General features: G+C 33.3%; 12 protein-coding genes across 20 annotated transcripts in view; 5 read left to right on the plus strand and 7 right to left on the minus strand.

Annotated features, from left to right (window-relative positions):
* The first annotated feature begins 420 nt into the window (after positions 1–420).
* Positions 421–14,379, plus strand: EMB1579 (ATP/GTP-binding protein family). 2 transcript variants are annotated; one of them, XM_011072196.3, is made up of 21 exons: positions 421–706; positions 854–1,027; positions 2,333–2,635; positions 2,771–2,871; positions 3,148–3,867; positions 3,964–4,009; positions 4,719–4,811; positions 4,889–4,944; positions 5,210–5,324; positions 6,350–6,561; positions 6,637–6,700; positions 9,777–9,950; positions 11,178–11,208; positions 11,284–12,317; positions 12,421–12,495; positions 12,694–12,768; positions 12,857–13,198; positions 13,478–13,675; positions 13,758–13,799; positions 13,877–13,939; positions 14,025–14,379. In XM_011072196.3, exons 1-21 carry the CDS (start codon positions 623–625, stop codon positions 14,112–14,114), a joined length of 4,092 nt encoding a protein of 1,363 aa, XP_011070498.1. In that variant the 5' UTR covers positions 421–622; the 3' UTR covers positions 14,115–14,379. The 2 variants fall into 2 exon arrangements, with proteins under 2 accessions (XP_011070498.1, XP_011070499.1); XM_011072197.3 differs by having other exon boundaries at positions 422–706; positions 2,333–2,623.
* A 2,617-nt stretch (positions 14,380–16,996) lies between these two features.
* On the plus strand, positions 16,997–22,371 carry LOC105156309 (glutaredoxin-like protein). Its single transcript, XM_011072406.3, has 6 exons — positions 16,997–18,111; positions 20,541–20,596; positions 20,675–20,905; positions 21,149–21,440; positions 21,531–21,730; positions 21,923–22,371. Exons 1-6 carry the CDS (start codon positions 17,182–17,184, stop codon positions 22,077–22,079), a joined length of 1,866 nt encoding a protein of 621 aa, XP_011070708.1. The 5' UTR covers positions 16,997–17,181; the 3' UTR covers positions 22,080–22,371.
* Positions 22,372–25,049: 2,678 nt separating this feature from the next.
* LOC105156144 (UBX domain-containing protein) lies at positions 25,050–38,625 on the minus strand. The gene is made up of 10 exons (XM_011072198.3): positions 38,361–38,625; positions 34,863–34,990; positions 34,659–34,769; positions 32,665–32,863; positions 31,731–31,808; positions 29,280–29,348; positions 27,918–28,061; positions 27,635–27,746; positions 26,008–26,255; positions 25,050–25,495 (listed from the first exon to the last, which is right to left on the minus strand). The coding sequence occupies exons 1-10, from the start codon at positions 38,466–38,468 to the stop codon at positions 25,331–25,333; spliced, it is 1,362 nt and encodes a 453-aa protein (XP_011070500.1). The 5' UTR covers positions 38,469–38,625; the 3' UTR covers positions 25,050–25,330.
* Positions 38,626–43,135: 4,510 nt separating this feature from the next.
* On the plus strand, positions 43,136–55,623 carry LOC105156145 (katanin p80 WD40 repeat-containing subunit B1 homolog KTN80.4). 2 transcript variants are annotated; one of them, XM_020691867.2, is made up of 18 exons: positions 43,136–43,735; positions 44,304–44,434; positions 44,821–44,938; positions 45,029–45,255; positions 45,688–45,790; positions 47,033–47,103; positions 47,267–47,341; positions 47,432–47,575; positions 47,677–47,902; positions 48,092–48,616; positions 49,820–49,897; positions 50,008–50,105; positions 51,448–51,573; positions 53,451–53,525; positions 53,636–53,748; positions 54,538–54,654; positions 54,810–54,878; positions 54,955–55,623. In XM_020691867.2, the coding sequence occupies exons 1-18, from the start codon at positions 43,702–43,704 to the stop codon at positions 55,016–55,018; spliced, it is 2,394 nt and encodes a 797-aa protein (XP_020547526.1). In that variant the 5' UTR covers positions 43,136–43,701; the 3' UTR covers positions 55,019–55,623. The 2 variants fall into 2 exon arrangements, with proteins under 2 accessions (XP_020547526.1, XP_011070501.1); XM_011072199.3 differs by having other exon boundaries at positions 49,820–49,879.
* Positions 55,624–57,275: 1,652 nt separating this feature from the next.
* LOC105156146 (alpha-galactosidase 1) lies at positions 57,276–60,708 on the minus strand. Its single transcript, XM_011072200.3, has 15 exons — positions 60,491–60,708; positions 59,905–59,963; positions 59,750–59,806; positions 59,601–59,635; positions 59,413–59,516; positions 59,255–59,330; positions 59,025–59,083; positions 58,867–58,932; positions 58,694–58,777; positions 58,538–58,602; positions 58,321–58,403; positions 58,145–58,235; positions 58,007–58,056; positions 57,673–57,813; positions 57,276–57,570 (listed from the first exon to the last, which is right to left on the minus strand). The coding sequence occupies exons 1-15, from the start codon at positions 60,628–60,630 to the stop codon at positions 57,478–57,480; spliced, it is 1,203 nt and encodes a 400-aa protein (XP_011070502.2). The 5' UTR covers positions 60,631–60,708; the 3' UTR covers positions 57,276–57,477.
* A 7,246-nt stretch (positions 60,709–67,954) lies between these two features.
* Positions 67,955–70,721, minus strand: LOC105156310 (gibberellin 2-beta-dioxygenase 6-like). Its single transcript, XM_011072407.3, has 3 exons — positions 70,249–70,721; positions 69,637–69,964; positions 67,955–68,207 (listed from the first exon to the last, which is right to left on the minus strand). Exons 1-3 carry the CDS (start codon positions 70,701–70,703, stop codon positions 67,977–67,979), a joined length of 1,014 nt encoding a protein of 337 aa, XP_011070709.1. The 5' UTR covers positions 70,704–70,721; the 3' UTR covers positions 67,955–67,976.
* A 4,630-nt stretch (positions 70,722–75,351) lies between these two features.
* LOC105156147 (protein indeterminate-domain 4, chloroplastic) lies at positions 75,352–86,539 on the minus strand. Of its 4 annotated transcripts, none has more exons than XM_088877747.1 (6): positions 86,522–86,539; positions 81,117–81,283; positions 80,399–80,795; positions 78,070–78,605; positions 76,947–77,635; positions 75,352–75,674 (listed from the first exon to the last, which is right to left on the minus strand). In XM_088877747.1, the coding sequence occupies exons 2-5, from the start codon at positions 81,280–81,282 to the stop codon at positions 76,998–77,000; spliced, it is 1,737 nt and encodes a 578-aa protein (XP_088733873.1). In that variant the 5' UTR covers position 81,283; positions 86,522–86,539; the 3' UTR covers positions 75,352–75,674; positions 76,947–76,997. The 4 variants fall into 4 exon arrangements, with proteins under 4 accessions (XP_088733873.1, XP_020547771.1, XP_088733872.1 ...); XM_020692112.2 differs by lacking the exon at positions 86,522–86,539 and adding an exon at positions 86,316–86,332; XM_088877746.1 differs by lacking the exon at positions 86,522–86,539 and adding an exon at positions 81,611–81,849.
* A 12,794-nt stretch (positions 86,540–99,333) lies between these two features.
* PTR2 (peptide transporter 2) lies at positions 99,334–104,327 on the minus strand. The gene is made up of 5 exons (XM_011072203.3): positions 104,081–104,327; positions 103,172–103,286; positions 102,880–103,097; positions 101,246–101,802; positions 99,334–100,409 (listed from the first exon to the last, which is right to left on the minus strand). Exons 1-5 carry the CDS (start codon positions 104,129–104,131, stop codon positions 99,587–99,589), a joined length of 1,764 nt encoding a protein of 587 aa, XP_011070505.1. The 5' UTR covers positions 104,132–104,327; the 3' UTR covers positions 99,334–99,586.
* A 3,481-nt stretch (positions 104,328–107,808) lies between these two features.
* On the plus strand, positions 107,809–118,197 carry LOC105156149 (PPR containing protein). 3 transcript variants are annotated; one of them, XM_088877575.1, is made up of 8 exons: positions 107,809–108,168; positions 108,991–109,114; positions 109,208–109,552; positions 109,959–110,121; positions 111,659–111,782; positions 111,872–111,937; positions 113,591–113,839; positions 117,871–118,197. In XM_088877575.1, exons 1-8 carry the CDS (start codon positions 108,118–108,120, stop codon positions 117,970–117,972), a joined length of 1,224 nt encoding a protein of 407 aa, XP_088733701.1. In that variant the 5' UTR covers positions 107,809–108,117; the 3' UTR covers positions 117,973–118,197. The 3 variants fall into 3 exon arrangements, with proteins under 3 accessions (XP_088733701.1, XP_011070506.1, XP_011070507.1); XM_011072204.3 differs by having other exon boundaries at positions 107,809–108,164; XM_011072205.3 differs by having other exon boundaries at positions 107,809–108,164; positions 109,035–109,114.
* Positions 118,198–118,293: 96 nt separating this feature from the next.
* LOC105156150 (myb family transcription factor MOF1) lies at positions 118,294–122,818 on the minus strand. The gene is made up of 6 exons (XM_011072206.3): positions 122,270–122,818; positions 122,066–122,142; positions 121,923–121,959; positions 121,401–121,488; positions 120,876–121,116; positions 118,294–118,571 (listed from the first exon to the last, which is right to left on the minus strand). Exons 1-6 carry the CDS (start codon positions 122,397–122,399, stop codon positions 118,332–118,334), a joined length of 813 nt encoding a protein of 270 aa, XP_011070508.1. The 5' UTR covers positions 122,400–122,818; the 3' UTR covers positions 118,294–118,331.
* Positions 122,819–129,121: 6,303 nt separating this feature from the next.
* On the minus strand, positions 129,122–132,805 carry LOC105156151 (NADH-ubiquinone oxidoreductase B18 subunit). The gene is made up of 2 exons (XM_011072207.3): positions 132,337–132,805; positions 129,122–129,276 (listed from the first exon to the last, which is right to left on the minus strand). Exon 1 carries the CDS (start codon positions 132,674–132,676, stop codon positions 132,371–132,373), a length of 306 nt encoding a protein of 101 aa, XP_011070509.1. The 5' UTR covers positions 132,677–132,805; the 3' UTR covers positions 129,122–129,276; positions 132,337–132,370.
* A 2,905-nt stretch (positions 132,806–135,710) lies between these two features.
* ETL1 (SNF2 domain-containing protein / helicase domain-containing protein) overlaps positions 135,711–143,160 on the plus strand; it is an 8,025-nt gene continuing 575 nt past the window's right edge. Inside the window, exons 1-11 of one of the 2 annotated variants that reach the window (XM_011072209.3) lie at positions 135,711–136,413; positions 136,631–136,748; positions 137,198–137,238; positions 137,331–137,581; positions 137,671–137,851; positions 138,460–138,645; positions 138,782–138,955; positions 139,043–139,201; positions 139,703–139,777; positions 139,898–140,034; positions 141,410–141,548. In XM_011072209.3, coding sequence (XP_011070511.1) covers positions 135,874–136,413; positions 136,631–136,748; positions 137,198–137,238; positions 137,331–137,581; positions 137,671–137,851; positions 138,460–138,645; positions 138,782–138,955; positions 139,043–139,201; positions 139,703–139,777; positions 139,898–140,034; positions 141,410–141,413 — 1,866 coding nt within the window. In that variant the 5' untranslated portion in view covers positions 135,711–135,873 and the 3' untranslated portion in view covers positions 141,414–141,548. Of the gene's footprint in view, positions 136,414–136,630; positions 136,749–137,197; positions 137,239–137,330; positions 137,582–137,670; positions 137,852–138,459; positions 138,646–138,781; positions 138,956–139,042; positions 139,202–139,702; positions 139,778–139,897; positions 140,035–141,402; positions 141,622–143,160 lie in introns of those variants that run through there. The other variant, XM_011072208.3, reaches the window with a different exon arrangement.

Raw genomic sequence — 143,160 nt, forward strand, 5'->3', positions numbered from 1 at the left:
TATTAGGCTGTTGCTAGTGTACTAGGGTATTTTCTAAAACTTATCACAGTTATAATTATTTTTTTGTTGTTTAAAAAATTACAAATAAATTTAAAAAAATTAACGATCTAAGAAATATCCCTACGATAATTTATTATAAGGAGGTACTTTTTAAATAATTGTTAATTTAAAAGAATATTTATAATTTTGAAATAATAAAATATTATTTATAATTATAATAAAACTCATAGTATCTTCTTGTAATTTAGCTATGTGGTGTTAACACATATATTTCATACATAAATGGAAGAGGCTTCGAAGATAGGGTTAAGTGTCAATTGGTCTTAACTTGAGGGGGCAAACTGCAATTTAGCTAAAAATATACCCAATTTCCGGACTCCGGGCAGCGGGTACTACCCGCGGGTGAATACAGTGTATATAACGCACCAAGACTAGGGCTCAGGGCTCATTTTACCTATCTTCATCTCCCTTTCACTTCGCACCGGACATTTTATGTGATTGTTCCTTCGTCTCCTTGAGCGCGGCCGGCGCAAGTTCACCTTCCAGGAATCAATCGGATTCTGCTTTCGAAATTCGAAAGTGTTCATAGACTTGCATGGTTTTCTGATTTGTGTTCCGTTGTATGAACATGTATTCCTCTCGAGGAAGCAGTGGTTATGGTCAACAGCAGCCCTACTCTTCCCAATCTTCCTACACCCCGCAAAACGTATGTTGCCCATGCCTGTAGTACGAATTAGGTTTTTCATGAAATTGTTTATGATTGCCGTTTGAAGGGGCAACAAGTGGCCCGCGCATGATGCGGCGTATTCTTTTTGTTTTATTTATTTATCTTTTGTCTTATTCCCCATTGCAGTTGGGAGCTGCGAGCCTATTAGGGGGAGGTCATAAAGAAGCAGAATTGGGTGGATATAGAACTCATGGTCATGTTCATGGGCACCCTTCAGGAGCAGCAGAAACAGTGTCAGTGCCTCCTCCACAGCATTATGGAGGGTTGTATAATTCGGTCTATGGTTCCGGAGCACAGCAGGTTGTTGGCGTCTTCATTTACCAGTTTTTCATAATAAATTTCTTTTCAAAGTGTAGTATTATGTTTTTCTTACTGTTGTAATTGTTTTGATCATGCACATGTGCTTTTAGAATGCGACTCCTTAGGGGATTGATCAAGACTTTGTAGAAGATATATGTTTGTCATTATTCAGTGCATATCGCCATGTAGAATGAACTAAGAACTTATTGGATGGGCAGAATTGGGGCCAAATAATTTGCAAGAGTTGCAGTGATGCATAGGGTTGCATGAAGAATGTAGGTCTGCTCTAATTTATACGGAGAAGCGGCTAAACTAATGTACTTCCGTCATTATTTAAAGAATGTGCTGGAATGATGATTATACACATATGATTTCTTGGCTTCTTGTTATTGTTTCTATTGTTGGGATTTAGTTTAGCTTTCAGGCACTGAATTTGCTTCAGCTTATCCTGTCCATGCAAGGTCTGACTTCTGAAGCATGCTGTAACATAAAGTGCTTTGATCTTGCAGACCTGAACTATAATCATAATCTTTTTCTTGTATTGGGTAAAACTTTTGTGATGTATAGGGCCATTCCTGGAAGGTCTTGTTTTAACTCAAATTGAGAGTCCTAATTATAACTAACGTCAATAACATTATATTCCCAATAAATCCTAAAGATTCATGATGGATGAGTATGTCTTTGTGATCTTGTATTCTAGTGTATTTTATTTTAATTCTTTGAATGAGATGATTGAAAATATGCATTCATCCAAGCTAATCAAATTTTTGGGGTGCCAAACTTGGGTACTGAAGAGCTTTCTAATTGTCATTTAGGTTTTACCAAAGCTCTATGTATCATTTTTCTTGGTAGCTACACATCTTCTTGTATATAATGATTGACAACATTGGATTGTTAATAGCCAATAGTACAAACAGTTGAATTTGTAGCTGGCATCGTTTTGATGAAATGTCACGTGTGCTGATCCATCCCCTACATGGAGTCTGGTTGAGGCTTCAGAAACAAACGGATTTTAATCCTTTCTATAGAACTCCTCCCTCCACTAATTTACATAATTTAGGTGCCTTTCTCTGTTGCTCAACCTGGATGTTTTACACATGATTTAGCCCTATTCCAATTCTTAATATCTCATGCATGTTTCTGGAAGTATCTTGGCCCCATGCCTCGAGTGGAAGGCCCGCAGTGGTCTTATTCTTCATGCTTGAGATACCTTTTGGTTACTTTCTTCTTTTTTTCAGTTCAGTTTTTGGTTTCCAGAGTTTTTAAAATGTCAGCCCATCATTGTGAATTTTATTCTCTTTTTAGATTTCTCCAATGGGAACAAAGGGATCTGCAACAACTGTTTTAGAAGGTCGGAGTAATTATGGGTCATCCATTCCAGAGTCACCTAAGTTCACTGCTGGTGAATATGTCTCATCATCAAGTCGTGGCTATGGTCAGAAAGTTGATCAACTGTACCCAGATAGAACATCCGAATATCCGTCAGTTGACAGACGCCAATATGCCGAGCGCCGTAGTGCATATCTGGGGAGAGATTTACCGAGTGAAACAGCTAATAGATATGTGGAGTCGGTTGCTTTTGGCCATGAGCATCAGGTGTTGAATAATGTGATACACTTTCATTTGTACCTCTTACGATGTGTTTTATCTTGTTTATGTTAACTGCATCTTATCTATTTTTCATTTTACCTTTCAGATAAAGCATCTCATTTTATTTGGAATATTGATTCTATGTTTTCTCAGTCCAAGCTGTATGATCGTTTGGAGCAACCAACGGTGCTTAGGCAAGAAGAGATGCTAAAGGGCCGTGCACTGCCATCTGCATCTGTTGATGGAGGAGCTAGGTACATTAGGCTAACATTCTCTTTAACCTACATTGGTGATATTCATTTAGAAGTTTGCTTTTACCAAAAGGTATATCACAGCAATGCCTGTATTCAATCTTGCACCTATAGTGATTATAAAGTCTTTTGAAAATGTGGCTTACCAAGGAATTCCTTATGGATGTGATTTAAGGGAATTCTGAATTTTGATACTGGACTTGCACACAGCAAATCTGTGTGCAGATTCATTAAGCGGAACTTAATCTAGTGCACTGAGTAGCAAAAAATTTCTGGCAGACAAGCTGATTATCTCGCAGCAAGGACTGCAGTTCATCATCCCCTCCAAGATCCTATTGCCTATGGTGGGAGAATCGACCCTGAATCCCGTAATTTATCAATGCTAAATAGCTCATCGTATAGTGGACAGCATTCTACATCAATTTTAGGAGCAGCTCCACAGAGAAGTGTTGATGATCTTATTTATGCTCAAAGTTCCACAAATCCTGGCTATGGAGTGAGCTTACCTCCAGGCAGGGACTATGGAGCAGGGAAAGGGCTCCGTGGAACCTCGCGTGAATTAGATTATCAAACTGGCATGTTGGGACGTGTTAATCATCTGAGAGTTGATGAGTGGAAAGATGACAGAGCAACATATGGTCGGGAGCTGGAACAAAGAGATAAAGATAGGAACTACTTGCGTGAGCGAGAGAAAGAAAGAGAAAGGGAGAAGGATCGCTTACGTGAACGCGAACGGGAACGAGAACGAGAGCGAGAAAGACAACGCGAAAGAGAACGTGAAAGGGAGCGCGAAAGAGAACGTGAACGTGAAAAGGAGCGTGAAAGGGAGCGAGAACGAGAACGAGAACGGAGGGAGAAGGAGAGAGATCGAGAGCACAAACATGGACTTGATTTGAAGCGTGAACGAACTCCTCTTCGAGTTTCTAGGGACCGCCGAGGTTCCTCAAAAGACATCAGATCTCTGCGGCGAGAATCCCCACATCGTGAAGTTTTGCATAGGTGGATCCTATTTAATTGCATCCTGTATTAGTTCTGTATGTATGGAAGCTTTTCTATCTTGCAGCCCTCCTAACTTGGTGTTCTATAATGGTGAAGGCCTCATTCCCCTGTTAAAGAAAAGAAGAGAGAATATGCCTGCAAGGTACAACATCTGTGCAACAGCCCAGCTGTTGTGTGATGTTCAGACTCATTCATTACGTCTTTATGTTGGACTCGTTTGAAGGGCCTCAACACTGACTTCGTTTGTTGGCAGTCACTCTTAACTTAGGGCTATGATTGTTGAATGCTTTTATTTTCTAGCTCTTGCTTCCTGAGAAACATTCTCTCTTCCATATGCCAGTAATCTGCCTGCTCTGATGTATTTTTCACCACATTTGAATTTCTCCACAGCGTATCTTTTCGATGCCTTGTTACCCTCTCCTTCTTGTATAGCTCATTCAATCCTATACATTCCCGTAACTGCATGAGATTGTTGTACTGTCAAGTCTATTTTTCAGTTTTCTTACACAGCAGAGCTTGTTGATATCCTTTTCATGTCGTTTTATAACCTAATAGAATTAGTCCTTTTTGGTCAAATTTGGCTCCTCTGGCTTGAGCCTGCTTTCATATTGCTTCTTGTTCACATCCAGACCTACGTTATACTATACAAGAATCGTTTTTAGTGTTTCCTCCACCACAAGCTGTTAGATAATTAAAGATGGGTCTTCTGTTTCTTGTTAACATCATCATCGCAAAGGCCACTTTCTTTGAGAAGTGGCAGACATACTGATGGCTGGGTAACTGCATTAAAATGCTGCTGCAATGTCTTCTAATCTTCAGTAACGTGCTCAATCATTACTTTCTTTTTGCAGGTCTTTTCTTTCAGTTTCGTGGAAGCTGAGAGGGATTATCTGTCATTGGACAAGCGATATCCCCGACTCTATATTTCTCCTGAATGCTCAAAGGTATGAATACCTTCTGATAATAATTGTGTTTTCATACATCAGCTGCTTTATTTGATTACCGATTCGGCTGGTTATAGGTGGCTGTATACTGGCCTAAGAAGAACCTACAGCTCACTTTGTACACTCCTGTAAGGTAAATGTCTTCTGTCCTAGTCTTGGTGGCACTTATCGAAGTTGTCAACTTTCCTCTATAGACCAATTGTTTGGTCTCAATTAAAGAGCTAAATTAGCTTGTTAAATTTATTCATCTGATTTTGTGTTGTTCAAAAAGGCTTCTCTGTGCTAGAAGTATGATGCATCCATGATTGAGAAACAGATTATTTGGTACAAATGTTTAATATTGTTGTGATTAACACATCATGTGCTCTTAGTAATTCTTGTTATTTGTGATGAAATAGTTTTGAGCATGACTTTGTTGAAGAGGCTGCTGCAGAGAGTAAAGAATCGCCTTCTACACTGCCCACGGCTGACATTTCAAAAGCTGGAGGACAAACTACCATTTGGAATGCCAAGGTAAATTATCAGATTCGTTCTTTTTTGTTCTATGTGCATAACAGCATTAGGATTATCAATCTTAGCTTCTCCAAGAGAAGCTTGCATCTTGAACCACATTTACATCTGTGGAAAATTGCATGCCTTGCAACTTTCCACACATACACAATCTGTTTAGATTGATACATGTGTATAATAGTTACTTGCTTCTTTAGTTTGTCCTACATTGTTATGCGTCATTAGATGCATTTCCAAAAGAAAACTTATGGATGGAAGTGTACAACCCTCTTTTTTCTTTTCAGGTACAATTAGCAAGTTCCAAAATAATACTCCTGGTGGAGTGTAAAGGAACTACCTTACAGTGACAACTGGCTGCGTTTTACTTGCATGCATCCTGCTACTAGGTTTCATCACATTGATAGGACTAAATTCTTGACTACATTTCCAATAAACATATTATCGCAATGCTTAAGTTTCTTTAAGCTTGCTTTACCTATTTCTTGCTTACATGTATCCCCAAATCTAATCAGTCAACAGAAGGTAGCACTGATTTTTCATTCATATCTTCAATGTAAACCTTCTTTCCTGATTATTGGACTGTTTATATTATATAACCGGGGAGCTAAATTAATTATTTATCAAACTTAAGAGTTCTTCCATTTTCTTTCAAACATTGCATTAGAATACAATTTTATTATGTAGTAGTTGATTACTAATCTGAACTGTTCGGCAGTTTGTGGATCCGTGTCAGTTACATAGATAAGCATAACCACCACCTGTTTCTGCACCAGTATGCACTGTCTTTTGCTTGTGCAAAGATGCACTGGAACTTTTTAGCCTGATGTTCCACTTTTTGCTTAAAGACCTTCCTGTTCCCCACAATCAAGAAGGCTATTGGCATTGTATCATTTTATTATATATATTTCAGATTTTTCACGTATTGATGCCCATTCAATTTGTAATTTGCTGATCAAAGCTTTACAACATTTGTTAAGCATAGGTGGAACCTTAAAGTTTTGCCTTCATTTTTATTTTTCTGTTTTCAGGTTATTTTGATGAGTGGACTTAGCCAAAATGCTCAGGCAGAGCTGTCATCTGAAAGAATCTACGATGACCGCATTCCCCATTTTTGCAATATGCTTAGGTTTGCTGTTCTTAAAAAGAATAATTCTCTAATGGCAATTGGGGGCCCGTGGGATACAGTTGACGGTGGGGATCCTTCGGTTGATGACTCCTCTTTAGTTCGAACTGCTCTGAGGTTTATTCCCTAAGAGAATCTTTTTAATTGTGCTATCAAGTTTCTTGCTTTGGGCTGAAATTGATCCCATTTTAGGTACGCAAAGGATGTTACTAATCTTGATTTGAAGAACTGTCAACACTGGAACCGGTTTCTTGAGGTAGTCTATTATTCTTTCCTTCACTATCCTGGGTGGTGCTTTAAATGTAGGGTATCACTCCAGCGTTCTTTGGTTACAATCCGAATAAGTAAGATATGCGAGAGTTATTATACAGGCTGGATGCGGTTCAGAAGCATAAAACCCATTTAGATTTTGAATTTGCCCCCTTGTTATGACAGTAGAAAGCATGAGTATGATTTTGGAATTACCAAATCATATAAATGTAAGTGAAAATTTATCTTTCATATTATTTTTAATATATGAATAATGCATTTGTTTGGTATCTTTCTGGAAAACAAAGTATTTTGGAGTTTATGCCCCGGCTGAATTTTTTTCCTTGAAATTGCTGAATATTAACAGATCAATCTGATTCACAAATTTGGAAGTAAGTTCGAAACAAGAAAATGTGTGATTTTTTTCCCCCCTTCTACGGAAAATGTGTGTGATTATCATAGTAGTTAATGGGGCAGAATGGCGCACGCCATGATGAGGGGCGCTAAAGGCACAAGGTCATTGCCATTCTTCTGCTGTGGCAACGGTCTTCGCCCTGGCGCCTTGGCTCGCGCGTGGGCGCCATTTGGCACATTGCCAGGCGTGCCTTTGGTAGGGCCTGGGCCCATTTAAAAAGGGAAAAAGAAAATATAAAATGTAAGAGTCCAAAACATTAGAAACCCTTTGGCTCCTGCATGCTTATTGTTTCTCCTTCAGACCAGTGACGTTGGCTGCTTTCCTGCTCTTTTGCTTTCTTCTTTCTTTGTTTCCTTTCAGACCTCAGACCTCCTTTTTCAATTTTCTCTTTGCACAACTTAGTTTCTGTCTTTTATCTCCGTCTCCTTCCTTCTCCTATGTTTTCTGCTTGTATATTCTATTATCTAGTTTAACAAGTAATTACTAGTAAATTAGTAAGGTTCAATGGTTTATTAGTTGAAATTATTATACTATTATTGTTAATTAATAGTTTCATGATATTTAATTTCTAATACTAGAGTATTAACTATATTTATGCTATTATTATTACTTTAGAAGTGCAGAAATTTACTAAAATCTGATTTCTGTAATATTTCTGATTTATGAGAAATAAAATGTACTTGTTAATATTATTCTCTATGAAAATTAGTAATTATATAAGGATATAAATTATTTTTTTGCATTAGCACCGTCCTTAGCAAAAGCGTGCGCCATGCGCCATGGCTCCAGGAGCCCTTTGCACCACTGTGCGCCATGAGCCATTGACTACTATGGTGATTATGTAATCCTAACCTTAATGGATTCTAAATTCTCTATGTTAAATTTTACTGAAAACAAGTAAATGTTGGCTTTTCCTTCTGAGTATGGAGAGTTAACAGAAAATTTTCTAGTAATGATAAAGACCTGTTTTTGCTAATAATGATAAAGGTGTCTAATAATACTACTTTACAACTAAATTAATGCCAATAATTTAATTGTTTTATGCATATGTGATGTCCCATTGGATTCTGATAAATGACAAATTTTAACACTTAGGGCATCCGTAAATTTAGGGATGATTGCAAGAACTTCCCTCGAGGTTTGTCCCATGTATAGGCACCTTTTGTGTGTTATGTTCAATTACTTTTACTTTTTACCTGTCATGTCGCCATAATGGAAAAAGGTGATAATAATTAGTGATTAATCCAATTTTTAACATTATTATTTTATGTGCTAATAAACTTATAACCCTCTTGAGGTTTATCTGAATTTACACAAAGCCCCCTAATCCAATTTATGAGGGTATTTTGTCATAATATTTGTCACAAATCACTATTCATTTCTCTATTCTATGAGGGTAATTTGGAATATAATGTTAACACTTTATAATTCAAAATTATAGTGAAAGTCTCATGTTTTTCTAAATACATAAATTTATTATAATATTTCCAGAATGATATACTTTAAAGCTGAGTAACAATACATATTTTTGTTTCACCTTTTCTGATATCTCTTAATATTAATTTCTGACTTTTCTATCATGAGCTGAAAAATTAATAAGAGATTGTAATATTAATGAAAAAGTAAATACACATTAAAGTTTTCAATATTTTGTTATAATTAAGTTTATTCTCCTAATTAAGTCAACCATCATTACCCTAAATTAAGTCTTAAGTATACGAGTTTGTATGTGATATGAGCAGTTGAAGGTTAAAATTGCCGTCCAATGCTTCGGTATTTCTCTTGTATTTTCCTTCTTTTTTTTTGGATAAACTATAAGGGGCTTATTTGTATGTTACACGAATTCTAGGGGAGGTTTCTATATGTTGGGCAAACCTCAATGGAGGTTCGTGTAACTTTTAATAAAGGCTAAATTTGTCCTTTCTATCTAAATTGTTGGAGCCTTGGAGGGTTTTAGCATGGATGTTACTTTGAAGGGAGGTAATCACTAACTATTCCTCCCCAAAATTGTTAGTCATTAGACAGTTCACTATATTATCATATCCGACTTCTTTTGACTTAATGACCTGTTCACACCAACTTTTTGAGTATGATAGATCTTTTGAACTCATTTTCCGGTCCTGTTTGGATGTGTTTTTGCTTTGAAAACTGCTCTGTCTGAACAATTTCAGAAAAAGCATCTCCGTATTATTGGAATTGTGCTGGAATAGCGTGGCTTGTGAATTTTGATGTAACATCAAATAATGAGGATGCAGTGCAAACATTCTTATTTCTTGAAAGCTCAACAGATGGATTTAGACTATGTGTTTTTCTTAGCTAAGTAAAGGTGCACTTAAATTATATGAACATTCAACCTTTCCTTTTTGCTTCTTAATTATTCTGAACCTGAATATGTACTTATATTACATAATGCTGACTCTTGAAATGCTAAAGTATATCTATCTTTAAATTTGGATACTTATGTATACAGATTAACATACATATGGACGTAGAGAATGAAGAGGTTGGAAGCAACTTTTACTTGGAATGACAATTATCATAATCTTTTTTATCATAAGACAAAATATTGTTTCTAATAAACAAGCTACAAGTGTTTCAATTTCAAATTTCCATTATGCATGACAACCGCCTTTGCATGATAGCAATATGTCCTTTGTGTTTTGTGCAGATTCACTATGAGAGAGTTGGAAAAGACGGCCTCTTCAGTCACAAAGAGGTTACTGTACTGTATGTTCCAGATCTCTCGGAGTGTCTTCCGTCATTGGATTCATGGCGAGACCAGTGGCTTAATCACAAAAAGGCTGTTTCAGAGAGGGAGCTCCTCTATGCCCTGAAGAAAGAGGTCTGCTATTATTTCTTTTTCTGAACCAAATATTTGCCTTTACTTATGATTCATCTAGTTTTGAATTTTTTAATCTTCTTAGAGAAACTTTTAGTGCATAGACCGGCTAGATTTAATTTTATGCGTATCAGCTAGGCAGTAATTTATTTGACATGTGAAGATCCCTCGGTAGTTGAGTCCAGTGATGCAATGAGCAGGAAATAAATTTTTATTGCTGGGACTTTTGATGAGCGTAGAAGTATGCAACTAATTCTGAAGATGGTAGTGAATTTATCCATGGTAAAATTAGACACTTAACTTATTCTGGCATGTGTCATGCTGCATGTACTCTATGGAGATGATGATTTTGAATTTAAGTGCTTGAGTTGTTAATGGAGTTCACTGGAGAGTGTGCATCTTATTTTATGTCTCTGCTGCAATTAGCAATACATATATGCGCGGAACTTGCCACTCAAATAAAAAGCCTTCTGTTGTTTCTGAAGGAAAATTGATCATTACAATAATTTTTCAAACAAGGTTGTTCTTCCATTTTTAAGAGTCCATTTGTGTTAATGACACATGAAGAGGATCTGAGAATGAGAATAGGAATCTGTTTTCCTGAAGTAAGTGCTACAAACCTACATGAAGAAGATCGGATGTTATTGTCTGGGATGCTTAGTTTTAAATACATTAGATGCAGCAGTGTTGTGAAACTCTTGGCATTTGTTTGGTTGAGTTCAGTGCCTTCAGGTTTTGGTGTGCATTAACAAATTTTTCTAAGACTTGAGGCCTGCATTTATTTGCAGGAAAGTTATATATGGAACTTTTACCTAGGATGACCAAAAGCCAAGATGATGCGCATGGATTTACAATTTAATATGATGAGGTAGATTAGGATCTTAAAAAATGAGCATGTGTGTTAATTGATCAAAACGGGGCCCCATTAAAGACAATAAACTGAGATGGTCTGAGGTCATTCAGAAGTTCATGAGATGCCTATCTTAAGATGTATTGGGTCTCATTTTTTTGGTAAATGGTGGTTCTATCTGGAGTTTGGACACTGTAGAAAGAGTAAGAAGGAGAATTGAGCTGGTCATAGTGATAATCTAAAAAGTACTTTTATGAGTTGTTGAGTTGAATATTTAATCTTTGTCTATCTTTGCACACAACACAGGCACAAAAGTGCATGTGGTTTCTTTTCTTCCCCTCTTGGATGTAACCAAGTTTTCTTTCTGTATTTCAAATCAGACTCCTGGAGAGAAGGAAGAAGGACCAAAAGGTAATATTTCTAAACTTTCAAACTGCACCATCTGATGTTCTATATCTACCGACTTATATTGTTTGAACTTTGAAGATAAGAAGAAACCCGAGCATCTGAAAGATAGTGCAGGAAAAAGTGAACTGCAGAAAAAGAAAGAGTCTACATCTTCCGGTCAGTCTGGAGATGATAATAAAAAGGATAAAAGCATCAAGCAACTGAAAGCCAGTGGAAATTTAGTTTCTGATGAGGGGAAGGAGAAAGATAAAGCGGTTGGAGATAAAGGCATGGTTGGAAGCACAGATGAAGAGAGAAATGTTGTAAAAACGGGCCAAGGGGGAAATTCCGCTGCTCAGATAACTGTTGGTGCCAAACCTGGAAAGAAGAAGATTATAAAGAGGATTGTCAAGAAAAAAGTAGCTAAGAAAAAAGATTGTACAGAAAACACCACTGAGCAGAATGATGAACTTGACAAAGAGGTTGCTGGAGGAAAGAATGTAATTTCAGAAGTTGATGGACAGCAGGATGGCTCATCAGGTACTCCAGTGATTAAAACTTTTGTGAGGAAGAAAATTGTAAAGAAGCCTGTGGCTTCTACTCAGGAGAAAGATGAGACTACCCAGAAACCTGAGGGTGCTGAGGATGAAGCAAAGGTTAAATCTGAGGACTCCAATGTGGTGTTTCAAGAGGGTGGCACCAAAACCACAGTAAAGAAGAAAGTAGTAAAAAGGGTCGCAAAGAGAAAGGCTGTCTCAGCAGAGAATGACAGTGAGCTGGCTGAAGACAGCATGAAAGGGGGGGGAAAGATCATTCAGCCTGAAGACATTAAGGGGGAACAGAATGAGGAAGCTGCTGGAAACCAGGTGAACAAGGTCATTTCTAAAAGCACAAACAATCCAAAACCAACAGCAATGGAGACTGATACCGTCAGCCCAAAAGTTCCTCAAGATGATAATTGTAAAAAATTAAGTGAAAGGGAAGAACAGAAGAACAAGAAAGAAATAAAAGACCATGCTGAAAATGATTCCAGAAGTAAAACAACCAGAACAGCAAAAGAAAAGAAACGAGGTGAAGAACCTCCTCGGCATCCTGGGTTGTTTCTTCAAACAAAAGGGAGCAAGGGTTCAAAAGTAGGTTGAATGTAAAACATGTTGCTGTCGTTATCAGTATACTTTGTCCTGATATTCAATGTCAGAGGCAGCAAGACTAATCTGATGATTCCTTGCCTTGCAGATCCAGTCATTATCTCTTTCATTGGATTCTCTCTTGGATTATAGCGACAAGGATACTGAAGAATCAACTTTTGAGGTGATTATTTAAGTCAAATATTTCTTATATTGCATTGTTTAACTTGAAGTTTGTATTCTTCCTCTACCGGCACTTCTCAGTTTACAAAATCTTGCTTGGATGTATTTTATGTTTTTTGCCACTTGTAAATTCATCCTACCCTCGTGGCATGTGATGATCTGATGTGGCCCCTATTTTCTTCAACTTTCATTCTTGCAGTTATCCTTATTTGCCGAATCCTTTTATGAGATGCTTCAATATGAGATGGGGTGTCGTCTTTTGGCTTTCCTTCAGGTTGGTTTGAGCTGTTAATCTGGAGTTTTGATCTAACATCATTTCTGTATGTTTATGCCATTCTTCTTCACCACTTTACTATCTGCAGAAGTTGCGCATTAAATTTGTAGCAAAAAGAAACCAAGGGAAGAGACAGAGAGCAGAAACTCCCCAGACAGAAAATGAGGAGAGCTCTCCAAGAAAGCGTGTGAAGACTGACAAGACCATCGAAGAGAGCAATTCAGCTAAAACTGAAAATACTGATGATGTTCACCAAGGTGACGGCAAAATTAGCAAGGAAGAGACTGATGCTACTGAACAGGTTGATGAGGCTAAGATAGAGGGTGAAATTGATGAGGAAGACCCAGAGGAGGATCCGGAGGAGGATCCTGAGGAAAATGAAGAAACGCCCGAGGCAATCCCTCATCATGAGCCAGCTATTTCGGCAAGGGTATACACTTATTAATCTTTTGTAGTATGAGTGCTTTTTGTTTGCATTCCATCAGAGATAGAGTAAAAAAGAAAATGAAAGGATGATGAGGTCTGAGCTTGAGGGCTTCTTTCGTATCCATGATTCTCAACAATTTTGGAGTTGCAATAGAATTGGAATATGAAAGTTCAGTTCATCTTGTAACATCTTTCCTTCATTAGATCTTTCAGAAGCTTTTCTGCATAGAAGTTTAAATTCATGTTAATAGGTTGTTCTAATTCAGTGTACTTGTCCCGACAGGAAATGTTTGATGCTGAAAAGAATGCTCCTGGCGATGCTGTTGACAAAGATGTTACCGAGCAGAATGAACATCAGGAAACTGCACAGCAGACTTCAGAGACTATTAGCAGTCTTGAGCCAAGCAATAAAGATAAGGTAGCTAAGGTGGAAACAAAGCCGGAAGAGAACCTGGGTGGCGTTGACAAGGAACTGCTGCAGGCATGTTGCTGAATATGTCCTTTTGCTTGTCCACTTTACTAGGTTGAGTTTCCAAATTGACTTTTTCTCATTTTGGTAGCAGGCTTTCAGGTTTTTTGATCGGAATCGGGTTGGATACATTAGGGTAAGCTAACTTAATTTTACTCTTAAAGATGATGTTTGCCTAATTTACAATGATTCGACTCACTTTAATCTCTTCAGGTTGAAGACTTGAGGTTGATCATCCATAACTTAGGAAAGTTCCTCTCCCACCGGGATGTCAAGGTTTGTTTTTCATTGTCCTTCTCTATTTATTAAAGTCTCGACTGCATGCTCAGATCCACTGATTAACATCCTTTTTCACAAATAGGAACTTGTGCAAAGTGCACTGTTGGAAAGCAACACCGGCAGGGATGACAGAATTCTGTATGATAAGCTGGTGAAGATGCCTGATATTTGAAATTAAAGGATTTGCTTGGCCTATGATGTTTCAAGTATTTTAGCAGCTGATTCGGATTCTCGAATAGAAAAGGTGGTCTTATCACCTTGAATATGCTCTAATGCATTGTTGGTCCCCTTTTTTTTGAATCACAAGTTATTTGCTCTTTTTCTAGGTTTCTAGTTGTGTTCAAATTGTTCAGGCAAAGCCTTTGTGGTCGGGAGTTGCTTAACCTCGTATCGGTAAAGGATAATTCAGAGAAAGGATCCTTAAAGGACTAACTATACATAGAAATCCCTCACTGCTATTTCTGATTGCAATCTGAATAACATGTTTGCGTATAAACTACAAACTCCATGTGTTTTCTGTTGTATTTTACAGAATTTCTCAACAATAGGAGGGTAACCTATATAGAGCGAGAGGGTTATCGAAATGGAACTTGATGCTATAGTTTAGAGCTATTTGAGGGGAAGGTATAACTGGACTCTTGTCGTGATACCCTCAACTTATTTGTAGTTAGTGTTAAGGAATCCCTTCAACAGGAGGTGTTGTGTAAATTGGAGTGAATCTCAGGGGAAGTCAATGCGATTTACCTCAAGAACAATGAGAACAAATGAAGTATTTGGTAACTGAGTCGTGTTAGGCCAGAGACCACAGCCACCGTACCTTGTGAGTGAACATTGACCATATGGTGGGTAAATATCAACTCCACCAGACTAAGCCTTTGTTAATCAGTTGATTAGGCAATGTTCCATGTACGTTTTGTTTTTCAGAGTGTTTCATTACTTCCTTGTAGTGTTGTTGGCTTGCTTTCGTACAGGTCAATTCTAGTTCCCATTTTCATATACATCTTTGACTGATGTTTTTCCCCAGTTTCTGAGTGGGAGGTATAGATGTTACCAGTTTATCCTCTTTCTTGTTATTCATATTCCTATTCCTGTGCTGTTTTAAGATTTGTTGATGACAAAATTAATACCCAGACTGCAGCTCGAGATTCCTTTTAATTGTTTTCTCTCATTCAATACAACTTTCAGTAACACCTATTACTATAACGTGTGTTGTGTTAATCAACACCAAATTTATTACTTGGAGTAATGGCGCCCTACCCACCACGGTTTCATTAGCCAAGTCCCGGAATTAAATAGGTTCAAGGGGCGTTTTAGTTAATTTCTTTTATATAATTGAACGGACCCGTTACAGCATGTCAAACAATTCGTCCACCAACTTAATATTTACTCTCCCACTCAACAAAATAAAGGACCCAGGCCATACCCGGTTGGTGGGGGCTTGACAAGGGATTTCAACTCATAAACCAAGTCAACTTTATCTACCGACCTCTCTTCTAAAAGACTAGAGTCACTTTGAGATTTGGTCATGAATTACTATCTGTACTAGGTCATAATACAAACTACGTATACAATATACCAAATACTCTCTATTCTAATAGTACAATACATAATATTTGATTTCAAATTGACCTAAATCCATAACAAGCTTGGGTCGGGCCGGCAAGCGATTGGAGTATATGTTGTTCTAATCCTTGCTCTTGTAAGCCGGACGATCGTTGATGGATGGACTTAATCAACTAGCTCCAAGTGTTCTCACTCCCTTATCACCTTGACTTCTTCTCTAATTACTTATATGTACTCTTTTCCCATTCTTCTTTAATGCTTTGGATTCCCAGATATGTAAATATTTTAAGTAGTAGGTACTATTTTTCTCTGGTGTACACATACGAATTATCATTTATTTCTTTTCCCAAATATATAGATATACAAATTATTTTCCACCGAAACAATTTTTCTTTTTCTGTTGATTGCATAAGATGAAAGATGAAAGAGATATTTGAGTATGTCATATATATTAGTACATCAACTTAGCCTTAGAGCGGGAGATTCAAACTACAAGGAAACACTTTTCATTACCTTTTTCTGAATCCCTCTATTCTAAATTATCACACACATTTCAATCGTGGTTTAAAATTTTCTTATGTTTCCATCAAACTTTGAAAAAGTCTCCATTGTTTATTTATGGGAACAAAATTGGATGGTAGTTTCCAAGTTATTTAATTTGCTTAAAAACACTGATTTTCTTGATTTTCCTACTGAATGTGCGAGTTTCTTAGGAAATTTTTTTAATATTTTAACGAAACATTTATCTCATATTTTCAAACACAAATGTATATATATATATATATATATATATATATAATATACCTACGTATGAGAAAGTGAGATTTATGGCAATACATGGGGGTTTAAAGCACAAGACTCAAGACTACATTCTTCTTGGCAACTATACAATAATGCAACACAATATTCATTTTGTTATTTTTAAAACCAAAATTACATGTAGCATCCCCATCAATATTTTGATAAATTGAGCAATATATTAATTTATTAATATAATTAGAAATAGTAAATAAATTACTGTGTAATATATTTACTAGAGTAAGACAAATACACACATGTCCGAAGAAACTTGAATCTGTTCATAAAGACCTCAGGCTTGACCAATATGTTAAAACATCATTGTTTACTATACAATACTCAAATTGACCATTTTTTGTGGCTAATTTTCACTAAATTTTCTCATATATATATATATATATATGTTATAATTTCGAACTTGTTCATAAGACCTAAACTTTAACATTAGCTTAAAACGTAATTGACTACGGCACAATATTCAAATTGACTAGTTTTTGGCTCATTCCAACTAAATTTTCTCATATATCTATACATATTATAACATCAAATTTATTTATAAAATTTCAACTTTAATCCATAAATTAAGATATCATTGATTACTTCACAGTATTCAAATTGACCATTTTTTCTGGGTTAATTCGCATTTAATTTTCTCCTATATAAAGAGAGAGAGAGTGAGAGACAAAGGTTGTAGTATTTATTATATAGATCTCTGTATGTTTATGCATAAGAATTAAGAAGAGATATTCACTCCCTCCGAGATAACCGTCACTCCGTCTCCTTCGCTCTCCTCTTCTCTTTCCAATTTCTTTCCTTGTTTTCCCCACTCTTTCTCACACCCTAAACCTCCGATTCTGTCCCTTCAAACCATTTCTCCCATGGATTTATCTCATCATGATCAGGGAGGAGATACCACCCAAAACCCAGATGATCATGTTCTTGATCATTATATCCAAACGCAAACAGAAGAAGACGAAAAGACCGGAAATGGAAAGCTGAATCCTCCCAGAAAATCAGATTCTGAATGGGAATTTGTTTCGGAGAATAATGAAATGATTCGCCCTCATTCAAAGCTTCCCAAGCCTCAGGCGCCGCCGGGGCTGATGGAACGGTCCCGCTCCTTGCCGGAGAATGTTGAGACTCCGGCGTCGGCCATCGGGAAATTCATTCGCGAGAAGAGCAACAGCTTCTCCGCTGCGATAACGAAGCGCATATCGTCTCTCAGAAACGACGACGACGAAGGCGGCGATGGACACACCGTGAAGGAGTTCAATCTGGTGGGTCTGAAAGTGGTGAAAGCCTTGAAGGAGGAGAGGAAGGAGCTGAAGGGGAGAATAAGCTTCTTCTCGCGATCCAACTGCAGGGACTGCGGCGCCGTGCGGTCGTTCCTGCGGGAGAGAAATCTCAATTTCGTGGAGATCAACGTCGACGTGTACCCCGGGAGAGAGAAGGAGTTGATAGAGAGGACCGGCGCCGCCTCCGTGCCGCAGATATTCTTCAACGAGAAGCTGATCGGCGGGCTGGTGGTGCTGAACTCTCTGCGAAACAGCGGGATGCTGGAAACAAAAATGGAGGAGATTCTGGGGAGGAAGTGTCCAGAAGACGCCCCGGCGGCCCCAGTTTACGGTTTCGATGAGGCGGAGGAGGCGCCGGCGGAGGCGGATGAGATGGCTTCGATAGTAAGGGTGGTGAGACAGAGAGTACCGATACAGGATCGGATCATGAAGATGAAATTCGTGAAGAACTGCTTCTCCGGCGGTGAGCTTGTGGAGGCTCTCATACACCACTTAGACTGCGGACGTAGAAAGGTACATGCGCTTATGCTTATTTGTTTTTATATTTTTGCCCTCCTAAAATGATTTATTTATTAAATATCATCAGCCCCAATTAAATTTTTTCATCATGATTCTAAGTAAAATAGGCTAAATTTTCTATATCTCTCATATAATTTGTTCAAATGTATAATTTTTTTTTTAAAAAAAATATATATATATATATATATATACGATCATCATATAAATACTTCTGACTTATTTATGTATATATATACATACAGGTTTCGGCAAGTGATAGACATCTTATTACTTATAAGATCACACCAACGTTCAACTTGATTGAATATGTACTTTATTTTAATTTGCAAGATATTGATTTCACATTAAATTTATAATATGATATTTTTTAAGAAAATTTAAACATTGAATTTGAATTTATGAAATTAACTTACTAAAAATGCACTGAATTTCCTATTTAAAAATTTTCCATTTCACTTAATATATGTATATATGGTTATGTGTATGATCTTTTCTATATATAAAATAGATCACATAATTCTTATACCTGTATCTATTAAATAAAATGGAAAGAAAGGGTAAGTTTGTTGTTTGTTGGGGGTGAATTTAGGGAAAAAAAAGGAATTAAGACCCAACAACTGTAGCTAATTTTTTATATAAATATTATTTGCATGTTATTATTATATGAATTTCTCGGTTATCAAAGTGACGTAAAAAGTGTATTTTTAGTTGAAATTCCGTTAGTATGTGGTTCAGACATCTCAAGACAGTTGAAAAGCTGTTCACCAAATTCGATTTCTTCATTAAATTAATTGAATTTTATGCTGCCAAAAACAGGAATATCTTTATTGTTATTAGTGATGCATTTGTTTTAATTAATTATAAGTATAGTACAATTTAAGCGAGAAATATGTAAAAACGAAAAAACAGTAATAATTAAGAGCACGAGAGGGTTAATCATTGCATTTGCTTAAAACCAACCACTTTGAGATCCAACCAATTGGGTGCTCAAAATGAGTGCTTTTCTTCAACTCCTTTTGTTATTTCTTTTTAAAGCAAAATTACTTATATATATATATATATATAATATTTTATTACAATATAAACCCTTTTGCCGGATTTTATGGTATTTGAGGTTTTCAATTCATTTGTATCTAATTTCTTGTTGGGATAATTATACTTCTATCTTATGAGATTTGTTGTAGTTTGTTTCTGTCTAACAATTAAGTTATCATGTTATTTAAAGTTCATCGAACTTAAAAATATTACTGATTTATTACCCTTATATATCATTCTCGTATGAATGCATGTGGGGAGGTGCATCATTATAAGAATAATTTAGTCTCTAAAGATTTATTTGACTTGTAATAAGTCAGTAATAAGTGAATTGAGACAAAATACAATGTCAACAAATTTAGTGAATTTTGACTAATGAAATGAATTATTTATTAGACATAAACAAGTTTTAGAAATACTAGATATAATTTTTCAAATTACAAAAAATTTATAAATAAACACCAAATCTTAGGAGGTAGATCAGTATTAATGATCAAGACTGTTAATAGGGTATCTGATGAGTCACTCTTTAATCTATTTCCCTTGTTGAAGGATGGACATCATCAATTAGATTTGTTTTAGGGGCAGTCAGATTAAGAGGCTCTCTGCCTATAACCTATTTAACACGTTGAAACATCTTTTAATATTTATAAAATGTTAAGTCTTAATTTGAAATTAAGCTTTGAAAGTATTTGAATGAAATAAAATTATGAAATCTTAAGAAATATCACTAATGACAACTTTGTAAACCAAAAAAATACAAGTTTATCAAAATGTTTTTGTTAACCTGTTTAGGTAAAGTAGCAAGAGTCGGAAGAAATTACAATACTAAGATGTTTTAATTTCACTCTAAAAGCTGGATAGAATGATACATATGCATGTGAATGTGAATGTCTAAGTTGGAGGTCTGGCATGTCAATTGGTTCAGGCTCTAGTTGTCACTAGAATTAATTGTATTAGTCAACTTGGTTAGGCAGGTCAAATTTCTAAGTCATTGTCGTGCCGTTATACTTAAACCGATAATTTTGGCCAAAAACACGCCTCTTATGGTCCTTGAGGACTAAGATAAAGTTTGAAAGCAACAATGTGATGCGTTGAGAGGTCACAGTTAATTAAAAGAAAGGAACTGAGAAATATCTAATCTTGAGGCCTTTGATCTCATTTTATGCAAATATTTAGATAGTTGTTGACTCTGCTACTCATTTCTTGTGTTCATTTCTTAAGGGCTCTTTATCCACAAGTGACAGCAACAGGGTTTATTATTTCTGGAATTCTTATGTATATATACTTGGTGCAAGAAAATATGTATTTGGTTGTGATGAACTATGCTTTCAGCTGAAATTTTTGTTACTTGAATAACTTGGTGTGTGTTCCCACAACTTCTTTAGGCCGTGGAGATTGGGAAGCAGCTGGCAAGAAAGCATTTTATTCATCATGTTTTTGGGTAAGAGCAAGCTTAAGATAGTACTTCATTTTAAGCTGGAACAATGTTTTGATTGAAGATGTAACTATGTATACACAGGGAAAATGAATTCGAGGATGGCAACCACTTCTATCGGTTCCTTGAACACGAGGCCTTCATTCCAAAATGCCACAATTTTAGAGGTGTGGTGAATGATTGTGAACCTAAGGCTGCTGCTGCAGTGAGCCAGAGGCTTGCCTGCATAATGTCTGCAATACTCGAGACCTATGCCTCTGATGACCGAAGGCATCTTGATTACGTTGGAATCAGCAACAGCGAAGAGTTCAGAAGGTAATTTCAATTTGATGAGTATCAAACTTTAGTTTTCTCTGTTCATACTTATTGTAGTTTCCGGTTGCTACTAAGTAGAAATGATGTTCAACAAAATAGCTAATGGTCTGTGCTGCTTTTTTTCTTTTATATCATCAAACCGTCAACTTATTTCCTATAAAGTTATGCTTCTGGTTGCTTTCATTAATTGTCTATAAGTATGTATATGCTGATAAATTGAACTTGGTCTTAATGCAAATGCAGATACGTAATTTTGGTGGAGGATCTGCAGAGGATAAACCCCCTGTCTCTTTCCCATGATGAAAAACTGGCATTCTTTTTGAATCTGCACAATGCAATGGCCATTCATGCTGTTATTAGAGTTGGTGATCCTGGAGGAATGATTGACAGGAGGTTCTTCTTTGCTGAATTCATGTACGTAGTCGGGGGCCACCCCTACTCTTTAAGCTCTATTGAAAACGGCATTCTCAGAAGCAACCAAAGAGCACCATACTCACTTGTAAAGCCATTCAGCAGTGGCGACAAGCGCATGGAGGTAACGAAGAACTCATCTTTGCTTTTTGGAATAGACCTTTGTCATACAGAACGGAATATATCCATCATAAGCTGTTTGTTGTTTCTGCAGTTGGCTTTTGGGAAAGTTAATCAACTAATCCATTTCGGGGTGTGGAATGCATCAAGAGGAAGCCCGTCGATCAGATTTTTCACTCCCCAAGGGATTGAATCTCAACTGAGAAATGCTGCAAGGGAGTATTTCCAAAGGGATGATGGAATGCAGGTAGACCTTGCTAAGAGGACTGTCTACCTCCCCCGGATGATCAAGTGGTAAGTGATTATCACAAAATAATACACTAAAGTTTGAGTGTATTACAAAATAATCCCTTAATTCTGAAAAATTACAAAGACCACCGATACGGTCATATTTTACGTTACAAACTCAAAAATTGTTACCTTCGTTGAGTTATCCTCTGGAAAAATTATATACTCTTCCATAAATACAATCTGTTAATACTGCAGGTACAAGTCAGATTTTGGGCAAGATAAAGAAATCCTGAAATGGATCATCAACTACTTGGATGCAAGCAAGGCAGGGCTGTTGACACACCTCTTGGGTGATGGGGGGTCTTCTATCAATATAGTTTACCAAAATTATGACTGGTCTTTGAATTCTTGATCATCCCATCCCTCATGCTGTGGGAACCATTTCAGAATCACTCACTTGGTGGTACCACCTTATGGCTGTATGATGGATATGGGAGTTGTGTACATAATTCAGATTTTCTGGATTGGACATTTATACTGGATAGTTATAGTTTCTTTGAGAAGAATCAAAGAACATACATCTATTTACCACTAGTTGTAGATGTTTGTTATAGCTTAAGTGAGCCTACTTGGATCAAGATTTTGGCTATAAAAACTTATTGTGTTTATTGATGAAAACATTTATTTTTTTCCTTTTGCTTTTACTCTTCAACTTTAAAATGGATGATAAGTTGCATGGTTCCGTAAGGGTGATAGTTGTACTATTTCAATTTTTTAAAATTTATTTTCAAATCAAATTATTATTTGCAGTTTTATAACATAATTTTTTAAATTGCCATTTTTATTACCTAAAACTAAAATGATTTTGTGCATTTTTGAATAATTAGACAGTTTTAATACCTGTAACAAAAACAAGACGTTGTGACGAATAAAAAACAAGAATATATTAGTTAAACTCTTTCATTGCCAAATATTAAAAGATTATCGAAATAATTAAAGTTAAATACACAATAGTTTAATAACATTAATAGCTAAAAATCTTGGAAGTAATAAAATGTAATAAATTTTGGAATAATTAAAATAAAATACATAATAGTTCAAAATATAATACAACTAACAATCTTTAAAAATATTTGGAATGTCAAACTCCAACTGCAACAACCTTGGAAGGAAGAGAAAAAACAAGCGCAAGGAAAGAAAGAGAGAGAGAGAAGAGGAGGAAAATTGAAGGAATGCAGAAATTTTAATGGGTTTGGTATGTTACTTCAAACTTAAACACAATTTTTCTTTTTGTACAGAGTCCAAATATAAGTTTTACAAAAATGGACTCTGCAATTACAAAAATAATTAATTAATTTCATCAAACTAATTTTATATATATAATTTAGAAACTAATTGTATATTTAATGGTACAGTTCGATTTTTTACGGATCTTTTAATTTCTAAATCAAAATAAAAAATCAATAAGCGTGCTGTGATTTTATTTTAAATTTAGAATTGTAATCTAAAAGATAAATTATAAAAAACGGTTGGATTCGATTTAATGTCAACGATTTGGATGATTGTAAAACAAATTTGATCACCCCTATGGCTTCTTAATCCTCCCCAATCCATGTGGATTTGAACTAAACATACTGCATATAATTAAATTTAAAAACTTTATCAGCCTAATATTTCAACTTACGGATGTTGATACATTGACCTTCTCAGTTACAATAAGAGTAAATTACAACAAGCGTTTTTTAAGTTTGACATAATTACGAGTATTTCTTTTTATTTAAAAAATTACAAATGCCCCCTAATGTTTGATAAAAATCATGTCATTCTTAAATGAAGGTTTGTAATTGTTAATTTGCCCTTAATGTACTTTTTTTAAAAAAAATAGATGAGGTGGATAAATTTTTTTTGAAAATTATATAAAAAAATTATACACTTTGTCCGTAAAAAATTTTTAGATAATTTTTAAAATAAGTAAAACTGTTAGTCATTGTCCATAAAGATATTTTGATTAGATCACCATAAAAAATGAATGAGAATCCAACAGAGACTAATGGATTGAACCAATTGTTAGACGTCAGTTAAAATCAAAAAAACATTAATAATTTTCTAAATAATGAGGAGATATTTATAATTATGTCAAATTTTAGAGAAATTCGTTGTAATTTACCCTTATAATATTTATACAATTATCTCATAATTGGCAAAAATACATAGAAATGCTACTTTTCTTTTACCAATAAAATGACAAAGAAAGAAAAGAATTAGTTCTCTATTCCAAAAAAATAATCATAAGAACCAATAATAAAACAACTATACCAATATTGCAAAAAAATAAAAATAAAAAATGCAAACGTCTCTTTTTCGTCTCTGTAAAATCTATATCCTTTGCTTTCTTTTAACTATCTATATATACGGTGGTGTTGGTTGTGTATTCATGAAAACATAGAACAATGTGGATTAAATCTTAACTATGCCAAAGAGATTCACCTACAATTTAAAAGATGTTCTGCTCCCTGATTGGTGAAATAAAAATTAAGGGATGATTACACTTTTTTCCTTGAGATTTTGTGTAATTACACGTAGACCCTATGTGATTTGAAAAATTGTATTTAGCATCCGTGAAGTTTGCTTTCGTCTAATAATAATTTTTTCCATTAGTTAAAATTTATCGAATTTACTCATATTAACAAAAAAAAAAATGGAAAAAAATCTATATTTACCCTTCAAATAAATCTTTTATGATCAAATTATCCTTATATATCTTCACGCAATTATGCATATAAGGAGGTATATCATCACCGTTATAAGAGTAGTTTAATGCAAAAAAAATTATTTAACCTGCAATAAATCAATAATAAGTCAATTGCTGATAAATATCAATCTTCATTCAATTTTTTGTTAATATAAGCAAATTCAATAAATTTTTTGACTGATAGTAAAACTTATTTGTTAGAGGAAGAGTGCTAGATATAATTTCTCAACCACGAAGGATCTCTATATAATTACACCAAACCTTAGGGAAGAAAAATATAATTATTCCAAAAATTAAAACAACTTAACAAAGAGAGACGCAACTTAAAAAATTCTTACTCAAATCAAATTTTGTCAAACCAAACCAATTGCAATAGCAATATATTTGGTCTCTGTTCTTAAACTGTATATCAATCACACAACAAGTACACTGTAATACACTTGATATAAAATTAATTTAAATCTAGTCAAACCCGATCCGAGTTAAAATTCCCATTCTACTCCCCCCATAAACTGCTCTCGCTCTTTAACCTTTTGATACACAGAAGTACGATGGCGGTATTTTGCATTTAGAAATAACCACCAGAAAGATTACATGACAGAAGGAAAAAACAGAACTTGAAAACGAGAATGGTAGGAAAAGTAACTGAGGAATCCATTGAAATCTTTCAGAGAGTTAATAAAAAACCACACCAACATGCCAAGTAAAACCAGCAGGAAATCTGGTCAAACGGGTGTGCAGTTAAATTTTTCGACCTATTGGCTATTGTCCATGCATGTGACATGGAATATGTACAAGATAGACCAGTTGCCTAGGCAGTTCAGTTCCTTGCATCCTTAAATAAAGCAACAAAAAGATGGGATATGCATGATCTGCTGGTAAATACTAAAATTCTCCAGCGCGGCTCAGCTTCACTCCCAAGTTACTGAAACCATTGTGTTGGCAAGACCCGACTCCTCAAATGTTGAATGGACATCAAAGTCCAAAGACCTTGAAGCACCTGGAATAGCTTGAGTCAAGCGAAATGGCCGCTCACGATCTTCCTTCAGCTCAGAATAGCAGAATGACCAGAGCAGCTGCGAGCAAAATGCATGATATAAGCAGGGAGTAGTTGCAAAATAATACAAATCATTCTCGGAGCAATACAGTATAAATACTAGGCTTAGATCTAGATGCAATAAGAAATGTAGTACACTAGCAAGATATGAATGAAACCAAATAGACTAGCTGAGTGACTGTTGACACTCTATCTACCAGGCAAATTCCAAATTACGATGTGAGTTCTACAGAAGCTTGAAGCAAACAGATACAATAGGAAGCAAAAATTACTGGAAACTAACTGCTCGTCAGAATGCGTAGACTAGGAATCTTTCGAAGTCAAGTAGCAGCAATATTCGTCATAGCCTGATCCAACTCCACTGTTGATAACATACTGATTGTTCACTGATATGGACTAATAGACCATATATGACATATCAAGATGAGTTCCTCGTTTCATGATATACCAAAAACCATCAAGTCCATCCAGGAACGATTTGGCCCAAATTTGATACCATTAAACATTCCAGAACTGAATCATAACATTTACCTGAACCGGATCAGTGCGAAGAAAGTTTCTCTGAACTCGGCGCCCATCAGGGAGACGGACTCCAACTCTGCATACTAGGCTTCTGTCACCCTTCGGTTCTTCAGGCAAAGGTGAATAAGTAGGCTTCTTCATTTTCTCCTCAGCATTGGTGTTACTCACTTCTTTCAGGTCAACTCCATCAATTTCCTTAAAATTCTCCATGGAGGCTGCCAGTGCTCGCTGCAATTCTTCATCTTCATTATTTTCATCTGCAGCAACAAAATATTTGATGATTATCATTCTCAGAGCTAACAATTTAGTCACTATCAAATAGAAAAAAACTCAAGGGGCAAGAAGAAAAAGAAAACATCTAAAGCACAAATCAATATCCAAACATAATAAGTATCTGAAACTATTCAACATGTTGTTATACACTTCTCTGGGTAAGATTGAAACTTTTGTTATACTGCAGCTACATTTCTGTTCCCCTAGTTTCCCAAAAGGTCTATTGAAAATTCAAGTATGCAAATCATGGCATTGTCTACATCCCATGAAGTATGACTGTCGGCGTCCATTTATCAATCGTGATGCACAGCAGCCAAGAGGTGTGTCTCCAAACCAAATTGGTGGAGTGGCTACTCATCTCATTGAATTACTTTGATGACAACCCACACATCACTTAACCAGCGTCAAGCCACCCTGTTCAAACGGTCAAGTCCTTACTGCACCCTAACAACTTTGGCTAATAATGGTCTCCACTCTCATTTTTATTCATTCAAAAAGCCATCCAAAGCATTAGACCTTTCTATTATTCAAAGTATTTTGTCTTCTTCCTTCTAAAACAGTTCTAGATAGTTGGTTCACATCTTTGGATATGCAGTGCTACTATCTAGAGATAGTTAAGGTAGTATCTCGTGTGACAAACTGGTTATACTGTAAACACTTCTACAAGCATTATTATTTTAAAGGAAAAAAAAAGTGATCTGCCTCAACCTTGTCAACACACAACTTACACCATTATTATTTCCCAACAGTCTTCTCAGCAGCCACAGTTGAATACAGACAAATTTGACTACACATTGTTCATTCAGTTGAAGTTCATTGAAACTGAATTTGCAAAGTCAATCAGATGAATTTTCAACTCCATCATGAGAACAATTGTACAGGGATTAAATAATGCTACATCAAGCTGTCAGTTTCTAATACCCAACCCATGTAGAAAGCAACTCCTGAACTTGCACAAACCAAAACAAGGCAGGCAAAGTTCACTCGGGTACTTGAATTAGTCTTCTTGAAACTTGGGATGCATGGGATACGCCAAACATATAGAAGGTAATGTTAATTTTACATTACTTGGCAAACTTTTATATTAATAGGTATTTAGAAAGGGCTCGTCAGAAGGCCATGCAAGTTGGAACAAGATACCCCATTAACGGGTGTTACGCTATGTTTGGGCCCCAGGGTAGGAAAACAAGTTCAGATTAGTGTTTAAGAGTACACCATTCTCCCTCATAAAACAATAGCTAGAATATTTTTGTCATTCTAATATCTTCAACCTCTTCTATCTTGTTGAAGCATAAAAAGTAGCAAGATCCATATGTCAAGACAACTAATATCAAGCAAAAACCCAAAAATGAACTAGAAAAACCTGGCATAGATTTAACGTGAGGAATTGGTGCCTGTGAACTTTCTCTAGGACGTTTATGAGATAAACTGACATGATGATCTGAGGGGTTGCCGTCCATGAATGGTAGCAGATCCTAGAGCATGAAGAAAAAGGCCCAAGTCAGGGACAGAGAAATATACTTTTTGTTTTCCTAGATAAAAAGTCACAAATCCTCCAAGGAATTAGGTGTTTTAGTAATCCAAAAATAGAACAAAAGAATAGGTTTATGTGCACGTGTGCAATGACAACAAATATAGCTAGTTACCTCGAGCAAATTTTCTGGTTGAACCATTCCACGCCAAGAATGCATTTTCTGACCAGTTATTGGATCAATCACGAGAATGACTGGGATAGAGTCTAATCTGTAATAGGTACACACCTTGCTCCCCTCTTCTGTATGATCATATACCTATAGCAAATAGAACGAATTGGCAACGATCGGTATAACATGAAACTCGTGTAACAAGGAAATATAATAGCATTTAAAGGAAAATAGAAGAATAGCTGGGTACATAAGAGCTCCAAAGAATTCATCTTAGCATATATAATAGTACAAGTCAAATATAATGGTACAGAATCATCTTCCCTTACATCAAATGCTTTTTATCAAAATGACTTTTGTATTTTCTCCTTGGAGTTAATTAGCAAGTCTCTGACTAACAATTATAATGTTTAATAACAGTGACATAGATTGGCCAACTACATTGCCTGCATTACAAGCAGAACTTTATTGCCTACATGACAAACTGAAATCAAATCTATTAACAGAAAAGCGCAACAGGAACTTTGTCCGTTGCCAGTGCTACTACAATTCAATGGATGTTATCAAGCAATCAAGGATTCATTAAATTGGCTAAACAATGATGGCTAATCTCCTCCACCTGTCTCATTAAGTTTCTTGGTCTACTGAAAACAAATATAAATCTTCTCAGGTTTCTCTTTCACGATATATGAAGAGTTGAGGCAGGATAATGATTAGTTTGGCCTTGTCAAAAGGCAAAAATTGCCATCTCCATTTATCTGGAGATGAATTACCTTCCAGCAAGCCACAAACTCTGAGTTCAAGTAGCAGAGAAGTCTATCTTTATTCTATTATGAGACAGGAAAGCAGGTGAATAAGATGCCTTTTCTTCAAGTGATAATACCAAAGAGCATATTTCATTAAAAGGATCTCTGAGTGATTTATCAAGTTTCTAATACATGTAATTTTAAATGTCATGAGAGATGAAGGCAAGGACATGTATGTGTTTGTATAACAGAAGACAATTCCAAATGTATCATCAACATTTTTGGTTCTGTAAAACTTATGTGAAACTTAATGAAGTTTCAGCATTGTCTTGCTAAGAGTAAAACATGCAGACAGTATGACACAGGATCCAGCTAGCTGAGACGTGATTAGCACGCTGCAAGCTACCTTTCCTAATAAGACATACGTCCAATGTAATATTATAAGAAAGCTGAAGAGAATTAGCTGTTAGACATTTTTTATAAATTAAAAGGTAAAACCAATTACATGAAGGGGAGACATTTTTTTTATAAATTAAAAGGTAAAACCAATTACATGAAGGGGAAAAAACTATGGTTATCAACGTAAAAATAAAAATAACAGCAACAGCGTAACACTAACCTGCCAGAAGACGAAGTTAGTTTTTATGGTTTGAGCAACAGCTTCATTTGCCCAGGTGTCACGGTTTAGCTGTCAAGATATTTGTCAACATGAATCTGATTAAACCAAAGCATATGAGAGAGAGAGAGAAGGGGGGGGGGGGGGAGAGAGAGATTTGCAACCAAGAGCTTTTCAGCAGTTATCATATTTGCAACCAAGAGCTTGGTAGAATGTCAGATGAAGCACTTTTTCTCATGATTCAGGTAAACATTTCAGCTCTTTGGGCAAGAAGCATCCTAATTACTACTATTCGAAGAATTGAGTAAAAGTGGGACCTGAAATTCTTATTGAGATGTATCTGGGTTCGAGGTTACCTAGCTGATCAGAAGACAGGTGAGACAATAATTTAGTTAAAGTCATATTGTGAAACTTGGCCCACAAGTTGCGGTGCTATATATTTATGTTCCATGGCTAAGACTGTATGAATGAATAACGAGTAATAAAATTTATCCTAAATGGTCTCCATCTCTTCCTTTTTTCTTTTTCAACTATGCATCCTATATTTCTGCAACCCATCTCCTTAGTTCTCCACAACAGTTTGAAATTTTCAGATTCAACGTCAAAATCCTTCATAAACTCTCCTGGAAAAATCAGTCCTAGTTTAGGATGCTCTTTAGAGTTCCTTGCATGAATATAATCTTAGGTGTCATGAATTGCCAGCTTCTGTTATTCAGCATTACAACTAATCTTCAGGCCAATCTTCCATCAGCTCAAATATAATGCAAATGGATATCCCAATTCAAAGCCACTTGATACTGCATCGGCTGGCATCAGAACCAAATAATGCTATATTCTTCACTTCCACTCTTCAGACAGATAAACTACAGAATATAACCACACATTTTTCTAGTCTGAAGCTACCCCTAAAAATCATGAGAATGTGGGAGACACCATAAAGTTGGAACACTGTAGCAAGCACTGAATAATCTCTATGGAGCATGTGAAAGATATAGGAAAGCGTGGATATCACAAGAGGAACTACCAAAAATTATCAGCTGTTACACATCAAAAGGCCTGTCGAAACAGCAAAAAGTATTGATTAAGAGGTCTCCACTTTCTGACCAGTTTCCATCCATCACACGAACAACCTTCCAGGGGTGTTTGGAAAGGCTTAAAATAGATCCTTTTGAACATTTAGCTTTAAAAGATTCATTCTGAGCGTTGTAGCTTTTCCAGTGCTGAATTTAGACTTTACTATGTAGAAGCTAAAAGCACCAACAGGATGCTTCTCAACTCATTGTCAATTAGTAAATATTTTGAGTTAGTTTTGGGCATCTCTATCCTCAACATATTTAAAAAAAAATCCCAAAATACCCCTCTTAATTCTAAACCCAAATTCTCTCTCATCATCGCAACGGGAACCACCATCACCAGTGCCACCACTGCAAGCGATTGCCCACAATTGTCATCAGTATATATAGATATTTATATACATTTACCTTTATATATACATAAGTTACACACATGTTGCAAAGCGATCGGGTCGGTTGAGGAGATTGAGCGGCGAATCTAGGGCTGTTGTGCTGTCTGAGATGCTTGGGCTGGGGATTCGGAGGTGGGAGAGCATGGTCAGAGAGACAAAAGAAACAAAGAAGGAAAAGAAAGGTAGGAGAGATGAAAGGAAATAAGGAAAAGAAACAAGTGAAAGGTGGAAGAGACAAGGATGGAAGGAGAACGAGATAGGGGGAGAAAAAGATAAAATTATACATAGGATATTTTTGTAGTTTATCAATTAATTCAAAGCACGAGTTGTTTTTTACCAAACACTCTACTCTTAACTTTTTAAGGACTTCTCTACTTAATTTCTAAAAGCTTTCCACTTTTTTACCAAAATCACTTACATTGAACACTTTCAAAAAACACAGGCCCGCACAAACACCCCCCTACATGTCATAATGCCTCCTAACCATCAATTTAACCAACTGGTCAGAGCCAAGGCTCCAATTACCAACCATCCATTTGACCAAGTGGTCACAGTCGAGGATTTTAGCTCCAAATGAAGGAATTCATAGCTTCATATTAGTTATACGTGAACAGCATGCCACAAATTGAAGTCTCTTGGTGCTGCAATGTGTTTATATTCTGCTTTTATTATTCATGAATCAAATTTCTGTTTTCTTTCAAATCTGTACTAGGGATATTAAGCGAATTATTTACAGTCCTCCATGACAATCTATAGCCAGACTTATGAAGGATTCAAGAGGCCAGCAAGATGCCAAGATCAGGGTTGTTCAGCTGTTCATCGCATTTGTCATTTAGAAATTCCAAGGCTAAAACTGCACTCAGTTACTCTTTTCCCCTTTTGGATTACAGCACCTCCTTTTTTCAATTACTACATCAGAGTCCGCGAGAGAGAGAGAGAGAGACAGAGAGAAACAGATACAGATGCAGACACAAAACAAAAAAAAGTACCATGTGCGAGCTAAATTCCTTGGTGGACTGCATGTTTACAAGAAGCCACTTATTCTGCATCCTTGCCTCATCTTTAGCCTGCAACAAAAATAGCTTGATATCGTAACCATGACATGTACGGAGCAAAGAAGTTACAGTCCTGCAGGATCTTCTGTTAACCAAGTCCAAAGCAACTAACTTAAAATCTCAAGTACAACGTTCTATTGTGTGTACTTTTTTGGTTAATAATGCCACCAGATCAAAATCAACAGAATATGCACATGAGATTTTACCAAACTGAAGATCATGAGGCATGATAGACAAAGAAAATGAGGAAAAACAGATAGGACAGAACCACAGCTGATAAGTACAAGAGTTGGAAGAAAATGATGAAGCTTGCACTAATTCTGATTAATGATATAGCACTTCTTCCTGCCACGTAAAAAGAAAGGGAAAATGTTCACGAACATCAATCCCATTTTGAAAGAAATCATCTTGAAGTCCTGCGGAAACCCCACACAGTTTCATGTTGGGTCGGTTCCTCTCTCCACAGGTACCTTTAAATGAAAAGAGAGACCAAATACGACTGGAAAAGGAATTAACAAGGTGGAAGGTGAAGATAAAAGTACGGTATTAGTTTCCCTGTAAATCACACAGAATAAGGGTATCAGATATCTTTATGTTATAAAGTACAAACCAAATTCAGAGTTCCCACTTAAGAACTTTGAATCAATGGACAAATGCTTAAAGTAAAAAATAGAGACAGAGAGAGTTTTTTTGCAGGGACTGCAAATTGTACGAATATCATGTGAGATGACAGAATTTCAGCGAAAAGCCAGAGCTGCCTAGCAGTGTTAGATAAGAAAACTAAAGGGAACCATTCAGTAAATGCCCCACCAGAACCACCTTTAGTTGAGTTTCTTGCATCATTTTACTAAAGGATAAAGCTATTTACCTTTTCAAAGGGCCCATGGAACATCAAAGCAAATGGAGGACGATACAAAGACGCAAGATTATCCTGAGTTTTATCCGCTACAGAAGAAGATGAACCTTCTTCTGCTTCCCAGACTCCAGGATGTTTCATTTCTTCCTCGAAATTGCGGAATGGAACAACAGTATGAGACGCATATGATGAACCTCCCAATCTCGCCCCTCTAGTGAATATGACCAAACAGAATTAATAACAGTACAATGTACCAAACAAGATTCAAGAATGAGTTTGAGAATACAAGCAAAATAAGAAAAGAAAAAAATTAGCCTCATAACTGAATACCGCTACCTCATCTGAGCTACTTTCAGAACCCAAAGAAGACAACATTGACAAAATTGTAGGTTGTTGATGAGACAACATCTAAAACCATCAACCTATGAGGGGTTATATATAAATTGAGAAGAGATGGTCATTGTAATAACAAAAACAAAAGCAGCTATGCAAGAGCCAAACTTAGGAAAGTTGGCAGCTTTCAAGAGCAGACCAATTGCATTCTAGAATAAATCCTAGCATATGTTCTCAACATCTTCCGTATCTAGTCTTGAACAAATATTAGGTGGAAAATAATTGTATGTTCTGATTAATTTGTACTTAAAGGGCATTTGAGGATAGAGCTTTAGCTTTGAGCAACCCAAACCAAGTCATAGAAAAAAGTGAGAGAGTGGAGCAAGTGGAGGAGTGAGGGAGCATTTATGGAAAAAAAGAAAAAAACAAGACTGGGGGCCCACCAGAGCACCAACATGTAATATTCTTATCTAAGTTTTATTACTTCAATAAGTTATCATGGTAATTTGATGTGAATGAGACCTTTTTCTATATTTTTTCAACTATGTAAAATCCTAGTCAGGTTGGGTAAGAGTAAGGTAAAGACCATGAGAGCGCAAAACTGAAAATCAAGTGAAAATGGCAGTATCTTAGAGCATCTATCAAGATATAAACGTGCATGCGCACAGGTATGTATGCATAACAATTCTAGGATCAGTGAAACAAACATATAGACAAAGTAGAAAAGTTGGAAAGAGTCCCTATGGGCCTATTTCAAGTTTGAAGAACTATAAACAACACTTAATACTGGGCCTTTTCATTCTGTGAAAAATATTTTAGAAATATGGTTAGATTTTGACAAAGTAGAATGTGCCAGGAAAAAATAATAATAATGTAGTTACCATTAAACCCAGTAAATTCCCAACCAATAGAAGATTTAGGATGAGTCATACAACAAGAAAAAGCTTCAAGGACTTGGAAAGCACTCCTACAACTAAATTCGTTAGGTACAGATATAAATGTATGTGTAAGGTCCTCATGAATATCCAGGTTGAATAAAAACACTGGTCATAAACCATACACAGAATGCAGATGTATCAAGCCTCACATTGATAATACGCGTGACAAATATAAGAAGTGAAATCTAACTGTTCTCTAAGTAAAAGGATATATGCTTGGGAATTCTTGAATATATTCTCGTCTGAAACCAAGAGTTGCTCTTTCAGAATTTTAATGTTATATTTCACTTTCTTTGTCCTTTGCATTCCCACGCTCGCCAAGGATACTTAAGAAATCTTTTTCGTGCGTTTCCTTGTAAATTACAGATGAACTTGTAAAAGGGGAGCTAGAACAAAAGGATTATAATAACAGATATTTGACAAACAAAGAGCAAAAAGATCACAACAGACAAGGAGTCTAAACTATACAACTTTCTGAATAGATAAGCATCAGTAATCTCGGCATGTAGGCTGAGCGAATACCCAAGAATCTTCAGCAAAAGTTTGATAGTCAGTACCTCAACTTCACAAGCCAAGTCATACTCAAGAAAAAAAGAAAAAGAGAACAACAAAAAAAATCTTAACATAGAGTAAAACATAATCAATCAAAAACTACATTCCTCATCAATATCTGAGGAGAAGTCATGTAAGTATGATGACCTTCCTTGTCATCAACAAGAGAGAAAGTAGAATTACCCATAGAGCATCCGATTATCATAAAGAACATCCCTTTTTACAGGTAAAGGTGGTCGTACATCCTCTCCATCTTGTCTCACATCTTTATCCACCAATTCCTTTCCCAGTTCACTGCATTTTTAAAATAAGATACACTTTAATGAGACACAAGAAAAGTAGGAAATAGAGAAGGACAACACATTGATGTTTCTCCAAATAACATGCCTTAGGTTTGAATCATTGAGAGGCAGATCGCTTTCGGTTGGTGGAGAATATACAGATGGTGTAGCTATCCGACCTTCATTTCCTACATAAAAAAGTTGAATAGCTTCCTCAAGCTTCCAGCCAGTGGCCTGCAACCAGTGAGTCTTTTACATAAACATTCCGTAACATAAGGATGCATTCAATCTTCACCAACATCAGATGTCAAAAACATACTCAACGCTGTAAAAAATATATCAATGCCATTTAACACACAAAAAAGGATAATAATAATAGTAAGCAAAAAGTCCTTCCAAACTATTCTCTCCTTCTTTTATGGTTTTCAGGGAAAATAAAGGTTCAATCACCATATGAATTATCACAATATGAGAAACTATAACACATCATTATAGGAAAATGCCATGCATTCGAAGAAACCTGCAGAACTAGATAGTTTTAGGGAGCACAGAAAAACTCAGCCAGCCCATTGGGGAAGGGGATATTGAAACATGTGAATCATAGATGCCTTAAAATCTACCCAACTTTAACCCAAGATCACTTTCCGGCTATTGGCATTGCTAACAACTTGTAGTTTCTGTTACTGTTATATTACAAGTCCAACTAATCGTTGTGCTTATTATTCAATAATTTTACTCCAATCCTCCCAGAAATAAGAAATACAGCACCAGATTCTCCTAGCTCTTTTGTTATTCCTCTCCTTTTCTTCTCTTTTGTTCTTATTCAACTCAAGTCATTACGATGATCTTTGTTTTTACACCCCTTTCAGAAAGAATCCATGTTATTATGCTTCCCTCTTTCCAATAAGAGCTCGTTAAACAAATTTCCCGAGTTTTACCAACACTGACACCTCAAAATGGATATCAATAGACTTTGCATGAAATCTACCACCAGAATGAGTTCAACGGATGTTGTGAGACTGAACGCCATACTGGATTGCTATTGCAATAACTTTTTGAAGAAGCTGAATGAAACAGAAGCTTGCATCATAGTGGAACAACAAACAGACATACGGTGAATCCAGTTCCAACTATTGGGTATTGGCTAGATCAATTCACCTAGACTCAAGTTGTTCTGATACACTATCAGATGTAACTGTTCAGGCGGGGAGGGAAGCTTAATGCAGAGAGTCAGAGACAATTACTTTGTTCACTGATTATCATATTACCAGGAATAAAATGCATAGGCCTGTGGAATTAGACTTCATCAAGGCATATTCTTTAATAGTGCAGGCTTAGGGCTTTAATCCATAAAATTTTGCAACGTCCGGACAAAAGAAAAAAAATCCACTAAAATCTGGCCAACAAATAATGACCAAAAAAAATTCAAATCAGGTGCAAGATCATGTACACTAATACAATAGCAACGTGTTATTAATGATGTTTTCGGCTTCTTGCCTTGTCAATCAAGCACCTAAACCATTTCACGAGGTTTGAGTACAATATCACACGCCACCATTAAGATACCTATCCAGATGTCCAAATCAAGATCCAAAAGGTAGCAACTTGGTAAAGTTCAAAAACGTCGTCATGTAATATTGAAAGAGCAAAAAGGCCCTTGTGTTAGAAAATAGCAAAAAAAATATGCTTAAAACCCTGTTCAGAACACCTATTATGTTAATATTTTACTATATTTGAGATAAAAACACACCCAGGGCTCTAGTTGGATCCTTTTTTATGTTGAACTTTGGTGCTAAAGACAATTTTAGCACACTCGTTTAAATTAAACAAAAGTGTCTATTTTGGAAAGAAAACTAATCGTAAGATTTTAACTAGAAGGGGTTCTTGAAGAAATCTATGTCGAGTTTGGTAATTTTGGGTCTGACCTGAATTCACTTTTCTTGTTCTTTTTCCCCTTTCCTTTCCCATACATTCCTTATCTTTTTATGTTTTCTCCTCCCTCCCTATACTCAAACTATCGCCAGGGCACCCCCCATCTCCACCAGCAACCATCATTTATCCCTTCAACCCCGCTGGCGCTCACACCCTGCCCAAAGCCACCACCCTACCAAGACCTATAACCATCCAAGTCCTAACCCTGTGTGTGGGGGTTGACCTCAACCTCCAATGCCACCATGGCACCACCTTAAACCCAGAAACTGATCCTATAGCACCATCTAACCCCATCCCACAAGACCCAATATTCCACCAGCATCTCTTTGTCACCCAGCCCACACCTACTACCACCATCCCCCTACTACCCTCCACCACAAACCACAGGTCACCATCCTACACAGCACCAGTTGCAACCACTTCGTACCTCCCTTAACCAAGGTTAAGAGAAAATACATAAAAATAAGGACGACTAATTTCAATGGGTCCAACGTTTAAAGAAGAATGAACAAAAATGTGGCCCACTGATTTTGATTTCAGTAAGTTTAAACAGTTCATATAATTATATGTAATCCACCATTATCAAATTCTTTTATCTAAGATTAAATGATTGAGATATGAAGCTTATAGAATTGATATCTAAGAAGGATAAAATATACATTTTAGAATAAACTAACAGCCCACAGAGAATGTGAGCTGAATAAACTAACAGCCCACAGAGAGTGTGAGCTGAATAAACTAACAGCCCCCAGAGAGTGTACTGAATAAACTAACAGCCCCAAGAGAGTGTGAGCTGAATAAACTAACAGCCCCCAGAGAGTGTGAGCTGAATAAACTAACAGCCCCCAGAGAGTGTGAGCTGAATATTAAATAATATATGGTTAGTTTGCAATTTTTCTCAACAATAGTTATTTGTAAGTTTACCAAATACAAGGGCATCCTATACAAGTTTCCACTACCAACTCCCTTGAGCTACAACCGCTGTGCTCACTTAACTAAGTTAATTAAGTCGCAATAACAAACGCATGCAGCAACATCAATTTCCATCCATGAGAAGGTGAAAAGCCTTATTTTGTCATCTAATAAGAGAAAATTCAATTATCATAATATGTCCTATGCCAAACCGCATAATTCAAATTCCCAATTCCTCTTACTTCCTAGCACAGTTGCAAAAACAAACTCCAGTGTTAGCTTTCCTTCAATAATAAATAGCAGGCCTATGTTAAATGTCTTATCACTACTAAACAGTACTTTCACTCTCGTAGCATAGTAAGAAAACAATCATAAACCAGCATGGTCTCTTTGCCATAATAGCTCTCCATTTGGCAATTGCAATCATCCGCACAGCATTCAAATAATAAAAAATAATAGTATTTTACGGAACTAATTACCAAAAATCACATACAGAGTATATGAATTTACCCCCCACCCCACCCACAATACAAAAAAAATGTCCATCAGACTCCCTGAGTTCAACTCACTGAGCATACAGTCCATCCAACCTCGGCCAATGTAAGCCCAGTTGAAAAGTTAAACATTACAAGAAAATGAAATCTGAAAAAAAAGCGTCTTTTGGGGGAACTAAGAGTTCATGTTCCAGAAGTAAGCAGCTCCCAAAATGCTTAATCAATCAATTTGGGACTTCAAATTTATAAAGAAAAACCTAGAATACCTGAAGAAACTGACGCGCGGTCTCTGCGGTTTCACCGACGGCGATTTCTAGGAAGGAAGACACAAGCTTCTGCTGGTCTGTAGGAGACAAAACCCCTTCCATTGACATTATTGTATTCTAGACTAAGAAATCGATCTGCCTCCAAAATTCTTGAGCTTGCTTGCTTGGGTAGGTTTTGGCGGAGAGGGCTGGATGTGGGTTGTGAGTCTATATCGCCATTGATGAGGAAAAAGAAGGGAAAAAGGCAGAAAGATGAGACGTGTGTTGAAAGAATATAGAGTTATAATACTATTTTTGTTGTTTTTTTTTTTTCAAAAATTTAAAGGTTAAGTGGCGTCTATTCTTTTTTAAGTTGACATAATTATAAATATTTATTTTATATAAAAATATAAATATTTTGTATATTTGATAAAATTATGTATTTTATTTTAAAAAATTAAAAGATATAGATAAAAATTTATAAAAAAAATTATCCACTTAATTCAAAAATAAACAAAAAATTATAATTTATAATTCACAAAAAATATTTAATCAGTTCACTAATAGATTTGGCTAGTTATTTGACGGCAGTTAAAATCATATAGTATTAGTACTTTTAATTAAATTTCATCGGAGCTCGTTATGATTTACTCAAATTTCAATAATTTAAACTTTATTACAAATTATTTAAAGTGTCAATCTTAATAAAATCATATTTATGTTATTTATTCCAAATTTTTCTATTTAAGTATGGTAATTATCCATTCAAATTTTTAGCATTAATTAACTTACCCATCACATCAAATCAAAGTTGTAATTCATCCTTTACAACATTGGGGAATTATGGATACTACTTAAAAATTGGAAAAATAATTTTCTTAGAGAATAACAATCAAGAAATAAAAATTAGCAAAGCATTAAATAAAATAAAGGGAGAAATATGAATTGTTTACATAAACTACCTCTGCATTTTGTATAATTTTAGAAATCACCCCCTAATAGTAAAAAAGCAGAGGTAGGTTGTGTAATGATATTGACGTCTTTTTTTAGTCTCTATATGTACTTTTTTAAAAATAGGGATAAGTTGTATAAATAATTATGACGTTTTTAGTATGTATGATTATTTTTTGTGTAAACATATCAAAAATCATGAATATAAATGTAATTATCCTTAAAAATAAATATAAGAACATGGTGTGATCATTTCCTGATATTTGGTATATTTTATTATACTTCAAATTATGATTAAAAATAAGATGATCGATTTAGAATAGTAGCATATCTCATTTGCACTTGATAAATTAATATGTTAGATAAATGAACTATCTTCATGACTAAGTTATGGGAAATATGTGGAAAGTTAACTCTTATTAATTGAATGAAAAGGTGTGAGAGTGGTTTTTGCACAATTTTCTATATGTCTTATTATATTTTGCGAGTCGAAGTTGCGTGTAATATTGATGAATTGATATTTGATATTTATACCTGATTATAATTGAAGAGTACTTTTTTAGGGTCTAAATTTTTATGATTTGTCATTTTTTTAGATTATTCCAGCAATTTTTTCTTTTCTTTTCTCAACCTCCAATTCTCTCTCACAACTTTCATATTTTTTTATAGGGTTAAAAGCAAAATACACCCTTGTGTTAGTGATAAAAAGCAAATTACCCCATGTGATAAATAAAAACACAAATTATCCCCCTGTGAATTAAACAATGTAACACACTGCCTCTCTGTACGAACTAAACGTTGGTGTGAATGGTGAAAGATGAAAATACCACTTCTTATATTTAAAAAAGGTTGGTTGTTAGCCAAACTTAGGGTTTCTATTGTCGAATTTGTTTCTGAGGGAAAAGTTGATCAAGCATCAGATTTGGAAGTAATTACAGTAGGTGATTCCGTCTTATACTGTCTTTTTCTTCATTTGGTTGGGATTAGGGTTTAATATGTTTTGTTCCTTTTGGGGGGATTGTGGCTTTTGTCATGTGATCCCAATTGTGTTGGGTGTATGTATGAAATTTTTTAATAATTTGTGGTCCTAACTGTGTGAGGAATAATTTATTATTTTTTGTGGTATTTGAAACTAAAATATGTTTGTGTTTGTAAAATAATTTGCAAATTCCCCCTTGTGCTTTAATATTGTCCAGTTTGTCCCCCTGTGATTTGTGTCAGTTCCATTTTTCAGTCAATGTATGCTTGAATTTTTTAAGTCATGTGGTCTCAAGTCTATGCTTAAATATTATAAGGTTTATAGTCCTGTAATGTAGGAATGTTTTTATTGTTATGTGCATTTTTACCCCCTGTGTCATGGTTTTGTTTAGTGTTTGTATTTAGTTTTTCTGTAATTTGCAGCTTCTATTTCTAAAATTTAAGTTTCAGGAATCCAGTCACAAAAATACCAAAAAAATTAAAATACTAAAAAATAATGCATGACACAACATATATACTACAATACTTAAACATTAGAGTTTTACAAGTTTAGTTTACGTTGTCTTCATTTTAACAATAAAACTAACACTAACACAAAAAGAACATTGGTAACACCAATCCAAAACCTGACATTTCTAACAAATGTTTCTTCTTTAACGTTAACTCCAATAGATCTATCAGTCTGCAAGTTTGACACTACTTCCTCACCATCGTCCAAATCGCACTGTTCATCAAAGTTGCTAAATTTTTTTCACCACTGTGTACTTTAATTTGAAATTTTAGTGGAAACCCACTAGGTGGAGTTTTAATTGACGGTATCTCAAAAGCCCTATGATTACTTGGTTGTTTATGCAGTTAGAGCTAGCCTTAGTTATTCCTGAAGGGTGTTGGACCCAGCCAACAACCAAATCAATAGCCATTTAGCATGTTATAGATAGTTTGCCTCATATATATGGTGCACATGATGAGATCAAGTGGGTGTCTGTTCCACAATGCAATACTTATAGCATTATGCAAGTCATTAAACCTGAAAAGCTTCCTTAGTTTATCACCTATGGCAGTCCCTGTTGATACCAACCATATCCGTCTAGTCAAGTATCGATGCTAGCATTTACAAAAAGCAAATAGGCAAATAGGACTAGCCCAGGACACCAAGAAGGTAGACTCTTATCAAACATAAGAAAGGATATCATGAACCCTTGGCATAAGCTCTGTTAATCCTATGAACCATGTGAAAAGTCATTCAAACCATCTTGTTTGTTATTTTGCATAGATAGCTACAAAAACACTGTCGAGAGTCCATTGCGTGACTGTGTAGGTTAGTGTAGCTTCCCTAGAACATATTAACAAAGTGAATAACACACATATACGCTTGTAGTTTGGCTTCCCTTACAACACAAAGTCTTTTAAGAAGTAACCACAGGTACTTAGAGGTGCTCGTATTGTGACATTCCTTAACTCATAACAAATTAGGGGAAGGATAATGAGTAAACAATTAAATATTTCATTGCAATCTTCTGTGTTGTATAGGCTTTGGAAGATAGCTAGATGATGAACTTAAATTTTGGGGGCATACCTATACATATTTACTTCATTAATACAAACTACCTTTCTGGAAAAAAAGTACCGGGAATGGGAAGATTGTGCAAAAGGGAACTCATGTCATCTCCACATATCTAAGGTTTTGTTTGATTCAAATGAGATGAAAAAAATATGAGGGAAAATGTAAGGGGTGGGGGAGGAAGAATAATAAATACTTTGATATTATTGGAACAGATGGCTAAATTGCATATGTGGTGCCCTTTTTGATCCAGTGATATTAGACAATCCATTTTTAATCCCAAAAGAGTTAAAAATAGTTGCGATATTGATTTATATTTACTTATGCTATTTCATTTAATACACCTTCGACTTTCTTTGTTCCACTTATTTATTATTTACCACGAACTTCAAAAGTAATAGCATTTTCTAATTAAACTTCAAAAGGAAAAAAGTAATAATCATTGATCAAATTATATATATAATTGTTTAACATTTGAACTTATTAAATTATTATAAAATCATGAAATCAAGAGGAGTAAACAAAAGCATGAAGGGTGAACGTATACATAATTGTCATAAGTAATAGTAACAAAATATAGAGCAAGATTGTACCAGAATGCATAGGACAGCACCACTAAATGCTTCTTCCTCCAAGTGCTTAATGAAAGTATTTAATTTTCGTATTTTAAGTCAATTTAATAACAATTATAACTCATTTTATTCAATATCTCTAAATAAAAAAAAAACTTACGTTTTATATACTTTTTGTTGAATTTTGCTATATAAAGGTAGTTAAAATTACATAATAACATTTTTTTCCCAATTTTCTATGCATATGTTATTGAATATTTACTATTACATTCTCAATTTAAATTGAAAAGATTTCTCCGTGTCTTGGCATGATTTTACGCTAGTTTTTAAAATAAATTAAAAAGGATGAATTTGAATTAAGACTATTATAATCAAATTAACGTAGTCTATAAGTAAGTTGAATTTATTTATGAAAAAAAAATTAAAATAATTATAAGCACCCTTAAAGTGCTTTTAACTTTTGACGTAAAAATAATTTTTGTAGCAATTTTTGAAAAAAAAAATTAACATCCCAAATATTTTAAAAACTAATTGTTCTAAATCCAAAAGCTAAAAAGTACGTTTGCAATACTCTAAAAAATAATCTCACAATCTTATTAACTAATTTAGATATATTATTGTTTATATAAAATAACAAATACATATTTTCCACCGAAATAAAAATATTAACAAACAAATTAACAGTTTATAGTTTTTTTGAGTTTTACGAAATTGACCAAAAATATACCCTCTAAATCGTTTTGGATCCACCGTTCAAACTTCAAATCCCCAAACCAAAAAATTTCACCAACACTCCCTCACAGCACCAAATTTCAAAATTTGACTGCGAAACTCTGAAAGGGATCTTTGGTTTTGAAGCTGTGAAGTTGCAATCCTAAGTAATTGCGAAGCTGGGATCTGGAAAAGAACCCCTCTTCTTCCTCCTCCACCCCTCTCTCTCATCCAGCGCAACGCATACATTTTTTGAAAATTTATTGCAGGGAGGTGCATTGGTGTATCTGTGATAACCCTTTTGCAGATAGCCCTCCAAGTGTTTGTTTTGTTCTATCCTGCTTCTAAAATTGCCGTTATTAATTCAGATTTTTGACCCTAGTGAAATGGAAGAGTGATTAGGAACTGTTTCAGTCATTTCGTCGAACATGGCGTGACCGATGCAGATTATGAGGCATTTGAGAGGAATGTGAATGTTGGCTGGATGTTTTTGCTTGGGATCTGTCGCACTGTCTCCAATTTTTGCCGCTGAGCTGGAGGTTGTGCTAGGGTTTTTGGGCATTTTGATTTTTGCTCTCGGAGTTCTGAAATGACGACCACCACCAAACGTGCTTATAAGCTACGTATCCTTGTTACTGAAGTCTGATGCATTCTTTGCGCTTCTTTTCCCCCTTTTTACATTTCAGATACGGTCTTGATATGGAAAACCAAAATGTAGTGCTGTACGGTGGATTTTGTTCGGATCCAGTGGAAGAAAGACAACGTGTTCTTTTAGATTGTGCTCTTCTCATTTGTTTACTCATGATGTGCATTGCTTGGGCCACGAGTTCCGTGAACGCTCACTTTCTTTTTTTCTGTTCATTTTGTAAAACATTTAGCACGAATCTCTCTTGCATTTAATTTTAAAGAAAAAGGAAGCATGAATGCTGAATATAACTCCAATTTCTAATAAATGACTCACTGATAACTGTGGAAATAAATTTTTACTTCAATCCATTAGTGGCATGCCAATGGCACTAAGAGCAATACCCGTCTTCAGAGTATCAATATATGAAGCCATTTGGCAGCCTCTGTTTGCAGAGAACAAAGCTGTGAGCATTATGTAAAACTTCTAGTGGTAGAGGATGCTACATGTAGCTAAAAAGAAAATGAGACGTTAATTTGGCAGCCTTAACTTAATGCTTCTTATAGAGGAATTTGTAGCTCATTCTTTAAGTGTGAACTGCCTAAAGATTGGGAGGAAATCATCAAGGGTACTTGTGACTGGAGGAGAAGATCATAAGGTCAATCTCTGGGCTATTGGGAAGCCCAATGCTATACTGGTCAGTTCAATACTCACTTTACCTTTTCTTTCCAGTGGCCTCATAGTTTATTTTATTAACTTCTTTTGTTTTTCCGCTTTGAATGCACTTGTGACAGTTGTTTCCTAGTTTCCCATATCCCAAACTGATTCTTGGTCAGTGTTGAACCTACAATCCCCTGCAACCAGTTTCCTGCTTTAACACTAAGTTACTTCTTTCTTGGCGGGAGGTTACTGGTTGGGGTTGTTAAGGGAACCAATCCCTTTCCAATTAAACTTATTGTAGCCTTAATAACAATGTCAATGATTATCATTGTACTTTTCCTAAAAGTCTATAAAAGGAAACTGATGACAACTTTTATCTTATCCTTTCTAATTTGGCTTTCCCTTCATGGTTCAATCTGTTAGAGTTTGTCGGGTCATTCGAGTGGAATTGATTCAGTTAGCTTTGATTCTTCGGAGGTTTTGGTAGCCGCTGGAGCAGCTAGTGGTACCATTAAGCTTTGGGATTTAGAGGAGGCTAAGAGTAAGCTTATTGCAATCGACTTTATTTATGTTTTTTAGCATTCACGTAAAAATGAACTTTGCTATGTTTGGTTTTAATCATCTCTGGCAGTTATTCGCACTCTCACCGGTCACCGATCAAATTGCATATCTTTGGACTTTCATCCCTTTGGGGAGTTCTTTGCATCTGGGTCTCTGGACACAAATCTGAAAATATGGGATATCCGAAGGAAAGGTTGTATACACACTTACAAAGGTCATACTCGAGGTGTTAATGCAATCAGGTTTACTCCTGATGGGCGATGGGTTGTATCTGGCGGGGAGGACAACACTGTGAAGGTTAATCTTTAGTTTCTTTTGTTTTCTTATTTGGATCTGTTGTCCTTAACTTCTCATTCTGTTTGTGATTAGTTTAGCTTTGTCAGAACTTGAAGACATTTGTTCTCTTGGCTTGCTAATTGTTAAAATTTTCTTTAAGTTGACTAAGTTATACTGCTCTCCTTTTTCATACTCTCTTTGAAACTCAAGTTATCAACACATGTATCAATTTAAGTAGTTTATATTAGCACATGAAATGGTTCTTTTTCTATTTCGATTTGATTTATGAAGGCCATATCAATTTTCTTTTCCGTTTCTTGTTCTTGTTAATTTTTTTTTTTGATCTCAATTTTAGTTTAAAGCTGCTAATGTGTAGATGTTATGCTGTGCAATTGGATTCTAGCATACATTTAAATTCAGTCTCTTATTATCCTTCTGTTCCTAAAAATGCAGCTATGGGATTTAACTGCGGGCAAGCTTTTGCATGATTTCAAATGTCATGAAGGCCAAATTCAATGCATTGATTTCCATCCTCATGAGTTTTTGCTGGCAACAGGTTGAGAATGCTATCTTCTGCTAGATCTTTAAAATTTTATCTGGTTATCGGTTTGCTGTCTGCATTTATTTGCTTGCTATTATAATATTCTATACTGAAAATGGCAAGTGGAAGACTATTTCATTTAAATGCTTTGGAAAGAAAAAAACAGTAACAACTGGTAGCTCTAAACAGTAACTATCCTTATTAAGGAGCATGGCTCAATAATTTTGCTCATTCCACTAGAATAATTATAAGCATTTTATTGGATCTGGCAATATGCAGAAGAAAACTGAGAAGACTTCAGAACTGTTAAGCTTTTCAGGAGAGCCATTTCTATTTTCTGAATTTTCTGCATGAATGTTTCAGAATTAGATGTTTCTCCTTCACATATTCAGGATTGTATATACAGAAGGCAATAGATAAATCTATCCAAATTTTAGCAAGTTCTTCACTATGGTTCCCTAATGTTTCTTTCAAATTGTTGTTCCTTGTTCTTCAGAACCTTGTCATGTAATGAATTTTAGAGACAGATGTCTGCTCACTTACCACTGGTAGCTTCAAAAATTTTGGTGGTTAATTGAATTCTGTTGCTAGTATCTTCCTATGACAAAGTGAAGAAGAAACATGGAGTGCAAAGAATGAAATGGAATGATGAGAAGAAGGCTAGGCATTTCCATAGTGCATAGGTTTTTTATTTGAATCGCTTAGTGGCAGGATAATCTAAACACACTCACAACACGAGTTGGAGCATTTGAAACTTTGGTTTCAGCATCTTAGGAGCTATGAAGCTTAATGGAAAAAAAGGGTTCTATTTTGCAAATGGTTAGCTGGTGTTAACTGAAGGAAGAAATAGATGTGTACTAGATGATTGTGCCTTTCATTCTCCAAGCTGCATGGCCGTTTAATTTCCTGCTTAGCATATTTAAGTGTAATAAGCTTCTTATTGATGAATGTCTGTTCACATTGATGGTGGCATCTAATGAATTTAGATTCAGTTTATGCTTTCTAGTCATCATCCACGTGATCAAATAGAAATTGCATTTAATGTTTTCTATCATTGCAAGGCTGCCACTTCGCCTTGTGGTATTTTGGCACATGTAAGAATTCGGGCTTGTCCACACTGCGGGACTAGCATACGCATTTCATTGAAATTTAATTCTTTATGCACTGTGATGAAAGATGCTGTTTGGCCTATTATTTAAGGTTGTTTCTTCTAGTAACTGTTATATTTTTGATCTTGTTTTTCCAATTCTTTGGCAGGTTCAGCTGACAGAACTGTTAAATTCTGGGATCTTGAAACTTTTGAGCTAATTGGTTCAACTGGACCCGAGGTTTTGCTTTTATATGCCATGGATTCCTCTTGCCATTGTGCTTTGCTGCTTAATTATCTTTTTCTGACTGTACTTCCTGGCTGTTGCCTTCTGTTTTTGAGCCTGGGTGTCATAATTGTTGACTAAGTTTGGATTAACTATTGTTCAATTGTTCCAAATGCAGTCAACAGGAGTGCGTTGTATGACCTTTAATCCTGATGGAAGAACCCTGCTTTGTGGCCTGCATGAGAATTTGAAAGTATGCTCTATAAAATTTTAGTTGTTGATGAGGTAATATGGTAACCACTATAAACCATCTGATTATTCTTTTTAAATTTTTTTGTCATAGGTTTTCTCATGGGAACCAATCAGAAGTCATGATACTGTAGATGTGGGGTGGTCTAAATTATCGGACATGAATGTTCATGAAGGAAAGCTTCTTGGATGTTCTTACAATCAAAGTTGTGTTGGAGTTTGGGTTGTAGACATTTCGGTATAACTCACTTTCATAGTATCTATTATCCATGCAACTTTAACCTTTTCCTGTTTGATATCCATACTCATGAATCTTCTGCTACATTGGGATGTTGCCAGCGCATTGAACCATATGCAATGGGCAGTACTGCTCGATTAAATGGTGACTCGGATTCAAAATCTAATTCTGGTGGTTCAACTGTATTAACAGAAGATAATGTAAAGGCCAATTTGGGTAGGCTTTCCATTTCACATAATTCTGATTCTGTGAAAGAAACAAGATCATTCACGAGGCTCTCTGTCCAGCAGAATTCAGATCTTAATAAGGATTCTAAATCAGTTTCATGTAAGCTAATCTTTGACTTTTTTTTTTTTTTATCTTAATTTGTGGTCAAAATAATAACTTTTCTGCATGACTCTCACACCGCGTTAACAGTCTTATTTGAGTTTCATCTCCTTTTGTCGATCATTTACTTCTACCTGTATTTAACTTTGAAGTTCTATTAAATGTTCTTCTTGAATATGCTGATTGAAGCTACTGCCAGTACTCCGTGCACTCCTCAAAGGTCAAATTTCAGTGGTGTTCCAAAAGCAACTCAAATTAATTCAGCAGCAGTTGCCAATGCAACAAACCCAAAGCGACAAGCTGCAAAAGTCCAACCAACAGCGAGTATATCTGTATTCAACAGATCTGATGTAATTCCAGTTGTTGTGCCTAGAAATAGTCAAAGGCTAGAGCAGGCTTCTGAATCCAGGAAAGAAGATGCTCCAGTAAAAACAGTACCTCTATCTTACCAGTCAAAAACATCTGAGCTGCGTAAATTTGTGAATGCCAGAGATGATTTGGAGAGGCCGGTTGTTTCTGCTCAATCTGATAATGAGCTCCCGAAGGCTACTGATTTCAGTGTACCAGATAGGATTATTGGTACTTCAGTTAAGAGCTCAGTTAGTGGAGTTGCCGCAGCTGAGAGAAAATCCAAAGATGATAAACCTATGATTTCGAGAAAAGTTGATACAAATGCAACTATTGACGCCCTAGCCAGATACCAGCGTGAGAGTTGTACGTATACTTCTCTTAAATGCACTTCTGTCACATTGCAGTCGTATTCACGTGTATTTGCCACATGCTTGTCCTCTTGCAAAGCATGCTTTTTGTGTCACTCGCGGTCCTATGGCTAGGATTCTAGTGCACCTTCTTTTTGATGTTGACTTGAAACTAATGCCGTGTGTACTTTTCATGTACCCATCCCTTATACTTGTGATCTAAATTTGAATACATCATACATCAGTGGTTCTCAGCAACATGTTGTCTCGTCCATTCTCCTCCCTCCCATTCGTCTTTCTGTTCTAGTTGTTCTAGTTCACTCATGGACTAGAAACTAATTTATTTTATCGTAGTTTCTGTTTGGATCTCTTCATAACTAGGAGGAAGGAGGTAGGCAACGTAGAGAACCTGTGGCCCATTTTTGAAAGCAGTCACTGAGAACTGTTATTTCCTCTCTAATATATGCTGTTTCTGGGTACTTGTGAGGCACTGAGATGATGGGTGATCTCATCATGAACTAGCTTTCTATTTCATCTTTAACTCTTGGTGGTTCGAACATATACCACAGAAAACCTGCTTGCTGAAGACTGAATGATGCTGGCAGGTAAAGGTGCTTGGCGGTCATATCACTGCTCTTCTGTTGTAGTTTGAACTCTGAAGAGACCTAGATTTGTTGGCGCTATTGGCTATGGACTGTTTAGGACAATTGATATTTAGTTTTGAGTAAACTTTCTATTCAATCTTCTTTTGATGAAAATATGTTATATTATTAACTTATATTACATAAAGTAAGTAATTATATACAGTAATTAGAAGAGCTAAATGTTTAAAATTACAAGGCAATTGCGAATAAGAAGTGGTAGGCATCCTGTGGTTGGTAATGAGTGAGAAATCAAATCAGGCAAGAATAATGACAGATCAAACTGGAACTCTATGGCACTCTTCCATTTTATGAAGAGTATAGGTGATCATGCCTTATCATCTGGGTTCCTTTTTGGATCTGCTGAACTTATCTTATTGACTTGTTATTTTTTAGTTTAATATATTTGGGTGGTTTCTTTAGTTCCTGTGGTGGCTTTTTCCATACCTGTTTCACCATCAAGTTTACAATATCAGTAGCAATTTGAGGTCATAAGTCAGCTTATATCTGTAAATATGACAATTGTGATAGAATGAGTTTGCACTGTATTTCATTAACCAATTTTCTTTTGATCACAGATGAACTTCGAGGGAATACCATGAATATGGATACATCTCATGTAGAAGGTCAAAAAGGAGGTACAGCTACACTATCTAGTGAGTGCTTTATTGAACAACTTGGTGTTTGGTACAGCTGCTACTGCACTTTTAAATATACAGTTTCTGTAGCATTATGAACATGAACTCATTCTTGTTGATAAAATTAGGCCGAACCCATTCAATGGTCTCAAACTTTGAGCATAAAGGAAGAAATTCTTACCGTCCTGGTCTTGCTTCAAGCAATGTCTCTGGGAAATTAACTGCTGTAAGTACACTTCTAACTTGTTCTCTGGACGCATAACTTCTGTTTCATTCTCCTTTTCAGTTTTTATTAATAAACTTTGGGGATTATCTAGAAGAAAATGTGATTTGATTAGCTCTACAAGCCTCTACTTTTTTTGGTCCCGAAGCAGTCCGCAAGTTCTGGACGTTTTACTCTCTGTGTAATCGGGTGGTATGTTTCCCTTTTAGAACTGAGATTGGGATGACCATCCATACCTCTCTTATAGAGTTGGACCAAAGTGCTTTCGGTTTGTGACTTCCTTTCAGATAAGTAAGATTATAATTGGAGTGAGTAAGATTATAATTGGAGGGAGACATTGGATTGCCGCATTTTTTTATCTTTCACTTAGAGTTCTGAGCTAAGGGACATTTTTTTCACACTTCTAGCTATTGATTAATTAATTGCTTCAAGCTGATTTCAGTTTACCCTGGTTTTCTTTCACCTTTATGAGGCAATTGTTCAAAATTCACTACTTCATATCTGCAATGTTGCACCTTGGGTGGTGCTGGCACTTGCTGAAAAGTATAATTACTGTATCATCTTTGAAGCACTAGGTTTGGTATGTGAAATCTATGACTTGTAAGACATTCCCATACCAAAATGATTTTTACAGTAGTTCCTCCAGGAATTTGCTAGGCCATTTAGGTTCACTCCTGTTTACTGGCTTTTCAAATCTAGCTCCTACTATACTCTACAGGTAGATCTGGACACATGACTCATGGATCTAAATTTCTGTACATTTCTGTCTAGATGACGGAAAGGCTACCATTTTTGATTTGATGGAAATGAAATAAATGACAGTTCTGAAATTATTTAATTTCCTTCATGCTACTGTCTGTTTCTTTATTTTCCTATGCAACCTTTCAGCTATTCATGGAGCTTTTTACTTTTCCTAATTTTCCAGCGAAACTCTTATTTCATATTTCTCTGATGTGTGTGTGTGTGTGTATAGTCTTGGTATCAGATGCTGTTATAAATATTGTATCCAATAACTGATAGTGTTACTCTAACGTCTAATAATATCATATATATTTAATTAATGCATTTATAGTTTATAATTAAAAATCATTCCTACATATTTTATCTTACAGTAGGAATCGTGATTCACATAATAACTATAATATTATAATTGGAATACGTGAAACATAATCATTATTGTTGATCAGGAATATAAAATTATGACTGAAATATTTAAACTGGATCTGCAATCTAATCTATGTTCTATTTTTTATGATGATCTCGCATGTTTTTTTAGTCTTACAACTTCTTTTGATGTCTCCATATAAGTGATTTACATGGTCCTTATTCATGTCTACCATGACAGAGAAGCTATCCGTTAAGTGATGAAAATGAGTCAGTCTCTGCTAGTGATGAGGATACTATTGCTGACTTGATGGAACTGCATGATCAATTTGTCAGCTCAATGAAGTCTCGTTTAAACAAACTACAGGTATTTCATTGCATTGTTATATTATTCCTGGAATCCGTATCCGGATTATGCTGCTGCATTTCCATACAGGTTTCAAATGGAGAGCTGCTAACTCCTTTATATGTTGCTCTGTTCACACATCTCTTATACAATTCACCTGCTTCCATTTTGTTGAGGCAGAGAGAGAAAGAAAAGGACCTATCCAACTAAAGGCCTTCTGACTTTAACTGTATAGTGAGAGGACAATAATCTACATAACCACCCAGAACACTCAAAGACATTGCCCAACAGCAACTTGTTAAACAAGAAGAAACATCCAAGAGCCAACTCAAAGAAGTAACCAATACCCTCAGATAGAAAATCCATCCTGTTTTGAGTAGAGTCTTGTATATATATTTGCTAACTATATTCATAAGCCATGTAAGGAGTACAAGTTGCTTGACTTGGTAGCTTTTCCCACAGAATGGACAACATAGCTGGATATGCTTACATGCGTTACAGACATGCAATCACAAGCAAACGGTGCAGCTGCATGGTTGTCATATATAGTCAAATAACTTCATAGGACCGCACCTTGCTCAATTGTATCTCCAATGACAACAATGTCACAGAACAATTCCTTGTAAACAGTAAGCTTGATCCTGTTTAGGATATGATTTAGGAAGTAAAGTAATTAGGTTGCCACAACATTAGGTGTCCTGTTCTGGTCACGGTATATCTGTAGATTTCCTTGGAAGAGGTGAAGTTACACAAGAGCAGAATGGTGCCCCGAACAAGTATTGGACTATGATTGTGCTGTCAGACAAAAATCAACTTGAGAGCTAGCATAAGTTCTTGTTATTTCCTCAGAAATGCTGTCAGAAGCAGCTGTTCCAACTATAGACAGTGTGCTCTCCAATTTTCCACCTGTGCTTTGTTATTAGCTGCCAGTTTGCCACCTCTGAATGTGATATTTCTTGAGTCAAAACCTATATTCAAGGATATTTGCCCAGCTTGGGCCTTGGGCACCAACCAACCATGAATAAGAGTGGGCAGGAAGAGGCAATCAGGATATAGGAAACGCGTTTTACTGTTGTGCGGATACTCTTCATGGTACAATGATGAGATCTAAACACACTGTCATTTTCTACATAGTTTCTCAGAGAGAAGGGAAACTATATAATCTAAGACATATGTACCCTAGGAAAAAAGTAATCCGAAGAAATCAGTTAAATTAGTAAAGAATTTCTAGTTGAAGTTCAGTGATTGACAGAAAAGAACTGCTGCTTTATATAATGTATTTAGCAAAATAAATTTGTGGGCCTCATGAGCTAATAGCTTATTTCACATTGTTGCTTACAAGGTTGCAGGTTTTCTATGCCAATCAGCATGCTATTTTCTTCATTGGTTTGGTTGGCATGGGAACTAATCTGGAGGTTGTATAGTTGAGTCATTTATGGAAATAAGATGTTGGGAGCAATAAGCGAGTTAGTATTTGATCAAGTTATGTAATGCAGAACACCCGTAAAATCTGTACACTTGCCCTTTCTTTGACTAATTAATACATAAAGGATGGGGACCCAGAAATGATTCCCCACCATGGCACTGGCGGTTTTTTGTTAAAAAAATAAGTTTCCTAGGATGACTGTAGCAGGTTATTACAGCTGGCAGAATAAATACTTTCTAGTCTAGTAACTCAAGTCTCTTTCTGTGCTTTATTTCCTGAAATGGCCTTCACTTTCTTGGATCACCTTATAAAAATTACCTCTCAAGTCTCAAAGATTCACCATAGTGCTATACTGCTATTTAGAAACTTGTCTTACTGAGACTGTTGTTTTTAGCAGTAGGACTATTAAATAAATTTTTCTATATATTCTTTTTACTATTATCACTACTGCCGTTCTTCTTTCCATTTGCAGGTGGTCCTCAATTACTGGCAAAGACATGATATAAAGGGGGCCGTTAGTGCAATCAGCAAAATGGGAGATCATAGTGTGAGTGTTATATTTTTATTCCCAGAATGTAGGTAAAGAAGACTTGCTTCTTGTCTTACTGAGCAGTAGAAACTTAAAGATAATATTTTTCTTTTTTCGTCATACTGCAGGTGGCTGCTGATGTAATGAGCCTTTTGGCAGAAAGAATTGACATGGTCACCTTAGATATTTGTTCTTGTCTTTTGCCACTCCTCTCAGGACTTATTGAAAGTGATATGGATAGGTGAGTAGATCTACTGATCCTTCAGCACTTCTTTCATCTGCATCTCTTAAGTTTGTGCTTTTCATTCTGAACTTTGCGCTCTTGAAGGATACGTACATCAGTTGGTTGCTTAGCGAAGCAGGGTTATTGTTTGGTGAAAATACTAGAAATAATAAAAGAAAATAACATATTTTACTGAAATGATATTGCGCATTAACCCCTTCTAGATTCTTTTTCGTGCATGTTTTCTGATATGAGTCCTGATAGCCCTGAGGAATATATTGTGCTTGGACATCCATTGTCGTGATAACAAAGTGGATGGGAGTTTCTGCAGACCAATAAAAGAACCTATTTTAGCTATTTTAAGGGTAGAAAACGAGCTTTGCTCACTGTTTTATATCGAGGAGAAAGTAGGTTATGAAAAAAGAATCAGGTAAGCAGAATATTTGATGCGACTGGGACATGCAGCTTTGAATTGTGGGTGTGGCTTCATCATCGCCACAGCTCTTCAATTACAACTTTTTCCATCCATCATAAGTTTGCTAGATATGGTATCATTTGCAGGGTTTTATGTATATATACCCTTTAAAAGGACTATTTTTTGTAACCCTTTGGTATGACTAAGTTTGACTCTTCTGCATAACAAGGGATGAGGTAAGAAGCCTATGCTTTTGAGGATCGAGTAATTGGTCCTCTGGGACTTTTGTTTAATCCACAAGTTCATGAATTTATCTTCATGCAGTTATCTTTCTGATTGGAAAGCAGTGACAGCTACAGATGGTCTATTGATCTGATAATTTTTATCTTTAGGCATCAAGATATTGCACTTGAAGTGCTACTAAAACTGGTCAGACTGTTTGGCTCTGTGATCTACTCTTCATTATCGGCGCCATCATCTGTTGGTGTAGATATTGAGGCAGAGCAAAGGTTTGGCTGTTTCTTTCCTTATAGTTGTCAGCAATTATACACTTACAATTACAATTGTTGTTACTAGTTACTACATCCTACTATTATCTTTAATTCTTATTCTTGTTACTATCTAATTATTGGAAGATCTGCTATCTCTTTCTGTTGTCTTCCAGGCTGGAGCGTTGCAACCTTTGCTACGTGGAGCTTGAGAAAGTGAAAGGCTGCCTGCCCGTCCTCTCGAGGTATGTGTTTCTAATGAAAATACTGGTTCTGCTTGGCCCAAATGGCCAATTTTTATTTTGCTATTTCATCTTGCAGAAGAGGTGGGTCTATTGCCAAGTCTGCACATGAGCTGAATCTGGCACTTCAGGAAGTTTCATGAGTAACTGATATTCCGCTATACTATGTGCACTATACACTGGAAGGTCACTGTGGTATTGCTAAGGACTGCAAATTTGGAATTTGAAGTGCTTACAATTGTTATGCTCCAAGGTGCTGGTCAACTGTGTAAATGCTTGCTCAGTGAAATTACTGACCGATTCTTTGTCTTAACTTAAACTTAGCCAGCGGACAGCCTGCCTACTGCCACCCAAGAGATACTGGCACAAGCCTGGTCGGTGGATGCTGATCCGTCTTACTGAACTTGTTTTCTTGACCCAAATATCAACTTGTTATTCTTGAGTGAAGTTGATGATTGTTTGCGTTCCAAGACAGGAGGATCATAGTGTAGTGAGATCTGTACAAACTTGAATACTGTCTATAATTCTCTGCAGCTTTATGGAACAATTGATGTATTGGCTTATCATGGAAAGGTCTACTATCCAGTTGTGCTGTAGTTAAGGACGTGAGAGCACAAAATCGAGTGAGTTTGCCTTTGTATAATGAAAGAAAATCTGGATATGCCAGAAATTGGCTATGGTGCAAGGCTTATTGTACCAGTTTACCACTCAGTATATCTGCTGAACCCTCGAGCATAATGTTTTGCAATCCTCCTGTGTATACGGACTGCATTTGTGGATATATTTTCGGGTCATTTACTTCATCAGGTGGAGTGTAACACTTGTTTGTACCTCTCTGCATATTAATGTCATTATTTTAGAACAAACTGTTAAATTATTTGAAATGAAATAAAATTATGAAATTCAGGAGATGGATGTTCAAAATAGAAATACTTCTTTGTAGTTTATATACTCGGTAAATTTGAGCTCTTTCGAGGTTTAATATAATTATAAATATTTTTTTTATTTGAAAAATGACAAATACGCTATGATATTTAATTAAATTATGTAATTTTTAGGTGGGGTTTTAGAATTGTCAATTTTGTATTTGTTATATTTTTTCTTTTGTTTAAAAAAAGTAAAAAAATATAAAACAATCGGATGAGGTGGATGAAAGAATTTAAAAAATTATAAAAAAGTTACACACTTAGTCCATAAAAGAATATAGAAAATTTTGTAAATTACAATTTATATTTTACAAGACTATTTTGGTTAGTTCACCATAAAAAAAATGAATGGAAATTTAATGAAGTCTAACGGTTTGGATTAATTGTTAGATGATTATTAAATTACAGGTGTATAGGTACTTATAATTATGTCAAATTTTAATTTTAATTTATCCTTTACACATTTGAATTAGAGGATTTGATTAAAACTCAATAAACAGTTGCGATCTGTCTACTTTCTACCATTTTTATAAATTTATAAATTTCTGAGAGAGATTGCTTTAAGGTCGAATAGTAGTAATAGTATTAAAGATGAAACCATGTATAAAAGTTTGGCCGAAATGCATTTTACACTCCTTATTTTTCTAAAAATAACTATAAACTCCCTTACATTTTATAAATAAACACAAAACTCATGTGATTTCTAAAACCCAGCGCAAAAGGGTCTTTAGAAACCAATGGAAGGTGGGGTGCACTCATTGGTTGTGAAGTGGGCATGATTTTTTTTGTGGGTTTTGACATTTTTTTGCTGTTAATTGACAAAAATACAAATATTGTGTTTAAAATTACTATGATCAAATGTAATTGTTTTAACCTTGTTTTTAATAGGGTTTTTAATATTTTTCATCCCTCCTAAACAATAAATTATTTTATTTCTTAAATATCAAAACACAAAAATATGTATATATATTTATATAAATTATAATTTAGATAAAAAATTAAATTAATATCACAATACAAAAAATAATATACTAAGTTCATTTTTAAAATTTAAACATTTATAAATGTAAATATTAATGAACAATAACAATAATATTTTTTAACTAATTGTGTTACTCTTGTTACTTTTTTATTTTTTTTATGATTTATAATTTATATTCTATAATTATAAATATAATATATCAAAATTGATTAAATCTGGAACCTTAGTGATTTAGATCGAACACGTTGAGATGTATTGATTAAATTCTACAGTTGTTATGCAATATAAAAAGTCCAACGGTTATAAAAATAAAAATAACAGATAATAGATAAGGGCATAACGGTCTTTTGCAACAAAAACTTAACGCTATTAACTTCAACTAAAGGTGAAGAACAAGTGTACTATATTTAGCTAAATTTTGAAAACACATGAAAAAATATGCAATTTGGCCTGAAAGTTTTGTGAAGAAAGGAGGGAACTGACATTCTGTGATGCAAGAAGGGAGGAACCACTGCTTCCCATGTTATTAATATGCCTTAATGCCTAACACATGATTGGCAATTTTATTGCAGAAATGTTTCATCATCACAACAATTGTTTGACAATGCATCAAGAGGGGCAGCAATAATCCAATCTTAGGCACCCCCTTTGCTTCAACTATTACTGTATTTCTCATCCCAACTCCCAAAAATCCTCAAGCAACTGGTTTCAATATATACATCTTGCATGCATGTGAATCCACCATTGCTGTTATATTTCCTACAAATCTTTGCTTCAGATTCTTGTGCTGCCAAACACAACAAGAAACAAATAAACAATTTAAACTCAAACTTGTTTTCCAAATATTACAGCAGAAAGATGATTGAGCTTGTAAATATTGCTTCTGTACCTCCCAGAGGTCTCTTGCAATTACAGTACTCTTGGGAGGGATACCAATATCGTCCCAGTAAGCAGTAAGGGCAGTTCGTCCAGGCCCTCGGTTCAGCAGAATTACTGCTACTCTGTAGTCGGAAAGTGGCCCGGCCCAGACCTGTTAAGACGCAAATTCTCTCTTAAACACCTTATGGAGAGGTGTCGGTCTAATTCTACAAAGTCAAGGGGGTTTTTCTGTAGTACTACCAAATCTTAATAAGAGTATATGCACTTACCCTTTAGAAATTTCCTTCACATGAAATATTGAACTAAATACTGCATTATTGGTAGTTACTGTAAAATAGGATTACCTCCAGATCACCCTCCATTCTGACCTTTTTAGCTTGAACACCGAGCTTGTCTGAACAGAAAGATACAAAAAGCATAAACAACTACAGTAAACGCAGTACAAGGAAGAGGTTAAGAACAGAAGTTGATGTTTTGGTTACCTTGATTGACGGCGATCACCTCCCAATTTGATATAATGTCCATTACATCTTTACTTATATTTCTCACATCACAACCAATGAGAAGAGGAGCCTGAGAAAAGTATAATACACATGAAAATAGGTAAGAAAGTCAGCCTTGACAGTAAACAAGGAATTGTTCTAAGTTATGGGGAGACCTTGGAGATTGCCCACAGACTAAAATGGATAATATATTCATTTTGGGTCATCCCTCCATTTCCAATCTCAAGCATGTCAGGATCTGCCAAGAACCAACCATTTTAGAAGAACATTGAGTTTCTTCTCAATAAACTCTACAAATTTTTGTCTCTGTGTGTGTGTGTGTCTGTGCACATTCAATAAGCTATTTAAAAGTTAAACCATGGATATACTAACCATTCCAGCCACCGGGCCTTGCAAGTTCAGCATAGACTTCATTCTGGTCTGCTCTAGAGATCATGCTGTTGGAGAATCAAGATTCAAAAGAATGATTTAAGGTCAAGCTCTTAGAATCACAAGGAGGTTCAGATGACGTAAGCGAGATATTTATACCTATCCCAGTTATCAGCAATATCATTCGTAGTTCTCCAACTATTTCCCACATTAAAACCCCACAATGCTGGGTGCATATCTCCCCTGGTTCAAGGACACATAACCATGAACACAAAGACAAAGCACAAGCAATGTAGTAACCATTAAAGTTTATGAGGACACAAGAAAATCACCATTCACAGAGTGAGAAAAAGATGGGCCGGCCGGCATTCATCAGAGCTCTTGTCATCACAGGGTATCTACATAAGGAGAGTAAAAGCTGAATTGGGATCGAAAGACTGAACAATGAGTAGCGATGTTTAAACAGTCTGATATGTAGAGATTTCGTTACCGAATGGTTGGCTTTGATCCATCCGTGTTACAGTTATCATACTTCAGATAATCTATGCCCTGCACAAAATCCGTTAATCAAGTTTTCACCTTTCATTGCGTATGGTAAAGAAAACTCAAGAAACTCAACTTCCATGTAGGTCGGAGGAGATTATTAGTCTTGTATTGCTTTCTACACATGAAATCCTATTAAGATATCCTGATTAACAAACAGCCACAATGTATCATTACCCATGAAGCAAACGTTTTCGCGTCTTGCTCCTCGTGTCCAAGTGAACCAGGCATTTTTTTGCTACAAGTGAAATACCTGCAAATGAAATTAAGCATTTGCTTCAGCAACAAATGTCATACATTACTTCAAAAATGTACTTAATATATGGTTGACTTACCCAGCATCCGAGTATATTCCCAACTTAAGTCCCTTGCTGTGAACGTAGTCGGCCAAAGCCTTGATACCAGAAGGAAATGTGGACTTTTTAGGCACTAGGCTACCCTGAAATTCAATTTCCATGAAGTAAATAAGAAAGCAAGAAACCATAGAGAACAATTATCATCAATAGTTTCTCAAAGAGTGAACCTTGTCGTCACGGGAAAGTTCAGCCCAGCAATCATCTAAGAACAAAAATGGTCAAGTTTCTTAGTCAGACAGTCATACAACGTATACACAAAACAGTGAAAGATTGAAACTTTGGAGAGGGCAAAGACAGTGTCAGGATGGAAATGTACCAATGTTGACGTATATATACCCGAGCTTAGCAAGACCAGTTGAGACCAGAGCATCAGCTGCCAAACAAACAAGCTCATACTAAATTAACTACAAAACTCAACAAAGGAAAGAAGATCCAAGAATGAGACATCATGGCAACAGAGAAATAGCCTACCTGTTTCTCTAATGATTTTTTCATCAATCATACAGTTGAAATGATTCCAACTATTCCACCTGGAAAAGATCAAGAAATAGTGTTTGATAATGCTTGTATTTGCAAAACACTGCCAAACTAAGACAAATCACTAAATTTTCTGTCTGCGCAAATCTCAATTGATCCTTTCGATTACTGCAACAGGATACAGAACATAACCAGACAGTATTAGGATAAGGTTCAGAAGAAGTAATAGATCAAACAATTAGTAGCCTCATCCTCATTTCCTCTATACTTCTCAAAGATATTTTCACACTTTCGTTTCAAATTCGCAAGAACACTCACAGACATGGCAAATGGAACTGGATTTAGTGAAGCTTGTTAAACAATATGACAAAAGCCCAGATGAGAATTGCAAATCAAAGACAATCTAGCTGCCAAAACTTAGCATTTTAACAAGTAGAAAAGCAGAAATGTTGAAGCCCCTCAATAAACCAAAGTACGATGAACAACACAAAAACGAGGCAAGCCCAGATGAGAATTTCCAAAAAACTGAAAGAGTAGAAAGACAGGATGAGAAGGAACAAATGAAGGGCTTGAAGTTTACCCCATTTGAGGAGTTGCTGCAAGGCCATTGGCCAAAAGACTGCGCCGGTTTAAGCTTTTCCAATCATAAGAAGGAGCAGCAGTAGCTGCATTAGCAGTCAAGATTAGCAGCAAGAATGTTAGTACTGATGATGTATCCATATCCAGTGCTAGCGCACACCGTGATTGTCACAAGATGCTGATTGACTATGTGATGAAATAGGGGGGGGGGGGGGGTTATATATATAGACGGATATATGTATGTAAACAGTGGTAGGAAGAGTGGTGATGTGGTCGTATTAGGACAGTGGGCTAATAATAGAGATGGGAGTTTTAAGGTTTTAAATTCCGAGGAGATAAAAGCAGTATTTTCTGTACTCTCTGATTCGTCTTCATCTCTTGCTTTTGTTTGTTGAATTTGGTACCAAATACCAATAGGGGTTCTCTTTCCACACTGTAAACCGTCTGAGATTTCTGACTCAAACTTGGGACTACTGTGGATAAGACAATAATACGTAGCCATCTATATCTTTATTACGGTGAGTTACCATAATTTTTTTTGAGTTTGACATAATTACAAATATATTTTTTAATTTATTTTAAAAAATAATTATATAATTCTTAAATAAAGAGGTAAAAATTATTACACCAAATGTAAAAAAGTTTGAGAGTGAGTAAACTAAATGGTCCACAGGACGTTCATAAAAATATATTAGAAAATTTAAAAAAGTATATAAAATTATAATTTATAATCATAAAGGGTATTTTGGTTAGTTCCCTATAAAAATTAAATAAAAACTTAATGGAAGCTAACGGAATGAGCTTGTTGATGGAGGGATGTAAAAATAAGAGGTAATTATTATTCTCCAAAATTTTATGGATTAAAAAGAAAATTTGAATACAAAGCTGAGCTCACCACCATTTGTATTAGGGTATATTACAATAATTTAGGTGAGTATTTTTAAATTTTCAAAATAACGAGAAATATTAATAATTATGCTAAATTTTATCAGAATTTATTGTAATTTACCCTTTATATTATTTAAATTTTTAGTAATAATCAAGAGTAGAATGAAGAGAATGAAACAACTCTCAATTAATTAGTCTCTCCCACGTGTTAAGTAAGAGTGATTAGTGTTGTTATTTGGGCAATTTTGTATTATTTAGTGAAGCTTCATCGCTTTCACCTTTTTTTTTAAATTTTGATTTTCCATATTCATTTTTCCAATAAAGATTCAAAACTTCAGATGTTACATCAATTCGAGTTGTAAGAAATCAGGCCATATGTGCACTAAATAATATATTTTTGGGACAATTACATTCACACCCCTCATTTATTATTTTTTTACATAAAATCATCCATGTCTTTTGAAAAGTTACAAAAACCACCCCTAACAACTTTTAAAATCCGAAAATGCCCCTGTTGACTAGGTCAACATGTAAAATAATTTTTCAAAATGCCCTTAGGGTGTTTATGTAATTATCAAAAGGTAGAAGGGGTGTCAGAGTAATATTATAAGGATGAGTAATATGACCCTAGATATATTTTTAATAATTATTATCATTTCTTAATTTAAATTTAAACTTTTTATTGAATTTCTATATAAAATGACACCTTTTAATAATTAATATATTAAATTATTTAATTAATATATAAATAAAATTAATTAATAGATTATAAGTTTAAATTAAAAAGTTATCATACTTGTATATATTATTTAAAATTATTAAAATTAAAAGATTAGTTATCTTCTATTTTTATTTATAACTAAGTTATACTAAAATAAAAATTAAAAATAATTTATGTATTTTATATAAATCTAAAATAAAATAATTTATTTACTAAAAAGATATTTTAATAAAACGGGAGTTAGGATGGACATGGCGGGTATAGTTGGGGAAGAAGGTATAAGTTTTTAAATCAGATCAGAAGAAATACAAATATAATTTATCTTAAAATAAAATATAGTCCCCACTTAGATGTCATTACATATCCCTATTTTGACACTTTTAATTTTTATTTTTTAAGAAAAAAGGTATAACCTATCCCCATCAACAAGAATGCCCATTTCAATCTTAGTGGGGATGTAAGCTGCAAAAAATAGAAACCCAAGTAGTAGTGGGAGCATATGTTGCAATAATAATTACAAAAAACTAGACTCCAAAATGAAGTGAGGAAGTTAGAGAGGAGTCATTTTCATGCCATTTATTATCATCCAATTAAAAAATTACAACTCATAGAGACGTTAGAATGGTGTAAGACTCCATTACGTTTATATATTTGAATCAATATATTTATCGAAAAGTCTTTTCTCGTATTCTGATGAGGGAAATTATATAATTACTAAAATACCCCTATGCTTTAAGCATTTCTTTTATATTTCTCTAACTAATTGCATGGGGCCCAATGCATCAGGAAAGTCAGTGGCGGCATCAGGCTTTATAGGAGATGATGTGACGCAATTTCATTGGAGCCACGTGTCACATACATAGTGGGTACTGTAAGGTTATAAATAGTCTCATTTATGATTATTCAAATTACGTTTTATTTCATCATTTTACCGCCATCTTATGATCTCATTCGATTCCACTTTTCTAACTTAAGTATCGGAAGGCCATCACCGAGCGCTACTCGGATAGTCTCACATTTGCTTTGTTCTCAGGATCCACTAACAGGTAGTTCGAAAGAAGGATTCAACGACCCAACTTTGCGATTTGACCCTGCGACCCGATCCGGATTTCGCGCGACCTACATCATATTCAAACCTCATTGGATGCAAAATTCCATCAAATCAACAACCACCGTCGTAAACTACGAGCACAGAATAATTCAAAAAATCCAATGAATTTGGGATAAAAAGAAAGAAAAGTATTAGGGGAGTACTATTCCAATTTTTTTCTTTTTTAAGAAAAATGGTCCTAATTTTGAACCATCATCTTTGGTCCTAACTCAATTTTGTCTTGCTTTTGCCTTTTCTTGATGGTCCTATCCACTTAGACAGATGAGTGTTTGCTTTTAGGTCTTCATCAATTTCTAGAATGACTACTAATTTCATATTATATATATTTCATGTTCTACTATTCTTTTTTTAGGTTTAGATTAGGGTTAAAAAAATAATTAAACTATTTGATATTCAATTTGAAATTGATTGATAAAAATTTATTTGAACTTGACTTATTAATTTAACAACTTAATTTGAATTTTAACTTTTCGTTTGATAAATTTTTAAGCTTGAATCGAGTTTAATTTAATTACCAAAAATTTAATAAAATATATTTAGAAATATCAAATTATTTGAGTTTGATTCAGATCCAAATTCATTAAACCTCATTCAAACTCAATTACTAATACAAAATATAATTTTTCAAACTTGAAATAAATTTAAATAAATTCTAGCGATAATGTGTTGGATTCGATTTGACTTGCTTAGAACCCTAGTTCAGATACTAAATTAATGACAAAAGCTCTCACTAATTATATGTATAATTAAATTAAAAAAGTATTATCGCATCATGTAATTTCATAACTAGTAAAAAGAATTGTAGATTATTTAACTTAGTTTGTTAATATTAACAAAAAAATTGAATAAAAATTAATATTTATCTTCAATTGATCTATTACTGACTTATTATAGGTCAAATATATAATTTTTTTTTTTAACTAAACTAACCTTATAATGATGAAGATACCTCTTTACATGCATTAAAGTGTGAAGACATATGAAGGTAATTTAGTCAATAAAAAAATTTATCTGAACTACGACAAATCAATAATAAGTGAATTTGGAGGTAAATATAGAATTTTTTTTCGTATTTTTTTATTAATATCAGCAAATTCAGTTAATTTTGACTAACGGAGAAGCTTATTGGTTAGACAAAAACAAATATCAGGGGTGCTAGATGTAAATTTTCAAATGCCAAAAATTTTACGTGTAATTATATCGAAATTCAAAAGAAAAAAAATATAATAATTCCTTAAATAAAAGTATAAAATATATACAAATTATAATAAATTCACGTTAAATAAGATGGTGATAGGGACTCCGCGTGACTTGTGAGAGTCAAAAGTTATGGGAATGCTTATTTCTAACTTTTCTTTGTTGATCAGATAAGTCATTTTGTGGGCGCCAATGATAGCTACAGCTCACACTCTGCAACATCTTTGCTGGCTAAAATAATATTTTGCCCTCTGATATATAGTGGTTTTTATATTTAATTTATATTTAATTTTAATTAATGTAATAAAGATGAAATTATATTTTTTTTTGTTTTATATATATAATAGGGAATTCAATATATTTAGTCATCCGCTTTACGAGATTTTTAAAAATAGTTCTAAAATTGGGAAAATTTAACGCATTTTTTTTAGAGCAAAACTTGACACATTTATTCTTATACTTTATGAAATTTTAAAAAATGATCTCGAAATTAGAAAAACTCGATACATTTAGTCTCGTGTTCAAGTTTTCATAAAAAATAGACGGTAAGGATACGTGTGATGTGCGTGTCCATCAGTTGTATGAGCAGTCAAGCTAACGAACACGAGCATTGCACGTGTCCTTGTCGTTTTTTTTTTTCGACAGATCCACGGCATTTGGAACAAAATCAAGGTGTTCGTTGCAAACACTATCCAAAGTGAAGAAGTCAAAGGACTCGCGAATTAACGTGTCAAGACACAAGTCCATCTTGGAGAAAGATCAAAGCGTCAAATCCACCAAGAGATGTTCAAGTTCAAGTCAAGTTCTCCAAGTTTATAGCATTTAATTCGAGAATAAATCAAAAGACCATCGAATTAATATTATTAGAGACCCAAGTCAGCATCGGAGGAGATCAAAACATCAAGCTCCACCTCTAAAGTTGTTAAAATCGAAGATCGCATTTGTGAAGTGAGGGATCAGAGGTTCCAAGTAGAGATTTTGTACCACAAAAAATCCAATTAAATTAAAAAATTATTTGTAATATTTTTCTTGTTTCAATAAATTCAAAAATACAAAATTTGAATTAGGACAAATTCAAACACACAAAAAAAAAAAAGAAGCAAAAATTAGATGACAAAGTACAAAAACAATCATATTTTGAAGGACGAAATATTTTTTACCCTAATAATATTACGAGAGAATTTGCAAACGCTTAACATAAGCATTTGTCAGTTCATTATTGCAAATATGTTTTTTATTTATTGTTTTGTTTTTGAACTATTTAAAGACAATTTATACGAAAAGTTACGAGCAACTTCTTATCAACATCCGCAGTTTATTGATAAAATCGTAAATATTAAATTGTGCTAACATTTAAATTTCAATATTTATTTTGAAACACTCTCAATTTTTGCTATAACTTATAATTTTCTCTATAATTTATTTAAAAAAAAAACAAAAAATTTCCTCAAACATTCATTTACACTGCTTACTTCTCCTCTGCATACTTTTTTAATTTTTTTTTTTACATTTTTGGGCTTAGTTTCAGCCACTGATTTCGATCAGGAGTAAGGACAACAAAATTAAAAATTAAAAATTAAAGATTAAATATATCAAATTAATTTAAAAAATAAAAAAAAAACTCCACGCGACCAATTACAGTACGACACGATGGCTGAATATTAGTTGTACCAGCCTCGTTTAATTGTTTCAGAGGTTTGATATCATTAACTATTAACACCTTATTTATTTTATTACATTATTCGGCTGACCAAAGTAATAAAACAAAAATTTCCGTTTGCGGGTTGTGATATATAGATTAAAATGTTTTACGTGTTATATATGTATAGAAACATCAAAGCTCAAGCCTAAACGTACGAGACATCTTTTTTATTTTAAAATTCCGTTGGTTACATTATTTATTATATTTAAATTTAAAAATATATTTAATATATCGATATTTTTAAAATTAATGAATATACTTAAAAAGACAAAGAAATAAAAAATTATTATAGGAGGAGAATTAGTAGAAATAAGAAATAAAAAAATGCCCAAATACTCCATAGACCAGCATGCTTTTGATCGGGTTGGATAACAATCCCAACCCGTCTTACCCAGCGACCCGCTTGGACAACCATTGATTCTGCACCCATCCGATTGTTGTTCCATTGAACGAGACTTGTATAGATTCTGACACATAAAGGCTAATAAATACTTGAAGGGTCCATTTAATAGATATACATTAATTATACCGAGATCAGATCGCATACTGCGATCCCTTATAACCTCGAATTCCATTCTGATTTAAGCGTCGGATGGTTTTAGTCGAGGGCCATCTCAACTAGCCTAACTTTTCTGCTTGCCGGCCAACCTAGTATAATCCAACTTGAGATACTCGTTTTTTATAATATTTGTGGCATTGTAGATACTTTCACAAAGGAAGAAGAATTTTGCAACGGAAAAGAGCTCAAGTGAGAAAAAGTGAAGAAATTTAGTGGACAATATTCAGGATAACCTGTGCTTCTGGATTATAAAAAATCTAGTAACTAGAAGCGAAACGAGTCTAACTCATTATCACATGTTATCAGATATGTGATGGGGCAAAAATTGAGGTTTTTCTAACAGATTTGCTGTTATTAAATTTATGTTGGGTCATATTATTTCCCTTTTATTATTGTTAGAATTTTGATAGGAAGAAAAGAAAAAGAGTTTGATTGGATAAGGATTCCTGTTGTCTCCTACCATCATTAGGGATTAGTATAAAAGAGTTTGATTATTTCTCAGATTAAATTAATCGTACTGATGAACTGAAAGGGAATTTTGCATAGTGGACAAGGTAATTCATGGTGTGAATTGAATAATATAAACACATACATAGACATGATTCATCTGATCACATAGACTTTTAACATATATCAATTTATATATATACCCATTTTAGCAATTAATAACCTCGACTCGGATCACCCCAAATACAAAAAACAATAAAACGTATTAAGAAAAATGCATTATACTTGTTCCTTTAGCATACTCTCAAGTGGTGGGTGATAATACATGTAATTATCTCAAGTCTGGCTTTTATTTTTTCGACTTTTGCTAAGAAATTTATTATTAAATAAATTAATTTCCTCTTGACTATACAAGATTGTATTTGCGACGAATTTTGCAACAACAATCGAAAATGGTCCGTAGCCCAATTGAATCTGAAAAGTAGAGTTCAAATTCAAGCCCATCTTTTGTAATATTGAAGAATTCCACATTCAAATTGCTAATTTCGATTCCACGTCGGGAATTTAATCAAAATATGTAATCTAATTAAAGAAGTTGAAGCAATAGAGTAATTTCTACCAAAATTTAAATACCATCAACGTCAATATTAAAATACCGATTTTATAGCCGAGTGAGCTTCTAAAAATAATAAATTAAAATTCTAATAACATCGATCGATCAACAATAATATTACGTACACGGAAATAATAATTGCAAAAACACTAAAATGCGAAATTGAGCTTATTTTTATTCTCTAACATAAAAATAAGAATAAATTTCTGGCAATTAACATGAAAGATTGTAAGTAGAAACAATTGAATTTCATCGTCGAAATCTTGAAAGGCCGAGTTTGCGTCCGTGTAGTTTGGAGTCGTGTTGGACTTTATTTCTGTAGTCTGCAAAGGTAAAATTTGTGTAGAGAGAAGGCTGTTTGCAGCTCCCAATCAAAGAATGGTGTGAAGGGCAGAGGAAATAGGCCACTGAGAATCTTTCCCTTTTCGCATTCGCCATCACTCTATGCTCTACGCTCTTGTACACATCATTGCTCCAAGCCTGCACCATTTTTTTTTTTTTTAAATTTTCATAATTATTTTAAATAGATAATTACACTGTCGTTCTTTGAGATTTAGTGTAATTACATACACATATATATAGACCCCGACACAAACCCCTATAGTTTGTTTCTGTCTACCAAATATGTTCGTCTATAATTAGTAAAATTCATGAAATTTGCTTACGTCAGTTAAAAGATTGAATTATAATTATATTTACCTCGATTGATTTATCATTGACGTATTGTAGATCAAATAAATCTTTATAAGAATAATGGTGTACCTCCTCACATGCATTAATATGTGAAGACCGATGTATAAGTCAGTAATAAGTTAATTGAAGATAAATATAAATTTTCATTCATTTTTTTGCTGAATTATGTGAATTTAACTAACAGATGAATCTATTTGTTGAACGAAAACAAATATTAGGAGTATGAGAAGGATATAATTTTCCAAATCAAATAGATTTTAAGTGTCATTAATTGCACCAAACTTTGAAAGAGGAATGTAGTTATACATTGTCTAAAATAAAATGTAAGGTAGGAAAAAATTTAAAATACATTATTTAATTAGACTATATATATGTAGTGACAAACACAAGGTGACAAATTAATCATGGTATTTTATTGAAGGGGAGGGGAATAAATGGGACGACAAAGGTACGTTTGATAATTGTCCTAATTGTTTTAAAATGATTATAATACGCCCAAGTTGTAATAAAATAAGGATGTTTTAATAAAGGTTGTTTGACAAATCTTAGCTTTTAGTGGGCACGTAATACGACGTAGTGAGACATCTAGGACGACAATGAAATTTTGTGATTGTGACAATAAAGAAGGTAACTATACCTAATTGGCTCTATGTAAGTATTTGTTTAATTTAATTGACTATTGTTTAATTTTCATGTGATTCCAAAACTTATTTCGTAGGTCTAACAACTTTCTATAGTTTAATAATATGTACGACAAGATTGGTTGTGTGGATTAAATTACAATAATTTTGTGTACGAGTTAGTGTAATTATTGATATATGTTCCTCTGTCTTTTATGATTATCAAGACTGACTATGAAATTTTCAATCTTTACCGTGTCGCCTCATTCCATTCCGACATACTGTAATGATTAAAAATTTAATGGGACGCTTAAATATTCTGTTTTTAAAAGTATAAGTTGATATTTAAAGTATTAAAAAGATATATGGGTGGGGAGAGTCGATCAAATTTCTGTTAGAAACTCTATTTTATCTTCTACTCCATACAACATAAATTCACCACGTGTGAGATTTTTTCCTGAATAAAAAGACGATATCATGTTTATACACGTGGTGTGTATATGTTAAATGAAGTAAAAGATGTAATAAAATTTGCAACAAAAACCCCAATCCGGGGGCTTAAAATGCCAAATGAATAGCAACAAAGTAATGGTTACCTGAAAAAGATCACCAATGTTGACAATGAGTGCATCTTTGTTGGGTTTGACAGCAATCCATTTGTTGTCTTTCATGAGTTGAAGTCCCCCAACTTGGTCTTGGTGAAGAATTGTAAGAAAATCACTGTCCGTGTGGGGCACCAGTCCATGTATTTCTGCTGACAACGGACAAGTCGGGTAACGGTTCAACCGAAGATAACATGTACTCTCATCACAACCAATCATCTCCTCGAATACTTCTATACTTTGACCTAAATTTGATGTCAGCACTCCAGCCAGCATTCTTGCCACTTTCTGCATTGCCGCTGCGTATTCCACCAGCACTTCCCTATGTACGTGTTAGTGTCACATCAGTGTATGATATACGTATATGCTCAAATTGTAGAGTACTATACGTAAATCTACTTCGGTTAATTAATGTTAATCATTTATACCTTTGCAATGCATTTGCTATATGTATATGTGTGTGTGTTCAAATGTAAAATATTGCATGCGGAGACATTTTGACGAGACGTGTTAAAATATTAGGTCTGCACTAGAATTTTTCAAATTGGTATTTTTACTATTAAATCTCTATGTATATGTGCACGTATATATATGCATTTGTTATACCTTAAAGAGGAAAACTCCCCATAGCACGTCGGGTCCGAGACCTTTGTGAGGGGCACGTGAAACGCTTCCGACCAAGAAAAGTTATCCGGAGAAGTGGCGGTAGGAGTTCCCCACCGGTACGAGTTGTTCAGAAGCCCACAGGTGGATTTCCTCGAGAACGGTGCATTGAACAACTCAACTTGCTCTCTCCTCATCCGGTTGAGCAGCTTCGAACTAACCCCATGATTCACTACCTGAAAGAATCCCCACTCTGATGAAGCTCGAACGATCTCTAAAGCAGATTTAGCCCTCTCACCTTCATCGTCTCCCATTAGACGTCTCAAGTCTATCAACGGTAGCGCCTCAGATGTTTCACACACTCTTGCGCTCTCATATGTGGTCTTTTTGGGACATTGTTGTAGGATTTTGATGTAGTCCCTAGCTAAAGGTGGAGTACAAGACTCGACAAGAACCATTTTGGGACAAATAATGAAGTGTCGACAAGTAACAAAATAGTAAGTGTGGACTGTGGAGACACCAAAGATGAGTATTGAGGTATTTATAGGGTTAGGGGGATTGGGGGAGACGGCAATAGAAAAATATAGGACAAGACAGAAACATGGAGGTTGTGACAATTGTCGCCATGACATGGGGGCTTGCCTTGATTTCACGTGTGAGATGTTGTTTATTGGACTAAGTCTAGGTCTACTAGCTAGTCCTTATTTATTACAAAAGTTTATGGTTAGTTAATTAATTCATTCACAAAATAAAATGAACAAGTAGTGGAAGATTTTGTGATGGTTAATGTCTGATTTGGATTTTTTATTTTATTTAATATATATGTATGTTATGTGTATAAATTTTTTAAAATAAAATAAATGATGTAATATTTGTATATGTTGTGTGTATATACTAGCGATATTTCACTTTGTCAGATAATTTTGTGGAATTTTTTTGGATTGATAAAATAAAAATTTGATATTACGGTCTAATTTGATTGGATGATTGAATAATTGATCGTGAGAGAAATGATTTAGATAAAATAATTATTGTATTTACCTTCGCAATTGCATATATAATTAATAATGCAAATGAAAAATTGAACTAAATTCCAAAATAAACCTTATTCTTAACGTTAATCAAAGAACTAAAAATAATTTAATGGGCATATATAATGGATAATTAAATGAAAAATAATTGCAAGAAGATTAAAAGCTACATCTTGTAGCTTTTATTAAAATTTGATTTTGACATAATTTAATCCCAAAGGTGATTATTAGAAAATGGTCAAACGTCATTTACAAGAGGTAATTATTTTCAGTATACAAACCACAAAAAATCTTAATTAGTAATTTGACCAAAGTTGGGGGGTTTTGTTGTAATTACTTGTTTAGCAATTAATTGCCTGACAATGGACTGGGCTCTTGAGGATGGGCTAAATTCAGCTTCGGCCCAATCCCTTTTGTTTCACATTTTGTGGCCCAAATCTTATAGACACTCGATGTGATCGTATTGATTCTGGAGCGGAAACGGCGCCGTTCAGAAGCGAACTGTCGGAGTGTTTAGAATGAAATTATACTTTTAATTCTAGGATATGAGATTCAATATTTTTATTTTTATAAAAATTTTAAAATAGTCTAAAAATTAGAAAAGTTCGACATATTTAGTTTTATGCTTTACGAAATTTTAAAAATTGTCCTAAAATTGAGAAAACTCGACACATTTAATTCCATAATCCCATAAAATAGAGAACTAAATGGGTCAAGATATCTCAATTTGAGACCGTAGAGAACTAAATGTATCAAGTTTTTTAATTTTGAAACTATTTTAAAATTTTCATAAAGTAGAGGACTAAGTGTGTTGAACCCCCATTTTATGGGACTAAAAGTATAATTTTCTCGAGCGTTTAAATAAAATGAGATTATATAGCTTATGTGATGTTAGTGATGACAAATTTATAATTAATTGAAAAATTTAAAATTAAGTTGAGGATTCCTTACTTTTCTAAATAAGCTTATAAACATTTTCTAAAAGATTGCCAAATACTTTGTAATATTTTATGAAAAAACTATAATTTCGTTTCCGTAATTATAGGGGTGGCAATTTTGGTCTTTGTTGGATTCAATTTGATAATTTAGACCTATGATCTAAAAAAATTGACAGGTCAAGGACAAAATTAGTTGAAAATTGCAAAATTAGCTTGATTTTTATGTGTGCGCCTCATGTGACCTCCAAATTCCGATCAAATTGTAATTTTTGATGAATTTTGTCCTTAATGTTCCAAATTTATATCTCACAAGTTAGTTTTGTTTTTTGATTAGTCCTATAAATATTTTTAAACTCACCACATTATATTCTACAACTACAAAAAATGAAAAGATTACATTTTCATCTTGAAACTTAAGGGGAGTGGCTATTTTGGTCCTGTATGAATCGATTTTCGTAATTTACTCATTTGACTTTAAAAATTTGGCAGTTTTGATAACTTTTTACTTAAAAAATGCATGTGTCGGGCACATAACTTTTACAATTGGGACATTTTCTAAAAAACTCACACAACCAAAGTTGTCAAAATTTCAAAATTATAGGACTACTTTGTGAAAATCAATTCGCGCAATACCAAAATATCATCCCTTAAGTTACAGGACGGAAAATACAATTTTTCCTTAAACAAATCTTCTGTTGAAAAATCCACTATCTTTTACTTCTCATAGAAAAAATAAAGTAATAACATCTATAAGTGAAAAATTAGAGCCTTAAGAATATATTTTTCAAGCTTTGCGATTTGGCGAAAGTTGTGCTAAACACGTAAATTATAAACATATCATTTTTATTAAAAATTCACCTAATTAGACTCTGCAAATAAATGAATGGGAAAAGTATTATTTTAGTTCGCTAAGTATGCCTAATTTTAATTTTAGTTCGATAATTATGTCTATTTTTTTTTATGTTCAATAACTTACGAAATTGCTTACTTTTAGTCCTCTGGCAGATTTTCGGATAAATTTATCCTATACGACTTTTGAAAGGCAGTTTTAGTCCATATGCACTCATAGGGGTAAAATTGTCCGAAAATCTGTCAGAGGACTAAAAGTAAGCAATTTCGTAAGTTACTGGACCTAAATAAAAATGAACATAGTTATCAGACTAAAATTAAAATAATATTTTTCCCTAAATGAATAAACTCCATATTTAAAACAATTAGAGCCGCCAATGAGGTGTAGTTTAGTTGGTGAAACTGATACCTCATGATTTTAGAGGTAATGAAATCAAACCCCGCCTTATATATGGGATATTGTGTCTACTAAATAGTAGGTGTGTTGTTTCTCCTTAATAGTTGAATAGTTCATCACTCTTACTTAAAAAAAAAAAAAAAAGACAATTAGCGTCATAATCTCCAACAAGTATGCCGCAATCATTTTATTTCTATTAATAATAGTTCATTGCTCATACTTCAAAAAATAATTAGATCCATAATCATAAGTATGCCCTCATCATTTTATTTCAATTAATAATATATAGTTTATTGCTCTTACTTAAAAAAAAATAAAAATTAGAGCGATAACCGCCAACAAGTATGCCTCCAGCACGAGGTGTATTGAAGACAGTGCTGAACTAATAGATTAACAACATACTTTTATTGAAAAATTAAAGTCTTGAAAATATATTTCGCAAGCTCTGCAAATCAACATGCCCTCAACATGAGATTTGATGAGGGTCGTGCTAAACAAGTAGACCATTATAATATTATTTTTTTTATTAAAAATTCACCTATTTTTTACTCCTCTTACATAAGTATGAATGAACGTCCAAAACCATACTTCAAGAAATTAGTGTCGTAAAAATATAATTTTCAAGCACTGCAGAGAAATATGCCTTTAGCATGGGTTGTGCTGAGGGCAATACTGAACAAATAGATTAAAAACACTAGTAACTCAATTTTGCTGAAAATACCACTATTTTTTACTCATCATAGAGAAAATAAATCATTAACATATTTTAATTGAAAAATTAGAGCCTCCCCCATCTCCTCCAGCAAGGGGTTTGGCTAGAGCAGTGTTGAACAATTAGACTATAAAAATATTAATTTTTGATAAAAAAAATTTACCTTTTTCTTACCCCTTAAAGAAATAAATCAATAAATTCCATAATTAAAAAAAAAAATAGACTCACAAAAATATATAATTTCAAAGCACTGGAGATCAAAATAGCCTCAACATAGGGTGTACTGAGGCAATGTTGAATAAATGGACTAAAAAAATATAAAAACAAATTTGGTTCATAAATGAATTGATTTTTATAATTTAGTCCTGTAATTTTATAAAATTGACAATTTTATCCTTTTTGACTGAAAAAACACGTGTCGGACACATAACCTTTAAAATTGGTGCTTTCAAGCCAGATGAAATCAAAATTGTTAAATTTTTCAAAATTACAGGACTAAAATTACGAAAATCATTTCATGCAAGACAAAATTGTCATTCCTCCTTACAAGACAAAAACTGCAATTTCCCCCCCTAAAATTTTTACTTTTAGTCCCAAACCTCAATTCACTTAAATCTAAAGCTCAACGGGAATTAAGATCGTTTTCATTAAAAATTTAATGGAATTAAAGACTTTGGATTAAATTGCTAATTTTTTGAAGTTATAAAATGTACTGTACGATAAATTAAAAAATTATATGACCAAAATTCCAAAAAAAAAAAAAATAACTTATGAAACATAAAATGCAATTTTCCCAGAAGGAAACACATGTAAACTTAGGATTTAACCTGCAGTGTATGTAATAAAACTTTCTTCTAATAAAACAAGATTATTGGCAGAATAGGAGACTATATATTTCATGTGTAATAAAATATCTCAACTTTGTACAACCAACTTTCAAATACGCCAAACACTAGTGTGGCTGTAATGTGAAGACCGTATATTTTTCAAATACAATCTTATACGTCGTACGTACAAATTACGTACACAAAAAAAAATACAGTATACAGATCTAATATACGTATAATTAAACACTCAATCAAGAGCACCACACACCCCATGAACACATCAAGATATATAGGCCATCAATTCAAACAAAAAATATAATTAAAAGAAGAAAAGGGCAAAACTCTATATTAATTAGAGTCTAAAAATTTCTCCTTAATTATAATATTGTAAACTTTTGAATTCTTTTTCTATTTTTTTTTTCATAAAATAAAAAAAAAAAAAGAAAGAGAGAAATTCACACTACAAAAATTAACAAGGTTTGCATGCCTCCTCCTGTCTTGATATTTTTCTAGTTGTGGGCTGGCTAATTAAGGATTATACATGTAATTAAGACCAAAGAAGAAGTAGTACAATTACTTCTTTAATTCATCAGAATCCATCGCCTTCATCCGCAGCTGCAGACAAGAACCCTAAATCCATCATCTTCTTCATCAAGATCTATACATGATCATCTCCTGCACTCAATTAAAATCAAGATAAATTAATTAATTAATTAATTAATTATATCAATATAATGTACAATTAAGATATATATAGATAAATTAGAAACAAAGAGAAGAAAAAAATTAACATACTCTCTCTCTCTCTCTCTATATATATATATATATGCATATTATATATATTATTAATTGGAGCATTTTTAAAACGTAACATGAGTTGCACATTCATTTTTTTTTAGGAGAGTGATAAACTCCAACAAAAAAAAAAAAATTAAAATAATGAAAATTAAAAAAATTCAGAATCAAAATACTACTTTAAAAAATTAATAGACGAAAAGCTGTACGACTTAAGCTACTGGATAAAAAATACATTTAAATCTATATAAATATGTGACAAGAGAATTTTTATTTCTTTTTCTCGTTATTACAAGTTTTTCTTCTTAATTTCCACATCACACCCACCCTTTTTCATACATGCATGTCCTAACATTAATGTATAATAATGTGTACAACATGATATGATTATATATTTGGAGTTATGAACTATTTAACTCGTAAAAAAACAAATAGTTAAAAAACGACATAAATATAATCAATATTTATAACCTAAGTAATTCCCTAATATGATAAATTTCCCTAATTTTCAACCTTAACTAAAAACATAAAATATAAAAGATATATAATATTTTAGTTCGAACATTCTATAGCAAAATCATATTACACTTACACATGTATGCGCACCGCTACATCACATTTTATAAAGTATTTTCTTGAATATATAAAGTAACATGCAGTCTATCCGTGTGGAGGCTAGTATGTACAAGTTATAAGAGAAGTGATATTTTTTTTTTCCTAATTTAGGGTCTTCTTATTTTTGATCTTATTGGTTACGAAATTATCATTTTTGATCCCCTAATTTATAAAAAATAATATTTTTAGTTCTATAATACATTTTCATTATATATTTTAAAGAAAAATATTGTTAGAGTCCTTACACTTTTGGTCTCATATGTTATGGAATTCTCATTTTTGGTCTTATAATTTTAAAAAAATAGCATTTTTGATCTTTTCATTTAACGATCATGTGGCATTTTCTATTAAACATCTAATAGAAAAATATCCTGGGATCAAAATTATTACTTTTTAAAGTTATGGGATAAAAAATGAAAAATTAGTAATCGAGAAAAGGCCCTAACTTACTTACATGAGGAAAATGCTATTTCCCCCTAGTTATAATATACTATTGAGTGGGTAATATTCTAGCATGGTTGTAATGAATTGAATTACCTGTAATAAAATGATCTTGTCTTCCTCATCGAACCCAAAGCTTTCCACCCTTCACTGGAAATTCAAATTCCCCCCTCCAAATCCATGGCTTTGAGACCCAGTGCTCTTTCCCTGTGAATCCAATGAGCTGATCATATCCATCCCATTATTCTGCTCTCTGACGCTCCTCACGATCTCCCCAACCCCAAGAAAGTCCCTTGTCAATCTCCCTTGCTCCAGGCTGCTGAACCCACCGCCTGGATTCATACTATTACCACGGATCAATCCTCTGTACTGATGATGATGATGATCATGATCATGCCCAATACTGCTCTCTTGCTGATCATCATGATTCCCAGTGCTATAACCGCCGAATATGGTTCCTGATGAGCTGCTGCCGCCGGCGTTGGCAATGGAGTTCATCACCAAGTCATGCAGGTGGTTGCCTCCGCCATTAATGTTCCCCCCGAAGACTGCTGCTGGTGAGCCACCGGCAAAGCTGTGGCCAACGTCGAGGGACGAGTGGTGATCGTCGGTTGATGACTTTCCAAAGCTTTTCAGCAGAGAGGAAGCGCCGGGGTTGCTGGTGGTTGAGCCCAGTTGCGCTGCCTTTTGGAGCAGTGCCGTTGCCGACATGTGTGCGGCGCTCGGGTTTTGAATGGCATGCGATGCACTGTAGAGTGAGGGGATCGCGATGCTCATGAGATTACCTGATCATGAGAAGAGTGTCAATGAGAAATGTAAAATGGGGAAAAATGAAGAAATAAGAGGGCAGAAACAGATTAATTAATCATATGACGAGTGTATAGTATTATTACATTAATCATATGATCAGCTTAGGTTTGATCAAATCCATGATGGGGCTACAATAACCATTCAAAAACAAGTACATGAATTTATACTTTTTCTTCTTTAATTAAGTTTCAAATTTCTCAACACCTAAAGCATTTCTTTCAAGTATCACAATTTGGATTTTCTTACGTGCAACGGCAATGAAAGCATCAGATAGTATGAATCATCCCATGTCATCACAAAATACGTTGTACTACTAACGCATATTGTGATGACATCGAATTATCCACTGCTTGATGTTTACATGCTCGATGCATGCAAGAAACACCAATATAGATATATGTATATATACCTGATGAGAAGAGGGTGGAGTGATCTTCTCCGCCACCGGAGTGGTGGCTTCCGTCCATGGTGCTAGTGGTGTTGCTACTGCTGGGGAAGAAGCTGAGGTTGAAGAGACTGGCTGTGGAGGCAGATGAGGTGTTAGCATTGTTAACCTGGAGTTGGGGAAGTTGCATGAGTCCATGAAGTGAGGGCTTGTTTGGCAACAATCCATGTGGAGATTGGTTTTCCTCATGGTTCATTGCCACTTGTGGCTGCAGGAATAGAGCTGGAGAAGGTGGCAGGCTTCCAGCCGAAGGACGAAATCCCTGGCCCACAAGGGTTTCAAACTGCGGGCTGGGCCTGCCACCGCTGCCCAACCGGAGAATGTCGTGATGATTTGACAAGTTAGGCTGATGATTGATTTGATGATCTTGCGCTGAGGACATTTGGGAGAGGCCTAATAGGTGACTGCCAATGCTGCTCAAGGAAGGCGGATTCAGGTTCCGCGCGCTCTCCTGGGCCAGTGCATCGCAGAAAGCCCTGTGGGTGATGAAGCTGTCACGCCTGCAAGAGTTAATTTCACTTAGAAATGAGATGGGAATATAATTGAGAAACTTATTAGGGATAACTCTACATTGATGCAAAAAATGTCCAGAACTCCAATGCAATGAATAAAGAATCATCAATACATGGTTTCTTGTTCACATCTCAGCAAAATTCGGGCCGGGCGGTGTATCCACATTATTTCGGACAACTAAATTGTTGTCACTGAATTTACAAGAAGACACTATGGGGATCCATATATTTTCAACTAACTTATGTAATACATTTGATCTACATGATTTGAATTAATGTCTCTATGTCTCTAACATAATCTACAAAATGGTAAGAGAATTGGGTACGGCAATGAGGTCATGGTCACAAGCTAGTGTGCTTTGTCCGAATTACTATAAAATGTCGACATTTTAATTTGTTCCGTAATCCTGAACAAGGGAATCGTTACGGAATAGAATATATTGCTGGTAGGAGGATTTATAGTTTTTTAGCTGCAGAATGCAGAGAGAAAGGTTGGGGGAAAAAAGACAAGGCATATAATTGAGGATGTTAGGTGGGAAAGAATTTCTGTAATTCTGACAACATTATTATTAATATTCCATCAATATTACCCCTTTGAAATATATGAACAAATGCAAAAGAGGGGTTTTCTAACAGACCATAATAAATTAATGAATTTATTAATAATCAAGAACCTAGATGCAGTGAGTAAATGCACTGAGTAACTAGTTTGGAGGTGATATGGGCAGGTTTCTGGTCTAGAACAAGACAAGAAATTGGTAAGCAAATTAAGAAAGCATGATGATGAGAGTGGTGTAAAAATTGAGGTAAAAACATGGAGGCAACATTGAGAACATGGAGAAGCAGTACGTGGGAAGTCTGATGAATAATTGAGGGAGAGGAATGAAAGAGTTGTGTCGGAAACTCAAAACATTATGATGAGAAGGGGATGGGGTGTAAGAAGTACAGAGGTGAACAGAAATAGCCAACCCACAAGAGAACAAACCTGGTATCTTAAAACTTTTACTTACATGGCTTGTTTGTTAATACCACGTGAACTGGGAAAAAGAGGTAAAAGAAACTAAGGCTGTATACTGTTAGAAGGACGGATGTTCCAAGAAGAGAGAGAGAGAGAGAGAGAGATTCGAAACAAAAAACCCTCTTAGGTCATGGCGTTTTCCAGAGAGCAATTCACGTGGAGCCATTTTTTTTGACAGGCAAAGATCCAAAGAACAAAACGAAATGAAAAGAGAGGAACCAAACTAAATTCCAAAACCAAGAAAACAGGAATTGATGGGGTGTGTGTGTGTTTATGTGCGTGTAGGAGTGTGTGAGAGAGAAAAAAGATACATAGAGAGAGAGAGAGGAGCCACAATCTGTAACTGTAGTAGAAAAGCCAGAATTTCCCGAGGCGGCCCGTGACAACTTTTTTCCATCTGCAGTTATCACTCAGAGAAAATAATCTACAAGCCCTAAGCTAAAACCCCTTAAATTTTCATCATTGTCACTAATTTATATCCTATATATATATATATATATATCTCCTTTCTCCACACCCCAGCATTTGATGAAATAACACTCCAAGTATTAGCCACACTTATTATCATTACTACTGTAGATGCAATCGATGAGTCGATCGCATCCAATAAAAACTCCAAACTCCCTTCTGATCGTAGCTATTAATCATCCGCCCCAAGAGTAGCACGCGTAGAGTTAAAAGCCGAGTTTCTTACTATTAGTTGATCATACTCCTCCAAGAACAGCATGGAATAACAATTAAAGATGGAAAATTCAGTACGTACCGAGAGAAAAGTGTGCCACAGTCGCATCGGTACTCCCTAGTACCACAAGTCTTGGAGTGGGCTTTCCAGTCGGAATGGACCGCGTATTTCTTGGAGCACTTGTCACACTTGTACTTCTTCTCACCATGCTTTCTTGAGTAATGCTTCTTGATCCCGGTGAGGTCTCCGAGGGCTCGGGCCGGGTCGTGGTGGACGCAAGTGGGCTCCGGGCACAGATACACCTTTCTCTTCACCTCTTTTGTACTCTTCTGCCTTAGCTTCCACGGCAGGTTGTGTCCTCTTCTGTGGAGCTGGAGATTTTGCTCTCTTTGGAACCCTTTGTTGCAAACCTCACACACAAACCTGTTTGTAGCCATTAGGGTCTTGGGAGATAGTGCAATTACCTCCGCGTCTGGATCTGTCATGCCAAAACAACAATAAAACAATAACAATTAATTATATATATTTATTAATAGAAAATAAGCTGACAAAAACTTAATCAACCAAGAATTTAAAGAGCACGAGGTGGGCTTAATTAATTTTTTCAAGATTCCATTCCATCTCCAGATACAAGAACTTTTGGATTTTTTCCTCATAAAAGTTAGTTTTCTTGAAAAAGCAAATTGAAAGGAGAAAAGGGGTGTGGATGAAAATTCAAGATTTGGGAGAATTGAATTGATTCGAGTCCTTTTTTGGGGTGAATTTCATGCAGATTCAAAAAGGGTTTTCTGGTACTTGCTTGGATTTCCAGGCTGATTCCTTCTCTTCTTGATCGACGAAGAAGCGGACGCCGCCTGGGGCTGAGAAGCTGGCGCGGAGGAAATAAGCTGCTGCTGCTGCTGATGAAGCTGGTTCTCATTTTCATCTCTCATTGCAAGAAAAGCTGATGAAGAAGAAGCTGCCATGCTGAATAAATTCAAAACCCTTCTTCTTTCAGTATTCAAGAATTCTTGATGTGCTTTTCCTCAACTGAAAAACACACACACACACACACACACAAATCTACAAACCCAAGAATTAGAAAACCCCACTTACAAAAATCAGCTCGATTAATTCTCACTCAATTAAACTTCCTCCCGAAATCCACAAATCAAGAAATTAATACAAGGAATATATGCATACATCTGAACAGCTAAAAACTGAAGCAACATAGAGAGAGAGAGAGAGAGAGAGAGAGAAAGAGAAAAGATATCATCAAGCCATGGATATAGCTAATTATCTGTGATGTGATACTTTTTTTTTCTTCTTTCTTTTCTTTGCTTTTGCTCTCTTCTTTCTACTGTATTCCCTTGCTTTCAGTGAAATGAAGTTTTCGAAAAAGATGCTACTTAGGGTCTTCTATGTGTTTGGTGCCCTCCACAGACACAAACACATATCCATTTAGCATTTTACCCCCCTCTTCTTTTTCTTTTCTCTTTTTTTATACTCTCATCTTGCAAAACAACCGTATCCCTTACATATTATACACAATACATACATATATATATATATAGAGAGAGAGAGAAGTAGGGTAGGAGAGAAGGTGGATTTCAGAGCTTTCATCCTGAGCCCACGTCCCATAGTGTGTCCATAAGCGGCGAAGGATCGGGTCCACCGCCTGGAGGTCACCCTCCGGACCCCCACACCCCCCCACCCCACCCCCCACCCTCTCCAATATTTCTCTCATTTTCGTATCTTTTGGTCACATGAAGACAAACATACCTTCGTCACCTCTTCTTTGGCAGTCACAGTAAAAGAATTTAAATATAATTAAAATTAGGTGTGTATTATATAGTCAAGATTGTCAGTATATATAAATACATATGTATATATATGTTCTTGAGGTTCGATGTTAGTCCAAACACAACACAAATTTCCAGTACTATAATACCTTAACACTAAACATGGAACCCTGTTGTCTGAATATAATCATCAGCCTTTTTCAAAAAAATTTTGACTTCAATTTCAGACATTCTTCACCATCAAGAAATTAAAACTCAAAATATTAAAATATATATAAAGTAATAATTAATTTTATTAATTATATTGTGCTAGAAGGCAACAGTGAAATTTTATGTATGTGGGGTTGGGGGTGGTCACATCAGGGAATGATAGGGTAATTCTGTCCACTTGATTAGAAGTAGGTATCACAAATTCCTGACCCACAAATAAACCTAATGATTACTTACATGGAATTAAATATTTATATATATATATATATATATAAACATATAGCTCTTTCATTTTATTTATATATACATTATTGAAATTTAATTAAATGATAATTAGATGTTTATGTATATGTTCTTTGATAACATTATTGGATAAATGGAAATCGACTATTTTTTTATGTAATTATAGAATAATTTTATTAATGCAATTTCCAGTATCAATTTTCTATAAATAGTACTGTTCTGGCCATGTACAGTAATGAATATGAAGATATTTGGAAAACAAATACAAGTATATGTCACCCATAAGGCTACAATATGTATACAGCCAAATGCTGCTGCAATGATATTAGAAATAAAATGACTATCTCTACTCATAAATATATTAATTTTAGAAATAAAATGACATCTCTACTCATAAATATATTAATTTTTTTTATCCGATGGTAAATGTCTTACACGCGACATAGTTAATTTTGGGATTTCTAATTTTTTCTTGCTCATATGGCATGAAGAACGTAAGAAAAAAATACAACATTGGTCCTAGAACCATAGGAGGTGGCACATTTAGTCCAAATGCAAATAGGGCAAAGATGACACATCAATAAAACTAATCGAAAAATTAAATATCGCCAAAATAAAGGGGTCACTGCCAAGCATGTCCTAATTTTTGGCCAATTTTAACATTTTCTAATAATATTTTAATTATAATCCTCATTTACAAATTTGAGGTTGGCGAGAGCCAAAAGTGTCATCCCCTACATATAGCGGACCAAATTTGCAATAATTACCTAAATATATAAACTTACATTTAATCTAACTGAGAATCTAACTTGATTGGTTCAAATTAATTACTCAAAACAATTAATTTATTCTTGATGTTTAATTATTAATATTTGAAGAAGTAAGTAATGGTTGAGTTAGGGGTGATTATGTGGAGGGGTAGTGTCAATTAAAGAGCAATTACAAGCCTTTAGGTGGGAATTAAGAAGAGTGCATTAAGTGACAAAAAACAGTGACATCGTACCACAAAGACTAAAAATGGACAACCTCAATTTTTCAACAAAGACACCTTCTCCCTCATCCATATTGTAAAGTCATGTATACTTACATCATGCGTATACGCTCACAAAATACACACAACCACACAAATACAAGGATATATACTATGACTTTTGCTTGTCTTATTTAAGCTTATAAGCAACAATAATATAGTTAATAAGAATTCAAATCAGCAACATTAATTAATAATAAGTAATATATAACTCTTATATATATATATATATAGTACTTAAATCGTCACTTTATCCAAATTATCGATCGACAAATAATAAATTGTGTAGTTACAATATGATCTTAACAAAAATTTCACCAATTACATTGATGATAATATTGTTGTTGTCATATACATATATATGTAATTAATTATAATTTCTCAGTCATACAAACTTAATATAATTTTTGTCATTAAATTTGTGAAATTAATCATGATAATCGTAACAATAATTAATATCATAAAATATAGTTTTTGTCATTATGAAACTAATCTAATTATACATTATTGTTGTAACAAAATATATCATCCCTTCTAAAATATAAATTACGACAGTTTAAAATTATCACTTAATATCTTGTGACTAATGTTTTTGTTTTCCACCCCACTCTTCAAACCCAATATTTCCCAAAAATCATACTCATAAAAAAACTTTACATGATACCACATTTCATGAAAACATACATATATCATCATCATATATGTAAAGGGAAATTATATTTTGATTCCCGTATAACAGAGGATTCAATATTATTAGTCATTTGTCATAGTTACGAGAATTTTCAGAATGATTCTAATTAGAATTTAAAAAATTCGACACATTTAATTCTATACTTTATGAAATTTTTAAAATGATCCCAAAATTAAAAAAAATTGAGATGTTTAGTAGAGGACTATACGTTTTTCAAATTTAATTTATAACTATTTTGAAAATTTCATAAAGTATAGGACTAAATATGTCAATTTTTTTTAATTTTAGAACAATAAATCCAAAAATATTGAACCCTTTATCCTGTAGGATTACAAATATAATTTGCCTACATGTACGTACACACACATTATAAAGTTTTAATTTCAATTCAAAAAAAAAAAAAAATAGTTTTGACCTAACAAGATGTGACGACTCAACTCTGAAAAGAAAAGATATTTTTCTCATCTAAATGTCAAAAAGTAACAAATTAGATAAAAAGTTGTTAATAGAATGTTCTCCATAGTCTGTAATATAGTAGACTACGATCCGGTCTTTATAATTATATTTTACTACAAATATTAAACTTTTAGAGGGTGCTTAGAAATAATTATTGCAACACAAAGATTGCATAGGTTTAAATATATTTTTGGTCCTGTAATTTTAATACTTTAGCATTTTTATCTTTTTTTTTTTTTTGGACTGCAAAAAAGTCTTGTAACTTTTTGATATTTCGCAATTTTGGTCCTTCTTATACCGGATTTTGCAAAAATTGCAGAATAAATCATGTGCCACTCACTATTTTGTTTTTCCAGCCATGATGGCAAAAGTGAACAAATCTGAACAAAAACCCCAATTTAAATGAACCACGTAAGGTGCACATGATTCATTTCAGCGACTTTTACAAAATTTGGCACTGGAAGGACCAAAACTTTGAGATGTTAAAAAGTTACATAACTCTTTTTTAATACTAAAAAGATTAGGATCAAAATTTTAAAATATCAAAATTACCGAATCAGAAATATATTTAAGCGGAATACATATATGTAATTAAATTCCCAAGTGCAGAGGACATTTCACAGAATTGGTTTTATGCTTAAAATCAAACTATTAATAAATATACATAACAATATATATATATATATATATATATATCATTGTTTATGTTTTATTTCTCAAATCTCTTTGTGAACAAGAATACCCTTGAAGCTACAAAAACATTCATTCTAAATTTAACTATAAAATATTTTTCATTTATTAACAAAGGGTTCGATGCCTTTGTGTTGACTTTCACATTGCAGAAATAAATAAAATATTCCCTAAATTATAAATAAATTATAATTAAAAAACCATGATAAACACCAATACTATTAATCCATTTCAATTAAATTACCACATATACGATTCATTAATATTTATCATAATTTTAGTCGTGCCTAATAAATTATTTGTCTTCGTTTGATGAAACAACAGCTAATCACAGCCGTTGTACAGCAATAGTTGAATATTATTTACCACGGTTAACAAAAAGTATCATACTTTTCCTATTGACAACTTCTAACAATTTTAGTTGGTTTTCCCTACTAAATACATAATTAAGACATAGGTAACATTCAAGAATCGATCATGGAACTATCTTCGATTCATTATTTTATATAGAAATATTGGGATAAAAGGTATATAAATAGATCATAAAATAATTTCAAAGAAAATATAAAAGAGGAATTTAACGCTTTCATTACCGATTTTGGAAAACAAAAGAATGAATTTTACATGATATATAAATATGCGGAGAAGATTTTATTTCAAACCAATTGAGTATATGTATCATGATAAATAAAAAAAAAGAGAAGAAAAGTTAAGAAATAACAACCGACATCCAAAGTCGATTCCGATAGATACAATCTTTAATTAACCCTAATTTTTTTCCGCCTTTAACTCACATAAACACAATTTTAGTAACTATTTTTTTAATTTTGTGGAAGAAATAAACATACATATAATGGAAATTTTATTATTAAAAAGTCGAAAGAGATTTCAACTCACCGGACCGCTTGTGCTTTAAAGTTGAGTCGTCACTGGATCTATTAAATTAAGAACGATAATTCATTTACGAACAGGAACGGTTTAATTGTAAAAGATCTCGTCAGAAAGAAGGACGGCAAACATTCAAATCTATTTCATTTCACAAACATTTAATCAAAATAAATATATATTCAATTTAAAATTTCATAGAGAAGAATCGAAGTTACCCGAGATAAGTAGTAGAGAACGTTGCGCCCGCCGACCGATTAGTTTTGGCAACCCTAATTTATATATGTTCTTCTGTATTTATAGACCAATTTCACATGAATTTTCAGAAGAATTTATGAGAATTGGAGTTCAAAATTCTGGCTTAGATTACAGTAATAAGATTAATTGTAGGCTGACAGAATCTTATTTCCAGGTAAGCATTGAGGTTCAAAAAATGCATTATTACAACAACAGCTAGCTGGCATATTTATTTCAGTTCAAAATCAGAATGTTGGGATAGAATTTTCTATTTCAAATTTTATTGCATCTTCTATTTTAATTTATATATATACACGTAACACACGCAAAAAATGTTTCTCAAATAAGACAAATGGTATAATTTTTTGTATACCAAATATGTAAAATAAAATAAAAGATATATGTAAAATTTAAAATAAAAAATTCGATTTGCGCGCAATATGTCTCCTTAAATAAATTTAAGTTTGGGAAGGATTCATTTTCCCTCCATGAGTTCTATAATAAATTTCAAGTGTCAGCCTGAGTAATTTTAATGAGAAAGTCATTTAAAGAATATCTATAGCACATTATAAAATTCTGTTTGTTTATGTTTTCATTTCTAATTTTTAAATTTTAAAACATAATTGAAGTGAAAATATGTTTATCAGTACAATGTGGTTTCCTTGTGCAATTACAATGTGATTCATGCCCTATAAAATAAAATAACTAATTGCGGATGCTTGCAATGAATCCCAAAGAAAATTCGTCTCAAAATAAAATTTGTGACGAACATTTCAACAGATGGAAGCTTCTTGGTACGACACATGTTGCAGATTATTTACAACGGAAATGATGGTCGTCTGTCGCAATAAAATTGTTTCTAACCCAAAATTTCGTTGCAAAGTTTGTCGCTTTTTGAAAATGAAGAAACATAATTTGAGATGAAAATTGCAAAAAGGACACTTAGAGAACAGCTACATGTTGTGATGGCTTTTCCGACAAAATTCCATCTCAAATTTTTGATTCAATGTCGTAGTGATTTGGGGATATAAGTCGTCGCAAATGTTTGCGATCGCATTTTCTAAGTGCTTGGACGGATAAGAAAAAAATTATAATTTTAGTCCTATAACTTAGTAGGGTTAGCATTTTTAGTCCTGTACAAATTGATTTCGCAATTTAGTCCTGTAACCTCATAATTTCGGCAATTTTAGTTCTTTTCCGGCTGATTTGGTTGAAAATTGCAATTTACTTTAATTTTGGTCATGTAAATAAATTCATGCAGGACCTAAAATGCCAACTCTCCCAAGTTATAGGACTAAAAATGTCAATGCCCCCTAAATTACATGAATAAAATTATAATTTAATGGGGTAATGTGCAAGTCACATGCAATTTTCAGCCAAATTGACCAAAAAGGATGAAAATTGTCAAATTTTTAAAGTTACAGGACTAAATTGAAAAAATAAATTGATATAGGACAAAAAATGTCACCTCCCATGAGTTACAGGACTGAAATTGCATTTTTCGGTAACGAATAAGTGTCATTACAATTGAAAAATGCATTTTTTGTTTGATAACTTTGGAAGAATGACACTTTTGGTCCAGTTCAATTTTAATTTCGCAATTGAGGACAATATTTAAGAAAAAGTAGCATATTTGGTCAAATTTCTGTCAAAAAGTGTCGATTTAGATTGAAAATAAGGGATTGTCACATGCTAAGCATGCGCCATTTTTTTCCAAATGAAATTAACATTTAAGGACAAAAATTGAACCAAATGTGCTACCTCTTTAAAAATTATTGTCCTCAATTATAAAATTAAAAAATCAAAATAGAGCAAGAATGCTACTCCACTACAGTTGTAGGAGAAAAAGTGCATTTTTCCATTGTTGCGAAGCTTGGGACGAGTTTGCAATAATGTTCTACTGGGTATTCCGTCAACAAATTTGAGACAGATAATTGCGACAATTTTCAGTCGCAACTTATTCAATGAGTTTGTGATGGATGCAATGTCTGCATAAGGGCATTGCAAGTTACTTGAAAAAATGATTATGAGATATCGCGACGAAATTGTGACGGATTTGACATTCTTTTGCATAGATGTGATAATTACAAAAACCTTTCTAAATAAGTCATATGTAACATTATTTGTGGTTTTGAACTTTCATTCTTGCACTTATTGCATAGGCGCTTCTAATCTCTTACTACAAAACGAAACCCCTATAGTGCCGGCAATTTGATAAAGGTTTTTTTTTTATTTATTTCTAATGGTTCCTCCAACGAAAAGCTTCCTTCTGAAAAACAAGTGTCAGAAATAATTTCGACGATTTTTTCAATGAAAATACAATTCGCTGGAATATGTCCAACAGAAACAAAAAAAAATCAAAAAATGTGTCGAACTGACGAATAACAAACAATTTTCGATTGATTTGGAGAAGAATTTTCAGAGGGATTTTATTTATTTATTTTTGTATGGAGATGTTCTGATGGTTTTGTTTCCAATAAATCATGCCAAAATTCGTTACAATATTTCCGACGACTTTTATCATCGAAAATTCCATCCCTAATTTTTTTTTCCGTTGGTTTGTTTAAAAATATTATTTGTATTCAATTATATATTTTTATTTGCAATTAGATGTAAAATAAAGAAAATAAATTTTAAATAAATTATTATTAAAAAAAACATATAATTGTTACAAATCTAAATTAAAATTAAAAAAAAAAAGTCCTAATATAATGCCTCCACGTCCTCATCATTGCTGGGAAAGGTGAGTCTCAGCATCGCCGGCCGAAGGCAGTTGTGAGGCACGTTCCTCCTTCAGCTTCTTGAATATCCCTTAAAACCAAACAAAAGGGATAAATTAATATTAGTTAGCATTTTTAAAATTTTATAAATTAAACAAAATATTTAATTTTTTACTTACTACAGTCTTTTTCCGCCCCAGATCGCTCTGGAAGTCATTTGCCTTTTTCATGTAACAGTGGACGAACACCTTTATCTGCTTCAGCAACCAACCGAGCTGAGACTGCTCTGGAAATATTTAAAAATATTAGCGCACAATACAAAATTGAAACAAAAATTAATTTAAAATTTTATAAATTCACATAATTTCATTATAAAAAAAAACAAAAAAGGGAAAATAGTATTTTTAGTCGCATAAGTTAGGCCCATGTCACTTTTGGTCTCATTCATTAGGAGATTAACACTTTTAGTCCAATAACTTAAAAAAATTAATATTTTGGTCCTCATGCACTTTTCCATCTATAATTTAATGATATAGGTCACATGCCTAGCATGTTGCCGTTAAGTATTTTTTATTTGAGGAAAAATTGGCCCTTTTTTCAATATAGTATTATAAGAATACTTCATTTGGCCTACTTGGTTCACTTATGGAAAACATGATTCTTTGAGTTGCTTCTACTTGGCTTGGATTTATAGAAATTTGGGAAGGATATGATACAATTTTTCTGAGAAAAGAGAAAAATCGCTATACTTTTTGCCCTAATTTCCTTCAAGATCCCCCCCCCCCCCCCCCAAATGTGGTTATATTTTTCTCCAAAACTGGTCCCAAGCTGGAAAACAAACTAATTTTCTCTCCAGCCAAAAATACTTAACGATCACATGCTAGGCACGTGCTCTACACCATTAAATTGTAGATAAAAAAATGGATGAGAACTAAAAGTGCTAATTTTTATATGTTATGGGACTAAAAGTGCTAATCCCGTAATGAATAGGACCAAGAGTGAAACGGACCTAACTAATGGGATCAAAAATATTATTCTCCCCACCAAAAAAATTTAAACAATTCACGATGATCCACATAATTTCATAATTTCCAATAATTCACAATATTATTCCCTACATAACATCAAAAAATTTTAAAATGCACATAAATTACAGAATATTAAAATATCCGTGGGAATGCCTGTCGCCAAAATTCATTTAATTTTCTTCCTGAAAATGTTAATAAAAAATAATATACGTTTAAGTAAATTAATCCGCCTAATAGTTCATAGTGAATATCATACTTTTGTAGTATCACATTTTCATTGATAAATTTGTCCTTTTTATGTGTAAAATATTCTATGAGCACTGTAATTTGATCTGGATACTAACAATATCACAAAAAAAGCTCTGGTGTTTTGATTATTAGTATTTTTTAAATAATTGATTTAAATAAACATTGATCCAACCATACAAGTAAAACGACATGTAAAAACTAAAGATATTATTTATTATTAGTTACGTAAAACATATATGTTAATTGAATATTCATATGTGATGTACATTTATAAGTATGTTGTTGTGATTATTTGCCGCTACAATGTATCATTCGACTGAACATTTAAATTTTAAGTTCAATTGTTACACGTAATCACAATGACACCATCTTACCTATTTTGAAATTTTAGATAAATCTGATAAACATATATATAGATATCATATCTAAAAAAAATTGCTTGTTTCTACCGACAAATTTTCCAATTGATATGGAAATTTTCTATGAAAATTCATCAAAAACTAACCAAATTTTTTATAAATGTTTTGGGGTTTTCCCTCCAAAATTAGGATGATCATCCATATAAATGCCTTTAGCCTATTTTATAAAATCATAAACACCTACTTTAAAATCAAATTAATTTCTACATTTTGAGGTAAGTTTTTTCTCGTATATTCACTTTATAAAGTGTCATAACATTGTTATGTAAACCATAAAACAACATAATTTAAATAAAGAACACTTATTTACAATATGATATAATTGAATATTTCATTAATACCAAAATAAAATTACCTATATATTTTCGCAATAATAACATATACACCATGCAACAATTTAATTAAAGATAACATTTACAATTTTAATGAAATAATTAAAATGTTCAATTGTTTATGCTAAAACAAAAAAAATATTTAAATTTATACTAGAACATGATATGAAAATACTAAAAATACAATTGACTTTTTACCTGAGTAGAGATGCATCGCACAACTCACTTTACACATGACATGTTGATTAAGATTATGTGTCATTAGGATGCGATGTAATATATAAAAGGTAATAAAAATCAGTGTTTAATTAAAAGAAAGAGGTTGCATGTGTTGAAATATTAGTGTAAGAATGTGGGAATGTAAATAATAGTGCATTACCTATATATCTGATCTTGCAAACGACAATATAGTTATTATGTTTGCAATGGAATTGTGACAACATTGAAAATTACTATTGGCTTTGTGATAACAATCATCTTCATTACAATTTTGCAGCGGACCCATTCCATCACAACTGCAGTGACAATTTGCAATGCACGAGATAATCGTTGCAAAATTTGTGATGGAATTTGCAATGACGTCATTTGCAACCCAACATTCTTATCGCAGATATGTGGCATCATCGTAAATTTGCATTGAAGTATTTGTGTCAAAATCTTTATGACATAGAATTTGTGACTAATGTTGTGATTGCTTTGCGACAATACGTTTCTCCCCAAAACTTTGCACCCTTTTGCGACGGAATCTGCGAAAGAATTTCCTCAGTCCTGGAAGTCATAACAAGTTTGTTGCAAATTCTTCCGCAATGCGATAGTTAGCTTCCGTCACAAATGTTCCTTCATAAATATTATTATTATTTGATAAAAAGGATGATTACATAATTAAATTAATATATACAAAATGAAAAATATATCAATTGGATAAACTGATCACATCATAATAAATTAAAATTATAATATGAATGTAATTTCCCCCACATAAAGAGATACAACTTAGGGTTAGAAAAAATGTTGCATATATATTTATCTTATTTTTATCAGTTACTAATAACAATTCTTGCAGCTCTATCTTTTCAAGAAAAAAATTTGAAATTAATTGCCGAACTACAATAATGAGGCTGTGGAGATTTCAGTGACAAAAATAAGTAACATATATTATACACAATAAACTAAATCTTTTGTTAATTTGTTGATGTAATATAGTCTTTTCCAATTTCTTTTTTGAAAATTTTTCTATAACTATATACAAGTTAAGTGATTAAGTACAATATTTCTAAGCTCTAGCAGTAATTATTAAAAATGTATCATACGCACGATTAATTTAAGTGTGCGAAATAATTGTTGAACTTTATCAGAAAAAGAAAAAGGATAAGTTGCGTAAAGCTCCCTGTGTTTTTAGAATTTAGCTAAAAACTTCTTGTGTTACAAAAATAAGCAAAAAACCCTCTGTGTTTTTTCAAAATATTGCATACTCTCTCCTTCCGTTAAGTCAGTTTAACGTTGTTGATTTTGTCCTAAATTACCCGTTATACCCTTCTTATATCAATTATTGATCTTAATTATTAAGAATGAACATTTCAAATTTAAAATATACTTCTATTTATATATAATTATATATACACTATAATGTATATATATTATAATACATATATATACACTATATATTATATATCATGCGCGCGACGGTTGGCGCCTACGTGTGCTCGAGGCCATCGTTGCCTAGAATAATGCAGCGTCCCCCAACACCAAGCGCCGTCCCCGGCCACTACACTGAGAAGATGAAGGGGAAAAAAATGTCTTTTAAAAATAAAAAAAGATTTTAAATAATATTTATAGTAAATAATATAACTTAAAATAATTAATATAATTTATTGGTATTTTGATATTTAATTAGTATATTTTATAAAATAAAATAAAATTATTGAAATATCTTGTAATTAAAAATAATTTAATTTGGTTAATAATATATAATTATTATAAGCGATTTTTATATTTCATGTGAGTTTTAAATTTAAAATAATTTTAGTATATTAAATTTGTATTGTTGTTAAATTTAAAATTTTAATTTTTAAAAATTTTATATTGTTTAGGTGTTTTTATATTTAAATTATATTTCATATGAATTCTTAGTCTAAAGATAATTTTAGAATATTAAATTTTTATTGTGTTTTTTAAATTAAAAGTTTTAATTTTTAAAAATTTTATATACTATTTAGTTGTTTTGATATTTAAAATAATATATTTCATAATAAATATAATTTATTGTAATATATTTGAACTCAATAAATAATTTAAATCAATTTAAAATGTATTTAGATATGAAAGAAAGGGGGAAAATGGACATTTATATATTTAAAGTAATCCTCAAAAAGGTGAGCCACTCTTCATTTTTTTTTTAAGGAAGATGAGATTTTTTGTTGTATTTTATAAAACACAAAAGAGTTTTTTACCTATTAAATTAACATAGCGGAATTTCAAGCAATTTTACCAAAACACAGGAGGTGTTGTGCAATTTACCCAAAAGAAAAATCACAATCCTACATTTCATAGTAAGGACAAAATTATATCTTTATCAGAACATGGATATGGTGTGCTAACTTTAAGGGGAAAATGCAATTTCCGGCAAAAAATTGAATTAGATGTGATATATTAAATTATTGTCTTCAGTTGTAAATTATTTGCTATCCCAAAATTAAGGACGAAAATTTCAAACAATTATAATCTTAACTAGGGAAGTGCATCTCATATTCATAATATTTTATAAAATAATTATATTTGTACCCTCTCATCTATGGTTTATTTATACAAATCACTCTTATTTTTTATGTAATTACAGAAATCATCCCTGACAGCAAAAGAAAAAAGATAATTTGTGTAATGATGTTGACATTTTTTGAGATTTTTATGCGTAATTTTCAAAAAATGTATAGATAGTTTATGTAAATAAAATTTATATTTCTAAAAGGTGTATATATATTTTTTTAAAAAGACAATGATGATTTATGTAAATAAAGGGTTTGTAGATATAATTATCCGTATTTTATAAATGTAAAAGTAATCTTTTTGAAAAAACATATATATATATATATATATATGAGATAGGAAAAATTATCATTTTTGTCCTGTAATTTAGAGGGTGGCATTTTTGATCTTATACCAAATAATTTTTTCAATCCAGTCATATAATTTTAAAATTTTGACAATTTTAGTTCTTTTTCGTCCAGTTTGACTGAAAAATTGCATGTGACTTCTACATGACTCAATTAAATTGTAATTTTAGCCTTATAAATCCATTCGTGCAGAACCAAAAATGCCAACCCCTAAATTGTAGGACTAAAAATGTCAACTCTTTCTAAATTACAGGACTAAAGATTGTAACTTAATTTGATCGTGTACAAATTACATGTAATTTTTTAATCAAATTAATTGACTGAAAAATATCCAAAATTATGAAAATTCTAAAATTATAGAACTAAATTGAGGAAATTAATTGTTTGCACATGATCACAAGAATTTTTTTTATGGAGGTACCAAGAACTATTTATCAATATCTTAGGCAAGTATGAAATACCTACGGCCAGAAAATGGATTATTTCTTATATTATAAATTATTAAAATTTAAAAATTATAATAAATTAATATTATCTATCACGATTAAATAAAATCAAAGGTAAAATACACTTTCATCTTTAATTATTTTTTGTGTAATATTTATCTCCCTAAATTAACAAATATAACACTTACCCCATTGATTGGACCAAAATGCCCCCCATGCTTTGAATAATATAATTATTCTCAATATATTTTGGCATTTTTCACATTAAATCATCACCAAATTATTTTTAATAAGGAAAGAATTTAAATTAAAAATAGAGTATAAATTAATAAATATAGTTGATACACAATAAATATAATATAACCAACAACTCATAAATACTTTTTACAAAAAAAATAACAAATATATGTATGAGGGGTCTAATTATCATTCCAATTTCCATCCCACTGAACTCCATCATATCTAATCCGATCCCACGAACCAAACGAGACCATAAAGTCACGGAGATATTATCACTTTCAGTTCTATTATCAATCTCTCTTAAAAAATTAACAAAAAAACATATTTCTCATATAATTAATATAGTTGAATAAAAATAACTAAATCACATGGCAAATCACTCCCTTTGCTACAGTAAGAAGTAAAATTATATTATTTTTTACTAATATGTCATGGAAATTGATTGTTTGATGTATGTTATTATCAGACTTTTAAATTTTAAATATTATTTAATACTATTTGATTAATTTTTATTAAAAAATAGCTAAATTATTTATTAATATACCTGAAAAAAAAATAATAAGACATGATAGTAGCTAGGAAGAGAGTCAGATTCTTGGGAGGAATGATGGAGAGTTTGGTTTCCCAAGCAGGCAATTAGGCACAATTTGTGGAGCCCAGTGCCCCAAAACAAGAAACCAAGAAAATGGTTTTTTGCACTTTTTTGACCCACCTGAACATGTCACAAAGTTCACTATACAATATGGGTAACTAAAAATTTTAGTTGTCTCACAACAATTTATGTGTTGAAATTTTTTTGTAATTTAAAAAATTATATTTAATAGTTTTTATGTTTATTTTTGTCTAATAAGTAGATTTTTTCGTTAGTCAAAATTCACGAAAATTATTTGATATTAATAAAAAAGAATGAACGAAAATTTATATTTACCTTCGATTGACTTACATATTACTGAATTGTTACAAGTCAAATAAATCTTTTTTCACTTACTAGTGAAATGTGTCAACAGCTTACGTCTTACAATCCACGTGGTAAATTAAATTGTATAATATGAAGCTGAAAAATGTATTTTTAGTGAGTTCTAGGATGATTGCTACTCCAAATGCAATGGGCGTTCTTCAATATCCAAACGTATATGCATGCAAAATACGCATACGGTTAGAACTAGGCAGGGTTGTCCCAAGAACGATCCGTCCATGCTTAAGTCAATGAGTTGCTTAAGAGAATAATGAAGGTAGTATAAAATAATTGAGTAGCAAAAGTTACACCCGTCACACGGAGGACCAATATTATAAAGCATACCTGATTGTACGATTTCACATGTACCGTAAATATATAATTAAGTAATATGACGTACGGTCACTATGGTCCATAAATATTAAGATTCCATAAACCTTAAAGGTCTGATCCTAAAAATCTTGTATTAATTTTAAAATTTGTCTGAAAATCGAAAGTATATCGTCGGAAAGGTCTAAGAGAGCTCAATAAGATATCCCAACATTAGAATTAGAGGCAAATGTGTTTTTCTTAATTAAAAAAGAGAACAAGGGTTGGAGAGAGAGAAGGGGATAAGCAATAATAGTAATTGTATTATTGAAAAAGTAGAGAAGATTTATGATCATGTGACAAGGTCTGAAACTACAACTAGACTTTGGTTGTGAGAATCATTGTCCACAAGAAACTCCACACAAATAGCATTGGATTCCACCAAACAATACACTCATCTCCCTCAGCAATCCAAGTGCATTGCCTCCTAAAGTGCATGCACTTCTTACCAATTTATGTTTTTCTATCTAACTCTACTATTCATTAATATCAAAAGCTACCTCATGTTTTCATTTAATTATAAATAAATTTAATTTTTTTTTTATTCTTTTTTTTTTTTAACAATACCTACGACCATCAACGACCACTTTTGAAAAAATTAATGTTTTTTTTATGAATTACTTACTTGTTTTGATCTTGTTGGAGTTACACGAGTATATTTTGAGATTTTATCGAACTAACATCTATCTGTACCTAGAAATTTTAGACTATTATTTTTGCTTGTTAAAATGTATATATATATGTGTGTTATGGTAAATTTATTATTAAAATAATCTCTGGTAGTTTTTTTCTCGATTTTTTTTTTTTGTTCTACTTTCCAATCATATTTAACGTTTCCTCTCTCCTCTCATCACCTCTCCTTTATTTAAGGTTTTAATTCTTTTCCTCTAATTCTTTTTTTTAAAATTTGATGCATATCAAAATCAAGTAACACCACGAAAATCGAAAAATCTCATGCATATAATTGGTGGACTAATCTACAAAATATAGATTACCATTCTGACGATTAAGTCAATTAAGCGTTTAAATTGAATAAATTGAAACTCTAAGTAAAAATGTATGATTTAGCAAGCTTAATTGGTAGTGTATATCAAAATCGTGTTGGAGATTATGAGGATGTTAGGGAAAAGGAAAGGACAAAAAGGAGGTGAAATGATTTAGAATACTTCGACAATTCACTTCTAAAATACAATAAACTCACAAATTCTATGAATAGCAATTTTGAAACCTTTCATCACCGCATAAATAAGAAACATATTTTTTGTATACATAAAAATCAGGGAATGAAATCTGTCATTAGAGACTTAGTATTTATAAGAATTTCACACATTTTTTCAAATTATTGCAATGTTTACGTTACAGCCTTTTTCCCAAATCATTGAATGTTTAAGTTATACTAATTCATAACTATTGCAATATTTCGCATTATGTAGAAAAGTTGTATAAGTTTTCAGAAGAAATGTTACAGTCACATTTTTTCAGCTTTTGTCTGAAAAATTCAAAATTCATTTCTATTAATTAATTAAAATTAATTTTAAAAAAATAAATAGGTAATTATTTATTTGGTTTCAAGTCCGTGCACGTTTCATGTGTCAGTGCCAAGTATAAATATGTCTATAATTGTATTATTTATTTTCATTCCCTCCGGATTCTATTTTAAAACTTGAGGAGATATATCTCGTTATAAATTATTTTAGATTTATTCATTCTTCCAATGAGGGAGGCAAGATTTATTCCCACGTTGTTTAAGCTTATTATTAATTGAAACTGAAATAACATATTATTATTTGTTTTGCATGTATATATAGTCATATCATTAAGTGTCAATTTCCATTTAATTTGAGTAAAATATATACTAATAATTAATGAATTAAAAAAAAGTTATCAGACAATTTTTGCATGTAAGATTGTGAAGCAATGTCAAATTTTAATATAACGGAATACATTATAAGTTTTAATAAAATAAAATTATTACTAAGAATTATGCGTGCAGGTACTGCTTGCCACTGTATCCAGTATAATTGAAGAGAGGCCAATTAATGCCTTAAAGAGTGTCTGGGTGAGTTTATAAGTTTTTTAAAATATCTTATAAGATGTTTAAGAGCTTATATTACGTTACAAAATGTTTGGTAAATCTTTTAGAAAAAAAGATCTTGTAAGCTCTAGAAATAAGATATTAAGAGCTTATAAACTCTTTTTTTTTTTTTTTAAAGTAAGGGGTTTGCAATTTATTTATGAGATCGTAATAAATTCCTTCAAGTGATTATAAATTTGTCATTATTAACATCTTATAAGCTTCATAATATTATTTTATCGAACCACTTCATAAACTTATTTTGAAGATAAAATCTATCTTATGAACTCTAAAAACATCTTATAAAATCTTTTAAATAAATTTAGCCGAAACAGACTCTTAGTCTTAATCCATACTTTTTCTCCTCTAGTTCAAATTCTCTATTGTTTTCTTTTCTTTTCTAATTCCCACCCCCTCTCAAACTTATTTTCCCTTGCTCTCAAACTCTTCATATATTTTTACTTTTTTCTCATTAATCTCTTTCTCTCCTTTCTCTAATTTTAATGCAATACTTAAAAATATTCTTCACACTATAATTGAAAACAGTACTCAATACATAAGATGGCAACAAAAATCTCAAGAACTCGAGAAAGTAGCTTTTGTAATTATGTCCCGATTCCTATAAAAAGGTCACTCAAACATACAGGCATGTCGACACTTGTTAGCTCAGTCAGTAAGAATAGACCACTTCTAATGAGATGATTGCGAGTTCAACTCATCTACAAACATGAGAATTGATGGTTGTGGATTCAATTCCTATATTGTTATGAGGATCGTTTAGTGAGTAACTCACAAGTATCTCTGTAAGCAATTTATAGTTTCGAGAACATGATCTAACGGTGGAGGTGATGAGAGCTGAATAAGCTTGAACATTATTGTAACAAAAAACAATGCATGTATGTATTTGGAGTGGGGGAGCTGAGGGAAAGATGAAGCAAAGCTAGAAGGCTGATGAGCCAGATCTGGAACTTATATACATTGGACGAAAAGAAACTAAGTTCAGTTCTCATAGATTCAAATCCCAGGGGTCCTGTTATTTGCTGAGATTGATGAAATAGATTAAGAAGTGGATCTCCAGCCAACATATGAAGTAAACTGGAAAACTCATGATGCTAATTTTGACTTAAATCTTTTAGCGCAAAAATAGTAGATCACCATGTTGAGGAAGCTGAGGCCAGCAAGGAGCCAAAAGAAATAATCAAGATGACCCTCGTTCAAGTTATCCGGAATCCAACCAATCTGCCCTCCTTGAGTGGTTAAAGATGTCACCACAGTCAGAATAAATGAGCTCAAATAATTGCCCAACGAAGTCGTGAGGAGTGACAAGGCACTGCATAAACTGCGCATGGCGTCTGGAGATTGGTCGTAAAAGAACTCCAGTTGCCCGATGAACGTAAAAACTTCAGCAGCCCCCAAGAGAAAATACTGAGGTATTTGCCAGAAGATACTTAACGGTACTGCCACTGGGTCATCGACTACTCCAAGCTCCTTTGCAATTGCCAGACGTCTGGTCTCAACAACAGCAGCTGCTGACATGCACAAGACCGAGATAAAGAGGCCAATTCCCATGCGTTGCAGCTCAGAGAATCCTCTTTCTTTGCCAGTGAGCTTTCTGGCGATAGGAACAAGGACCTTGTCATATACGGGCACCCAGAAAATAACGCTAATGACATCGAAAGTTGACAGAGAGGCTGCAGGAATCGTGAAGGAACCAATGGAAGTATCCATCACCATGCCCTGCTCAACAAACATGGTTGACATTTGAGCATAAACAGCAGAGAAGACAATTCCCGTAGCCCAGATGGGAAACATGCGTATCAAGATCTTCAATTCCTCGACTTGGGTTACTGTGCACAGCTTCCACGGGTCGGAATAGTCTCCCCTTTTGGCTTCAGCATCAGCAATTGTAGCAGCTTTATCAAGGCACCTTCATATGAAAGAGCATCAGAAAGAACGTCACAAAGGGAGGCTTAACTATCTCTATAATGAAAGCATTATTCTAACATAAATCTTTATTAATTTTATCCTTGACATATAACTGTTTTCATATATTAGTTTCACATCATCCGGTATGCCTTGTTCCGTGGTTTCAGAATCCTCTGACTTCTGAAAATGGATATTCATTTAGCACAGTTATAACATTTTGGAAAACAGACATCATCTACAAAGTTAGAAACTTTAAAGTAGCATAATGCTGATCAAGTGCATTTGCATTCTCTTCTGGTATTAAGTGCAGACCTAGAAACATTTTATATAGAAGAAATTTGCATTTGATTACTGCAGCTATAAGTTTCATTGATGAGAAGTCCCACTACGAACTGGAGGCTAAGCTCCCTATGAAAGATATCAAAGTAAGAAAGCATACAGTTGCACGACAAAGTTGTACAGAAGAAAGATCATTTTAAGAGAGAGAACCAATGCTGGCATAGGTTTGGACATTTTGTTTTGACATAAAAGTGGAGAATATTCCAAACTAATCTGAAATGCACCACCAGCAACGAGGCTTCGTGTCAAATCAAATAGTCCCTCATACAAGTCGAAGATCTTATAAAAGTGTAGGTAGTTTTACAAGAACATTAAAATAAATACCAATGAACTTGAGAAATTCCAAGCCAATTATGCATGTGAGACATCCTTATCAACAAGGGAAATGCAATTCTTTGAAAGAGACAAATCAAAGTTCAATAATTATATTGAGAAAAAAGGAGAATAGCTTAAAACAAACTAGAGTATAAGCAAAAGATGTAAAGCAAAAAAGATTACTTTAATTCATCCGTATGCAGCAGTTTTCGACTTCCTTCAATTGCAGAGTGTTTATCTGGTGTTTCATAGAGAAGGCTACTATCACTGGGGACAGCCAAATTCCATTTACGGCATGATGCAACCACGACCTGACACATTCTTGTAACAGGGCTTCCTCCTGGCCTCTGAAACCTGTAGAGAGGGGTGCCTGAAAAGAAGCTTGCTATAGCAATTCCCATAAATAAAGCAGGGATGCCAAAACCAAGGCCCCATCCTGCATTATCTTGAATCCACACGATCAAACTACTTGACACCAAAGCACCAATATTGATTGAAAAGTAAAACCAATTGAAAAAGGAACCCTTTTTAACTCTCTCTGCAGAGTCAGTATCATCAAACTGATCAGCACCAAAAGATGAAACACATGGTTTGATCCCTCCTGTTCCAAGTGCTATAAGATATAGCCCAAAGAAAAAAATTGCATATTGAGCAGGTGTAGCAGAAGGGCATATGGAGTCAACACATTCAGGGGGCTTAAAAGAAGGTACGGTTGCAGACAGCGTCAACGTGCACATCCCCTTCGTAAATTTAGAGAAAAGCAACAATGGATTAGTAAGATGAGAAGAGAACCAAAGAAATAATATGCGTAAGAGACAATGAACACACTAACGATTAAAGAATTTAAAAAGATAACTTCTGAAACAATTTATGTCAAGTTAACATACAAGGTAGCATATAATGGTTCGGTTATGCAAAAAGTGGACCAACGAACATAACTAAAAACTCAAGGAAGAACTAAGGTTCAAGCAGGCTTTAGGATATATTTACAATGTCATAGTGTTAGATTATTCCAGTATTAGAGCATTGCTATGGTGGATCTAAGTCTAAAGTTTTAGGTAACTTTGGGCCAGAAGCGTAAGTTGCCCACTTGGTCTGCCAGTTCAACAATCCAACAGTTCAGAATCTTCAGATGATTAGAGTAATACACAATAAAGTCCACAAATAACAACATGGATAGCCAAAATAAACCCATTTCAATAATTCATTGACCTTCGTTATTGTTGATGACCCAAAAATATATCTGAAATCTGTTCCACCATCCTCTAATAATAATTTATATTCAAATCATATTGTTTGGCTTCAGTTCTACCCAAACACAAAAACTTCGACATGCAAGAGATGATGACACTACAAACCCCATGGAAAAAAAGATTAACCAGTTGATCCCAAAACTAAGATAAAATATCAACTTGCACCAAAATTCAGAAATCCAATTTACATTGCGTAAATTTAAATGTAAGGTAGAAAATAGATGTTACAAGGTTTATACCACCATAGACTGCCACCAAATGAGGACGATGTTATGTCTTTCAACTGATAGCATTAGACTTTTTCTACTTTCTTACCTTTTTGTAATGGAGGGTGCACAAAAAGATTAAAGGTCTGAGCACATGCATATTTCCAATCTACTAGAGAGAAAAAGTAAAAGTTTGTTCGCTAAAATATTCAGAATTCGATTATGGGGATGACAATGTTGGGTGCAGAGGTGAGAGATAACCATGTTATCACACAAATGATAAAGAACGCAGACATATACAACAAACAAACAAGTTATGCCTAAAACATCGTCTGATGAAAAGAAGTTAGGAGATTACAATGAAGTAAATAGTGGAAAAGGCAGCAATTGTCCAATATCTTCCCCAGTAAGCATCTGCCAGGACTGCCCCAATAAGGGGAGTTAGGTAACAGGTGCCTTGCCAAGTGGTCACATTTCTAGCAGCAGGTACATTCCCCTCATGTAACTTTTTGGTGAGATAACTAACAAGATTAGTCGCAATTCCATAGTAAGCTAAACGCTCGCAGCACTCAGTCCCTGCCGTCAATGCAAGAGATTAGAAAAATGAGGAATGGGCAACAGTTGAGAAGTAATCTTGTAACTGTAAATACCCAGAATGAAAGGACATGCTCTCCAGTTTCCAGTGTTGCTCTTCAAGACAGGGTTTCCCTTAATGTCAACAGAACCATCACCAGTATATAGTCCATCATTTGATTCATTTCCACTCTGAGGAGGACAGAAAAGAAGTAAGTCAACAGCCAGGTTGACAACCATCAAACTAAAGTACTAAAAAATATAAGAATCATTGAAGTGCAAACAAATCTTTTCTGACAATAACACAGGAGAACATATGAATCCTTTCTTTCTTCTGAAAGAAGGATAAAACAAAACCAGATAAAGAAAAGCAAAACACTAAAGGAGCAGTTGTGCCACAAATCAAACCAATTAGCCTCATATGTCACTTCTGAACACAGCTGGATTGTATACTAAAGTAGTGATATTCCTTTCATCCATATTTCTTTTAACATCTACACCACATAAGCAACTTCCATTCTCCAACTAATGTTTAACATTTCATGGCACATCCAAAGAAAGATCATAATTTGTCCCTTAAATTAGAATCAAAGCCATATCAACTCAAATTTGAAGACTAATAACATCCAACGAATTTCCAAGAAAACCAAAATCCCCAACTCCCTCTGTTGCCCCAACACAAAAACAAGAACAAAGAACTAAAACTAGTTCCCATTTTTCTTCCTTTTTACTAATTACCCACCAAAGCACGCAAAATCCCGGATCCAAACAAACCCTCCCAGCTACATATACACACGAATTCCACAAATTTCAGATCAAAAGAACAGAATCCCTCTTAGCTTAAAGATACAGAAACTTATTTGCTAGCTATTCTTGTTGAAATCAACGCATATAATTCAGCATATTGAATAGTAGAAAGAAAGAGTAACAAAAATCTGAAAATCTTGCACAAAACAAGAAACCCATATCAAAAAGGGGAGAGGCACCTCTACAGGACCCTCCTCCAAGAGCAGTCTCTCCTCCTCGCGGGTATCCATTAGCCCCTTTGTCCTATGTATTCAGCTTATGTATTTGTTCTTCTGCGTAGATGATGCTGTAGATAATGGAAAAATTGTTATAAATGGGTTTCCCACGCAGACGGGGACCGATGACGTTGGCTATTGCAGGTCGCGCGATATCATAGAAACTCGGAGATCACTGTTTTCTTGGGAATAGGAAATACATTCAGAACTTAATTGCGTAAAGTCAAAATTTTCTGTTTGTCATGATTTCAGCTCAAGTATACATTATGGTAAATATTATTACCCTTCTCAAAATATCCGGCCAAGGTTTTCTAAATTATATTATATAGGGATAATTACCACATCAGCATTCTTCAAATATTCGATATAATTATAATTTTTTTATAATAAAAAATTATATTTAATATTTTTTAATTTTAATTTTGTCTAACAATAAATTTCTTTATTAGTTAAAATTTATCGAATTTAAACAAAAAAAATAGATAAAAATTCACATTTATCTCAATTGACTCATTATTGATTTATTGCAAATCAAATAAATTTTTTTATTATCAAATTATACTTATACATTCCATGTTAATGCATACGAGGAGGGATATTTTCACCATTATAGGGGTAGTTTAGTCACAAAAAATTTGTTTAACCTGCAATAAGTGGAGAATAAGTCAGTCGATGGTAAATATCAACCTTAATTCATTTTATTTTTGTTAATATCAACAAAATTCAGTGAATTTTAACTAATTGAGGAACATATTTGTTATACGAAAGCAAACTTGATGGTACTTGATGAATTTTTCAAATCACATGGAGATTATATTGAATTTCAGAAAATGGAAGAGTAATTATCCCTATTATATATTACATATAAGTTAAATTTTAATTGGGTGTTTGGATGAGCTTATTTCTTAAACCAGGTAACATGTTAGATCTTATGTTAAAGATAAGTTCATAAAGCATTTTAATAAAATAAGATTATGAAATGTATATCGTGTTGGTAATGGGCAAATTTTTAATTAATTTAAATGATGTATTGAGATTTTAAAAATAAATTGACAATTCTTTGTTTTTTTAAAAACGGGATGGGATTTTTCTTCGTAAAATCCTGACTTGAGCTATGAGTTCTGAGCTAAATTAGACCTCATAATTTTTTTTTTTTCAAAGATTACCAAACACTATGTAGCATTTTATAAGCTTTCAAAGAGCTTATAAGCTCACCTGAACAGTGACAAACAATCTCTTAGTTATGTGATTACATAATTAATTATAAAATAATTAGCTAAAGAAAATAATTTTAGAATAATTCTTTTAAAAAAAATGAGTATAGTGTTTTTATAATTGATTATGAAAGTGCAGATTGTACCTATTTCCAGAACAAAGTCATATAAGACTAACAAAATAATTAAAAAAATTACTTAATATACATAATGAGTAATTAGATTTAAAAGAAAGACAGTGATTCAAAAATATACAATATATTTAACTAAAATGTGGTTCTAGTGGTACTTAATCCCATAAGTAATTATTTAAAATTTGGATAAATAACAAAAAATATTGTGTTTGCACTCAAAAAAGTAAGTTTGTCCAGCTCAAATATAGGGTCATATGAGGGCTAAACATATACTTAGTGTTCGGATTTGTATTTTGAGTGTTTTGTTTTGGTATTTTGAATATAGAGAGAGAAAAATAAGGATAAATAAGCGTGTGTTAGAAATAGATGGTATGTTTGGATTTGTATTTTGAGGTAATTTAAAATACTTTAAAATAAATGGTGTGTAGGTTTGATGTTAAGATTTAGAAGACAAAAATCAATGTTCATTGTCGAATCATATCTCTTTTATATATAAATATTGTATATTTAATATTTAATTTGTATTTTTGGGAAACAAAAGCAGCTATTTATTGTCAAATTATGCCTTTTATATATATATATATATATTATATAGAAAGTTGAAAAATAAAAAAACACACAGATAAGGTGTGAAAAACACAAAAATAAATATTATGCGTGTTTTATCCTGTTTTAGAAAATGCCCAAACATGAAATCAAACATATTTAAATTTTATGAATTTTTATGTTATCACTCTTGAAAAGTGTAAGTTGAAAGTTAATATAATATTATTATTAATTTAGTTGAAATGGTAGTTTTTAAGAAAATATTTTGTATCTTTCCCTAAAAAAAAGAAAATATTTTTTTCTACCATAGAAAATTGGATATTATTTTGAAGGTTTCAAAAATAAGAACAATGAAATTGAGATTGAGGGAGAATGATTTGGGGTATTTTTCTCACCAAATTTAGAGGTCTTTTTGAAATATCTATACTATTTATTAGGTTGAAACTCTTAAAAAAATTAATAATCATCTTAATTGTTAAAATGTTCATCAACAAAAATGTCATTCTACATACTTTTATTCAAATTATATTCGCCTCTTTTAACCAATTAACTCTTTTAACAATTTTGTATTTATGAGTATTTATTTTATCAATTTCCACTAATTCATTATTTTATCTTAAAATGTATATTTAAAATTAATTTAAGGGTAAAATACAACGGCTCTCATGAAATTTATCGTAATTATAAATACAACATTGTTATTTGAAAAATTATAAATAATCACCTAAAATTAACGGTAATCTAACAAATACCCCTTACAATCGGCCACGACCAGAAGGTATCTGTTAGACAGCCATTAATTTCATGAACTATCTGTAATTTATTTATTTTAAAAATATATATATACATATACACACGCGATGACAACTCATTATTCCACGAACTTGTAAATTAATTAATTAATTATGTAATTTAATATTTTGGTTGGTTGTGTTAAAAACATAATAATAATGATAATTTCACCAATTTAAAGCTTGTCCGGTTTGCTTTATTATTATTATATAAATTGAGGGGTGAAATATTAAATTCATTTGTGTCTAATTATAATATTTTACTCTAATAAAGAAACCTAGCTAGTATGTTGGGATGCTACTACATTAGGATATTAAATAAAAGGGTTAAAATAATAATTGTGGTTTTAAAGCAAAGTTTTTGATAAGGATCCATACATATTTAAATAGAGACCACAATTATAGACAATTTACATTTTATACCCTTTTTTCTTTTTGCAGAAATGATTGGTAAGTGTGGTTGAAAAAGAGACGAATGATTTGTGTAACAACACTGAGTTCAAAAAGTATAAATATAATTAATTCAAGTTATAATTTATAATTTTAATCATATTGTTATTATTATTTATTTGATTACCTATTATTTTAATAAAATAAAATATTTTAATAAATTTACACATTTTGGCTGAAAATTGGTGTTGAAAATTCATAAAAAGGACTATATTAGATGTAATTAAAAAAATAGGGACTACTTCAAAATTTATTTTAAAATTTGGGGGATGAAGAATAAAGGGTAAATTACAATATATTTTTTTTTAAAATTTACCTTAATTATACATACACCCTCGTCGTTTGAAAATTACAAATAATCTTAAAATTAACGGTCTTGTAACAAATACTTTTCTATATTGGGTTATTATAAGAAGGTATTTATTAGATACTCGTTAGTGTTAGAAGGGTATTCATAATTTTTTAGATAATGAGAAAATATTTATAATTATAATAAATTTGTGGGTGCATGTTGTAATTTATGGAAATATATACTTTGCCCCCAATTCTTACCTACCGGTTTGGGAGCTGGTAAGGATATGAACGGTGGTAGGTTCGGACTGCGCTTCGGAACCCTCAAAACCCCTTCCCACACACACAGACACACAGTTGTAAGTCTGTATAGCCGTTAAACTTTCGCTCTTCAAATTCCCTCTCTTTAGGTGCTCCTCCCTTGCGGTTGATTCTGCTAGGGTTTTAGCTGCTGGTAATGGGGAGCAGAGTTCCGGTGGAGCACTACAATTTGACATCCGCCGCCGCCAATTCGTACATAGGGACTTCCTTGCACGACCTCAATTCCGGCGACGACGTCACTGACCCCGCCGCGGATGACGTCACCGACGATAACGACGATAGGTCCTCTGCTGTCGTCAGTGTTAGTATGAGATTGCTGGATTCTTGTGCTTTGTACTTGTGCTTAGTGTGTTTGAAGTTTGTAAAGCAGCAAATTTGGATAGAAACAATTGGAGCTTTAACAATTTATGTTCCTAAAATCTTGTGCTTTGATCATGAATTGATTGTATGGTAATTTGCATTTGCAATCAATTCTATGCCTTTCTTAGAGTTTTGTTTATGTTTCTTGAAGCTAATAAAAGAGTATAATCTTTAATTCAACCCGGAAGGACTTCTGCTTGGTATTAAAATTTTGAACTTGGGACCGTATTTGTGGATTGTGTTGAGCATGTTAAGGTGTTGATATGATTACAGCCTTTCCTTCTTACGGCTGATAATGTAATGAAAGATGTTGTTTGCCAGATATTCTTATTTATTGGTATCTTATTCTGTTAGTCTTAATATATTAACCCATCAACGATCACGTAGTATGTGATTCAAATCAATTGCAACGATCACATAGTATGTGATTCAAATCAATTGTATAAGCTCTCTTTCTTCTACCACTACCGCCACTACTAATCTTTTTCTTTTGTCAAAACAGATTTGAAATTTTGGAGTTTCTAAGACTTATGCATAAAAATTTGCTCTCCTAGATATTTGTGGCCCATTATTAACAGAAAATCTATTAATACAAACAATATTTCGGCGAAGTATTTCTCTGCAGCATGTTCTGACGCACTGTATTATTCACAATCTTAAAACATCTTTGAGGTTCTCTGTCTGAAATTGTTCTCCCTTAAAACTGCGTTGGTCCATGTTTTCGTGTAGCCATTTGAAATTCTCAACTTCGTGTTTTAAATTCTTAGGACTGCATGCATGAGTCTTACCAGAGCTCTTTACCACTTCACAGCATGGGTGTGGAGGATGACAGGAGCAGTCTTGAAAACAATGGGTCTTCGAGCGGTCCATACTCTATTTTGACAATTGATGGTGAGATATAATCATCCTGTAGTTAGTAATTGTTGGTATTTGACTGTAGTTTGAGATCGTCTAATGCAACCTGACTCAATGCCTCTACACCAGATGTTTCGCCAATTGAAACAGCTAGGGCAAGATTTTTGGACATCATTGTGGATCATTTTATCGAGCCACATGTGATTGAAATGTCAGATTATGAGACTGATTACATTGTACAACCATCCTCCCAAGATAACATAAGCAAGAGGAAGTCCAGAGAGATCCGATATGAAGGCGATTCACGCTATGCTTTGCCCTTAATGTATGTAGCTAACATGTATGAAACATTAGTTAATGAAGTTAACATGAGATTATCGTCAATGAGTGGCATGCGTGAAAAGACTATTGGTGTGGCCCTTGAAGCAGCTGGTGGATTGTATAGAAAGCTTGCGAAGAAATTTCCGAGGAAAGGTATCATTTTTTGCTTTCTCTGGATACAGACTATTAGAACATTGAAGTTCTATGGGCACATCTAAATGTTGCAGTAACGAGCTTATTCCATTTGTTCGTCTGTAGAATCTATTACCTGTTCTTTAAGGAATATTTTTTTGTCTTAAACGTGTTGATAGTATTTTCCCACCTTCAGTTTTCTCTACTTCCTCCATCTGCTCTCTCAGAAAAGGAAAAAGAATGATGCAGAGTTACAACATCTACCTGACTGACACAAATATGGGATCTATGACATATGGCTATCACTGCCTCTAGACGTTCTTTCAATCTTTTAGATCTGAGATTGGCCGACTATCTCTTTGAAGACAGAGAAATAATATGCCATCGATCTTCTCACAAATATCTCATGTTGATATTCTACATGTAGGTCCTTGCACATTTAAGAGACGGGAGCTAGCAACTTCTTTTGAAACAAGATCAAGGTTCCCTGAGTTAGTGATACAGGAGGAGAAGCGTGTTCGTTTTGTGGTGGTAAATGGCTTAGCTATCATTGAAAAACCAACAAAAATTGGTATAGATGATGCTGAGTGGTATGTTGGAAGCTCTTGGACATCAATTAGTTGTGATAGCATCTTTCTTTAGTTGAAAAAATTGGTCCTCATAATTTTTTGTGATAAATATGTTAACTCTCTCTTTTATTGGCCAATTATAATTCTTTCGCTGACCCATTCGTTGTCAAGCTGATTGACCATCAGTTTGAAAACATAGGTAAGCTAGGGATATTGGTTTGTCAACATTTAACTGGCGATTAATATTTTTTTCTCGTTAAGATTCCATTTAATGACATAGAGTGTTCTAGGTGAGTAATATCAATTAGTTAACTCAAAGTTAGTGGAGAATTTTTTTATTGGATATTATTACTATAATTAAGTTAGAGAGTCTCAAGACCTTTTATTTCCATTTCATTAAAGTGAGATTGTATCAGTGAATTTACCCTTACTTTTATCATAATATAAATTTTTGGATATAATTACTATAATTGAGTTAGAGAGACTGGAGACCTTTTATTTCCATTTCGTTTATGCTTCATAACATTTATATTATGATAAAAGCAAGGGTAAATTCTGCGTATCCTATTACACTGATAAACTCTCACTTTAACCCTTTCATACTCTTAATTGCATCATTTTTGACCTATCTGTACTTCTACAAATACTTCAACCATTTAATGTCTCTCTGGAATTTTCTATATGGTCTTGTAGTTTAGTTCAATAATGGTCATAAAATTAAATATTAAGATTATGAGAAATTTTGTTTAAACTTCTAACATCTATGTGTGGTACTATAGTAAAATTTTCGCTTTAAAATGTAATCAGTTAAATGGTGAAATAATTCAGAAGATTCAAAACTATCTAGATACATATTGTGGTCTGGCAATCCATTCCAAAAAAGTTAGAAAAATAAGCGCACTCAAAAAACAATGAAAGATTATCTTTAGCAAATGTACATATTAATATTCTTATTCTAAATTTTTTTCAAAATCAAATAAGAACTATAGTATTGTCATACTTTGAACAATCTGCAGCCTGACTGCATAACATTGTCATCTTAACAAAGGAGAAAAGTCACTTGCAGTGGGGAATAGGAGGGAAACGACTGAACCAAGAGAAGATTGACGATTTCTGAAGAATTTTCTTGTAGTTTTATGCTATAGCAATTGATTATTGGGGTAATTTACAAAGAGAATTAACAACTTCGGGTTCCACTGTAGAGAAATTATTATTCAATATCTTGAACATAAACAACGACTTTTAGTTTGAAATGGAGGCACAACTTTATAGTACTGTAAGAATTTTCTACAAAGCTATACAAAACATGATATGATTTTTGCAATAACAGTGGTGTGCATGTGTTTACGTTGATTTCATGTTGTTGGCAATTTAACTTGGGCATCTGTTTCCATTAAAATGTTTCCTGAAATATTGTAGAAGTAGCTCTTTGAATTGATTTTATTGTTTGCAGTAATCCATAGCACAGCCTAATATCTCGATGCTGAAGGCTATATCTAATATTGCATATGAGTTTTATGACAACCTTTCTTAACCCACGTATGCGTATCACCAATAGGTTTAAAAGATTGACCGGACGGAGTGAAGTTGCTGTTTCTGCAAGAGACTACAAGTTTTATGCTCCAAGACACAAGTATAGGCGGGTTATATCAAACTCCATTTCTAACATACCTGGTTTGCCTGTAAGTTTCTAAGATTTTTTAGCTGCAGTGCTGGTTTTCAGTCTCACTTCTAAAGGTCAATCTAATTAAACTCCTGACATACTTTTCAGGCATTCCCTAGTCCAGAAAATTCGTCTTCAATGGCTACTTCTCAAGGCTATCGCCCACCAAATGAAGTGAGATATTCTTTTTGTTGGCAACTGAATACATTCTTTTTACAAGTGAATAGAGTTTGATGTATGTGCTTTATCAATTTGCTTCTTGTGAAAGAGTTTGATTGTGATTAATTTATTCTAGCTGAAGAATGTTTAAATGCCCAATAGCCGAAATAACCATTTAATGACTATAAGTTGGTATCAAATTCAAGGACATCAATAATGTGCTTTATTATTTTCCATTGTTATTAAGTATACTTCAACAGCAGCTCTTGAAGATGCTGAAGAAGACTATTCCAATTAGAATTCCTTTTGGATATAGCAAAAATCATAATAGGAGAAGAGAAGTATCTATTATCGAATTGGAAAATAAACTAAGATCCTTAGATGGATAATTGACACATAGGTATATCTTACACAGAACCTAATGGTTAATTTTTCCTATAATTTATGGGATCATTTGTTATGTTAGGGTTTTGACAATCTTGTTATTAACTTAATAATTGATTTTGAGTTTTATTTGGTCTCCTTTGATCATGTTATGACTGCATGTTTGGAGGTTTATGTTTATTTATTACTTTCTAGTGTGCATGAACACCTTGGTAGTTGGTATCTCTTTTTACCCAAGGCTTTTCCTTCTTCTTTTTTATATTAGGTAAATAGCAATAATTTCTATCTGGTTAAATAGATAGCCATAGCAGCACATAGTTAGAAATGCACTCATGCTGTCATGCATGCTTCGACAAGCAATTAAGAATGAAAACAATCTATCTCTATATGCCTAAAAAATAGCTGGAAAAATCTAATATGTATTTAGGCTTGGTTTGGCTGGAGAGAATGAAAACTAAAATTTTTGTTTAGACATTATGAGTTAGTTTTAGCTACTTGGTTTCTGCAGCAGATAAGTGCTTAAGATCACATGTTAATTTTGACTTCACATTCTGATGTGTGCATGTGGTCATCTATCTATGTCATATAAATGATCCAGAAGTTTACAAACGACTGCCAAATAACGGGCAATGTGGTCTGCGAGTGTTATTTAGTTTGCAAGTTCTTGGTTGATTATCTTGACTTTGATATTGTGAATGAAAGACTTCTTCCCACTGAGAGAACTTATTAGAAAGAACTATATAAATACTGGGGCAGTAACTTCAATTAACCGCTCCACATGTGCAGAATTATTGTTTACAAGGCCATGCGGTGAGCAAGTGGCTAAGCTCAATTCACTGATTGTGTCGTGTTCTTGAGTTTTCTTATCATGTTACTTAGCTTGGACAAGTTTCTGACTCTCATTATGTTATTCTGATGTAGAGTTTGAATTGCTCTAGTTGGTTTTGTTGTGATGTACATACTTATAGTTTTAGTGCGTATGAATGTTCCAAATAAATTAATTTGGAGTCTTAGACCTATTTTAATGGAATAGTTGTGGTTAGACCTTTTGAATGTACACGATGACAAAATATTCCGGCCCATAATTGCTTAATTATTTGACATATCACTTTTGTTATGTCTATATTCTTAATAAGATCTAAATGCATTTTGAATTTGATGGATTTGGCAACAAAAATATTTGTCTTGTTGTACATATCTTACTTTTTCTAAAGAATTGTTTGATAGATTTTTGGTTTACTTCTTTGCTACTACTATCTTAGAGTTACCTACTTGAATCCACAGAATACTGAGCAGACTCCACCAAAACAACATATGCAAACACTGGCACATCAGCCTCAGTTCCATCCGATACATCAGGGTCATCATCATATCAATCAAAGTCCACATGCAACTCACTTTATGCACAATCAACAGTGTGTTCCTCCACCTCAAATCCCTGAAATTCCTCACAACCAGCAACCCTCTGCCATCGCCCAACATATAGCTTGTCTACAATCTCTTGGTCATGTTGGAGGGCGTCTGCATGTGATGGTGGGTTTGTTGTTCTTTTTCATCTTTTCCCCACTTCCCTTCCTTTGAAATTGAGCTTTACAATCACTAACGTATTAGTATGGTTTTATCAATATTTCGTTTCCTCATGTGTTTTGTTTCAACTAATTTCGAAAATGCAATTGAGTCTAAGAACCATAAAGGCCTTAGTTGGGGTAGTTCATGCATAGAGAGGTGCTTTGAGACTCATACCATAATAGTAAACAATAAGTAGATTTGAAGAAAGAAAATGAACAAATAAGGAACAAAAAATTATGAGAAAATTTTGCCTGAAATTGTTGATAGCAAAAATTAATTATTAAAGATGTACTCCTATCCAATATTTATACATTTGGCCTCCTCAAGTGGACTATGAAGATCAATCTTGATGGTATAAGAATCTCTCAAAAACTCTTCAAAAAATATTTTTAAATACTATAAAGCTTCTATATATAAAACTTTCTTAAAACTTCTCTCAACTTTTATATTGATCTAAAATCTTGCATAAAAAAACTTTCATATTTTTATATAAAATATTTTAAAAACTTTTAACATTCTAAATTAGAGAACAATCGTTTGTTCGTCAATTAAATTGTTATGTTTTTCGATTTTCTTTAATGCAAGTAAAACAAAATTTATAACTTTAATTATTTTTTTGCCTATGTTTATTCTTTTTCCGGTCCAAATTTTTAGAAGTGTTAAATGCTGACTACAATAATTAAGTGTGTTTTGAAAATTTGATACTTTAATAATATCTTATGTAGGAAATTTTTTCTTCAGAAAAAAGAAAAAATTAAGTAACATAAAACATATGATGAAAATATGTCATAATCCTCTAAAAGTGAATTTGGCTTTTAGTGCGTAATTTTTGTTCATTCCATTTTTTTCCTAAAATAATTTCTCATTTACATATTTACTTCATCATTCTTACTTTTATTTATTTTTATTACTTTTATGGAATACACTTCTATAAGTTATGGGATCAATATATTTAATTGGAGACAAGCAACACTTGTTTTTATTGTACCATTTGAATGGATAAGATCAATATAGTTTTGATAAAGTAAATAATAGTGCTTTTGAAAAATATTGGTAAAATAATATTCAAATTTTATGCTCACAAAATATCTTGTGATTTAGTAAAATGAGAATGAAGAGAGTAACTAAAGTTGGAGTTTTTGAGTTAACGTTTCCGTACGATAAGATTGACTTAAGAATTAAAATAAATTTTACTAAGAATGCTAAAGAAAACAAAGCCTAAATAAAATGTACACCCAATTTTCACCTTCTAATTTCTCTAGTATTGTATTTGAACATGTGTTTAGTAACTGGATTTTTATAAAAAAAAATTCTACTACTTTGACATGAGAACATTCATAATAATATCTTTCTTTTTTTTAATCGATATTTGTTGTGATCGAAAATTTTACTAATTGCAATAAAATTTGATAATGTGATGTATGAAAATAGAGACGCAATGCTTTTTGTGATTGAAGATAATCAAAGAGGATCTTTGACTTTTAAATTTTATCTTAATTGTTCATATATATTACATTGATTAAACTATGTAAATTATTATAAATTCTTGAAAAAATGTTTATTTTTTATTTATTAGTTCAATTTTAATTATAAATAATCGGTTGTATACTTTTTGAGGATTTTTATAGACTATTTTTGTTGTGAATTTTAATAGTTTTCAATTTTTTCTATTTTGATATTTCAATCATTTAACTTTGTTACAATTTATTGTGTTTTCTTAACTAATAATTCTATATCTTCTATTCTTTAAGTATATTTCAAAAGTTTACTTTAAAAAATTAAGCACTATAAGTGCATCATAGTATATGAACATACTATATACGTGTGTATGAAATATAAATCAGTTATTCAAAACTTTGAATTTATAAGCTGATTTTTTTCTATATATTAATAATTTATCATGGGAATAACATTTAAGTTATTAATTAGTATGAAATTTTATTCAACATAAATATTGTTGTACTTAATAAATTATACATTGTGGAATCGTAATTATCTTTTGTAGTGCTCTTTTACTTAGATTGTACTTAATGCCACATGAATGCAATTGCACACTCTTAGTCTCTGTTATTTCTTTTTATTATTTTTTTCTTTCATTAGATGTAAAATAGAATTTATATAAAATAAGATCTATGTAAGTATTTTATTCTCTTTTTTCCAATCTTAAATTTATAGAATTTATAGAATTTATATAAAATAACTAATGGTATATCGATTTGATATTTCAACAACTTCTTGTTTAGAGATATTTTTGTCTTTTAGAAAAAGTTAAAAATATAAAATATTATGTGATGCTCATATTGCGACAGTGTATATAAATGTTTTATATATAATCAATAATATATAGGCAATATAGATAAAATATTTAGGTTTGGATCAGATATTACCTAGAGATATACTTAGAAAATTAATTCCATGAATTTAGTAATTCTAGAGTTGAATTTAAACAATTCAATGAAACTTTTTAATACTTTATTCCAAGGTTGCCTAAGTTCAATATTTTCAATTAATACTTTTTTAATTCAAGATGTTATCAAAAATAAGTTTTAGATAATAATCATATTAATATGTAAATCCTTTAAATTAACATAATTATAAGGATATTTTTGGGCAATCAAAAAATGAAATAAACCTTTTAGCACATTAGAATAGATAATATATTGGTTAGTACCTTGTGAGCTAATGGAGGCTTCACATTGTGGAATTTTTAAGTTCTTCCTTTGTTTGATATTAAACAGTTCACTAATACTTGCTGCTTATTTTATGGATGAATTAATGAGAATTATATCATCCTTGAAATTCATTTATGCATAACTGAATTGTTTCTGGTACACTAATCATGTTCAATTGATGATCATGCGCTCTCTTGTTGGCTTTCACGGAAGTTTGCTGATTTCTGTATCTGCCTTTGACATTGTTACTGCAGAAAAAGGATCTGATGAACATGATGCCCTTAGTTTATTATGGCATCTATCCATTTTTCTGCATAATTATCTATTTCAGTTACTGTAGTTTCTTTATTTTGATTCTTCTAGGGGTGATATCAGCTTCGTCTTCTTGTTGCTGGTAATGCATGGGATGGTTTTTTTTCTTTTTTGGTTTTCGACTTTTTGTCTTTCTTGGCTGTGGGAACATCTACCATTTCTCACATTTTCTACGCGTGTGATAAATGCCAGTCCATTTTCATGGTAAAATTCTGCATTTAAATTGCACCTTTTTTGTTCAAATTTTGTTGGGATTGTTTAAGTTTGCTTTCACTATTCATATTTTATTCATTTCCTGAAGACCCAAATAAAATTATTTTGACACCCAACTGTGAACCACATATTCCCACTTCTGAAATTTGATCTTGAAAAGAAGGAAAAGTTGAAAAGATAATGAACTCCTTTGTAGCATCAAAACATTGACTCAAGCTTCCTAAGTTACCAAGTCAATCATAAGACTGATGCATGTGTAGATACATATTAACTGTCCAGTTGGTCCGCACTTGGATTAGGAAAACTCAAAACCAGACAATGTAAGTTGGTTTGATTTTCAACCGCCAACTTGCCAATTTTGTCTTGGTGCAGTGTTTGTCTTTTCTTTCCATGACGCCTAATCTCTTGTGCTTTCCTCAATTCGACATTGTAGGGCAGAAGTATTCATTTCTTTAACATCCATCTAGTTTTAATTGTGGTTTCTCTTCTGTTGCATGAGGTCTCAAATATTGGCTATCATCAACAGAGTGTCATCGAGCACCAACTTCAGCCCTTGAGTTCTTGTTTATTAGTTTCTAATTATTGATGATGCTTGATGAAAAAATAAAAAAGCCCATCACTAGGTTTAATTCTATCAGTTATGGCTCAATTAGAGCATCCAGCATATTCTTGATTCCGGGGAAGATTATAAAAAAGGAACTTGCCTAGAGATTGTGGCGGAATCATCTTTGTCGACATCATGTTTGTTTCTTCATTACTTGCAGTTTTAACATCGCAACGTTCTTATTACTATTTCAGCCAACAAGTCCAGCAAAGTTCTGTGATGAATGCGGAGTTCCTTACCTGAGGGAAACCTCGAAGTTCTGCTCAGAATGCGGTACCAAGAGGTTAGGAACCTGACCATGTACTCTTCCCATGTTGTATATTAACTCTCTTTTCTCAGTGTAAATACATGTACCTGTTATTGCTGTGATACTCCTTTTGGCAGTCTTTTTTTTCTGGGGGCTCTCTCCCAAAATAGGTGTTTTATAGAATGTTGTTTTGACCAAAGAATGGATAACTTCATCAGCTTTGTACTTGTCTATAAGAAGAATTTTATATAGATTGATTCTCTTGTGGAGACCATTTCTAGTAATGGCCCTTTTCGTTGCTTTTGGAGACAAACACGGAATGAATTCTGCAATGCATAAGTGAATTGGATTGCGAACAAGGGCCCTTCAATTTCCAGGGAAAAAAACAAGTTTCTCATTCAGAATAAATCAAGCACCACAGAGAGCAATAGACAGGTCTAGGTTAAGTTCATGCAATTCTTGGGAAGAATTAGACCTAGTGTATGAAGAAATTGCTTCACTAATCTCACTGGTAGAAGACACATTACTTCTCTGGAATGAAGGGTGATGATGCAGAGACAAAGACAAAGACAATTCACAACCATCTGCTTCACTGGCAGAGTGCTGCTCAACCTCCGAGTTCCCAAACTTGTATTCTTGATCTTCCTCCTGCAATGGCACATGAAAAAACACCCATCTACATGTTAAGATATAACCCTTTGCACTCTTCAAGGAGATGTCGTCCAGGTAAATTTGTACACATACAAGTTATCAATTGTTAGATCACATATTACACCATCATTATGTGTTAATTCAATAATTTACAACTTATATGGGTACAAATTCACATGGACAACATCGAAGTATGTGTGTGTGTGTGTGTGTGTGAGAGAGAGAGAGAGAGAGAGTGAGTTATTGGATCTTGCAAACAATCTGAGTCACACGAGCGACCAATCACAACAAACACTGGTAATTACAGTCATGAGATGAGCAAGAATGGGTCCTGCAAACATGATTTTGGAAAGGTTTATCCACAAAAAACCTCTATGTATGAGGCATAGGATGCTTAAGAAGGCAACAAGCAAGAAAAGTCTTCCAATGATATTGTAATAATAAAGACTTAAAAAGTCAAAAGTTACACAAAAAGATAACGTGTTGTTGAAAAGATAAAGACCATGAATCTTGATCTAAACTACCAAGTCAAGGTATTACGTTGTCATGACTATCAAGCCAATCAGAGGAATTAGTCCGTGCAACATTAAGTGCAATGGTCCTTTTGTATTTATTTTCGCATAAATACTTGCCATAATTATATAGAAACAATTTACAAGCCAAGAATATGAAAACACAAAATTATCCCTTTGCTAATACGACATGATTCAAACTTTATGAGCTCGTTTACTTTCGTGGTTTGAATAAATGATTGATAAGACTCGAATGAATTTATTGTAGAATTTGATAAATCAATAAAAATTATAAGTTGTTTACTTGATTAGATTGAGTGATGGATGAAAAAGTTTTAATAGTAAGAAAAGGTCTACTTCTGCCTGAATTTCTCAATCAGACCACATGTGATTTGATTTTATATCAAACCCAAACAAGGCTTGTCCCGGGCTTGTAGGATTCTGATTGAACCGATATTATGAAAAGAAAATGATTTACACAATTGAATAAATAGCACAATCTAGACTTATACCTAAATATAAACAGGTCCTATACATATAAGATAATCCGAATCCGGCTCCGACAAAATGCGTAATATCTAAATAGGGTCGGCCATGATTTGGCTCCAAGATCCGATCCATTTACAGTCCCAAAAACACCTAATGTAAGAAAGGGACATAGGAGGGGATGTCACCATAAAATTATCCCAAAAAAGGATTGCTTCTAAGCCCCAGCTGCCCTATTACACTGTTTCAAAATTGGTAAACAGTAGTACCCAACTGGTGCATTAAATGGGCTACCAAAACCCACAAAGAATTTACCAGTCAAACCGCACGTACTACCTTATTTTCCGTTGGAAAATATGTTTATTTTTGCTGTTTTCAAAGTTACTGTCTTAATTTCTATAGTTTGTCTGAAAACCCATTTTCAGAAAGCAAAAATTATGTCTGAAATATTTTGTTTTCAAAGTGAAATGTCAAGTCAATCTTTCGACTCGACGCTTCGAACTTTGCAATCAACCACTCCAAGTCCTAACACATTTGACTTGCATTTTCCAACGAAATCTCTCAAAAGTATTTTCACAAGATGAAATCAGACGGTTTTAGGAGTTCAAGATTCAAAGAAAAAACAAAGAAATTGCTGTCTGAAAGATGAAATCTTAAATAAAAGAGACAAGAAATTAGTACTAGTAGAATTGTGTCCAGCATCGCAATGAAAAGGAAATAGACAATTATTGACCAAACTCAGTGGTTAACAACTCCAAGATTTTGAACTTTACTACAACCTTTTGTCAATCGTTTCTCAACAACCTAAACAACTTTGTTGGGTTCATGCACCTGTCTCAGTTAATGCAAAACTGATATTTTCTTCTTCAATTAATTCATTCCCCAAAACTCAAAAATACACAGTTATTTAAATTTAGTAGAATTTGAACTAATTATATAACAAGTGTAATACACTTATTCTGTAATAGCCAGAACCTGAATCTATTATATAATAAGTGAAATATACTTGTTGGATAATTAACGTATACAATTCAAAAAAAAAAAATAATCCATTACAAAACAACTGTATTTTATTTGACCAAATTAAATTTGGGTAAAAAAGTTGCATTGCCACGTTATTCAACAGCTGATTCTAGCTAGGAACAAGTCAAGAATCACCCGTTTGCTTTAAAAATCAACAAATGATTGGTCGGAAAAACGTGAATATTTATGAATGTCCCATTTCTCACAGGAGAAAAAACCCAAAAATATTTAATAAAAAAAGAGAGGGGGGGGGGGGGTGTTAGGGTATTATTGATTATACCTTGAAAAAGTCAGATTCTAGCAGTGGTGGTGCATTGGCAGAAGGGTTTTCATTTTCTTGAGGATATTCTTGAATGTGCATTCTGAAAACCCTCTTTTCATTATCCTTTATTCCAACTTTCTCAGCCACAGTCTGCATGTAATCATCACCACCGTACGGGTTGGCGACTGCCTCACATATTCTTCTTTGTCTGCATTCCACATCCTCAGACAAGCAGCAACTCATCTTCTCGATTCTTGCTCTATTTTTTTTTAAAAAAAACCATATGAACACAAAACACATTTGTTATTATATGTATATATACCACACTATATATATTATTATAGTACTGATCTCTGTCCCAAACAGACAATAATGTCCAAGAAAGAGAAACTACTGAAAAGATGAAAAGCAGATATGAATCCAAATCCTTGTTGTTTCTTGCTCTACATGAAACCAACCAAAACCCTTCTTGAAATTTGAGAAGAAGCTGATCAAAAAACCATTTGATTACTACTAAGAAAATAGAGAAGAAAAAGTGTTCACCTTTTTGTAGGAAGAGCAGCAGCAGCAATGAATATTTCATCCTCATCACTACACTGTCTGATCTTTTGCTGTGTTGTAATACTCCTATCTGAAAAAAGTGTTAACCAAACAAACACATTTGCACCAGGACAAAAGCTTCAAAACTAGTACTCAACAAAAACACACATGCATTGGCATTTATGTGTTGACATGCTAAGCAACAAGTACAAACATTAAGTCCAAAGAAAGGAAAGTGAACCAAACGAAGCATATACGAAAGGGTTCTATACATTATATATGATTAGGGAAATTTGAATGAGTGTGTGTTTTATTAGACATGCCATTATTAGAAGATTTTAGAGGGATTGTTTGCTTCAGACAACATGCTACAAAAACAGAAAGAAATAATAAATGAAGTCGTGAAGAAACAGACCAATACACAGAGGTGGGAGAAAATAAACTACTTGTTTCTTAGGGTATGGGGTAGAAAGAATAATGGATGTATATACATACATACATATAAATATATATATATATATATACCTTGTCTGGTTGCATCATTCTTCATGCTTCTGTACATCTGTTTAACAAGAAAAGCACACAGAAAAATTAAGAAGATTAAAGGAGGAGGATGCTTGGTGGAATAGAATGAATGAAAGTGTGTCTGAAAATGGGACAGTAGCAACCTGCAGATGACTTTTGACATGAGAAATGGTGAGCCCTCTTACATCCATCAATTGGAGAACCAGTTTAGGAGTGGCCTCTGATGATCATGATCATCATCATGTGCAGGAAAACAAGAGTCGAATCAAAACATGGGTTTTTTCGAAAGGGAAATTAACAGAGCCCAAGAATCGAGAAAGATGAATGAGAATTAGAAGGAAGCCTACTGTCTTGGCCTCCAAGCCTGTCAATGGCGTGGACGAAGCAGTGGTGAAGATCAGGAGTCCATCTCAGACGGGGAACCTTTGATCTTACGTACTGTCTCACACCATTATTCCTCCCGTAGCTGCTGCCCATTTTCTCCAACAACACAAGACAAACTCAATTTTCAATCTTCCCTTACAACCTCAGTTTGAACAAAAAGAAGAAACACTTTCTTGTTCTTCTCATGAGAGAGAGAGAGAGAGAGGGAATTCAGGTATTGATATGGTTGTTGTTGAGAGGGTATGTAGGGGGGAGGGAGTAGCAGCACTTGAAAAGAGAAAAATTCTAGTGAAAAAGAAGATCACGAGCCTTCTGATCTTCTTCTCTACACGAAATCATTACCAAAATACAAATACCCAACTGCTGCGCTGCAACACTCTCTGCTCCTGCTTTGACTCTTCTCTCTCTCTCTCTCTCTAGAAATCTTTAATTACCATGGTTGGCAGCAGCAGCACCTCATCATCATCATCATTCACAAAAAATAACCCCACCACCCTTCGAATAAGTCAATAAATAATACCATTTCTTCCCTTTCAACACTTCCTTTCTTACATTCTCTACTATACCTACATATATTTATATATATATATATATCATTATTATTTAATATTTATCATATCTTTTATACATTGATTTCAATATATATTTTTTGTTTGTACTACCAATTTGGTGAAAATTACGAAAGTAGGTAATGTGTATTTTTTTTTCCCTTCTCCTCACACATACACTCATTCATAACTGAAGCCAAACTCTATAAAGAGATTGTGAAGTCCAAATCATTGAATTGTCCCAAGGGATCGGGCAATAAACCAAAAAGATGGCCGTATATTGTACAAATAGTAATGGTAATTGAAAAAATATAAGAAGAACAAAAAAAAGAAATCTAAGGGCAATCTTGTCATTTCGCAACCTCAACGAGGCCAAAACTAATATTTTTGTGAATAATTCTTGTAACTTTAAATATTCATGAATATATATAACTATTCATAGATAAATTTATAAAAATAATTATTTTATGCAGGATAAATCAACATTCAAGTCGAATCACACAAATACCCTTTAGCTTTGTAAATACTCCTTGAGGAGGTGTCTGGTAAAATTTTGCTATGGAATAAGAGTGACATTTTTAATCACAACTACTACTTGATCAATAGGTGTACTTATAATTTAGCAAAATACAAAGGGTATTTGTAGAATTAGATGTAATTTTAAAGGGTGTCGATATAATTTACTGTTTATATAAGAATAAATGTGATTAAGAGTATTTTAGTTAATACATATCTTGCGTATATATGAAAAATAATTATTTTAATCTTCTTACATGTAATAAATAGTAGGGATAGTTACACTCTCGTCCCTTGAGGTATGGTGTCACTTAAATCCCTTGTGGTTTGAAAAATTATATTTAGCACCCTTGAAGTTTGTTTCAGTCTAACCCTCCATTCAAAATTCACTGAATTTGTTACTATCAACCAAAAAAACTGAATGAAAATTGATATTTACGCTTAATTGACTTATTATTGACTTGTTGTAGGTCAAACAATATCTTTTTCATCTAAACTACTTTTGTAAAAGTGAAAATATACCTCATCACATGCATTAACTCATGAAGGCGTACGAGGGTAATTTGGTCATAAAAAGACATATATATCTGATCTACAATAAATCAGTAATAAATCAACTGTAGATAAATATAAATTCTTTTCTAATTTTTTTTTGTTAATATCAGCAAATTGTGAATTTTGACCAATAAAATGACTTATTTGTTAGACGTAAACAAATTTTATAAGTATTAGATGTAATTTTTTAAATTTTTAAGAGAGAGAGAAGTGTAATTATAGCTGAATAGTATAGACAGGTTGTGGTGAATCGTCCATAAATTAAAATAAATAAATAAATATAGCAATTTCCAAATGTCAAGATGGTGGAAAATAAGGTTTTATTGTCTGCCCCATGCACTCTTTGTTTCTGAACCAAACAGTCCCTAGAAATGAGTTGGCCTCTAGACTATTTTATTTTCCAACCAAACACATCCTAAAGCATATATTAAAAGTTGCCTCTATTGTGTTGCACCCTACACAATAATATTAGGAATGGGTTGAATTAAATATTGTTGAAAAACATATTAATTCACTACTTTCTCCATTTCATAAAGAATGCTTTTATCTTTAAATATTAAAAAAATTTATACCATTGTTAGAAATTATAAAGATTAAAGGGTCATTTTGAAATATATATATATATATATATATATAGATAGCTTTTTTTTCTCTAGAAATTATAATAGTTAGGGCTTAAGTTGATTTGGACTTAAAATATTTAATAAGATTGTACAACTTAATTATACGATGTTAATCTTCTTTTAAAAATAATTTTTAAAATTTCTGAACAAATAAATAAAATAAAATTATTAGTAAACACCAATTTTATAATTAATACGATCGGATTTCAAGGAGCTTAATTGTTAAAATTTTAAAAATAATTAAGTTGAGAACTTCTTATGTTTTTAAAGTACTTATAACATCTTATTTTTAGATTTTATAAGCTGATTTCACAAATTTTATCGAATATAATCACATTTATTATGATTTTTTTATATTGTCTCCCATAAATTGAAATTTTTCTCAATGTTAGTCCTGACATTCACTTTTGACGCAATAATTTACTGAATTGTTAGCATTTTTTATTAATTATTGGATGAAAAATACATGTAAGGACTAATATTTAAAAAGAATTTAATTTATGAGACACAGTGTGAAAAAGTCATAATAAATTAAACTAAATTAAAAAAAAATCCTAACATATGAAATCCAAAATATCATTTTCCACAAAATGAAGGAAAGCTCAAGACTCAAGAGTGACTACATATAGTCCATATGAAACAGCACAACCATTTGGGTTTCAAGATCTTTTCCTAAAATGTCTTGGGTTCAAATCCAAAAACAAAATTAAAAAAAAAATAGCAATTATATATATAATAATAAATTCCATAAAGTGGAAATGTCCCAAATAATTTCTTTCTTTTTTTTTTTTTTTTCTTTTTGGTTGGGGGGGTGGGGGTGGGGGTGGGGGGTTGGGGGGCAAGGGCACATAGGGATTGGTACTTGGGGGGCAAAATAGCATTAATTGGGTTAGCAGAGGGAATGATGGAAATTGGTGCAGAATTAATGAATGGGATAATATGTCCAAGAAACTACAGTGCAGTATAGTGTAGTGTAGTGTTGTAGGTCTACTCCATCCTTCCCACTTCCCACACTCTCTCTGCCTCCCATCCCTTTTGTCTTACCCTCCTTTTCTCCAAACTGTACCTATAATTTAAATATTATTATTATTATTATTAAAATAACCCAAGTCATAATCGGCTATTTTAATATTTATCATAATTATAATTATTTACTTTTTAAAAAATTATAAATATTTTTTAGATTAATAGTTGTCTAATAAATACCTCTTATAATAGTTGTCACTAGATGTATTTATTAGACCATCGTTAATTTTAAAGAGTATTTATAATTTTTAAATAATATTTTTATTGTCAAATATTAAAGGAGCATGTTGTAATTTTTCAAAAAAATAAATAAAAAACGATTATAAAATGAACAACTAATCAAAATTGATAGAATGAAGTAATCTCAATTATGCAAGAATTAAAAAAACATATTGATAGTAAATTAAAATTAATCAAGAGATTGTGAGTCCGAGTCCTACTTATTTAGATATTCAGCCTATTTTTAATAGTAGTATATATTTGTTTACTTTGAATTTATTAGTTGATTTAAAAATATCGATGTATTTTCAAACAAAAAATAAAAAAGAAACATGAATATGAATATGATAGGAAATTAACTCTGAATGGATGGTCGAAAAAAATAAGTATACTTAAGGTATTTAAGTTCGCTCATATATTGTCGATAATAGTAGTTACTATACGTCCCTTCTACTTAATTAATAGTATATATATAAATATATAATCGATAAAAATAATTTCATTGTATCTATTATGCCGCGTATCAATCATTCAATTTTAATCGAGAAAAACATTGAATATTTGTTTGGGTTGTGGAGTAGGCTTATTTTGTTGGACGCTGATATAATCTTTAATCAATATTGTAATTTAATGTAAAAATTGAGAGGTGATCGTAGAAAAATCGAGAACAATAATTTAAAAGTTTTGTAATTGAATCCAAAAGCCACAGTGAAGAATATTAATTCATAATATCATATGCATATATAAGTCAAAATAAACATCTTTTTATTATTCTCAATTTTATACGAAACAATGATTAAAATTTCATCCATATGTGGTAATAAACTCCCACAAATTAAAATTAAAATAATTATAAAAAACAAATATGCCATGAATTAACTCCTGTATATAAATTATATATATATATATCCGACTGACAAAGGGGTCTAGTCAATCATGAAATATTCCAAATTGCACCCCCTCACATTCAAATGCTTTCAAAATCAACTTTTGACTTTTGTCATGTCAACTTCCCAGTACAAGAAAATAAATATTAATATAAATGTATACATAACACACATATATATATACATATTAATATAAAAAAAAATCTCTTCACACTCACATACGACTGACGCATCAAATTTTTGTAAAGTTGAAAATACCTTAACTTATTCGAATTTAGAAATCTATATCAACTGATATAATTAGTTTTATTTTATTTTTTATTTATTTTAATATAGTGTATTGATTTATATTTTTTTTACTCTTATTTATATTTAATTAAAAATATTATTTATTTTATGCACATAGAAATTGTGTGCCCCAACAGCTAGTATATATATAAAAAAAAATATTTTTTTATTTACAAATGTCTATTTATGACACCACGATATAGATTTTCTTGTTATGTCGATAGCACCTATAAGTTAATTATTTTTTAGTTATTTTATTTTTTAAAATATAATGTATTAATTTATATATTTCATTTTTTATTTATAATATATTTTAAAATATAAAATAAATCATTATATATACACAGAATTTAACTTTAAAAAAAAGAAAAAAGAAAAAGAAGAAACAGGTAGATGAATAGAATTGAAAAGCAGGCAGAGTAGGGGTTGTACCTAGGCGAGTACAAAGGCTTGACGTTCAAGGACGCTGCTTCACGCTACAATTTTGCTGTCAGATTTTTCAGTCAAACTTTATGCTTTTTTTGCATTTTCCATCATTTTTAAAGGGCTATAATCAACTCTGTATAAGTATAAGTATTTTATTATTATTATTATTAAAAAAATTATAAATATTTTTTAAAAAATAAATGTTGGGAATTTATTGCTCATTGACGAGCCCAAATATTTACAGTCTGACTCAACTATCACAATAAACGTGGGTTATAAAAACCATTAAATACATAGAACATAAAATGCAACAGAATATACTAAAATTACATATCTAATAAATGATTTTACATATATATGCAAGAACAACAACAGTTAGTATTTTGAGTCTAGAGACCAAATCCTATGGAGGGTCTCCCACGGCCACAAAGGCCGGTAACCACACTCATCGGTTGCAAATTTTAGAAATGGTAACCCAGTTCCACCAAGGACCAAAACACGGTCAATCAACACCATTAAGATATGTTTTCAGAAAAATCACAGAGAAGTTCACGAAAAACAGAGGAGTTTTTAGTGTTCTGATATTGTTCTATCAAGTTAAAACAAACCAGATAAAGAAGGGATTTATAGCGGTCGAACATTAAAGACGAAGACAGTGGATATATTTCCAAACCATAGAAATCAATTTTTTTAGAGAAACAGGGGGGGAGAGAGAGAGAGAGAAGAGATGAAGCAGAAGAAGAGAAACAATTGGCTGATGAGAATGACGAGTCATGGGAGGATACTGTGTTTTGGGGTATTTATAATTTTTCAAATAATAAAAAAAATAATTTAAATTATGACAGACCTCAAAAAAGTCTGTTGTAATTTATCATTGTATTTCAGTCATCATGTTACCAGAATTTCTTCACGGGATTTAAGAGTGTTTTTAGTAATAATTTCTATTTTTCACTCTAAGAACATAAATCGTTAAAAAAAAGGTTATAAGTTAAAAAGAGTAATGAAAATTGTGAGTGTTGAAATGAAAGTAGAAGATGAAAAAAACAAAGTTGAAAATTTGAGCGTTTGGAAGTTTAATACTTACGATTTTACAAATTAAACTAGGGATGATGCCTGAAAACCCAGGTAAGTCGGAGCATGGGGGAATATTTCGAAACCCAAATGATAGGCTCCATCTAGCGATCTCTACATCTATTGGCATGCACATAAACACAGTAACAAAATATTGAATCTTAAGAAATAATATTATATTTGCTCAGCGTATCGAGATGAATTATTGTAATTTATTTAAAATAACATTATACTTGCTACTACTTACAAGTTTTTAAATTGATTCACAATCTGTCCTGGTTAGAAAGAAAAAACTTCTAAGCTCCAGAAATAGGATATTAGAAGCTCATTTAAATAGAAAAAACAGCCCTTTATTAAATGTTCATCATACATCCCTGGCCTTTGGAACAAGGGAATCACATTAAATAAGCAGCAGCCATAAAGAGACGGGACGTTTGATGCTAGTGTAATACCATTGTATTATACATGATGATGCAGGCATTCAACTTTATCATGCAATCACATTCTGATCTAATAATTCAGACTTCATGTGGGTACTGCGAGAGAGCATGAAAGCTTCCAATATATAACATCAGTAACATTCTGACAGGGTAACTGATTGAGAATTTAACACAGAATCATTCTTCGTAAAAAGCCTGGACATAGATATCATCACATGGCGCACAATCATGTTTGAAATTTATTAGAAACTGGTTTACCATGAGGAAAGGGAAAAATCAAAGTTAATACTAACATTGTTGTACAAATAAAACAGAAAAGGCTTTGACTCAACTCCACCACTTCCGCCACTGCAAACATTTCCAGCTTCTTCCTGGAAGAATGGTGAGAGGCGAAAAAGTTCAGGGGCAAGAAGAAATGAGAGTGCAGAGAACAGCCTCAAGAACAAGTATAGACATTTTACTGAGGTTCCACAAATAAGCAGATTAAGACAAGGCTGAAGTTGATAATATTCACAAGCAATTATAATCATGAGTAACGATCAGTCAAATAATTCACCCAAAATGAACTGCAGCTGAAAACAGAAATTAAAGCACCAATATTATTTGAATCAGAAGAGAGACAAAGGAAGTGCAAGTACTTTCACCAACTATCCAGCAAATGCATAAGCATAAACAGGGTCGAGTCTTAGAATCCAGTGCACGTTAATGTGAAAGCAAAAAGGGGGTGTTGACTTTCAAATTCCAGTTCACATAGTCCATAAGTGATACGCCATGTGCGTGGGAGCAGATTAGTGTTGAGAAACCTGGAGCCTGAAGATAAGATAATCACCCAAGCATTCTTAGCACATTGGAACCAGCTACGAATCCAAACTAGATCCTCTGCATATGGATATGCTGAAAATATCTTATTTTTCTTGTTGTAGGGCATTCTAAGTCTTAAATTATCAAGATCTCCAATGGCAATGTTACTGCAAAATACGAGAGAGAAAATTTCCAACTGGGAGCCTCACTTTGCTCAAAATATTATGTATACAATTTTGACTTTTAACCAAGTCTTGAAGCCTCTAGACTGGTCTTCCATATAGCAAGGTTTTTGGCTTTTGATTGTCAAAGCTGCAGTCATTAGACATTCTAGAAAATGCTTGTCTTCCTTGAATTAAAGGGGAGTTGGGAACCATATGCTAGAGGATATTGTCCAGGTTTTTTCATATGAAGCTTAAGTGACATTTTCATGCTCAAACTTAAGTTTTCAGATATTCATGTGGGGAAAAATTCTATTGCAGCTGTTATCAGGGTATCATTCCCCTTTTGCCTCAGATTCACTGATTGAGAGAAGAATGTGTCAAACACATGACCAGTTAAGGTCATCCTTTTTCTGGTGTGTCAGAGAGGGAAAGTTGTTGGTACACATGATTGCTAATTTGGAAACTACAGAGTAAGAAATATCCAGGCTCTTACCCAGTAGGAAGTTGAAAGATTCTTCCACAGTGGAGGCTGGCATGTATCATAACTATAAACGATTTTGCTTGAGAAAATAGTAGCCAGTGTTGCCTCAATTTCCTTTATACAATGACAGGATAAATTGGCATTAAACTAGATATATGTGGCAAATAGACGTTATAATCTGAGCAATACTCTAGCATTAACCCTAAACAGTATGCTAGTATTATCCTGTGCAGAATGCAGATCATTCTGGCACTCCACTCACCATTCCCACAATCTGGTAGAGTTAATTTAGGGGATGTCTTGCATGGACAGTATGATCCAGGGGAAACCCTAACCTATCTCAGAGGAGTGCTGCTGCCATGAAATGGAGAGACTGCAGCATGTCTCCATACATGGGACAAAAAAGCTACATATTTAGATACCGCTGAACTATTTGGGTTAAGGTCCACCATCAGGGAAATTTTACCACAGTTCTCTGTGCATGAAGACATTAGGATAATTGGTCAGCCAAGTTCTTATTTTGATTACACTACCTGTCTTCAATTGCTGTTCATTTGAGTGAGAATATAAATGCAAACATGCAAAGAATATTTCCAATAGTACAAAACAGGCTGTATAAGTTAAAGGATTTAAAGCCTTATGTCAGAAGTGAGACGTGGCATTGTTGAAGATTTCACATTAGAAAGGAGAACTTCATGTGGCTAGGCAGCCAGGATCTTCATCACATGGCTTCAACAGAAAAAATATAGGCATTGTTTGCAACCCTTGACAAAGATTCAGGATACTGTAAACCAAATTTGGACAATAGCTTGAAGGGAAACTGTGGAAGTTAAGGATAAGTACTCCAAGATAATGACATTAGATCTTAGCTATTGTACGGTGAATGTTGATGGTGTTAGATTGAAAGTTCAACATTGCGTACTTTCAGCTAAGGAAGTTTGTCAGCAAGCTGATCACTATACCATATTCTGGTTCACATTAAGGCTCTTGACTGCAATGGATATTACAGTCTTCTAATATCTTTTGAGAAGGAAATGAAGCAGTATACTGGTTAGCTAACAGAAACAACAAATGTATGGATACAGAGACAAACTTTGGATGTGACAAATTATATACCACTCACTTTCAATTCCAAAAATTATTGTAATAAAGTCAACCAATAACTCCTTCTCAAAAAAGAATTTTTAAAGTTAAGGATTTTCAGTCAAATTATAAGGATCAGATTAGCCTCAACCAAAACTTTAATTTGACAGCCAATCCTTAACTTTTAAATTTGCACACCATGAAAACATCAGAAGGAAACCTTGTTTCGAAATTGGCGAGCTATGCAAGGCCACCAATTGAGACAAACATATCAATTTCCCATTTTCAAATTTGATTAGGAGGCTGCAAAATGGAGTTATTCTTTCACATTTTGCCAAATCTCCACCTTGACTTGAGTTCATCTAATCCAATATAGTAGTTTCACACCACCTCCTTACAATAACTCAAATGTCGCCAGTACCGATCAAGTCCAAACAATGTATGATCTCGGAAAGAGGTTAAACAAACATATTTTCAGGATTCTCATAAGTAGAAAACTTTTCACTTCGGTACGTCCCACTTGACAACATCATAAACTAAATGATACTTGATTTCGATGTATTCAGTTTTTCTAGTAAAACATCATATCTTTGGTCAAAGTAAGAGCATTTTGGTTAACACAGAGAATCAAGCTCCCAAACGCGCCTCTTAACCAAATTTCTATCCAATCAGCTCTTTAATCACTATTGGCAGAAGTGCAGTCAGTGAGAAGGATTAGTCGCAAGACTCGCAACCCTTTGATACGATTTCCACCCTAAAACATCCTAAGACTCCCAAGAAAAAAAACCCTATTACTCAGAATTGCAAAACCAAGCACGTCAAATCCCCATTTCCTATCATTCCGCTAAAAGAAAGGGATACAAAAAAATTGTACCCAAAAGAAGGCAGCACAAAGAATTCACCTCCAAATATTATTGACGATCCTCATAATTAGAATCAAGCATTGGCAGTTTTGGGGGCGAGGGGAATGGATTGAGCAGACTGGGGGGCCTTCAACTGCGCTTCCCGCTCGCGGATCTTCTGCATCTGCAGCATCCGCTCCATGACGAGCTCGTACTCGCACTTCTCGTAAGTGTGTCGCTCCGCCTCGCACTTCCATGGGAGGTAGAACTCCGCCTGCCGGCACTTGTTGAGGGGAATCAGCAAATGGGCACACTGGTCTCTGTATGGAATCGGCACTTTGGCCTCCACCATCTCCTCCTGAGTCGCTATCATCTTCTTAGATGAACCTGGGACCTCCATTGAAGAAATCAATCGATGAATTCTTTGGATTTGGCGAGGTGGGCTTCTCTTGTTTTCTTGGTTTCGGTCGATCCGTGTAGTGTGTGCGTTGGAAGATGGATACTGGTAGGGTTAATCTTGCTATGTGTAGTGAAGTAGGGGGTATTAATAATTTTTGGCTATTTCTTGATAATTATTTGCTTTCCCCTTCAAATTGGGTGGATTAATTTTTCCCTTTTCTTGAACAAATATTATGAAAATTATGTTTTCTATATATTAATGATCAGTGTCATTTTGATATAATAAAATTAAATTATTATTAAATTTTTAAATCATATTATTCTGTCAAGTAATGCAATATTGTTCATTGGATTGTGATTTTTCTTTTTTAAGTTTCAACCAACAAAAAGAAAGTAAACCAAATAAAAAGAAAAAAATAAATAGAGGTCAAGAATTACATATATTGTTAGACATCATTTGGTGATGTGTAAAATGTGTTATCATAAAGGATCAATTTGTTATATTCTATAACTGTTGTTTACGCTCTTTTACGATATTATATTTATTGATATACATATAAGAATGACAACTAAGCGTGTTTAGGATGAATTTGGTCAGACTCGAGAATCATCCGATCCTGCCATGATTCTAGGCTCCTCCCGTCCCTAGAACTATTGAAACCAAACACTGATTCTTGATTGTCTCAACTTCGTTTTGAAATACAACTCGATGGTGTTTAAATCGCAAAATGTAATTAATTTTTTTAATCAATTAATTTTATGTCCTTTTTAAATATAACAATATTATTCATTCATGTAATTCTTCTCAATCATGTTTCTAAAGCTTGCGATTACCCTCATTCAGATTTCTTCCATGCAGTGTTGGGTTCCGACCCGTCCTCCTCATGGATGAGTATTTTCTCGACACAACAACTTTTGAGAGCAAGTTGTCATTAGTCGGTTGAAAATGGAATGCAACTTGTATTTGGATGGATGGTTGGATTCCACGGCCGCAAACATTCGTCCAATCTCTGATAAATAATTTATTGATTAATTGGAATTTGGACTTGCTGAATCAACTATTATGTAAGGAAAATGCTCTATTAATTCCTTCTTTCCCTTTCATTGCCTCGTGATTGCTTGATATGGCATTTTCCAAAAATTAGTATTTTTTTCTGCTTGTAGTGCATATAATTTGGCAAAAGAGGTTTAACATAGGTTGCGAGCTTCGTCGAACGATGCATCGAGTAGTACGCATTCTGAAAATTGGAGATTTGTGTGGGGATTTAAAATTCCAAATAAGGTGAAGATCTCCCCTTGGAGACTATGTAGAGGTGCTCTTCCTAGTGTTCGCGATAAGAGTCGTTGTGCAAGGTGGTTGGCCACGGTGTGTTGTGGGGGAGGAAACGAGGAACATTTTCTGCTGGAATGTGATGTTGCTAGGTAGGTCCGGGCTCTCACAATATCCCTTGGTGCACTATCTTGAGATGGTTGGTTTAATTGAATCTTGGGTTAAAGATTTAAACATAAATTATGTGAGTCTGATTACTCTCTTGCAGTTGTTGTGGCTTGGGGTCTATCGAGAAATAGGAATATTTAGTTGATCGAAAGCTCTACTCCATCTCCTTAATAACTGCTTGGTGCTTGTCCACGCTTGCTTTGGTCATAGAAGGAAGCTCAATCTCTGAATTCTAATGGAGCAACATAATTTAGTACAAGGATTGTATGTTGTATGTAAGTTGGTAGTTGTGAGACTGTAGGTTTGGACGTTGATGGTGTGTTCTTGTATACGAGCTCTTGTACTCTGATGTTGCTAATAAAAATAACTTATTTTTTTAAAAAATATATTATTATTTTATAAAATTTTAATAAATTATCATTATGTTAAAACGACAATACATTTATAAATATATACATAAGACAAAGATTTTAAAATTTAATTAACGATAGTCATAGACGCTATTGTGACTAATTTTGGATGAATCTAGGTCATGTTTAAATTTAAAACCTGACATTTTATGCCTAGATTCACCCTATTGGAGGCAGAGCCCGACTTACTTGTCCTATACACATAGAGCATATTAGTTGATATAAATTCCAAATTTAAATTTAAAATTTACTCTAAAGTTTGTGGATGTTAACACTGGGGTCTTGTTTGGTTCGTATGACTTATGATAAGACTATCTATCATGTATAATCACATATTTCCTTTATAGTAAGACCAATATTAATACTTTTGAAGTAAAAATGTTTTTGAACCTTTTATTTTACTTCATTGATCTTTATTAAAATGCCTAGTTTGAGTGGATATGAATTAAATTTGAGCTGAAAATATGAGATTGAGAGGGTAATCATGAAAAAGAATTACTATTTTAAGAAATAAAGTTCGTACCGATTTGAGTTTGAAGGATTTATTTATAATTTTAAGTTTAAATCAATAATTCAAGTAGTTCAAAATTAAATATCTATTAAAAAAATAGGATAAATTATGTTAATATTGCTTGAGATTAAGTTTAATTACACAAATATACGTACATTTTTTTAATTGTATTTGTAATTACAAGTACAATCATTATTTAATAGAAATTTTTTTACACAAATACCCCCGAATATATTGCATTATAAAATAGGAGAATTTGTATAATTAAACCTAACCTCAGAAGGTATCCACATAGTTGATCTAAAGATGCTCATTTTGACAATTAATAAACTAATAAACACTTATTCTAAAAATAAATTATAATGGGCTATTTTGAGGTTTGCTATAATTATAAATACATATTCGTTATTTGAAAAATCACAAATATCCTCTAAAATTAACGACGGTCTAACAAATATCCCTGATGACGAATATTTGTTAGACGCTTGTTAATTTTTAAAAATATTTCTAAATTTTTAAATAATAAAAAGATATTTATAATTATAATAAATTTAAAAAAATTTGAATGTAATTTACCCTATTATTCTAATTGTTGCAATTCAATCTGTCTACATGGTAAAGAAGTGACCAAAAGACTGAAATCGTGAGGGAGCCAAAGTTGATTGTACCAAAATCGTACTTGAGCGAAACAGAGAGTTGTGCTGAGCGCCAGTAGAAATGGCGGTATCAATATAGTATCATCAACACCCACTTCCCTCCAGAGAGAGAGGGAGAGAGAGAGAGAGAGAGAGAGCTCATTCTACTTTGGTTTCTCTCTTCTCCGTTGGAACAAGAACAAGATGAAGAGAGAGAGAGAATTTATCGAACTCTCGGAGGATGAATGGTCCAACCACTCTGATTCTTTTAAACCCTCGCGCATCCTGAAATCCGAACCCACTTCTCAAGACCCTCCTCCCCCTATTGAGTCCTTTGCTTTCTCCAAGTCCGTTCACATAATCGAGAGCTCTTCTTCCGAGGAACTTGGAGATGCGGCAGCTGGGAATGCGAAGGGGAACGAATTCGAGGATTTAGAGGACGAGGATGCTGACTTGGAGGTAAGTAATAGAGTTGCGACTGTGAGTCGGGGGAATCGTTTCGTGATCGAGGACGATGAGGATGAGGATGACAATGGTGATGGTAAGGTGGGTGATTTTAGCGACCATGAGGTGTGGTTGTCGGAGGAGGAAGCGGAGGAGGAAGATGTTGTTAAAAAGGCTCTGCGTAAGTGTGAGAAGATTTCGGCTGAGCTGAAGCGGGAATTGTACGGTACAAGCTCCGCAGCTTGTGACCGGTACTCGGAAGTGGAGATGGGTTCTTCCGCAGCAAGGATTGTCACTCAGGTATTCATTGCTCCCAAGTCTTTGATTTTGCAGTGCCATGGGCATTTGTGATTGGAAAGAAGGATGTGCATGTTTTGTGCTTGTTTTTCATTCCTATTTCATGTCTTATAGCTGGTTGCCAAAATTTCCTATTATTTGAACAAGTTTGCTGTATGGCAAACAAAAAAGACTAAAGAAATGAAGACTGAGTGTTTCAACTCTCTCCAATTAAATGTAGGAGGATGTAAATGAAGCATGTGGATCTGCGGATTTGGACTTTAAACCAATGCTGAAGCCATACCAGCTCATTGGAGTCAATTTTCTTCTGCTTTTGTATAGAAAGAAAATTGAGGGAGGTATTCCTCCTTTTCTTCCCTTTTATAATTTGTACTGAACATTTGCAGGGTTTAGGTGTTGATTTCAATTACTTTACGTAACTTATTAACTCTGGTAACGAAGTACTTTCTCCTTTGCTGCTTGATGCTCTTCTATGGTTACTTTCTTGAGTGGCAGCTATTAGCTGGTTTTAGGGTTTTTCACTATGTTTGGGTAAGGTTGTACTGGAATTGATTTTCAGACTTGTACTGGTGATTCAGTAACTGACTTGTATGTTAATTTATTTTTCCACCATGGTTGTCAATTTTACATGCTTCTGATGCTTGTTACTTAGCTTGACTCTGTAGATGCTTCTCTTAATCCAAGGAAGTGCATCAATTAGTATCAGAACAGAATGAAAACTGCCCTTTTTCTCTTTTTGGGTTTCTTGTGTTAACTGACTTATTTTGGAAAAACTATTTGCATGCAGCTATATTAGCAGATGAGATGGGTCTTGGAAAAACAGTCCAGGTAAGTTGTTTGTTGTTCTATCTTGCCTAAAATTACTTCAATAGTTTCAAGCACTCAAGCTACTTTAATGTTAAATAAATTTTGTATCTCAGGCCATAACATATCTGACCCTGTTGAAGCATTTGGAAGATGATCCTGGTCCTCATTTAATTGTATGTCCTGCCTCTGTTTTGGAGAACTGGGAAAGGGAGCTTAAAAAATGGTCTCCGTCATTCACTGTTCTCCAATATCATGGTTCTGCACGGTCAGCTTATTCAAAAGAGTTGAGCTCTCTGGGAAAGGCTGGGCTGCCACCGCCATTTGATGTTATTCTTGTGTGCTATTCACTTTTTGAACGCCACAGGTTTGTGTTTTCTACCTGGTGTTCTTTTTTCTGACGTTCTCTGTTAGTTGAGTTTCTCTTCATTCTCAATTCTCAAAGTCATTGTTCAGTGCGCAGCAGAAAGATGACCGCAAAATTCTTAGACATTGGAAATGGAGTTGTGTGCTAATGGATGAAGCTCATGCTTTGAAGGACAAGAATAGTTACAGGTGGAAAAATCTGATGTCAGTTGCAAGAAATGCGAGACAGCGTCTGATGCTTACAGGCACACCTTTACAAAATGATTTGCATGTATGTTTATCGCAACCCATTTTTCGTAGTTAGGATCACATCATTGACAGAATGGAACAAGATAAGTTCATGCACTTTTCTATACGTTTTGTTGGCTTGTATCATATGAGCAGATTAACATGCTCCTTTCTAGAACTTGTATGACATGAAAAAGAAATTTACAACAGTTCACAGATTATTTAAAGTGATGATCACAGCAGTCGACTGACAGAATCTGAAAAAATTGTTATTATGAAACTATTTTGAAGCATGCTGTTGCTATTTGCTCATAACCACCATTTGTTATTATAGCACAGTGCAAAGTCTTAGCGTAGTCGCAGTGTTCTGGCTAATGCCTTGGATTGGATCTCTGTGATTGATGCTCTCCCTATTTCCTCCACTGGTTTATTGCCTACTTAATTTCAATAGTGGATGAAAGCTCCAATTATGTTGCTTTCATGTCGACTTCCCTTTATATGCTGACCAACATAAGTGCAGAAGATTTTTTAAATATGTTCTTGAATTGTGGAAAATTGATTTTCCTTTTTCTGGAAGTTCATTTTCCACTAGCTGCGGATCTTCACCAAGATCGTATTGTTCACTTTGGTGTGATTTTCTTCATCTTGCAGGAGCTGTGGTCAATGTTGGAGTTTATGATGCCTGATCTTTTTGAAACTGGAGACGTTGACTTAAAAAAGTTGTTAAATGCAGAAGATAGAGATTTAATTTGTAGAATGAAGTCTATTTTAGGACCTTTCATCTTAAGACGTTTAAAATCGGATGTGATGCAGCAGCTAGTTCCAAAGATGCAGAAGGTATTGAATTTGTATTTTCTGCTAAATTGCCTTCAATTATTTTCATAAATATTTGACATCGGCTCCTAAATTAAAGTTCATCTATTGGTTTTCTGTTCATCTGCCAAAGCTGAATGAAACAGTGGTATTGCTGTAGGTTGAGTATGTATACATGGCGAAACAACAAGAAGATGCTTATAAAGAAGCAATTGAAAATTATCGTGCTACATCTCAAGCTCGTATTGTGAAGTCTTCTGAAACTTGTCCTCATAATGTTGCTAGCATCTTGCCTCGACGTCAAATTTCTAATTATTTTCTTGAGTTTCGTAAGGTGGTGAAATCTTTTTTCTTAATTTGCTAGACATAATGCATAATAGTATCGGTTTCTTATAAGTATTTATGTTTCTCATACTTTCAGATTGCAAATCACCCCTTATTGGTTAGACGTATCTACACAGATGATGATGTTGTTCGTTTTGCTAAAATGCTGCACCCAAAAGGTGTATTCGGCTTTGAATGTACTTTGGAACGTGTGATTGAGGAGCTCAAGAGCTATAATGACTTCTCTATTCATCGGGTAATTTTCAAACTATTAAATATGCATTAGATATAATTGGAACAATTACCTTGTCCGGATTACTCATGCAGCTATAATTTTATTATCCTTGCTGATCCTTGGTACTGATCATGGGGATATTGGGGTACTGTTATATAAAATTTCTTTCTTATCGTACTGAAGTTTTTCTGAGAACTAGGCTTCTACGTGGAACTTCTACGAATTTCGTACATGTTATTGCACAAAGGATTGAAGACTTTCATCTCCAAGTTTAGCTGAGATGTTGCTCTATTCTCTTGTTTTTGATGTTAAATAGTATCAAATGATATATTTAATAAGATTTGGGTGTGAAATAGCGTCAAATCATATATTTAATAAGAATTGGCCTACCTTGTAAACAAGACGACTCAGTTGCACATTTTTCTGTTCTCTGTTGCTGGCATACTTTTATTCAGAGTCATAAGCTTGAGATGCCCCTTGTGACATATGGGTACTGATAGTCAATTGAACTGCCTGTTGCAGCTTCTGCTTTACTATGGTGATGCTGATACAGGAATTCTCTCTGACAAACATGTTATGGTTTCGGCGAAATGTCGGGTTTGTTTTCGTGTTCTTTGTTTTTTCTTTATTATTTTGACAAGCCCAATCATTAAGTAGGGGATGTTCATGTTTTCTTGCTTGCAATGATGATTGTAACTGGCTTTTCATGTGGCATAGGCATTGGCTGAACTTCTCCCTGTGCTAAACCGTTCTGGTAGTCGTGTTCTTATTTTTAGCCAATGGACGTCAATGCTTGACATATTGGAGTGGACTTTGGATGTGATTGGTGTGACTTACAGGCGCCTTGATGGAAGGTAAGTTTGCCTTTCTGTTGGATTTTCTATGCAGTTTTCGTGCCACTGATTATATAATATGGCATGTTAATGCTTTTTCTGATGAATATCACTAATGAGAATGAAGAAGAATTTGACAGCTCATGTCTAGGAATAACTTCGGGGTTTAGTTTTCTGCTTTAGTTTTGTATATTTATTTACCATTTATTTTTTATTTATATAAATATTAACTTAGTATTCAGGAGACTATTTTGTTCTCCTGATATTATGATGTTCATATACTATTGTTTGGTTACAAGTCAATAGAATGTATTTACTGGACCAATTTTAAACCTTTGGAACAAATGACTTGTTATCACAGAAGTTACTGAAGCCCATACAAGAAGAGCAATTTTAGTTCTGGAATAAATGGAAATCGATCCAGAACCCTAACTACCACTCTGCACAATTGTACATATGGCATGGATCTTTTCTGTATATAGGCTAAAAGATGGTTTTTAAACCGTATTATTCTCAAGTTAAAATAACTTTTCGTCAAAACAGTATAATAAGCAGAGGTGCTGCTGGATTTTCGTGTCTAATTTTGGAGGTAGGCTATTTACATCTTCAATTTCAGATTCATTTCTGCAAAGCAAAGTTAAAAGTAATCATTTCTGGTGTTATTGGTTAAATGTAATAAATATGCCAAGAAAGGAAGTTTCTAAACCAAAATTAAGATTAATCATCCCTGAAGAGCTAAGATGATAAATAATTCCAAGCAACAAAAGATGAGAAGAAACAAACTTACAAAAATTTCTCAATGTGATTTGAATCACCTTGATACTAGTCAGTGAGAGGAGCTGCTGATATTGATCATTTAGATAATCATGTCTATAATTAACTTGGTGTAAATCAAAGATCTAAAACAATTCTGAAAAATGTAACTTATTAAAGACTTCTACAGTGGATCACAAAAAATACTAAGATCAACGCCAGTAAATCCACCAATCAATATAAATGAATTTTTGTGTCTTCAGCAACTTGCAAAAGAAAGGGTGATCAAAAGGAGGATTGAAGTGACATGTTGGGATGTGTACCAATGGATTTTGATTGTCTGCGAGTCATTGACTAGATTACGACTTGGTTGAGGAGAAAGTCCTGATTGAGCAGTGCCTGGTCGGGTAGGTTACACCAGATGGTTGGAGTTTGAGTCTAAGAATATCGGATAAGTATATTATTGTGGTGTAACAACTTATATATTCGGTTGACAAAGTAAGCACCAAATTTCTTTGAGGCTGTGTATTTTATTAGTTGCCATTATTGGAGCAAGCTGTAAAATAGATAATATTAGTATTCTTCAGAACTTCTGATAGTTCACGGACTTTCATTTTTATGCCATATTGTTGTCAGTACACAGGTGACAGAGAGGCAGACAATTGTGGATTCCTTCAACAAGGACACTTCAATATTTGCATGTTTGTTGTCAACAAGGGCTGGAGGACAGGGTCTTAACTTGACTGGAGCTGATACTGTTATAATTCATGACATGGATTTTAATCCTCAGATTGATCGACAGGCTGAAGATCGCTGTCATCGCATTGGGCAAACGAAGCCTGTCACTGTATACAGGTAAAGATCATTTCCTCATGTCTTTTCTTTGTTCTGTTGTGATCCAAATAATTTGAGTATCTTTTGTATTATAATAAGGAAGAATTTATCGAGTCAAATAGTAGATTACAAGGTCACTGCCAAACTGGATGGAACTGAGGAAAATGACTGAAAAATTGATCCATGTCTCTGTTATGTTTGAGTAGGAAAATATTTTAAGTTAAATGCCAAAAAATAAGTTGTTGGAGAGGAGAGCCATTTAATATTTAATGTCTCTTACACACCCCATCACACATGTAGTTGGTGTTCTTTTTGTGAAGCCTGACCCACGAAACGCGTTTTTTTAGATGGGATGGTGAGATTCGGACTCATATCCCGTTTCAAACCATGGGTGTGATTTCACAATGAATTACCATAACATCTAGAAGTTTAAAATGTCAGGTAGGGGTGCCTGTTGATGTTATCACTCTGACAATAGTATTTTTGGGGTACGCTGGATCACAATCAATATAGGCAGTGTTTGAGATATCCATTTCAGTAAGCAACTATAAAATCACTGCCCAGAAGTTACTGGATGTCACCGTCCAAACTCTTTATTAAACACCATGCATCAGACCCATGCAACAGCTCTTATGGGGCAGGAGAAAGATACATGTGATGGATTTGTTTGACATCTGCCTCCGAGAGGAAACATATAGGGTTATGAACTTATGCTGGCTTATTTATATTTATATATAAAAAAATTTTGTATGTCTACCCCAAAAAGGCATAGACTTGAAAAAGTACAGTGAGTCATTAGCTAACTACTCAAGCCACATTCTTTTGTTTTTTCTAATTTATGTTTTGCCTTTTTTTATTAATTATTATTTTTTATTAAAATTTGGGCTGAATCGTTAGTCTGCAATCATTACCTGGGCTAATGACTCCATTTTTTTCACTTAAGGTATAGTTCATGTTTAATATTAATTAATTATTAATTTCAAATTATAATTTTATAATAATTAGTTAGTAATATATTAATTATTTTTAACAAATAAATGTTATTAGTTTTTTAATAGTTAATAAGTATCGTTATTAATTAAATATGACCTGTAATATTGCATTGTTTACAAATAAAAAAAGAATAAAAAATGTATTACAAAATTAGTGATAACTATAAATTTTAATACTGTCAGTCCCACAAATGTGCTGCTGGTACTGGAGTCTGGGTCTTCTTTCAACCATGTGATAACGAAGATTCCGACGGCGCATTTGTGAGACTGGCTGCCATTATTATAATTTGTGATTATCAATTTTATCATGGTTTTATTCTTTCCTTCCTGTTTTTTTGGTACTCAATACAATATTATAGGCCATCTTTAATTAATAAAGTTTATTAATTGTTAAAAATTAATTAATATTTTATTAATATATTTGTCAAAATTAGATCAATGAACAAGCTGAAGCCTTAAATATGAGTAGAGCTCAATTTTTGGCACCCCTACCTTTGTTGGAAGACATATTATTTTCATCTAACCGTGGTTTGAACTTGTTTGGATAATTTCATGTTTCAAGGGATTT

The sequence above is a fragment of the Sesamum indicum genome, linkage group LG2 (genome assembly GCF_026168435.1).
Source record: "Sesamum indicum cultivar Baizhima isolate 11 linkage group LG2, ASM2616843v1, whole genome shotgun sequence".
Classification (NCBI taxonomy): domain Eukaryota; kingdom Viridiplantae; phylum Streptophyta; class Magnoliopsida; order Lamiales; family Pedaliaceae; genus Sesamum; species Sesamum indicum.

Bases quoted from the DNA above. Each gene is read 5' to 3' on its own strand.
- LOC105156150 (XM_011072206.3), bottom strand. From the start codon at position 122,399: ATGGGCAGCAGCTACGGGAGGAATAATGGTGTGAGACAGTACGTAAGA. The intron at 121,960-122,065 runs GTTGCTACTGTC...CTTGTTAAACAG, and splicing joins ATGTCAAAAGTCATCTGCAG to ATGTACAGAAGCATGAAGAA. The intron at 121,117-121,400 runs GTGAACACTTTT...AAAAAAAAATAG, and splicing joins GCTGCTCTTCCTACAAAAAG to AGCAAGAATCGAGAAGATGA.
- LOC105156149 (XM_011072204.3), top strand. From the start codon at position 108,000: ATGGGGAGCAGAGTTCCGGTGGAGCACTACAATTTGACATCCGCCGCC. The intron at 110,122-111,658 runs GTATGTTGGAAG...TATCACCAATAG, and splicing joins GGTATAGATGATGCTGAGTG to GTTTAAAAGATTGACCGGAC. The intron at 111,938-113,590 runs GTGAGATATTCT...TTGAATCCACAG, and splicing joins GCTATCGCCCACCAAATGAA to AATACTGAGCAGACTCCACC.
- LOC105156145 (XM_020691867.2), top strand. From the start codon at position 43,702: ATGACGACCACCACCAAACGTGCTTATAAGCTAC. The intron at 49,898-50,007 runs GTGAGTGCTTTA...TGATAAAATTAG, and splicing joins AGGTACAGCTACACTATCTA to GCCGAACCCATTCAATGGTC. The intron at 53,526-53,635 runs GTGAGTGTTATA...GTCATACTGCAG, and splicing joins GCAAAATGGGAGATCATAGT to GTGGCTGCTGATGTAATGAG.
- LOC105156310 (XM_011072407.3), bottom strand. From the start codon at position 70,703: ATGGTTCTTGTCGAGTCTTGTACTCCACCTTTAGCTAGGGACTACATC. The intron at 69,965-70,248 runs GTATAACAAATG...ACACGTACATAG, and splicing joins GGGGAGTTTTCCTCTTTAAG to GGAAGTGCTGGTGGAATACG. The intron at 68,208-69,636 runs GTAACCATTACT...AAAATGGTGCAG, and splicing joins ACATTGGTGATCTTTTTCAG to GCTTGGAGCAATGATGTGTA.
- LOC105156144 (XM_011072198.3), bottom strand. From the start codon at position 38,468: ATGTCAATGGAAGGGGTTTTGTCTCCTACAGACCAGCAGAAGCTTGTG. The intron at 34,991-38,360 runs GTATTCTAGGTT...CACTGGTTGCAG, and splicing joins CCGCGCGTCAGTTTCTTCAG to GCCACTGGCTGGAAGCTTGA. The intron at 25,496-26,007 runs GTAAATGTTATG...TTTTGCTCGCAG, and splicing joins TTCGCACTGATCCGGTTCAG to CTGCTCTGGTCATTCTGCTA.
- PTR2 (XM_011072203.3), bottom strand. From the start codon at position 104,131: ATGGATACCCGCGAGGAGGAGAGACTGCTCTTGGAGGAGGGTCCTGTA. The intron at 103,287-104,080 runs GTGCCTCTCCCC...TGTCCTCCTCAG, and splicing joins TGGAGGAGGGTCCTGTAGAG to AGTGGAAATGAATCAAATGA. The intron at 101,803-102,879 runs GTAATCTCCTAA...AAATTTACGAAG, and splicing joins TTTCCACTATTTACTTCATT to GGGATGTGCACGTTGACGCT.
- LOC105156151 (XM_011072207.3), bottom strand. From the start codon at position 132,676: ATGGAGGTCCCAGGTTCATCTAAGAAGATGATAGCGACTCAGGAGGAG.
- LOC105156147 (XM_088877747.1), bottom strand. From the start codon at position 81,282: ATGGCAGCTTCTTCTTCATCAGCTTTTCTTGCAATGAGAGATGAAAAT. The intron at 78,606-80,398 runs GTACGTACTGAA...TAACTCTTGCAG, and splicing joins TGTGGCACACTTTTCTCTCG to GCGTGACAGCTTCATCACCC. The intron at 77,636-78,069 runs GTATATATACAT...TCTCATGATCAG, and splicing joins CTCCACCCTCTTCTCATCAG to GTAATCTCATGAGCATCGCG.
- LOC105156146 (XM_011072200.3), bottom strand. From the start codon at position 60,630: ATGGATACATCATCAGTACTAACATTCTTGCTGCTAATCTTGACTGCT. The intron at 59,807-59,904 runs GTAGGCTATTTC...TTTGTTTGGCAG, and splicing joins AAAAATCATTAGAGAAACAG to CTGATGCTCTGGTCTCAACT. The intron at 58,404-58,537 runs GTTAGTATATCC...GGTTCTTGGCAG, and splicing joins AAGGCCCGGTGGCTGGAATG to ATCCTGACATGCTTGAGATT.
- EMB1579 (XM_011072196.3), top strand. From the start codon at position 623: ATGAACATGTATTCCTCTCGAGGAAGCAGTGGTTATGGTCAACAGCAG. The intron at 4,945-5,209 runs GTAAATGTCTTC...GTGATGAAATAG, and splicing joins ACTTTGTACACTCCTGTAAG to TTTTGAGCATGACTTTGTTG. The intron at 13,940-14,024 runs GTTTGTTTTTCA...TTTCACAAATAG, and splicing joins TCTCCCACCGGGATGTCAAG to GAACTTGTGCAAAGTGCACT.
- LOC105156309 (XM_011072406.3), top strand. From the start codon at position 17,182: ATGGATTTATCTCATCATGATCAGGGAGGAGATACCACCCAAAACCCA. The intron at 18,112-20,540 runs GTACATGCGCTT...CAACTTCTTTAG, and splicing joins TAGACTGCGGACGTAGAAAG to GCCGTGGAGATTGGGAAGCA. The intron at 21,731-21,922 runs GTAAGTGATTAT...TTAATACTGCAG, and splicing joins CTCCCCCGGATGATCAAGTG to GTACAAGTCAGATTTTGGGC.